This window comes from Indicator indicator, chromosome 7 (assembly GCF_027791375.1).
Source record: "Indicator indicator isolate 239-I01 chromosome 7, UM_Iind_1.1, whole genome shotgun sequence".
NCBI lineage: Eukaryota > Metazoa > Chordata > Aves > Piciformes > Indicatoridae > Indicator > Indicator indicator.
In genome coordinates, this window is record NC_072016.1 from 26256400 (window position 1) to 26400578 (window position 144179).

The 144179-nt window shown below is 39.0% G+C and overlaps 1 protein-coding gene across 2 annotated transcripts; it reads left to right on the forward strand.

Annotated features, from left to right (window-relative positions):
• The first annotated feature begins 32246 nt into the window (after positions 1 to 32246).
• WAPL (WAPL cohesin release factor) lies at positions 32247 to 105094 on the forward strand. Of its 2 annotated transcripts, XM_054382088.1 has the most exons (19): positions 32247 to 32279; positions 35591 to 36114; positions 54975 to 56024; positions 64271 to 64386; positions 76979 to 77074; positions 80018 to 80170; positions 80419 to 80555; positions 82508 to 82619; positions 87555 to 87782; positions 92559 to 92670; positions 94020 to 94117; positions 95713 to 95789; positions 96989 to 97164; positions 97439 to 97554; positions 98263 to 98424; positions 99538 to 99745; positions 101674 to 101762; positions 102283 to 102378; positions 102722 to 105094. In XM_054382088.1, the coding sequence occupies exons 2-19, from the start codon at positions 35613 to 35615 to the stop codon at positions 102785 to 102787; spliced, it is 3594 nt and encodes a 1197-aa protein (XP_054238063.1). In that variant the 5' UTR covers positions 32247 to 32279; positions 35591 to 35612; the 3' UTR covers positions 102788 to 105094. The 2 variants fall into 2 exon arrangements, with proteins under 2 accessions (XP_054238063.1, XP_054238064.1); XM_054382089.1 differs by lacking the exon at positions 80018 to 80170.
• The last annotated feature ends 39085 nt before the right edge of the window (positions 105095 to 144179 follow it).

The following is a 144179-nucleotide window of genomic DNA, read 5'->3' on the forward strand; positions in this document are numbered from 1 at the left end:
GTGGGAACTCTTTACTTCCTAGCTGTTCTCAGACAGTATACTGTAATTTTAGCACCTCAAAAGAGAGTTGTCTGATTTGTACCTTCTTTGTGCTCTATTAATCTTACAAATTAAATTTAGTTCTTCATGCCTGAAGTAACTTGGCAACAGGATGTGGAGGCAAGAATACCCTTTGTAAATAAATTTGTTAAACAGAAAACAACGTTTTGTATGGACTTTTATGGGACACTCTCGGGACTACTCAAAAATCAATAGACAAAATAGGAAACAGTAAATCAAATCAACTTGGTTTCTGCTCACCTGGAGAAGTGAATGATTCACCTCACATAGTTCTAATTTTATAGAGTAGCCAAGATCTACGTTGAGCAGCAAAAGCATGAACCACAGGCTGCAGCCAGCAAGCATGTAACACTGTGGAGCTGTTTAGCTCCACAGCAGGGCAGATCAAGAATACCAGGGCTGGACTGACTACAGAAGGGCTAGACCAGAAAAGATGATTTAGCAAATTCCATTCAAACACAAGAAGACTTTCTAAGACTTACCAAGAAAAACAGCAGTGTTTTCAACTGAGATGAAAAGATTATCTCAGTGGTCTCTTCGACTGTATGAATTTTGCTCTGTAATCTGGCATTAGTCTGTCACTTTGTGGTGCCAGCAGGTGCTATGCCTTAGTTTCCCCAGTAGTGTTTCCAGCTTACTCTAGTGGCTTATGGCTTCAAGGCCAGATAGCTTGAAAATAAATATCAGCCCATCTCTGTGTCTCTCTTGTCCTTCCTCACAGATTTTGAAGGCATTAACACAAAGAGCTCTCCAGACCAGCCAAGCTGGATTTGCAGTACCTCGAAAACAAGCTTCCTAACTCTTTTGTGGGTTCAGCTCTCAGATTCCTTCTTCATTGTCTCCTCTGGTTTAACCTCTGTGCAAAGCTTATCATTCTCCAGGGAACTCTGGTTAGCCAAACACTTCTCAATAGTTTCATCAGCTTCCCTTTTTGAAGTTCCCAAATTAGAACCTTTCCAGCCCTTCTTGCATGTGTGAAATAAAGCTGATTGTGCTTATGCAATTTATCACCTACTGTAGGCAGGGACAAATATTTTTAAAAGGTTGGAAATTTTGCTGTATCACCACAGAAAGAACAACCTCACCATCTTTCAGACAATAATTAGGTAAAAAAATTTAAAGGAAACTTTCCTTGCAACTCTCTTGCCTGTAATAAATCAGATCTGTTCCACAGGTAGCTCAAGCTACAGTAGGCTGAAATGTGGGGTCAGCACATGCTGGTCTCCAAACTGCCTTGTCATCTTTGCTGCAAACAGGCATTATGAAAGATGTGCTTATGCAAAGATACAGCAGAATAGTGTGTTTCCCAGACAGGTAGGGCTCAGATTAAAAAAATAGATTCTTGGTGTAAAAGGGGTAAGAAGTAAAATTGCAGAGAAATTCTATCAAGCATTTTTCCCCAGTCAAGTACTGGCTGTCATTCAAGGTGCATATAGTGGCCACTGACAGACAGCAGTGCCAGCTTCGGCAGTCAGCATTAATGGAGAGCTTGTACTGCTTACAGGAAGAACAATTGGTCCTTTTTTGTTTGTTTGTTTGTTTGTGCTGGGGTAGGTTTTTGGGTTTGCGGTGGGGTTTTTGTTTCTTTGGTTTTAATTGTTTTTTAATTTTATCTGCTTATGTAGTAGTTCTGAAGTAGGAAGAACTTACTGACTAGAGCCTGTCATGGGAAAGGGCTACAGAAATATAGGTAAAATATAGGACAGTAATGGAGACAACCAAGTCTCTGATGAGAAGACTAATGGAAGAGGAACAGTAAGAAGCAATTTGTACTTTCACACAACAATCAAAATGAAAACCCTGGGGTTTGATAAATAATGGTTCATGATAATCAGAAGGTAAACAAAGTGTGGTCTAATTTGATATTAAAGAATTACCATCTTTCTCCTGATATAGTAGCACTATTGTCTTCAAATGATCCACAGAGAATACATATACTGGCCTATCATTTCTAGAAATACCATCAGTGATTCTGTAACCAAAAAAGGAGAGAGAGAGGAAAAAAAAAAGAAGACTTGACTGTCAACTCAATGGTGGGAGAAGATTGTTACTGCACTAATAAGCAGACAGCTTTATCACTGAGTGCAGCTTAAGTCTCAGCAGCTCACAGCTTATGACAGGTGCCCAGTGCTTTCAGGCATTTGGGCAGGATGAGGAGGGAGAAACAGACCACTGTTTCTGGCTTTTGAATTGTTTCAGAAAACAATCTGTAGAGTGAGTACAAATTAAAAACATCAGAGGATATTTTGGTTGAGTCTGTAAGAGATTTTGGTGTCAGGTATCCCACCCAAGACAAAACAGCCACCAGCAGCTGAAGCAGAAATAGGATTTGGCTCAGACTACAACAGTGTTCAAGTTTTGGGCAGGATTCTGCCATGACTATTGAGAACAGAGAGGTTATGAGGAATTTCTCCCTGCTGAAAATTGAAAACTTTCACACAAAGTTCAAAATTAAATAGACCTAATGCTTAAGCTTGAAGAGATTCCACCACAATTCTGTAATTAGAGCCTCTTGATGTAGAGAGGTGTAAAGCCACATGCCTATTTCTTTATAAACTCTTCTCAGGTTATCATCCAGACTGTCATCACCTTGGATTCTGATTTCCCAAGTGTTCACATGAGGCCTCTAAATGAATAGAGATTCTTTTTTTATTTAACTCTGCTGTGTGGCTTTAGTAATACTTACTCTGCTAAATGCCTCTTCTGGAACCTCACTGACTTATGCTTCAGTTGCTATGGCATCCTCTTTCTCCAACCTTAATTAATGAAATGTACAAAGCAATTACCAGAAAGCTGCAGACAGGATGCAAGTGTGCCAGTGCTGCTATGCCCAGCTCAGTTTGAGACATTTCTGTCCTGATCCTGTCCTCTCCCAGCCAATTGCTTGGACTCTTATTGCCATGCATCCACTTCTCTGACACCCACTTTTCTATTAAATCAGATATATGTTGCTGGTCTTCAGTTCCAAGGGCTTTGATGGATTATCTCCAGCTTACCTATCATCTTTCAGACACATTGGCTTGCCAGTTTTCATATCCTGTCAACCAGCAATGATCATTTCCAACTGAACACAGGTACCAACATGCATGACTGCTTGTCTTCATGTAGCTCTTCATGCTGGTGGCAGTGGCAACAAGAGTCATTGGCAACAGCTAGGCTGCAGGCACAGAGAGCACCAACCTATATTGTCTTGTTACCTACTACTTTCCTGCCATTTCTTGTCTCTCTATACGTTGATAACAAGTTCTTTGGAGCAGAAACATTTTATTCCATGCTGGTTTAGTGCTTTGACTTGCATAATATTCTTAGGCTTGAGAGTAATACAAACACTGTGGGCTTCTGTTTTCTGGTAGTGTCATGAATTTCCTTAACAAATACATTGTGCTGAAATTTTTGGTGATGATTGGTTCAGTATGGTTACAATAAAAAGTTCTGGTAAAGAATGGAAATTTAGAGTCATTTTGCCCTGATTAAAAAAACCCAAACATTTTCTCTGCCTCTTTTTACAAAACTAAAATACTTGGGTTTATCCCTTTTGTAGCTTTAGTAACAAAATTTACTAAGAGTGAAATTCTCATCCTCTCTTGCTCCCTTCCCCCAAAAAAATCCCTCTACCCAGACAAAAAGTTGATTCTTTGCCCTTTCTGCACAAAGAATATTGTACTAAACAAATGCATTGCTGCTGTCTTTGACATAAAAGAGATGAAAATGTTACATTTTTTCATTATTTATAGTAACTAATTGCCAGGGAGGTAATAAGAAATACAGACACTTTTGTCTTCACAGGATTAAGTGAAGATAAGTTCAAAGAATCCTAACCATAAAGTCAGCACAAACTGTTTCCATTATATTCCAAGCTACAGATATACTTAACAGTCTGCTCAGTCTTTCTGGTTTTAAATTCATAGGCTTGTGGTAAAGTTCCTTTCTTGCATTTCTTTTAAAGTGGGAAGCAGGGCTGTTTATTTTGCACTTCCCAGAGAAATGTCCTCGTGCAGCAATCAGAACTAGTTACCGTCATCGGACAACTGTAGTGATTGTAATGTGCTCTTGTACCCAGCAAGTCAGCAATAATCACGTTGGTTACTCCATAAAAAGAACAATATAAAGGGCAGTGTTCTGAAGTTAGATACTAAAGAAACTCAAACCTATTTTCTGAGCATAAGCATTTCACATTTAAGGAGCAGTATACCTGTTGGGGCTTAATTTCAGAGTTCGTCAAAATAGATATTCCCCAGAACGTACAATAAGCTTGCAACTCTAATCACCCTTATAGAATTAAGTAGCTTTGTACTCTTATCATGATCATGATGTACTCCTCACAGAGCGGAAATCATGGCTCTACTAGCATAGCTCTAACTGCCTGGGGATCTAGGCTTCCCATTAGAAAACTGCAGATCTAGTGTAAATTGCCCAAGGAAGCCTCTGCCACAGAAGGAATTTCCAAGTACAGAAGCCAAAACACATTTTCTTCCCAGCACAGCTTGTTACGTGACAGACTCTTGATTTTGGACAAGCCCTCGAGAGTTACTTTACAGTGGGAAAACAATAGAGTTTTTTTCTGTTCACTTATGCTGATATGAACACTATAGGACCTCATTCTCCAGAGGATCTTCTTGACAGTAAGTGACTTGTTTCCACTGCAGCTCTAGTTTAATGTGCATAGAACAGGAAGGATAGCATTTATTTTTTTCTTGAGGAGATTTTGAGACAGACAATGAAGTGTTCAAACACTGGTGCAAAAAAAACCCCACCAAAACAACAAAAAACCACCAACTTTCACTAAGAATAAATAAAATCAAGAATTTAAGAGTAAGAGTGTTAGACTGTATCAAGGAACAGCAAAGGCCAGCTCATCTGTAAGGGCCAGGAGGATGATAATAAATCAGGAGTTCAGAAGCCTCAACAGCCAGGCCACTGTCCCACTGCACATGAGCAAGATGAGCCAGGGAGACCTGGGGATGCTAGCAAGGATCAGCCAAGTCTGGACTACCTGGCAAGTCCATGGTCAGAAAGAGGGCCTGAGGCAAACCTGAGAGCAAAAAGCAGTAGTAATTCAGATAATGGCTATACCCAGGGGAGGATCAGTGAGGCCCATGGCTGGGCATAGGCATAGGTGTGAGGGGCTGAAACTGGCATTGCATAGCCAGGCCTATGTTTAAATATAGCCTCACGTTTGGGGGTGGAGGGATTGATGAGAGTGTCAGGTGAAGCTGGTCAGGGCACTTAAGACCTATTGGTGTACTTAGGTCCCTGATAGACTCCAAGTCTCAAATTCTTATTAAATTCTCACCACTAAATTATTTCTGCTAAATTAAATTCTTAATAAATGAGCATATTTTCTGAAATAGAGTCTTACTGCCTTGCACTGGTGTTACCCTAAGTACTAATTTGCCATCTGACCATTTATTTAGGATCTTAGATTTGGAATCTTCTGACATTTTGGAAATTTAGAGCAGGAGATCTCATGAGGGATTAATTTATTTATTATTTTAAATAGTCATTGCCTTTGAGAAAGATATCAATATTTAATAAGTATCTGTAAAAACAGGACTGAGAATGACTATTCTGAGTCAGTCCAAAGGTCTAACACAACATCAAGTGGCTAAAAGCAGCACATCAGGAAAGAGTGCAAAAATACAGTAAGATTTCCTTAGAATAGTCTTCCAGCCTCCAACAATGTGCAGCTCAGCAAATGTGTGCTTCTCAAACCATAATTCAGTGATCTAAATCAAACTTGATGCAGCTTTTGTGGGTTTGTAAAAGGGTTCTGGATATAAGAATGGAGATTCAAGTGGTCAGCATAAAAGTCAAAGAAAGGCTGCAGTCTGAACTATGAAGATATTTTGGTCCAAGCTACATTAATCTTTAGCCAGGCTACATTAATCTTTAGCCTGAGTACAAGCACAGGAGTCTGAAAGCTATCGCAGCCTCTCTTGGAAAACTTTGTATAACTTAAAATGTAGCTATACTACAAAACCAGTTTTCATCTCAGTTCAACAACTCTCTTCACGATATGCAGGTACCTTTCAAAAAAGTTATCAGAACAAATCAACTGAGACACAAGCTTCCTTTCCTTCTTTTTTTCCTACTGACTGGAAGAGGAATCATTCCACTTAAAATTAATTTCAGATATTTTAATGCAACAATTTTTTTTTTTTAAAAAGAAGTTCCCAAATAACCATATTAAAAGCTCTGTTTTTCAAAGTTTGATGATCAGAACTCTGAGATTCACATTCTAGAGAAGTGCCTGCAACAGATGTACCTGGAATAACTGGCTGAAGATTTAGAAACTTGGGATATAAGAATTAGGCTTTTAGATTTGAGAGGCTGAATAAACCCAGAAATTTAACAGAGTAATGCAACACTAACAGTTGCTATAGTGGGAATAGTTTCTAATTACTGGTGTTTCTTAGGCTTTTCTTGTGGTACTTCAATGGTGTTTCTACTGAATTTCTTACCTCTGCTCATTAGACATTACTGCAGCAAAAGGCTCTTCACGATTCAGTGAGCACAGAAAAATAATGGAGGTGAGACTTTAAAAACAGCAACTATTTTGCATTCTCCAACCATTCCACTAGGGCAGAGCTCTTAATATTTTTTAGTAAGTGGAGCTATGGACATCTATGTTCTTCAGTTGGAAGGTATTCTGCAAGTTTTGCTTGGTGATCAGTATCGGAGATGGTTCTGTGAGAACTATTCACCCAAAAGGAGCTGGGTATTTTAGTCATTCAGTGATCATCCACACACATGCATTTTGGAGCACTGGTTCTGGAATTTCAGCTATATACTTACTGTGAGGTCACTTGGTGCAGTTTTCTGAATGTACCTGTGTAGGACTCAAAGATGCTGATTGTCTTTTCTGCAAGGTACATTTCTTAACTAAACTCCGAAGAATTATTTACAGTTTGGTTTTGTTTTGAAAGCTGCTGCTTACACCTGTGATTGTTTTGGCTATGGTGTGTTGTTCTAGAGGAAGAAGATTGTTGCCTGACCAAGAAATCTCCTATGATGCTGAGGAAATAGCTGTGAAACGTCTGTGTTCTTTCAGGGCACATGGGGCTCATGTGCTTGACTTTTATCAGAATTACCATGTCTGCTTTAACTGAAGCCTTTTGCCCATTGATGTGATGTGCAGCTGTCCTGAGAAGCATGGGTGTCCCTTTTCAGCTGAAGACACTTATAGCATGATACTGATTTAAGATTTGCTATTTTCAGACATAAACAGAAGAGTATTCAAATATTGGACATACATAGCAAGGGATGTTAAGTAAGAGCAGTATAATTTTCTTGTAACAATTATGTGCAGATCAGTACCTAAACTCTGTTCACTGTCCAAACCTGAATTGAGGCAGGTTGTCCTGCCATGCCTAGGTTCCTGCAGGCATGGAGCATTTCAGCCTGGCAGTTCTGACCAATCTGAACCAGATCCGTGCAGCCTGGGATGTGAAAGAAAGCGGTGATTACCTTCCTAGGCCTTTCATCCTTCCCTAAACTATTTCTTCTCTCCAGCATCTGATACTTTTGTCTTGACTAAACAGAACAAATAAATCAACTTCCCTCTGTCTTTCCTTTCTTCAGGAAATAGTCACAAGTCTTCAATTACACAATAGTCCAACTATAAGTTTAGAAACTTTTCTGCACTGGTGTGTTAAGACAAAAACCTTTCTTGAGGCTAGACAGCAGTATCTAGAATCCTACCAAAGATTATTGTTTACAACAGATGTTTGCCATGTTGTGCCAAAGGCTTGAACAATTTACAGCTTTTCCTATACATCATTTGTTAGTACAAAAAGCAGATACACAAAAGCTGATATTTCTTTTGTCTTTTCTCAACAAACTGGAATACAGAACATTATTTGTCACTTATAATCCAAATTTCTCATTTTCTTTTTATTGAATTTCAGAAGCCAAGTACTGTGTTGAAACTGAAATGGTCTCCAGATTAAAGTATGTTTTGAGAAAATGGTGACATTCTAAGTACAAATTTGGAATAATACTAGAGGGTTTTCAACTGTGACCTGGGCAATTTCTTACCAAGCCTAGATGATGGTTTATTTCTTCTCAATATGTTAAACAGTTTATACTAAAAAGAAACGCACACAAGATAGTGTCTTCCTAGTCACTGAAGTTGTGGTCAGATGTAAAGCTTTTTTTTTTCCCCTGTGTCCTATTTTACTTTTATATTATTGCCAGCAAAGTTGAAATCGTCTGCAAATCAAGTACTTTATGTCCTTTGACATAACTGACCTCTGTACTGTAAGAAAGTATTGTCTGCCAAATACTACTCGTGGTTTTAAACTTGTCTGCAAGCCACAAAGAGGCAAGCATTTACCTCATATGAAGTTTTCACATGGCTTTATTTTTGTCTGTCTTATTCCGCAGAAGAGGAAATCTCCCACTGGGACCAGCTCAAATCCTAATATCTGATACTATGGAGCATACCCACAGGAAATTTAAAAATTAAAAAAAAAAAATCATCTCTCGGCCAAAATAATCTGTATGCACACTAAGAAGGATAGAAATGCTTGATCATCTCCTAGGGATCCTCTAACAGCTCCTGGTATTGTAAAACAAATTACAATCACAAGGGATAAAATTATTATGACTGAGTGGAAATTTTTATGCAGAGATAACACAAACCTTAGAGAAGTGGGAATTCATCTTAAAGAGCTGCAGCCATTGAAAATTTAGGTGTTTTTTCTGGACTGTGTGTCCATCTTTAAACACCTTCATCAAGTGACTCATCCCTTTCTGAGATAGTCTAAGATTAGCCTGAACAAGCCACCCTTCAGGGCTGCCTGTCTGCCTCCACACTACAAAGAGCACATAGATGACTGGCAAAAAGAAGGGGTGTAAAATGTTTGCTAAGGTTAGCTGAGTTGAATTCACCCTCAGGACATAGCTATAGGAGGAATGCAGTATGGGGGATGGGGGGGGGGGAGAGAATTAAAAAAAAAAATCTCATGCTGAGGTCTGGCTTTTTAAAACATTTTACTCTTTCTGTTCACTCGTACTATTGGGCACAATAAGCAGGTCATTGAATTATTTTTGAGGTTTCCATTATTATTTGGACTACTTCACGTAAGACTTCAACAGTAGCCTCTATTACTTCAATGTTGTACATTCAAACCAAACAGGAGATTGTGCTTTGTGTATTGAAAGAGATTCATGTTTAGGAAATAATGTATTGAATGCTCTATTAAAAAACAAAAAAAACCCAAAACAACAACAACAAAAAAACCACCAACAAATCTCTCCTTAAATACCTATATCCCTCAAAGACTTCATGATGGGACAGTGTCAGGAATAATAAATTGTAAGAGACTTAACCACTGTAGTGATAGACAAGGCAGGAAAATTACTACATTCTTCATGTCTGCAAGAAAAAAAATAGTAAAAAAAACTCAGCAGTGCCAGAACTACTGAAATAATTTCCAAACAATCCCAGTAAATAACAGGATTAATGCAAACAGAGTCACTGCATTGTGTCATTTGACAAAAGTGATTTGCTTTCAATCCTCTGTTTTCATGTTTCTGTGAGGACTTATTTCAATTGCTTGTCTGTAAGAATGTGCTGTTACTGAGTCTAAAAACAAGAACTTCTAGTTCTGAAGTTAGAGAATGAGGTTGCTTAACTTGCAGAACTTAAGCCAGGCTAGATATCAGAGAAGGACAAAATGACCTGTGTCATAACTAGCAGTGCAGTTCCAACATGGTACACATTATTAGTAACAAATGCACAAACAGATAATTTAGCATAGAAGCCCTTAAACTGCCAGAGCTACTCTGTATTTAACTCTGTATCTCCCATTCATGGTCAAAAATCAGCCTGTTCTTATGAGAAAAGTAGGATGGTTTCATACTTGAGTTCCCCAGAGGTCAGCTGGGGTACAGCGTGCTTACTGCTGAAAAGAACAGTTCACCTCCTGCTCTTCAAGAGAGCACCACAGTCCAACATTTGATACTTGAATTTGCCTGAGGTTCCAACTTACAGTGATATTCTGTCTTGTCATCCATGGGGACAACACAATTTTTCAATGAGAACAAATCCTTATATTCTGACCATATTGCAGGACCTCTCTACTTGACCAGGAAGGAATGGAATGAGACTGGGACAAAACACAGAAGTTATATTTCAGCTGACATTTTCTTTGAGTTTGCTAGAACGGTGATAGAAAGAAATAGTATCTTTGGGCTATTCCCTTTGCTTTGCTAGTAAGTTGGTGGCTAGAAATCCTAAAGTTTAAGGCATACATTTTTTCCTATGGTTATTTACCTGGGAGCATAAAGATATTCTCTAATATTGCTTATGTATTCAGATGAATATAAATTTATTAATATAAATTAATTAGCAGCTGTATTTACCTTAAAAATCAAATGCTTGTTCTCATCAGTCTGAGGGATGGAGTTCAAAAGACTTTGCACTGATTATCCCTGACTTCTTTGTTAAGGATATATCAACAAAGGAAAGCAAGAAAAACGGAAAAAATATTCCTAAAATCTTTACAGTGTTTTATGATTCTATTGGAATACTGAAGTCCAAAATATCTTGGTCAGGCGACAGTTCTATTTCTAAATATATACCTAGAAATAAATTTATTTGCAACCATATAGCTAGCAGCACATGCTAAGAAGCTTGTATACATAAAGAGACAAAGCAGTTTTAGATCACAGTCTTTCATTAGTTGCCATTTATAGGGCAAGAGAGTGCCTAGACATCCTCCTCTGTATTCTGAAATCTTGTAAAGTTCAGAAGCTTGGGAGATAACGAACAAGGAGAAAAAGTTAATGTTAACAGAAATTGGATAGTAACCACTCTCCCCCTTCTGTTATGTAATGCACTGTCATTAGGTGATGAGTGAAAGAGGAAAGAATGAATTAGCTTTGTATGAAGCAGGAGATTGACACTGTTTAAATTAATGATACAACTTTGATTTATTTACTAACAGATAAATTTAAATCAACTGAGTACTATTTCAATCTTCTTCCTTCACAGTCATTACCAAGAAAATATTTCTAAGAGCCTGCCTCCACCTGAGGAACTTTCTGCTGCATTTCATATGGAGTTCTTGGCTCTCAGTCTCCTTGCAGAAAATTAATGGCTATTAGATGACACCGTCCAGACATGTGAAACCAGGTACATTTAAAATTTCTAGTCTATAACTCTTCTTTTACAACCACCTGTGCTACCTTTTATCAAAGTCTCAAATCTTGATTTACGTAAATATATGTTTGTATTGCTCTGTTCTACAGCTGATGGAGGCAGCACACATTCTCATTTTTGAGAATTAACTTAAGTGGCTAAATCTTACAGATATTTAATATCCTGGTATTGAGTAAGATTTCTCAAAAATACCATTGAAGCACTTAAATAACACTGGCCTTGAAATACGGCATAAATTGTTAGTGCCCACAGTCTAACATGAAGTCTAATTATTATAGCTGTGCTACAAAAATAGCAAGGGACTTAAAACTGTAGATGAGTTGAATACTATATTAATAAGAAAAATGTCTGTAGTCTACCAAAACCAAGCTATCAGACACCTGTAGAAAGGCATGCAGAAAATGAAAAATATATAATCTGTACCAAGCAGCAATGCTGATGACTGAAGTGTATGTATTCAATACAAACTAACTGAAAAATGCAGAACAGGAGATGATAGCTAGAGGACCATGGACAATGTATAAGTTACTGGTTAAAACTGCTGGAGTTAATAGCCTTTGAATTCAAGAGATGGAAGAGCACGATCTGGTTGTATAGAGCTTGGTCACAACCCCAGAGTGTGTCATACTGTCCTGAATGAAGACCAAGAAATGCAGTACTCAGTAATCATGCCTGGGTACTGCAAAGAATCTGGTACCTGGAAGCAGTGGACTGAGGAGGTATTGTAGTGACTGAGGAGCCTCCATGTGCCAGCAGTGAACTGCGGTCCCTGAAGTGCAGAAGTGCAGAGAGAGAACAGCTTGTGGCCAAAGGCAGAGTCAGGCTCTGGAAGGAGCAATGAACACGAAATGTCACCCAGTTAAGTTTGAAAATTCATGCATGTGCAGCAGTGTGTTTTCCCATGTTGTACTATCTCATACTTTCCAGAGTTAAGTGCAAATTCGTCTTATGTAGGAGATGGATGGAGACCACCTAAGATTTAAGCAAGTTTTAGAGAAACAGTTAAGGGGAGAAGAGTACAGTGGCACAAGGGACAGACGAGCAGAGGAAGGGGACATAGCAAGAAACTAGAACAAGCAGTAACACACCATTCGTCTAACAACAGTAGCAAGAGTTGCCAGTCCTTTACTCTCTAGAGGGAGAAATAAAACTACCTACAGCGTTAATCAATAATGCTTGACATCAATAATAGATAACAGGCTAATAGATCTGAAAAGCCATTGGTGTTGGAAGATTACTTCTTAAAAGTAATCTGCATTAACATTAACATTGGAGCTACTCAGAGAATGGATACTCTTGCCAGTGCAAAAACTGATATCGTACATTCAAGTGATATGAAAAGCATCAATTCTGATTTTCTGCCTGAAAAGAAAAGCCAAAATAAGTCTCTTGATAGGTCTCTTTCAATATTTTTGCATGAAGCTTCTAAACTAAAAATGTATTTATTTCAAGTGTTGTAAGAGAATGCAGATATTCGGGTTTTTTTCAGAATTACCTAAGTAAAACTACTTGGAAAAGATTAAATTATACTGTCGCTTGCTAAAGTACATCTCCATAGATTTTTTAGTAAAGCTCTAACTAGGAACAGGTGTTAAAGATGTGGGAGATAATGAAATACAGTGACTATGCCATCTTGCTACCTCTTCCTTTTGCTAGATAAAAGCCAAGTAATTTTGTCTATTGTGTCTAGACAATAAGAGGCTGTTCCATTATGCGAATGTTTTGTTGCAGATTTTTTCTTATTCTTTAGACAGAAGGTGAAACGCTGCAAGGGCTATAATAGGATTAGTAAATCAAATCAAATGTATTTTTCAAAAGGAATAGCTACTGACACCAAGTATGTTGATCTTTCTAATAGTTCTGACATAATATTTATGTGAGATTACAAATTTGTAAAGCAAGCCTGTCACAGCAATCATCTGTTCAAAGAAGGGCCTTCTCTGGAAAGAGCAGCTGTACTTAGACAAGAATGGCCTTCAAATGTCCAAGGCAGATGAAAAAGGTCCCTGACATGCTCTGCTCACCAAAAGGCCTATCAATGAATAGTGTAAGAACGTAGTGAGAGGGTTTTTTTCTCATTTCTGCCAGCCATGAAGGGGAAAATCTTTTAAGACCTTTTTCTGGGGGAAAAAAAAAATCTGAAATTGTCTACGAAATATTTTTGAAAGCAACCAGCAGACACTTGAGACCTCCAAAAGCAGCTGTTTAGTTAACTAGAGATTGACCCAGTTATTTGTAAATTAGTTCTAAAACAGCATCATCCTGGTTTTACAAGTTAGGTAAGGCAAATGGAGGTGTTTTCTTTTTAACAAATAGCATTAAGGGGAGCTTTGGTGGTACTTAGTGAACTACTACAGAATCTTTTTTACAGTCCATTGAACACTGAACAATGAAATAGAGTTTGTGCAGGTTGTTCTTGCAGCTGATTACACTGTTTGAGCAAATGCGATCACAGCAAGATTGACTACCTTCTGAGATAAGACACATGGCTCAGAGGCACCTGTTAAAGCTTCGTATCTGTTTCACAAGCAATTAATTGTTTTCAAGTAAGCAGTATCTTATAAGAAAGGGATGGGGAAGGCTTGTTCTGCATGAACTAAGAGGGCAAATTTTGATTTCTTTGAATACAGTTCATTTGAATATCTATTAATTTTTAATGTAAAGGCATTGACAAGACACAATGCCTTACTTACAACCTATTTTATCGTATGACTTGTTCTTGATCACATCCTCTGCAGTCATCTCTTTCCTTTCTTTTCTATCAGCTGTGAGAAAACACAGAACATTCTGTGTCGATGGAAAAGTAACATTATCCTACTGGACCTATCCTTTCCCTTAATGGGACCTGTGGAAGTCCATGTTTCTCAAGCACCTCTCCTAAGGTACTACCTTAGAAGTAATGTTTTCATATAATCTCAACTGCATACTTCTTTATTCCAATACTAGCACTTGGTCTGAGCAATTCTCAGTGCATGAAAAGCAAGTTACACCGTGATTTACCTACATTCATTAATACAATTAAATTATATTAGATCGCTAGGAAATTTAATTTTAAGAGAAGCACAAACTGTTCCTGTTAGTTCCTCAAGCCACTTGTTTAGCACACCTGGAAATAGATCAGCTATTGTGAAATAACATCATAAGATCACTTACGTTTTTCCTAGGCAGCTTATCAGTTTGATTCTAGCAAAAGGAAAAAATAGTAGCAAAATAATTACTTAATTGTTAGAGAAAAGACTGAACATTCTAACAATAGAGACTGAACATTCTAACAGTAAAGACTGAACATTCTAACAATACTGATGAGGAGAGCTGGGACCATTGCCATAATTCACAGTAAGCATCAACAATTGCTTCCATTCCTTCTCATAATGTATTATATTATTGCCCAATTCTAACTGTAAATATTAATTAACAAAGAGTGCAAGTTAGTCTGTTTGTCAAGGATCCTGGGGCACTGTCACAAGACTACAGCTATAATGAGACCAATTCATGAAAAATTAAGTTTGCACATTAATATGATTTCCTAAATAGAGCTTTATTGCAAGGGCTTAAACAGTAGAAGAAATTCTCAATGCAGTTGCCCGAAGAAATTCTGAGGTGCAACAAATCAACACAGGATAACATGCAGCTGGGGGTCCTGTTCCATATTTGTCACTTACCATGCATTGAGAAGACTTCTACATAATTAGTAAGCACCATTACTTTCATCTGAACCCTGACATTCAACTCCAGTGACTAACTCCTGGATCCCTTGCTTCTTCCAGTCTTTCAAAGCCAAAGGGGCACTGAAGATACTACTGTGGTGTGTATAAAAAGACAGATGGAATTGTTTATTAAGCCATCACTTCATAGTGGATACCTTTGCTTAAAGTTATTACAGAATTAATATTTTATATGTAGGAAAAGGATTAGCATATTATGTGAGTTACATATGAAAGTCGAAAGCAGTTTATGCAACAATGACTTCTAATATGAAGAAGAGCTTCATAAATACAAAGAAAGGAATGCTTTGCTTCTATATTAACAGAATTGAATAGAACGTTTTTAGATTAAAATAGAGTCAATATTTTTACAAAATTTACTGCAATAGTCTGAATTAATCCTCAGAGGCCCCTAGAAAAATAGTGGAAATGATAAGCTTACAGGATTAAGCTCTTTTCACAAAGAATGTCTTTAGGCATGGATGACCAATGGAAGTATTATCAAATTAAGCTCATTCATAAGATTATTGAACTGGTGCCATTCATTTACAAATGTAAGGGGTAGGACAAATACTTAACTCAAGGTATGATTTTCATCAAGTAAAACTGGTGCAAAAAGCTTCATGCCAGGAAATAGCAAGGGCCAGCAGCTCCTCTGGAAACTGGAAACCAGAAATGGCATCACAGCCAGCAGAACAGGGACCTCCACCAGCCAGGGCCCAGCCCAACTATACCTCAGAAAAATAAACAAGGCTGAGAAAAAACAGCTAGGAGTCCAGGTCCTTGTGTATACTTATGAAGATCACAAGGCAGGTCTAAAGTCAAGATGCCACATTAGGCTCAGATCTATGTAAGACAATGACAGCAAGACATCTCAGTAGGTCTAAACTGAAGCCAAGAAACCAGAGCTGAAATAAAAAATTACATAGACATAGGAGGTCTGGAGCTACAGACCATCAGAATGCCTTCAGAGAAGGTTAAAGCAGGAAGCAAGCACCCAGGGCAGAGCTAAGTGGAGCTCCTGAGCAGAAGGGGGGGATGGAGACAACAGGTGAGGCAAGTCAGGGGAATTAAAGCTTGTTAGTTTGCTCAAGGTTATGACAGTTTAAAAGCACTCATGCTTTCCTTGAGAGTAGCCAGTAATATCTATATAGCTGGTTTTTTACCTTTTCTTGCTGAATTTGCTAAGGTAACAAGTTAAAAAGAATGCATCTCTTTCTAAGTTGCAATTTGATCACACAAATTTGAATTACATCCCTAAACATTACTCATATTGCATTTCGGTTCACCATGATTTCTCCTCAGGTTCCTGCAGTGAATGATATTTAAGTGATTTTCTTCTTCTCTTTCACACTCTGTAATTTGACGTTAACAAGCTGTTATGTCAAATAGATGTGAGACTCCTCATGTTTCCACTCATTTTATCAATAGAGCTAGTGCCCTAGATCAGGGAGAGAACAGAGGGCATGTCAACACCATACAATGAGCACCACGCAGAGATACTAGTATGGCTTGTGGAAGCAGAATGGAGACACTTCTTCCCAGCTAATTACTCTTGAACATTGCCATTCAGTAATGTTCACTATTCTAACCAGAGTGCTGTGCTAATTTTGTTCTGTTACTTCTTTTGCTAATTCTAGCTTCTCTGTACAATTGCACATGATATAGGCCCACTAAATTATTATTAGAAAAAAAGAAAATGAGTATAATAGTCAAGAATTTGCACTACCTTATGCACTTGGATATCCCAATGTTGACTGGATACATAAACAGCCCTGATAAGAAGAACATGTAGCAAGGCATTTGGGGATAGTCTTTGGTAGTTGGAGGGAAAGAGAACCAGCCACACTGGTTCAAGGCACACACTCGGAAGTGAGCCTAGGAGAGAAAAATGTTTTGTGCTGTCACAAGACTGCCTTTTTAGTTTTATCTCAGGCTTTTTATTGTCTCTGTAGGATCTGCTGAATGCTTAATGAGCCATGTCTGATGCTGGCTGTTCTTATTGGAGCAAGACCTGATCTGTAGAGCAATTTTCTGTTTGACCTTCAACCTGCACTATTTCTGCAACTTGCTGGATAACCCAGATATTTGATCAAACCTGTCTGCTCAGGTACTGAGGACATAAACAGTCTTGTTATTGTGTCTGACTCCTTGGTCATTAAGGAACAGCTGTTACTTGATGCATCCTGACAAAAGGAAGCTTAGCAGCTATAGAACTGATCTATATGGCTTTCAGACATCTTCAATGGCTATAGTTCTAGTCAACATAAACATTCCTCTTAATGCTACCGTAATTAGTAGCATTAGTAATTACAGTTCACAGAAATCCCCTCTGCTTGTTCTCTTCAATGCACTTCTGGCTGTTCCTACAGTTTTTCATTTATGTAATGTATTTTCTTACTGCCTTCTAAATGCTTGGCCCTTCCTGTGAAATGAGCCTGTCCAAAGAAGTGTAAGCAAAGTGCAGTAGAAGTGAGTACAGAAAGCTGATGGAGGCTGAGCATGAGGGATGATACATCTCTGGTCTGGCTTCTTTAGATATGTCTATGCAATTACTTGTAGTCTTTTTCCTAACTGTGCAGGAGTCAAAGGGTGGCTTTGGTTGCATTTACTGATTCTGAAAGCAATTACAAGGCAGTTGTTTTAGTCCAGATTTCTACTTTATTTGATACTTGAGGTAGCTGCTGTTGTCAAATCCCAGGACTAGAATAATAACAGGGGCCAATCCATAGGGCACTGGATTATTATGTGAGCATTTTGACTTTGTCTTATCTTAAAAATGTGAGAAGGCAAAGGTTTATTATGGAGCACCATGGGCCAAACTGCAACTCAAATGTGATCCCTCCTGTTGTATCAGTCAGGTCCTACCACACTTTATGCGGGAGGCCTAGCAGGCCAGATGCTGCTCTCATAAAGCAGACTACTGAGGAAAGGGAAGTAATAGCATTCCCTTCTCCCCAGTGCAACATTTCTCACCAGAGAATGAATTCTTTCTAGTGAGAAGCTGTAAAAGACTGCAAGGATCAGCAGATTTGCATTCTAAGAGTGCCAATAAAGGGGGCTCCCTCATACCTGAAACCCCATAGAAGACAGACAAAGAAAACCAGGAAGGCAAAAGTAGCATCTTCATCTTGTAGTTCAGAAATGGGACATGAAGTGAACGAGACAGTTGTGTAAAGCCTTTCAGGAAGTTTGTAGCAGGAATACAGGTTGTTTGAGTCCCAGCTTCATATACAAGACGTGTCTGTCCTTCCTTGCATAGAAGGCTATGTTCTTCTAGAAAGAAAAAGAGAAATTATGTCTGCTTCTTGGCTACTACCGGAGAGAATATTGGCTGTTTGGTGGCAGAGTCTGTATTTGTGGGTGTGAATTTACTGTGGGGTGAAAAAAATGAAGGCAGAACTGTAGCTACTGTTTGTGAGTCTTGCGGGGGGGGGGGGGAGGGGGGGAATAAATTTGCTTACCATGGAGATGTGTTGTTATAAAGTGGGTTTTTAAAGTATAAAGTAATATTTCACTAAGTTGCAGTCATCTGATGCTGAACACCTTCCCTGAGGGCTGTTGTGGGAAGATGTAAGCTTGATCTGAAGTATTTGCTTTGATGCAGTCAGACAACGTGGTAGTGGTGTGTGGCACTGTGCATTGGGATAGTCCTTTGATGCTGGAGACTTGTCTGTAAGGAGGGAATAAACCTCTTAGTCTAGTTCCAACTCCTTGCTTGCTAGGCTCAAATTACATCTTTTGTAGGAAGTGACTCTGGCATGTGGAAAAGTGGATCCCTATTTGTTAAAGAACAGCATAGTCCTTTTGCTCTGTAAGAGAGCTGTGAGTTAACTGAACCTCATGTTGTATTGGATGATACTGTGTTGTGTGGAGTGTGTCCATAGAGCAGTGGGACCAATGGTGCAAATAGAGCGGCTTCCAGTGAAGGTCTATTTGCATTCTGTGTAAAGTGTTACTGCTGCCTCTGCAGGATTCAATTTCCTTTCTATTTTTACATCCTTTTTCCAAGTCTGTAGTTAATATTAACTGACAGGGCCAGCTGAGAATCTTGGGATTTCCTACTACAGATAATTAAGGAAAATACTAATTCATGTACAGACAGATGCCTTGTGGTAAATTGCACTGCATGAGTATTGCCTTCAGTACTAATTCTGGTTCCTACTGATTACTGAGTCTGTCTTCTAGTATAAGGTGCTAGAGGCACACAGCCAATTTTCCAAAAAGTAGACATGTAAAGAAAGCTGCAGAGGACCTCTTACTTTTTTCTGAAGCGTTGCTTTTATCAACCAGTTTTCTTGACTTGTTCTGCACCTAGAAGATATGAGAGCTTGTATATTTTCTTAATGGAGCTTGGGAGAAGGACCTGGGAGGGGAATTTGCTTTCCTCAAGGAGTGTTCCAGTTCACCTTAGTTATTACCAACTTGGTGTATGGTTCCATATTAGGCTACAACAGAATTTCCTATTTTGTTCGAAAGACATTACTATCAGAGAGCAGCAAGAGTGGGGTGTTCTGCAAGACAGGCAAGCCAGGGGTTGAAGATGACAGCAGCGCAGCTGGAGGAAGTGGCCTCACCAATTCCACAAGACTCTAGCAGTAAGAACAAAGAATTGCCCATGGCAGTAATTAAGGGCAGCCACAGTTATTGCTAGACAAGTCCATAGTGATGAGGCATGTCCAAGTTGTAATGAGTCAAGGTCTGGATCAGCAAGGCACACCATACAATGAAACACCTACAACATATCTCAGGATTAGAGGCTATACTCAGATCTGCTCAGCCAGACCAGTGGGAGGGTGCGAACTTGAATGCGTCTGGAAGTAGAGGAAGTTGTGATGAGGCTTCTCACAGCTGTTGCACAGAAGCAGTACCCACTGTTGCAGCTGCACTGTATCTGAGCTGGTCTTGAGCACAGGCCATTGAGAAGTAAGGGTGGCAAGATGTACTTGTGCAGCATTTATAAACTCCTGTGTGCTTGCCCTGTTCTTGAGCTATTTCCTAGACAGGAGGCAGAGTTAGATGGATCTACAGTCTGATGTGGGGCAGCCATTGCTATGGAAATGTGTTAAAGCTTTCTGGAATCAGAATAATATTAATTTGGACATAGAAGAACAGGACTTCAAATTTGAAGTGAATGAACTGCCTCAGGTTGAGCAAATTTGAAGTGTGATACTTCTGTAAAATAGTATTTCCTTATTAGTTATCAGCATAAACACAGAGACAAGTATTTGAATGAGCAGGTAGCTGTGATCAGAGGTACAAAGCTGGCCTCTATCATCTGGTGGAACAGATTGACTGTTTATCTTCTCAGTGAAAAGTTTAGTGGAGTTTAGCATGAAAGATGGGAAATAGTACAAATAAACAGGATGTAAGTTTAACAGAGCACAAATGTACTTGTTTGAGGTTGCTGACTGCCCTTTAAGACAAGGATATGTCAAAGCTCAGTGAATGGATTTTGCCTTTTCTAGCCCTGTTGTGCCTCTGCTTTTATCTCATTTTATATGTTCATATCTCAACCCATTTAACCCTGATTATGGTCATTCTGATACTGCTTTTTACCAAGATTTGTTTCCAAGACCCTTTTAAAACCCCAAACACTAGGGCTTGCCATTAACTAGTGGCAGAATAAAAACAATCCATGGACCTCTGAATTGCTACTTCTTGATCTCCGCTTCCTTGGAATACTGAAAACCCAGTATCTAACCACGCACTTTGTCTGCTGATCCGAATAACCTGGTGAGTGCTGAGACTTGTATTTGCTATCTCTGCACTGCAGCCATCCTAACCAGCAGCACTGGTGTTACAGAGAATGAGGTATCCTATGGGCTTCAAGGAGCTGATATTACAGAGAGATGAAGTTAATATATTTGAATGTACAGGTATTAGTGTGTGTGTGTGTGTATATGTATGTGTGTGTATATATATATATATATATTTATATGATGTAATTTTAAGAAAGCACATGGATCCCTGGGCACTTGGATGTATAGTAGAATCATAAAATAGTCCTGGTGAGAAGGGGCTTTGGGAGGTCTCTCATCTAACCTCCTGCTAAAAGCAGGGTCAGCTCTAAGGTCAGATGAGAGTTCTTAGGGCTTTATACAAGTTAGGACTCAAATCCTTCCACAATAGAAGTGTACAGCCTCTGAGGGTAGTTTGTTATCCTCCCTGCCTGAAGAGGTTTTTCTGCATCTGCAGTTGAAAATTCTTGTTATTACAACTAAATCTGTATTGTAAAAGAAGCATGTTGAATTGTAGTTCAGCTGTTAAATTGGGAGTAATGTCAGATGAAGAACATAATGCTGAGAACTCATGTGGGCCATAAGTAAAGTGCTGCTGACAGGGACAGAGGCTGTTGTCTGTAAAAATGCTCCAGGAAGGATACAGCAGTCCTGTTCATGTGGTACTTAACTGCACACTGAGCTCTATGTCTGTAACTCAGCCAGAGTACAGATGATTACAGAAGCAATGCCATAGCACCAGAAGTACCCAAAGTAAAAGATGTTTGTAAAGCTTCTACTGACTGTGTCTTCCATACCTTCTTTTCCTAACAAATTTTATGCGTCTTCCTCCCCTGCAATCTAAGCATGATTCACATCTATGTCTGCTGCTGCTCATATCTTTGCAGAGCAGCAAAACCAGCATGAAATTGATGTGATCTTCTTTCATTGCTGCCCAAAAGGTTCTGAATAGCAGCCCTGGAACAGAGCAGGCTTGTTGACTTCATTCTGCAGCTGCATGACAAATCTGCCTGTAAGCCTGCAGCTTCAAGAAGACAGCACAGCATCTGTTAACATAAAAGATAGCTTTTGGCTTGTCCTTTTTTGAAATGAGAATTTTAAACTACTGGATTTAAATGGAAACTTAGAAACAGGTGACTTGAGCTTCCCTCATTTGCCAAGAAAAGCTTCCCACTTATCTTTGACAAAGGACTGGGTCGATTATCCTCAATTTTAATTAAATATTTTTGCTCCATATGTGGAGAAATTAACATCTAATTTACAAGTAGTTTTAATCCTGGCATAATAATTATATTCTATTACGAGAATCTGTTTAGTCAAGGTATGAATACAAAGTCTCTTTGATCTTATTCTTTTTATGGGCTGGTCCTTTCTATGCACACCTCTTTCTATATGCATTTGCTTGTCACCATGACAACTTCGTATCATTTTGTCTGATACTGTGCACTTCAGAGAAGTTGTAGTTAACCCAAGGCCTGAATGCAGAGTACCAGGGAGTAACATCTGAGCATTTGATTTCCATGGGCTCGTGTATAGCTCTGTTCTGCTGAAGTCTGATGCATTCATACTAGTTAAAGAACAAAGAACTACATTTTTTCACCAGATCTTCAAGCTGCAATTTCACTAATATCTTTTCACTCTAATTTGTAAATTTGTTTGTAAAGCCAGTATTATGCACATGTTTGTAAAATCAATGTTTAACAGAGTTATAGCTTGACTTATAATAATGTCTTTGCATTTCCTACAGAACTTAATAGTCTAGCTTAAAAGTCTTTATTATTGAGTACTGGATCAGCAATTAATTGGCAAGTATTCTACCACAGAACTAAGCTGCCTTACACCTCTTTCTGTCTGCTTTCTAGGAACCTAGTAAAATACTCCTGGCCATGCAAATCTGGCCGACTGCTGGCAGAAGTGAATTTTTTTATTCAATGCAAACATTGGTGCTCAAAGATCTGAAATGCCTGGGCTGGTACTTGTGAGCTGTGCTGATTTGTGGTGGTGGGTGCTCATTGCCACGTTTCCTAACTACTCCATGCAGTGCTTTTCTTCTTGTAGGGGGGTTTGCACTGGAGAATGGCAGACATTACCAAAATAAATAGGAAGGTTCAGTTCCTTGAAGGAAGGATTTGCAGGAGTAAGAATTGAGAAATTTATTTGGGGCATGTGGCTTTTTTCAGCCGTATCTCAAAGCATCTTAATGTTAGAGATGAAACTGACAACTCAGACTGCCAGAGGTAGTAAGGGCAAAGTTTCCTAATGACATGTGAATGGCTAGACCTGTATCAGTGATGTTTATTGCTAACTATTTGGCAACATTGGTTTAAAAACCTCATATATATTATTTCCCTGTCAATTTTAGAAGAAACCCCTTGATCACAAATTATTAAACAGAAATATTCATGCCCATATGCTGACCTAGCTTACGTAGCGGAGCCTGACGGTAGATGGAAAGAATAGTTTGCTATTCAGAGCAGTAGTACTGTTTTTGCTTATTACATTGGGTCTGCCTGTTGCAGCTGGCAGCTGTTGTGTCTCTGAATGTACATCATACATACTACATCCATTTTCTGTGTGTAAACGCTTGCATCATATTTGACTTTTTTTTTAAGAGTTGTAGTGAATAATTTGAAAGATGCACAGAAACATTCTTATCCTAAACAAAGTATGTCAAGTATCTGAAAAGGGCATTGGTTACCCTTGGATGCATTATCTCATCAGAAAAGCATGTAGAAATACGACATCCCAAAGAATTTCCACCACAGAAAGAGATGCTTGTTCCAGTTTTTCCTAAAAGGCCTCTAGAAATACCTTATCTGAATCATGGTCCTGGAGAATGGGCTGTTCATTTTGTTTTGCCATTGAAATAAAGCCTTCCAGGAGGAGCTGTGTTGACCTCATCACTATAAGATCTCATTGTAAGAAGATAAGAAAGTTGACTTTTGTATTGCCTAACAGAAAAAGAAGGCACAAAACACTCAACAGAGGAGGAAAAATAAGAGTCCCAAATGTCTTTTAGGGAATCTATTGATAGCTATTATTTTAGAAGTGCTGGCTGAAGTTACATTCAGAAATATCTGTATGACCTATAAGACTAACACAGCTGTCACAAACTACTTCAGCAGGGATTTGTCAGAAGCAAAACTGTGAACTCAGAAGCAGAACTGTGCTACTGACGAGATTTTAACTTTTGGAATCCATGCTAAAATGTATGTAATTGAAAGTAAACCAAGACACATCGAATTATTTACTTTTCAACTACAGTGACATTAATTAAATGACTAAGCAAATCATTGAAGATATGTCTCAGTGTACTCTAGTAAGCCAAAAATCCACTGGACTATTTTAATGTGCTGCTGCCAATAGCAAAATGCAGGACTTAACAAGATCTTTAGAGTGATAAATATGCAGTTCCAAGTAGTTAATCAGGTGGAATGAAATCCTATTTTGAAAATAAGCACAAAATGTTTCATTAACTATACCACCGAATTATGTAACATGGTTCTTAGCCTGAGGTGCCAAAAAAATATTTAGTAGTGATCTTAAGGGCAGGTGCATAAATTAATGCTTCTGCATGCCCCCAGAAAATTTTGTAACTTCTCTGTTTACCAGTAGGTGTCGCTGGAGTCCAGCAGAGAGCTATTAGTACTTCAGGCCATCACGTCTGCCTAATTGAACTTTTATTTCATTTGGTATTTGTACATGTTGACACGCATCCAATAAAAACTAAGAACTACAGTCAATATTCTTTCAAATGTTTTTTCCAGTCTCAGCTTCTGATAACTGTTAGTAGATAATTCAGTGGACTGAAGGAAAAACCAGATGATCTTTTTTTTTTTTCCTTTTCTGTCCATAGTATGCCTGAATTAGGTCCAAGCTGATAATGACCAAAGTGATTATTCACTGCAAAGATTAAGCCAGTTAGTAGTGCCTGTATTTATTGCTCAGCCCTTGCCCAATCATCTGTCTGAGGGGTGGGGAAAAGATGGAAAATCAAGCCAAAAGCCTAAAATCCTCAGTGGTTTTTGTTTGTTTGTGTTTTTTGGCTTCTCTGCTGAAAGTGAGTGAGAATCTGGGAACTGAATGGGATAGGGAGGACCTGTAAGCCACAGAGCAGCTCTCTGCAAGACGGAGAAAGCAGTTAGGGAAGAAAATTAGTGGAAGGTCTGTTCTTGGCATCTGAAGGAACCTACCTCTGCAAATAAGCAGATGGTCTTGATGACGTCAGATGTGTCTTTCTTCAGTTTTAAATGTAAATTACTTCTGAAGAATACAAAATTGCTTCTGAATAATACAAAGAATCTGTATAATTCTGAGTCATTAGTTTTATACACTTGTACTTTATTACATGGATGTTTCTCCAAAGATCTGGATCTTGCTTCCTGTACCTTGTATTAGAAGACACAGCTTTGTGCTGAACAAGACTGTTTGGGACTGAGCCAAAGTGATGATTGAATGGAATGACTTTTTTTTTTTGCCTGTTTTAATGAACTGTAGTTCTGTTATGCTTGCTAGACACATGATCAGCAAAGGTATTTTGATTAAAATATGCTTTCAGGTATGCTCAGGTATTTGCTATCTGAAAGGCATGAAAAAACACTAAGTAGACACTTGTGGTGACCACATAATGTTGAAGCCACTTGATATCACACATCAAATCGAAAAGAGAAGTTAGGTTTTCTTTTCCCTTAGGCATGGTAAAAGGCTTATTCTTTATGAAAACCACCAGGGTGACATTTTTAATTAGGTGAAGAGTCTTAAGCTCTTGCATTAATACATTCCTCCAGTCTCTTTCAAATGTTTACCAATAAATGATTGTGTTACAAGGTAAACATTTACCTTATAAATGCAGTGCATCCAGTAGAAAACTATAGCGTAAGGAGGCTGCTGCAGGATTATGAACTATTAGGATAGTAACGTGCTTTTAGACAGTAAAAGAGCTGCCTGTTCTGTTGCCTTTACATGTAGCTAGATCCAGTAATGAGTCATTTGTTTCATATGTCTAAGGAGACCATCAAAATACAGGCTTCTAGCTTTTTGTTATCTTGTTTATTTAATACATTTCTGCAATACTGTGTTACCACTCTTTAACTCTCCTAAGCTCTCTACTGCACACTGAAGAATGCCTCTTTGCCTGTTTCACAGAACATGGTCACATTGTACACAGGCAACCTTGAAAAATGCAGAACTGGCACAGTGTATGGCCCGGGATATACTGGGCTCTTGTACAACAGGCAGAAGCTCTTGCGGCTTTCTTCATGGTGCTGCATTGTTATTTGAATAAAGATAAAAGTAATTTGTTCAGAGCTGTATTCTGACAGGAAACTCATGAAGGCACTAACTGATATTTTGTTGTCTCCTACCTTCTCATGAGGAAATCTTAATAATTTTTTTAACTTTCATTTTATCATCTTAATTTGTTAGAGAGTACACTAGTTTTGCCATGACATTCAGGAGCATGTCCATCCAGTCCTCCTTAGTCCCACAAGTTCTAATTCTCTGGATTTTCTTTTCCAGTTGTGATTTATCTTGCTGTTCTTAGTATCACTGCACACAACCCTCAAAGGCCACACATACTGGTCTCGGTGCAGCAGCTCAGTAGTTTGACCTGATACTGCTATGATTTAATGTTTTGTAATTGTTGTAGAAGTGCTTAGTTACTGATCAATTTCTACTCTTTCTAAAAAGTAGAAACAATTACTTGGGAAATACAAAGGTGAGAAAAATCTTGTAAATAAGAACTCAAAAGGGAACCCAGGATTTATAACATCTGCATATATGAACCATATATAAATCTAATAATCAGAAATAAGGAGACAAAGGAACATAATCTATAAGCGCTGGTCACATACATTGCCCTTTTTAACTGGTGAGGGAAGCAAATTGACAAAATAAGTAACAGAAATGGCTGCTACCCTCTTGTTGGAGAAGGAATTTCTCTTCCAATGATAGTTTGCCCACAGTAAACTCTTTGTAAGAACAACTTAAAACACTGGTCGCTTATTGCATTCCCATGTATTTCTTTTCCCCGACAAGCACTATGCTGGTGCATTTTGGTAGCCTTCAATAATAATGTGAAACAATAAGTTCTTAGTAGAATTAAAAAGAAAAACCTTCAGGGAGAGGATAAGGTTGGTACTGAATCTGGTCCTCCCATAAGGCTGCAACAGATCTTAGGCATCTGAGATAGTCAGTTCCCTTTTAGTCCATAACAAAATAATGAAAACTATACCTGAGCAAAGACCCTTGCTGCTTTTAGACTGCATCCTTACTGCAAATTGTGTGGTTTTTTTCCTGAAACACCTTGGCATGTTGTAAAATCTCCACAGGAAACAGCATAGATGGTTACCTTCTCAGCAGAGCTTGCTGAGGTAAACAGTATGGCAGAACAAAGTTCTGACCTTCACAGTTTATAAGACATGGAAGCTACTATGTGCTTTTCCCACTAGTATTTCACCACAGGTTTTTCCAGTAGACTTGCAGGCAGATCACCTAGGGAAGAAAAACTGCACAGAATAACCATGGAGAATTTAGCCGTAGGTGAATGACTACTGTTGGTTCATCAAGTAAAACTTGTCTTTCCAGAGGCTTTTACATTGCAGAGATGATGCTGCCTCTCACATGATTGCAACAGATGGGTGTACAGGCCAGAGAGAAGGTGGAGTAGTGCAACGTCTTCAGCTAGCTGCCTGTGTCTCATTCATTAGTGCCATGATCCAGGGAACTCCTTTTTGTTCATCCCAGAGAGCTGTCCATTTGCTGCACTCCTATAAGCATTCCTTTGTTCTGTCGTGTGGTGCTTCTTTTAACCTTTGAGTTGTTAAATTTAATGCCTTAATTAGACCACCTCATATGAGGAAACAGATATAATATGATGCCAATACAGAAAAATATAATTAAAAACTGTGTAAAAATCTCCTATTTGAATGCTTTTCAGACTTTCTTCTCAGGATTCAGCATCAGAAACGAGCAGAATGCTATCCTTTGGAAATGCCTCACTAAGAAAAGCCATATTTGTGACAGAAATCATACCTCTGTGTATGCTGTGTTGCAGATCTCCCTTCCCTCCCCACCCCTCTACGTTCTGCTTTATGATCTGCTCTGATCCAGTACTGGAGCTCTTAGTGCAACCCAGCCATTCTCACACACTCCCATGCTGCCACTGGTGGCGTTGATGAACGTCGTCCAGTGCACACTAATAGTCATACTAATGTATAAATGACTATTTTCAGAGCTCTTTCAGAGAGGTTCACTAAAGCATGGTAATTAGTTACTTAATGTGTCTCTTTACCCTTGCTTCATCTTTGCTATGCAAATAGCAAGGGTGAAAATTCTAGCCCAAGTGAAGTAAAACGGCAAAACCCTGAGTACTCTCACACGTGTGACACTTGAAGGAACAGGAGACTGAAATTTTGCCAAGAAAAAGGAAAACATGCTGAAATGGTTAGCAGTTTAAGTGGCAGTAAGTGATACACAAATGCACTGCAGCTGAGTGCAGCTAGAGCAGCAGGACATTATTCTCCCCCATTCCATCCCACCTGGACAAGAGACAAGGAAGGAAGTACTCACTATAGGAAGCTGGAGAGAACTTGGGAGGCAAATAGCAATTAGGCTGAGACACAGAAGAACAGGGAAGAGGCAAAGGAGAAGACATTGAGTAGACTGAGGGGCTGCTGGCTTTCATGATTCTGAGGCAAGTGATCTGGGTAGGAGGAGTAGTGGAGAGAGCCTTTCTGCAAGTTCCTGTTTGCTGCTTGGGTAGTGCTTTGCAGGGAAGAGGACAATGTGTTATTTGGTTTATTCTCCCGTGGGAACAGGATGCGTTATACTGTTAATTTCTGTACTTGATATGAAGGATACCTACTGCTATGGTCCTTTTAAAGTCTGTTTGTTGTAGCTTCACTTTAAGCTGGTATTGTTGTCAAATGCTAGGTTTTGTCCACTGAGAAACCTTCCTGACAGCTTCTAGAAGGATAGCAGTGTCTTTGTGTCCCTTCTTATCTGATGCATAGAAAACCTTGAATTTTCATATTGTTTTGCCTCCATTGTCTGTTGTACAGAACTGAAGAAGTTTAAAATGTTTTAATGGCTGCCTTAAGACTGAATTGTGTGAAAGGCTCTGTACTAGGCTACAGCACATTTTGACAAGTCTTTCTTCCCCCCCATTGAGATGTCAGCACAGAACCTTAGAATGAGAACTGTGAGGGTTCTAAATATATCAAGATGTCATATATCCAAATAACTCTTCTATCCTTCTTACATGTTTCTTCTGCTGTTAAACTTTTATCTCTGTTATTTCCACCTTTGATATATTTGAGCTGTGTTTTTCAGTGCTTTCTGACTTTACTGTAAATAGTAGAAGCTCATTACTTTGGTGTGGGCCCAGGGAGCGGAAAGTAATGGAATGTGTAGGACTTGTTTTGGCTTTCCCAGGCATTTTTAAGATGGAAAACTCAAAGTTGCAAGATGGCTGCTTACCTCCCACTGCTGTTCTCATGAAGGAAAATGTCAAATAGGAGTGTTCCATGTGCTGCTTTTTGGATAAGAGCTTTGTGTGGTTGGGTTCTGGTTTAGGTTATTTTGGGGGAAGGGAGATGGCAACTATCAGTAATACAATTCCACAGAAAACTTAAGATGCCTGTTGAATTCCACCCTCTTTGAGAATTAAACTTCCCTGCTACCAAACATAGATGGGATTTTATTTTTCTCTGTCCTGGTACTTGCATATTTGAGGTAAGCCAGATGAAAATGGAAATAGCAAAGCATAACGTGTTAATTGCCAAGCTGATTAAGTTACAAGGTGTGAAATCTTTGAAAGTATCCAGACTAAGTGTAGAAAAATTGGCCCATCTCTGCTGTTTTTGAACATAACAGTGTTTGTCTTCCATCATCATCTAAATGAAAGGTTTTATTAGCCTTACAGGCTTCCACTGATACCCAAGATAGGACAGGCAGCACATAAACTAGTTTAATTTATCTTCTGTTAGTCATGTGAAATTCCATTATAGCCATGAATCTGCAGTGTGTCACATTGCTCTGTATGGGGATTGTACAAAGACTTGAAAGTACTGTTTGAAATACAAAGCTAAGCAAGGGGGTATAGGGTGTCTGAGAGCTTTCAGATGACACCTAGTTACTATCACCATACTGCTCTATATTACTGTTTAAGTGGTTTCTGTAGCCTAGGCTTTAAGTCAGAAACACGTTCAATTTAATTTTAACTCTTAACTTTATATCCAAATAGAGGGTACTTCAAAGTAGTTTCTTGGTGTCATTTCATTATTCTTGCCGTATTTTTCACTTGTTCTGGTTCTCAGGAGAGCCTTATTTTGTATGTTGTAAAGAACTCCATAGAGCCTCGTAGTACTAGACCTCTCACACTACTGTTTTTTTTCCTCTTTCCAGTTAGTCTCCAAATAGGCCTTTTAGACTTGCATGATGGTATGCACAATTCAAACTGGTTTAGCGATCCATTTTAGTCATGAAGTTTAAACACGCTAATTAGTAGCTCTGATACAAGAATAGTCACAAGGAAAAATTATCTTTTTGTATTCAAATTATGTATTTTAAAATTCTTAACCTGTTTTCAGTCTCTCTTCAATGACTAAGCCAGGTGGTTAGATGTAGATAAACTTGTAAGCTTCTTTGAAACACAGCACAAAACTCAGCTGTATCAGAAATCGTAGATTCATAAAATGGCTTGACTTGGAAAGGACCTTAAAAATCATCTAGTTCCAACTCCCCTCCCACTAAACCAGGTGCTAAAAGTCCTATCCAGCCTGATCTTAAACCATCCAGGGATAAGATGTCCACAATTTCTCTGGGCAAGAGTGTGCATCTCATCACCAGGCCCACTCTGTTTTACCTTTGCTTTCTCTAGCAGCACTCATATACTGGCTTTAAGAGCGCACATTCAGAGTGTGTTTGTTCTTCAGAAGTAACACCTGAAAGCTACCAACACATCAACAAGAAAATGCTAAGAATTGATTTGCTTATAGGGTCACTAAACAAAACCATAAGCTTGCATCTCTTTGCTGAAAGCCAGTAATTTTGCATTGGGTAAAGGTAAAATTCAGGAAAAAAATGTTTCTTACTTGAGACAATTCTAACCTCTTCTGTGCAGTGAAATCAGCTTTTTTTTCCTTCTGTTTTGCAGTTGGGACCTGTGTGTAAAAACCTTTCCTCAAACAGATTGCTACTATGATCACATGTTGTGAAACCGTTTCAGTTTCCAAGCGATTTTTTTTTCTTCCCTGAGCTCCTTACTCCTCTGAAAAATTACTAAACTTGTAGTATTCTTTCTATTCCACGAGCATTTTTACAAAATACTGCTTAAAGAAAGCAAAATTGATTTGATGCTTGTTAGATTCCTATACGCATTTGTTGTATGACACAATTGTGGAGTATTTTTTTCACTCTATGCAGAGTGTGTCATTAATTAAAGCCTCAATGTGCATAGATGTATGTATGTGGGTGGAAGTAACTGCTTTTTATGTGCTAGTGCTTGTGGAAGTAGGAGCATGTGAAAGCCCCTATTTCAGAGTCTGCACGGTGTTCATCTCATGGGACTTCTCCACAGAGCATGATTCCTCCCTGGAGCAGATGAAAAGGCTGGGGAGTGTGCAGCCACTGTAAGTACCAATAAAGTGCTGCCATAAGCAGAAGCGGCCCGCTTCCCCTGGATGAGGCTGCTCGCTTCAGCTTGGCAGAACTAACTTTTAATGGAGTCATCGTGGGGCTGGGTCAGTGTCTGCCGCCTTCCTAAACTCCTGAGGGAGGTTTTGACCACAGCTTGGGCCTTGCCTGAGCTCCACCGAGCGGCCCATACACTGCCGGGTCGGGGCTTGCGCCGAGAGACCCCGGGGCCCACGCGAGCAGAGTGGCGGTCTGGCCGGGCCCCAGTGCCCAACGCAGCTGGGGCGGGCCGAGCAGAGCCGTTTGCAGCGGGCCCCAGCCGCGCGTCTTCAGCACAGCAGCGGCGGCGGCACGCCTACCCTCGAAACCGCGGGCCGGAGGGAAGTGGGCGCCGTCCCACGCCATGAGTAGCTGAGCCGGCCCGGACCCAGTCTCGGTCTCCAGCTCCCTCGGGCTTCGCGAGGCCCCGTACGGGGAGGGGCGTGCGCCCCTCGGCCAGCCGTGCTTGCGTTGGACTGCAAACTACAGTTCCCGACCGGCGTAACGCGGCGCGACCTGGCGTCATCGGGCCGGGCGCATGCGCGTCGGCGGCACGGTCGGTTGAGTAAGGCGGAGTGCGATTGGCTGCGGGCGGTGGCCGGGCGTGGGACGCGCAGTGACGGAAGGAGCGGGGCAAATGGCGGAGAGATGGTCCCGGGCCCTGTCCCGAGAGCGGCGATAATCCCGGTGCGGAGGAAGCGGCGCCGGAGGAGGCGGCGCCGTGGTCCCTAACGCCCGCGCCACCCCGGGAGGGTACCACCGCTGCCGGGAGAGGGGCGGAGGAGTCCCGTCGGCGAGCGCCTTTTGCAGGCGGCAGATCAGCGGCCAGAAACCGCGGCGAGAGCCACATCCGCGGCGCCACCCGGAACGCGCCGGGCCTGCGCCTGGCACCCGCCGCCCGGCCGCTCTTGCCGCCACGACTTGACGCCGAGGGTAGGTGTCGGGCGAGAAGACGGCCGGGGACGGCCACCTGGCGCCCGAGGCCTGTGCGGGCCGCGAAGCAGGCCCCAGCACCCCGGATTCAGGAGCTAGCGACCGTTACCCTCGGCGCTGTCTTGCTTCCGGGACGGGGGCCCGCTGCCGTGGCCGGGGGGGACAGCCGCCGCCGCCCCTGACCCGCCGGGAAGTTTTCGAGGAGGGATTCGCAGGACTTTGCTCGGGGGTGAAGTGTGGGCTGGGGACAGGAGGGCGGGGTGCGTGCGTGGTGTGCGGCCTGCGATGCCGGGGGTTGTAGACAGGCTCTGTCGTTCGCTCCGGCCCGCGGGCTGACCCACGGCCCGCGGACTTGTGTAATGGGTGTTGGTTTCCCTGCGGGGCGGCGGGGAGGGGGCCGGGGAGGAAGGGAAGTGACATCAGAAGTATCCAGGCGTGCATGGTGGGGTGACCCGATTCCGCAGGCACCCCCCTCCCCCCGTCTCGAGGGGAGGGAGGAAAAAAGAAACTGTCACCGTGGGATTTCATCAGCTTCTTCTGCCTCCGTGCATTTAACCTATTTTTATTGCCTTTGATTATGTAAGAGGAACAGGGTAGAGAGGAGCAATGAGTAGGGGTGGCTGATGGGCTTTCTGGGGAATTATCGGGGGGTTTATGTGTCACTTGTCTGCGGAGTTAGCTCTGGGAAATGAGGAAGAGTTACGTTTTGGGGTTTTGCCTGTATTTACATTTCTTACATTGCTCCAAATATTTCAGCTCAGTGCAGGAAAGAGAGGCAGGGAGTGGAAACACATTTTTTTTATTTTATGTAGAGTGAAAAAACACGGGAGAATTTTAAATAGAAAGTAAAAATCTTGTTCTGTGGATAATTTAACGTAAGGAGGTACCTATTTATCTTAGTATTTTTTACCTTAGTGTATGATATGAAGTTTTAGCATAGTGAATCTATATTTGCACAAAACTTATCTTTTAACCTGCTTGCATCATACTGATTATTTGAGTTTTGACATTTTGATTCAAGTCTTACAAAATGTTTTTAATTTTTAAGCTTAGAAGTGAAAAAGTATAGATTGGGGAGCTCTAATTTCTGAAAATGAGGTCCTCTTGACTACAGCCATCTTCTCTTTAAAACTGCAAGGCACAAGTGCTGTTATTTTTGCAGACACTGGAAGTCTAGTGATGGAAATACTTCTCCAAGTCAGGGTTTAGGGGAGCAAAATGTTGTGGTGGTGAGTGATGTGATATTTTTTTTTTCTTTCTGTAAGAGTTAAATGGAAACTGAGATGTTAATATTTCACTTCAGTTTCTGTAGCTCTAAAAACTGCCTTTGTGGTCTAAAATATTTTGTTTACAGTTACAAGTATTTAAAGAATCAGAAAAGTAAAACGAGTGGTTTGAATTTGTTTTGCCCTTTGTTTTTCTATGTGGGCAAGTTTTAGTTTTGCTTTTGGATGGAAAAATCAGAAATTGGAGCTACTTACCAAAAAAATCAAAATATGTAAAAGGTGGGCAAATGCATGTTTGGAGCAGCACACTGTAGGCTGGTGACACTTTGGAGGAAAAAGAGGGTGGAGATGGGGTTAAAGCATATCGTTTACTAGGCACAACCAGAAGCAGTCTGCAGAATAGTGTTTCAGAGCAGAATTCTGGTCAGCAGATAAGCACATGTTTACCATCCATCTACTAAATTGCTGGAGAGAAGAGTTGTTTCCCAAAGTGGTTGTTGTTGTATCTCTTTTGCATTGCAACACCATCTATCTGGTAAACTTATGAAGTTCGAATTTAATACTTTGAATTCACTTAAAGTTTGTTCAAACACGGATGACCCTATGAGTTGCTCAATTTGTATGATAAGTGAGGACTGAGCTGGGCTGATAATGAGAGACTATTGGTGAGGCCATCTTGCTAAAGTGATAGAATGACGTTTCTGGAAACCAGTCTGGTGGTTTTGGCAGAAACTAGTCTAACATTTCAGGTTGAGAAACTGTCAATGTCCAGATAAAAACTAAAATATGGAAGACAGGCAGTATACCACATATTCAGGGGCATAATAATAAAGTGGTTGTCTTGAATAAACAGATCATGTGATAATTTTATTAGCAATGGTTTTTAGCACATTTCATTTACTATATATGAAGGCAGTTGGTAATTTGAAAGTTGGATTTCTTTGATTCTGTAGCTTAAATAAATGCCCTTCTTGTTTAACAAACCTGTCTTCAGTATGAAGAGTAATTTCAGTGAGAAAGATGGGCTTGATTAGATTCAGTCTGTCTATAAAGAATTCCAATTTCCTCTTCATGGTTGGGCAAAAAAAAAACAAAAAGAAATGCTAGTTGACAAAACAGATAGGATTGTTTTATTTTTATGTTGGCGTTTGTCAGTTGAAATACTCGTTTTGGGAAAAAGAAACAAAGTAGTCTGTCTTCCTTCTTGAGTTAAAAGTGGGAACAGAACACACACAGGGAGCTGTTTAAATGTGTTTCTGTTTAATCTGTTTGTATTTAAAATATATTCTACTGAGAAAGCAAATTGTGAATTGGGCTACAGTTGTGACAGTAAACAGTCATGGTTTATGCTGGTCTGCACAAGGTGTCTTCCAGGTTCTTAGAAATGGATTGAAAAAAAGTGTCTTTGTTCCTGTCCCTTGGTCAATTACATTTACTCATGAGGGGTTGCTGTGTTCCAGTATTGACCATGACTGTGCAAATGGCATAAACCACATTGTATTACTTAGCAAGTGTATTATTTGGTAAGTCTGAGTGTGTGAGAAGAACATAGGGTGAAGCTGTCATCATCATTTACGATTAATTAGTATTTAAAATGCTATAGCAACTTGAAATATTCTGACAGGTTTTTTTATTTAATTACAATCTTTTTAAATGCTATACTGTTACTGGACTGTAGCAGAGAACTGTTATGTTCCAGTGTGGTAAAAATACTCTTTAGCTTTCTGCTGATGCTTCATGAAAGCAGAGCCGTCTATACTTGAAAACATAAAATTAGATCAGAGCAAAGCCAAAAATAATGTATTAATAGCATATTTTTCTTAGGTATCCATTGTGCCATTGTGTTATAAATGTGCACGTAACTTAATTTCAAGTTAAGCTGGTAGATACATTACTTATTGAAGAAAGTTTTGACCTAATGACATTCACATGTAAATGAATTCGTCTGTAGAAAGAAGCGGATGATGTATCTGTTACTTGGGTGATGTACATGTCTAGTGCTTGTAGACCCATTAAAGAATGGAAGTACAATAGTTTGTAATAAAAAAATAAGTGAAGTTACATTTCTTCTTTCTTTTCCAATAGAGAATATGAAACAGGAGCCAAAATGACATCCCGATTTGGAAAGACCTATAGCCGCAAAGGGGGAAACGGCAGTTCCAAGTTTGATGAAGTATTTTCCAACAAACGGACCACCCTTAGTACAAAATGGGGAGAAACCACCTTCATGGCCAAATTAGGACAGAAGAGGCCCAGTGTCAAACCAGATATTTCCGAAGTTCCTAAAAAACCCAGAGTTGAAGATGAGGTAACAGAGGATCCATTTGGTTTTGACAGTGATGAAGAATCTCTTCCTGTGTCTTCAAAGAATGTGTCACAGCCTAAAAGCTCCTCTCAGCTGGAACCCGGTGAAGTTGCTCAGTCTGAGGACTTCACTCCTCTACTTGAAGCTAACAGCAGAATTAATCATCCAGATAGTGGCGAAAACATTGCATCCAGCAAGGGCATATCTTTTGACAATACTGTTCCTATCTTAAAAGAAAAGAGCACAAGCAAAAACGTGGAAGATGGAGAATTCAAAGGCAGCAGTACTAAACCTCCAACTGCAGGTACATTTACTCAACTGTCCAAATAGTTCTGTTATCCTCTGAGTTTTGCTAATCTGCTTTTAGACTTTGTGTTTGCAGGTGTTTGTTAAATCTTCTCGTAAAACTGTGGGGCAATTAATTCGTAATTGTAAGAAACTGTAAAGAATAGGAGCATTATGCACTTTATGCAATATTCTGAGATCTGTGGCACTCTAATCATCATGACTTCAGATTAGGATACAGTGCTTTAGATTGAAAATAGTGTGCTACCCCACCTTGAATGAATGTTCTGAGATCATTGTGCTTGTGGGATTTTTTTGATGTGCAGTATTTTGAAGAGCGCTGAGTTAATAATAGAATGCTTTATTCTTACATCACTGCCTTTCATTTAGTGCATGTAACAGTTACTACCATGCAGGTGCAGATACAGCTTACAACCTGCTTTATTAAGTTATTTAGATGCAAAAAGTCGTTTTCTGAACTTCAGTTGCACAAAGATATATGTTTCAAAAAAATATCTGCAGACCTATGAAACAGAATTCTGCCATGCTTCTGGCTCTGAAGTGTTGTAAAATATCTTAATACTTTTGAGAGGGAATTCACAAATTCCACGGTGCTGAACATCACTGCAATTCTGTTCACGTCCTTCTTAGACAAGATCAGAAGTTATTACATCTCAGTAGAAGTTTTCATATAATAGGCTGATTAAATCACAGCTTCTAAAATTGGGCAGAAGATCATGTTAGATAAACCTTGATGAACATGATACCTACTGACTCGCTCTGGGTTATCATTATCAACTTTAATGAGAAGTGTTGATGCAATTTGGAATTCTCTGGTATAGTTAACCATCAGATCAGAAATTTGGGTGGACTTGCTCAGTTGTCATATAGTGGTGAAGAAGATACTGACTAGTGAAAGACATGTGTAGGTCAGTTATTTGCAAGATAATTTTATTAATGATATCGTAGAGAGAAAAACCCAAGAATCTTGAGTTTACTTGGTTCTAATGCAAGATTGTAGCAGAGCAGGTTTTTCAGTGAAATGGTTTTCATGTAGAAAACTTTTTTTTTTTCTAGAATAGTATTTTTCAGGTTAGAAAAGAAAATGGGGAACTGTGGGGGGAAAATGTGATAGAACTCTGAAAATCCATAGTCTGTGAAAGGCCAAGAGGAACAGATTTCTGCAGTTTCATTGCTGCTTCGTGATTCTAGTATTATGAAAAATAATAAAATATTTATCACAGAAAATTTTAGTTTGATATTTATCTAAATTCTAGAACTCACTTGTTAGACAATGCTATGTATACCATAAATATACGCAGCTTTGAATGGAAGGAAGCTTATGAATCTTGGTGGGTAAGTCCATCAGTGGCTGTTGAATGTGGAGGTGATCTGGATGCCGAGTGGGATTCCCTCAGTTAACTGATAGAATTATCTTCTTCCATACTCTCCTGAAGTTTTTGTTACTGTAATTCAGTCAGAAGGACAAGGTGGATCTTGATCTGAAGGTGGTGGTCTTTCAGAATCTGGTAGATTCTGTTGACACACAGTCAGATGTAGATAAAACCCCATTTTGTAGTGTTCCTCAGAAATTAAATGCAGCTGAGGATGAATCTGTAAAATATCTGAGGAGGACCTTTAAATAAGGGTAAGGAAACCCAGACTGTAGTTTTTGTTGGTAGTGTTTATTTTGGAGAGTTAGGGTAAATGAAAATTGGATGGTTTAAGCAGCTATTATGCTTGTGTGTAGATTGGTCCAAAGTAAATAAAAATTGTCTCGGAGTACATCACTCAGAACACTGAGCAACTGTAGATGTTGGTGTAGTTAGTCTGTGTAAATGTAGGTGCTTCAAAGGATTCTTTTTTATATTGACTGTTAAGTTTGATGGCATGAGCCTGTCTTTCAGAACTGGAGAGAATTCATTTTATTGATTTGGATGTGAGGGTGTCAGGAACTTGAGGGAGAAAAACTAAGTAACAGTAAAACGGTGGTTTGTTGTTGTGTGGTCTCCCTCCCCAGAATCATTTTGCCCTTCCTTCAACGTGCTTTGTTCACAGGTTTCTAGATCCCTAAGAGAGCAAGCTCTACTGTTCCTGAAGACGAAAGAAAAGGGGGATTAAAAAAAAAAAAAAAAGGGAAAAAGGGCAAGCAGATGGAACAATATTAATACTCCCAGTGTGAGAGGCACTGCAATGTGAGCACAACCTTAACCTACATACAGGGGTGTATCCCTGGGTATAGGAAATGAGGCTATATGGGTACTGATGTTCCTGAAAGTGCTTGTTAACTTTCCAAACTGCAATTTGCTAGGTGTCCTGCTGCTGACTGGGAAGTGCATGAATTAAAGTCCAAGTCTTCACAGAATCACACAGAATATTAGGGGTTAGAAGGGTCCTCTAAAGATTGTGTGGTCCTATCCCCCTGCCAGAGCAGGATCATGTAGAGTAAATCACACTGGAACACATCCAGGCAGGTTTTGAATATCTCCAGAGAAGGAGATATTCATGATAGCATGTGCCATCATTGTATCTTAGTTGTAATGCATATCAAGATAAAATACAGTAACATAGTAGTTAGTGGACTTTTTATGAGGGAGTATTCAGTAGGAAAAGGGAAACCCTACAGAGCAATACTTAATTGGGTTTCTGAAACTTGTTGGTGAGTTTCTTTGGGTTTTATGGGTTGGGGATTTTTTGTGTGTTGTTTTGTTTTGATTTTGTTTGTTTGTTTGTTTGTTTTAAATTAAACTGTAAGGCATAAACCCAAGTAGTATTTCACACTCAATTCACCTGCACAGAAGCCGTAATATAAAAACACCTGTAGCCTTGCTGAGCAAATTATGAGGTGCTAGTTTAAAAAATAGCTAACTTTGTTCTTAGAGTATTTGTTAGCTTTTGTGTGTCAAAGTAAACATACTACTGTATTTTAGATGGAAATTAAAAGTCAAAGCTTGATGAAATTTTAAAAGATAGTATGAATACATTTCAAAATGGATAACTACTTCTCTGCTCTGGGTATTTCAGGGAATTTCTGGCTTTTTTTGGGAAATACTACTGCTGTGTGCAAGTTTACATTTTGTTACTGAATGTTGTGGTCACCCACTGTCTTTCACTGAGTGCTGAGCTCTATGACATGAGCCTTTGGAGGGTGTAGTCCTAGATACTCATCATCTGTTCATCACAGAAGGCACTTGGGTCAAGGGATGTCATGAGTGATTGAACAATGTCTCTCTGTTGTATTGTATTCCTTTTTGTGGGCTATGAAATAGTATTACTGATGTGTGTTAATTCTAAGTTGAAATACTGGTTATTTAATGATGCTTTAAACCAAGAAATATTTTTATTTAGTATGGACTTAATCTGATTGTTTTTTAAGGCCTAAGAGTTTACTTCTTGAAAATATATTTTGCTTGCTATGGAGAAATAGAAAACAGAATGTTTTAAAATGTCTTTCTAGAGTACAGAGCAGTGTAGGAATAGTACCCCTTTCAGCTGTGTTGTGGTGCTAAGTACAGATTTTTGTGGTTATTGTGTTGGTAGCACTCTTTGAGGCTTTTCAAGATTAAAAGGACAGATTATTGCATGCAAAGCATTTGTAATACTTGCATTTTCCCCCGACTAACATTTACAGTAATCATGAAAATAGCTATTCTGCATCTCGTCATTTGTTATGATGTGCCGGTGACATTCAAACAAGTCATTGCTCTTGGTGCTGTAAGGAAATGTTTGCCTGTTGTCTGCTATTCAGTTCTTCTGTGTTTCTAGGTAGTTCTTAATGCCCTCATTTTTCACTAGGGGCTTATGCACATATTGGTAGCTGTGTCGGTGTGAGCTGAAATTCCCCCCCCACCGACAATAACCAGGCTAGCCCAGTCTGGAAGCAAATGAAAAGCTGTATTTACAAGCAGAGTCTAAAATCTACAATGAAATGCAATGAATATATACAAATATACAAAAATTCACAACATTCACAAATATATACAATCAACAGAAAAAGCACAATCGATCTCCCTTTGCTTCCCCCCAAGGGGACCCTCCCAAAGGGGCCTCCCTCTCCCAGGAGCTTCCCCCCCAGACCCCCCTGGACAGAGAAGCAGAGTTAGTTAAGCAGAAAGTTGTTAACTTAGCTGCCAAGGTCAGTGTGTTATCTTCAGCCAGAAGAGAAGAAGAAACAACAGCCAGACAGCCCAGCAACTGCCCCCACTGCTGAACACAGAATGTGCAGAATGCCTACTTTGTTTTGGGTAATAGTTCTTAAACATTTCTATCTATCCAATGGAAGTGTTTAGAACAATCGTTATTTTGCTTTCTTACACCCAATAGTGACTTATTTACATTCTTTCACTTTCTCTGTTTTGAACTTTGCAAGGAAAAATTAAAAAGACAGTTTCAAACCATCACAGTAGCAAATCAAAATGGCAAGTGAAATCCTTATTAATTACTCGTACTTAAATAATGCAGGAGTGAACAGATACAACTGTGCTTATCTACTTTATTACCCAGTATGCAGAATCTAGTTGTGTTTAGATGCTGGAAGAGCATACTGAGTGAATAAAGAAACTTGAGAAAGTGGTTGCCCTGGAGAGAAGATAGTTTAAGTCATCAGCTCTGTTCCATACAATCTATCCTTACAGTAGTTCGGTCAGTTTCCCTGCAAAGCTTCTGCATCCTGATTATGTGGGTGGGGGAGCCCTATCTGGAGAGTTAAGTTGCAACTACCCAGTTGCAAGTTTGTAACATGATTACATTGATAAGATTGTTTTAGAGCTTCTGTTTTGTGCTTAACAGTGACTTGGACGCTTAAGATAATAGTTGGGTCTGGGTGATCTTACCTTCTTCTGCAGAGTCATTCAGTGTACTTCATTTACTTACAGAATCAGAGAACTGTCAGGGTTGGAAGGAACCCCAAAGAATATCTAGTTCCAACCCCCCTGCCATGGTCAGGGACACCCTTCACTAGATCAAGTTGAAGAAGAATTTCAGTCTAGTCATTGTTCTGTCCAAAAGTGGAGCAAAAAATTGGGGGGAACTGAATGAGGGCTGAGCATTTGGATGTTTTAGGAGACGGCTGGCAGCAACCATGATTAAAAAGAACTGCAGCTGTGCTCAAAGCACTAAGAAACTGATAGCAGAGAAAGGAAAAGGTCTGCCAGAAAATATGTATGCCTGTAGAATTGAAGTGTTTTGAGGCTTGTGTAGATGGCAGTAGTTATGCTGGATATATAGATAGCTGGGGTTTATGCACAAGTCTGTGTAGAATTTTCTCGTTTTGTCAGTAGCCCAAGTTCAGACTAGTGGGAAAATTGTTCACTTTTTTCCCCTTTGGTATTGTGATACTCTGAAGATTTGGTTGTGTGTTTTTATTATGTTTTCTTGGGTGTTTTTCAGAAATCTGGAATCACAGACATTCTGTTAGAATTTCAGTACTTATATTGGTTTGCTAAAATAGTGATACAGAAAAATAACTCAGTATTTAGGAAGGAGTCTTCTGCTTTCTGCAAGATGTTTTCCCTGATTAGCACATGAAACTTAGTTTTCCTTGTTCTTTAACTACCCTTTCTCAAACAGTGAGATTCTCAATACTTTAATCCATACTTTAAAAATCGTTCTTTATGGACTTACACAGTTAACAGTTTTTAAAAGGTCAAACTTTTGTCTGCTTCTGAGCTTCTTTCAACATTTAAAAATATGAAATATCTTCTCATTCAAAACAGTTGGCCAGTGCTTCTCACAAGTAGTAAGTGATAGGACAGAAGGAACTGTCCTTAAGTTGCTTCGGGGGGGTTTAGGTTGGATAATTTTATTGCAAAAATCTTTTCACCAAAAAAGCTGTCAAGCATTGGAACAGGCTACCCAGGGAAGTGTTTGAGTCTCCCTCCCTTGACGATATTTAAAAGATGTTTAGCTGTGGTGCTTGAGGGACAGGTTTAGTGGTGGATTTAGCGTCACTGGATTAATGGTTGGATTCCACGACCTTAAAGGTGTTTTCCAACCTAAATGATACAGTGATTTTAAGCAAAAAAAAAAAAACCCTTTTAATTTGCTTACCTCTTGAGCACGCCAAAGCATGCAGGAAAGCCAAAAACAGTTGTTTAGGAAGCCATTTTATATTCAAACTGCTGAGATCTTATTAACTGTGTGGAAAATATTTCCAAGGTCAAACTTAGCTCTTATTTTCTAAGAAACTGCTACTGTATTCAGTAAAGGGTTCAGTGTATTTATGAATAGTGTGTGAATTCAGACAGACTTAGCCTAAGGATACATTTGTTTTGACAGTTATTGGTGCTGCTATGTTCTAATATGCTTTAATTTTTTTTTATAAGGGCTCACAGTACAAAAAAATTATGAAAATTATGCTTTTTTTGACATGTGCCAGCTTCTTCTGTTGCCCATGACACTTTGTCTTGGTTCCCTTGCAAGGGGGAAGTAGTTACCTTCCTGGTCCAGCTTTGTCCTGTTGCTCTGAGAAAAAGATGCCCTTCTCAGCTACCAGTAAGGAAGAACATCTATTTAGTCGGACTTTCAGTTGGAGGCAGACACAATACAGCTAATTGAGGTGCTGACAACTCCTCTATTACAGAATGTAGCAGCTCTTCTGACTGTTGGATATGATGTTGCACAATTTCTTGTCTCTTCATGACCATTTTATGCTTAGATTTCTGTCCAAGTAGTCATGCTTGCAGTGCCCAGAGTTCTTCAAAGCTTAATTCTTTGCTGGAAGACAAGAAATTAGTTTTATTCCTGTAGAAAAGGTTTTAGGATTGTTTCCTAGAACTGCAATTGCCCTTTATTTGAGAGGTATGGATTTTGCATGCAAATTGGGGGTGTGGGCATTGATAACATGCTGCGTGACACATTGGGTTTTTATAGAATGTCAGTGTCAGTAGAGTCACATTATAATTTATATCTTAGGAACGTGGATGGATGCAGATGTGAGGCAATGTTTAAGAAAAGAAAGAAGTTGCATTTGTTCAGCAAATCTATATTCACCAGAAGAAAACAGACTTTAAACGTGGTTTTAAGAATGTTGTAGAAGAGTTCTAAGCAACATTAGAAAGAAAAGTGACAGAAGAATGATAGTGATTCCAGCTGTGAAATGCAAACTGTACAATTGGTAGGTGCAACTTGGACAAAATACTTACGTGGGGAAACAAAAAGAGTTGTTAAGCAAAGGAAATTATAGGGCTTTAATTTTATAGAATTTGAGAGGCTGGATATAGCTGATGGCAAGCAATGTAGGTTAATTTGTAGCTGTGTTTTAACTGGAGGAATAAATCAGGTATTTTAGTTATGAAGCAAATTCCTAATTTTGAGAATTGGTGGATTGCCCCTAATGCTTGCTGGGAATGCAGTTGTGCTGAACATGGTACTATGCATGGTTTGGCCAGATATGAAGGTGGCATTGAGATATTCAGTTACTTAAGATACAATGAAGAGTTGGCTTTTAGGCAAAATGTCTAGTGGTTGGTAGAAGAAATAGAGGAAGAGGGGGAAAGCCTCTAGGTCACTACTTCAAAACCAGTGACTCACCATACCTTTGAAAATTGGGCCTGAGATAAAGGCAAGTGATGAGCTCTGTGGATGTTTTCTGTGCAAGAGGGAGGGTGATCATGTCAGCCTCCGTGCCTGTGGAAAGCCTCCATTTCCACTGAAATATAGGGATTTTCAAACAAGCTGTGCACTCTGACAGGAGGTATAATTTTTGTAGCAGTGTAAGACAACTTTTCTGAAGGGCTGCTGATAGCATGTTTTCCCAGTGGAAAAATGTCTGTGAGGAATTACTTCTGAGAGCTTGAACAGGGATGCAAGCAGAGAAGCAGAATGACAGTGGTTAGAGTTCAGCCTTTCATGGCGTGGAGCCATAGCATGGTGGGGTGCTGTGTGAGCAGCAGCAGCACAGCAGTTCCTGTACTGAAAATGTGGAAATATCTTTAGGTTCATGGAATGAACCTGATGGTTTATTAGAGAAGCTGAACACTGTGTTACAAAACTGAAAGGCTGCATTCAGGTGATTTGAGAGAGGGATGTGTCTTCTTTCTCACAAGCTGTATGTTTACAAGAATAGCTACTCTTAACTGAAATTATGTAATGTGATTGAGAACTTAATAATAAATTTAAACTTTTAATATAAATTATCTTAGAATTTTGATATTCAGGGTGCTGGAAAGGAAAGAAGAAACAAAACTATTCTTAATTAAAATAGCACTGTGATGGCAGTAAATTAAATCTCATTACTTTAGGTTTTTCTGTGGAATTCTGCAAAACGTGCGACACTTAAAACATCTGCAGAGACAAGCAGTGTCTGTCCAACCTGCATGCAAACTACTGAGAACTTATTTTGATTGAAAGAGAGCAAATAACCAGCATTACAAGAATTTGTAATCATAGCTAGGAATGTGGTGGCTCTACAATTTTAGCTATTTTTACTGATTGTCAACCATGAAAGTGGTCTTGAGAGTCTAATCTCCTGACTCTCTTATGCTTCTTGTCTTCTGTTCATGCCTGCTAATAAGCACTGCTTTTGGGCATCAGTGGACAATGACAGATCTAAGTAAATTTAGCCATTTTGAATTTTGTGGTTTATGTCCATAAGCTTTTTTTCTCTATTTCCCAGCAGAAAGTGAATCAGAGGAGTTTAGTCTGTAACCTATTCTCCTTATCAACCAAAACATTTAATTTCCACTGCAGAGTAGAAGAGAGAAGGTGTAATGAAATTCATTTTCTTACTTGGACAAATATAAGGCTTCTCTGCAGTTGCTGGCTTTCTGTCCAAGCCAGCAAAGGCACTGTGTGTATGTCTCATTTGGGCTCTCATCCCAGAAGTGAGGAATATGATACAAGCACCTGGTGAAGATTCATCTTTTCCTTTTAGCTTGATCAGCTTCAAGTTGTAAAATGATGTGGCTTTACCCTTGGGAACATATGTAGTGGTGTAATAGAGCCATAATACATGATTATGCATTTGGGGTACATCAGGCAGAGTTGTAGCTCATAATAAGCTTAAACTTTCCTACATCCTATGTCAGTGGTCTGTTCATGAGCTGTAGCCTACTAATACCCTCAGTAGCTGGAGGGATCTGAAGTCCCTGGGTACATCCTTTTATTTTTTTTTTAAATACATATCTTACTGCCTTCTTTTCCTTAATCTTTTATTCTCTTGCTTTTACATATGTCTTGGTAATCAGGTCTATTTGAAGAGAAACAGAGGACTATAAAACTGGCCATTTGCTTGCCCTTTTAAAGATTTCATTGCTTCTGACTAATTTTAGTATTATCTGTACATTTGCAATGAACTCGGTGACTGTGTGGCTAATACTAAAAGCAGCCTAGTTTCAGTTTGTAGATTAGTTTCCTACGTATAAAAATTCAGTCATGTTCCTTTTGGTACTGAAATGCCGGCTTCTATAGCTGGTTACACAGCAATGAAGGAGCATAAGGTCTTACACTACAAAAGCTGTAGAAGGCAATATGTCTTTTTGTAGCTTGGAGATTAGCATTCATCAAGAATTGCTAGAAATGAGAGAAAACTAACCTGGAGCACAAGTTGGTAGGGCTAACATTCAATACTGGCAGTTATCCCATGAGTAAATAGAACAAATAAGATTTTTTTTGTGTGTATATGTTAACATTTTGACATTTTAGCATGTTTTCTTAGCATACCAAGGCTAATATTGACTGTCCTTTTGTTTTCTTCCATTTCTTAAAATCATTTGTACTTGTTAACCAGTTTTGAGCGAACTGAGTGATAAGGAGAGATTTCAAAGATACAATGCTATTTCAAATGTCAAGAAATATGGTGGAGTGAAAAACTGTACTGATTGTTCTGTTCCCTCACCTCTCTGTATGCTAGTAAGGAAAATGTAGTTATAACTCGATCCCTAATTCATTTGAAAAGACAACAGCAAGCTGGCTAGTCAGCACATGTTGCCACGCCTGATTGGCAGTGTGTGCTGTCTCCTGTCCAGTCAAACAGGCTGGTGTTGAGGGGGCTGTGGAGGTTGCTGGCTGAATTCAGGCAATGGGCTTGTTCGAAGCTACAAATCTGTTCAGGAGAAAAATTTATGTTAAAAGACATTGTTCTTATAGCCTGGGAGCCTGCTTTGTATTCTGAGTAACTTAAAAATAGCAGCTCTATCACTGACTTTTATAATAATAAAAGCATATAGTGTTTGACATTAGATGATTAGTATTAGACAGTGAATGATGATTTGATAGTTATGGAGCTGAAAATGATGTTTTCAGACTTCAAGCAGCCCTGGTCTTGTAAGTTAAGCAGAAAAGAAGTGAAAATAGGGGCTAGGCTGGAGGATACATTTCTTGATTGTTGGTTTGGATTATTCTTTGGGTTTGTTTTGGGGTTTTTTTTTGGCAGGAAGAGCATTTGGTTTCCTAAAGGGTTTTTTCCTTTTATTTTGTTTTGGATTCCACCTTGGTATATGTTGTAGCCTGAGGATCAAGGTATGAAATTGTTAACTCTTGCAGTTTTGATAGTTGATGGAGAAGGTGTTACCTTTTCTTCAAACCTTCAGTGTTTACTCTTCAGGTAAGAAGGCTCTTCCAAACTTTCCATCTCCTATGGGAAGTGATAAGAATTGTTTTTATGGCTTCTCTGTTGTATGTTAACCTACTCACTGCTTTTTAGGCCCTACCTGGAGCAGGTTTTGACAAAGTTTGAGTTTAACAGTAAATGCCATTATGATGAACCTTGAATAGGAATGGAGGTGGTTCTTGTAATGTATACCCAAATGCTAAAAGTGATGAGTCAAGCATATCAGTATAGTTTCATTACAGTAAATATTCTAGTATGTCATCAGTGATGATATGAGACAATACCAGTTCTAGCTGTCTTAAAATTTTTCTGAAGGAAGCTGTTCAGGTGAAAAAGATTAGCTCTAGTTTGACAAAACAGAGAGAGTCTGGAAAGATGTATAGCAAATCCTGGGAAAACTTCTCAGGCTCCTGGAATGACATCTGCAACCTTTTAAGGTCCTGCACCACCCCTAACATTTACTTTCTCTTCTGCCCAGATTCTTTAAGGTAGTCTCTCATGTTCTCTATCTGTACCTCCTTTCAAAATCACCTGTAAGACAACTTTGCATTAATCGTGTTTCAAATACTAGGCATCTTTTCTGGGCCACTTTGTGCTCTTCTGGCCTGTTCCAGCTACAGGTAAATCAGCTGGGTTTTGTCTGTTCCTTTTTAGTACCTTGATGCTTATTTCTGAGTCCTGGGATTCTTTTTTTCTTTTTTGGACATTTGCCTCATAACTTCCAGATTATGTTGGTGAGTTGTCATTACCAGGGGTGGGAAAGAAGTATATTACTGTGTTCCACACTACTCCAAGCAGTGGGGGACAGTCAAAGGTCAAGTTTAGAGTTGCTCATATTTTTTAAAACCTTTACGCTTTTGTTTTTATTTGTAATTTTTTACATAATATAAAGTAACTGGAACCACTTAGCCAGTTGTGGAGATAAATTGCCATATGGTCTCTCTATAGTTCTTCTAGCAATTTCTTTTGTTGCATTTCATGATCAATCCAGAAGTGAAATTTTTGGGATTAGGTGAATAGAGATTCCATAGTCTCCTTTTTATGTTTGCTGCTTGCTCTAGAAGTTAGAGTGAATTAGTAGCAGAGGTCTTGCTCAGCTGTCTCATTTTTCTCTGGAAAAACTTTTTTGTTCTTTAAGATAATCTGTAACTAAAGATTGAAGATAAGCATATTGCAAATTGTCTATCTTCAACTAGTAAACTTACCTTTCTTTCTTTGTAACATTCAGTTTAAAACACTTTGAGTGGCATGCAATTGAAAACAAAAACAGAAAACCCCAAAAACCCCACAGAAACCCCAGCAAGAATACAAACCAAAACCCCCTAAAAAATTTCAAAAACCCAAAAAACAACCAAACTCCAACAAACCCCACAAAAAATAAAAATCACAGTCTTTTTGCTCTGCCAATTTTTGAAAGCTTTGCTATTTTTTTTAGACCTTTCACTATCTCAACAAGCTTGGTTTTATATGTGGCAGTAGTACATAACAATACAATCCACCAGAGTGGTGCCTTTTTTTTGTTGTGGTTGTTTTTGTTCAGGTGCTAGCATAATATTCCTAAAAAGCATAACAATCTCCTGTAGTAGTCATAATTTGTTTTCTGCTTAAATCTCTGGAAAGTAATTATCAGAGTGTAAGAGAAACAATTTAAATTATCAAGTCTAAATTATGTGTAAACTGATAAAAAAATACGCCCTGGGCTGGAACACCTCTGCTATGAGGATAGCCTGAGGGAACTGTAGTTGTGTTCAGCCTAGAGAAGAGAAGGTGCTGGGGGTACCTTATAGCTGCCTTCCAATATCTAAAGAGATCCTACAGGAAGGCTGGAGATGGACTTTTCATAAGGGTGTCCAGCAATAGGACAAGGGGCAATAGTTTTAAGCTGAGGGAAAATAGGTTTAGACTAGATCTTAGGAAGAAGTTCTTCAGTAGGAGGGTGGTGAGACTCTGGAATAGGCTGCCCAGGGAGGTTGTGAATGCCTCCTCCCTGGGGGTGTTCAGGTTGGATGGGACCTTGAGAAGCTGAGTCTTAGTTGATAGGTATCCCTGCCCATGGCAGGGAGGTTGGTGTTGATGATCTCTAAGGTCCCTTCCAACCAAAGCCATTCTATGATTTTGATCTACAAAATATCTAATAATTCAGAATTAGTTAATTTTCTTGTATTTTCCTCAGTATCTTCTGCATCTGTAAATAAAAATGTATGTTATGATTGCCTGCAGTCATGCTCTTCTGCTGTACTAGTTACTACAGATAACCTTGATTTTAGAAATTACAGTAGTTATCAGAATTGCTAGTGTTGTGCACCTTTGGGCAATTAGTAAATGATCTGCTGTAATTTTCTGCTACAGAAGCTTCAGTGTGACAGCTATTGACTTTTCCATTAGATGAAAACAGTGGTTTGACAAAGTTTTCTTTGAGGAAGTATCCTTTAAACATCACTGCTTAGTTTTCCACCAGTGCATTATGATGATCCAGTTCTAAAGCCAGACTTTCTACCTGGTACACTGGTTACATTTTCCATCAGCCATGCTTATTATTGGAGGTGGAAAACCTCTCTGCTGCAGTTGCTAAGACTTACGAAGTGGTTTAAAAATGTTGGTGTCTGACAGGTACAAAATGAAGGGAGGTGGTTAGCTGCCACTTATTTACTGTTTTAAGAGGGGTTTTGTATCCTTTATTAAATTAGTATCTGAAAGTGAAAAATGAGATGTAATGTTTTGATAATTGTGGAGCCTTTTCAGATACAAAATTCTAAGTTGCTTATGAACATACTTCAAGTGACACATAGCTTATACAAAGGCAATTGAAGTCCTACTGGGGTACAGAAAGAGCTGTTAACACGAGTGGCTTTTAAGATAATTTCTTGAAAATTCAGCAAACCAAGCATCATTAAAACTGTTTGGGATAGAATGGATTTGTTATTAGTAAGCCGACTGAAAAAAGCAATTCTACTCACAGATGAAGAGAAACAAGGAATTTAAGGCTTGAAGAATTAGATGTATTGTGTCGGTGTGAGCTGAAATTCCCCCCCCACCGACAATAACCAGGCTAGCCCAGTCTGGAAGGAAATGAAAAGCTGTATTTACAAGCAGATGAAATGCAATGAATATGTACAAATATACAAAATTCACAACATTTACATATATATACAATCAACAGAAAAGCACAACCGATCTCCCTTTGCTTCCCCCCAAGGAGACCCTCCCAAAGGGGCCTCCCTCTCCCAGGAGCTTCCCCCCCAGAACCCCCTGGACAGAGAAGCAGAGTTTAGTTAGAGCAGAAAGTTGTTAACTTAGCTGCCAAGGTCAGTGTGTTATCTTCAGCCAGAAGAGAAGAAGAAACAGCAACCAGACAGCCCAGCAACTGCCCCCACTGCCGAACGCAGAATGTGCAGAATGCCTACTTTGTTTTGGGTAATAGTTCTTAAACATTTCTATCTATCCAATGGAAGTGTTTAGAACAATCGTTATTTTGCTTTCTTACACCCAATAGTGACTTATTTACATTCTTTCACTTTCTCTGTTCTGAACTTTGCAAGGAAAAATTAAAAAGACAGTTTCAAACCATCACATGTATGATGTTATTGCCTTAACCCAGTCTGATCAAATTTACCTAATATGCAGGCCTTGAAGTACCTGTGTGGTTTGGTGGTTCTCTTAGAGTTGGTGGAGAAAGAGTTACTGGAGATAGCCAACCTGCCTGCTCCCAACAGTTTCAAAAACAAAACTGAGGAAACTGAGCTAAGTGTGAAATTGGAGATGAGGAGCCACTTTGGGAAATAAAAAATGTAAACGCCTCAGTGCAGGAAGTACAGAAAAATTGAAGTGGAGAAAACAGATGTGAAGGATTGTTCTTGTCATGATGCATCTCTCAGCTGATGCTTCCGTTTGTCCAAAGGAGGCTGCTGCAGTAAGATAGGAAGTTGTTACCTCAATAGGACACAGATGACTTTGTTGCTTCTTCAAAGCCCTACAAATATTAGGGTAATTTTAGAACATTCTAAAATTCTAGAACAATTTGTGGGCTCATTTTTCAGTGTATGTAACAACATCATGAAAATCAACTAAAATCCACTCTTAATGAAAATATTTGTTTGGATTTATTATTACTTGGTGAAATAGCTACTGCATTTTAGAAAAACCTTTTTAAAAGAGCATCTTTCTTTCAAAGACATTGTCAGTGATGGCTGTAACTTTTGGTTACTGACAGAGGGACTTCCTGGAAAGGGACTGAACAAATAAAGTGGTTTTAACTACCAAAGGCTGTACCAGAACTGAAGAATGGACAGGAATTCAGAGTGTATGTTTTAGATAAAGTGTTCTTCAGTGAAAGACATAAATATGCACTCCTTGAATGTCTTTGGGTTTTGTGTCTTAAAATCTGGACTTCTAAGAGAACATGTGAAAGTATATATTACAGAGTAGGTACGATTTTTGTGACGTGCTAGTAACAGTTTAAAAAAAACACCAAAAAAGCCCCGAACAAACCCCTAAGCCCAAACTTTTTCATAATAGTTTCTTTGGTGACAGATTCCTTGGTAATTTCTTCAATGCTACTGTACGTGCTCCTGCTGTGTGTGAGCAAAATGTGTTTTTGGGTTCTTCAGTCTGTTTTCCAGGCTTGATGTGTTGATCATTTTTACTTGAAAGTACAGAGCATAGCTGAGATAATGATTCTAGTTAAGACAACGTAAAACTAAACGTCCACAGTTTTAATCTCAAAACAGATTCCTGAATTATTTGACTCTTGGGTTTTAACATAAATACACACACATGTATTTTAGTCCTTCCCTAAGAAGATGAGATTTAATTTGGTCTTGGTATGAAATGCAACTCCTTAAAATCCTAAACTTCCTTAGGAAGGGATGACCATTCCTTTTTTAGATAGACATACTGAAACTTCTTCCTAACAATTCAGTAAAGTATTGTTCTGTAAGCCAAGACAGGCACATTTGAAATGCAGGTACTTTAAATGTTACTTAGACTTCAGTAATTCCAGTAGATCTGTACTCTGATATGGAGCAGTAAGTGGTGAGTTTGCAAAATACTGTATTGTTGCAAGACAGTCTGAAAAAATTTAATTTGCTGGCTTTCATGCCTAAGTATTATGGTAGTCTTCAGTTGTGCAGTAATATTAAATATATGGGGGGGGAAAAGGGAACATATTGTGTACTGTCAAACTCACTGATTACAGAAAGATTCATTTTGGTTTGGCCTCTTAGATTATCACAAGCATGAGATCAGAATGGGTATAACAAGATATCTTGTATAACATAGAAATATTAAGAAAGATTTTAAAAGATTCAATCACTGAGATGGCTAGAACTCTTTGGGGAGTTGAGTTTTGCATTTCATACATGCTATGAGGAACTTTTTTTAATTGTAGCTCAGTATGTAAACTTCTATGACAGACGTCAGCTGGGCTCCCAGAAATCTTAGATACAGTTGTCCTGTCTCCCAGAGGGATCTCAGCTAGGATTAAACCAATTTCCTGCAAAACTTTCCATGGTAGTGATTCCTTTAACTAGAATTTTTCTGCTTGCACCTTAAAAGTTCCTTTAAGAACCATTTGTGAAAGGATAACGTTTGGATGATGCTGTTTTAATTTGAAAATCATAGAAGGGTTTGGATTGGAAGGGACCTTTGAAGGTCATCTAGTCCAACGCCCTGCAGTCAGCAGGAACATCCTCCACTAGATCAGGTTGCTCAGAGCCTCATTGAGCATGGCCTTGAATATTTCCAGGGATGGGTCTTCAACCACCTCCCTGGGCAACCTGTTACTGTGTTCCACCACCCTCATAGTGAAGAACTTGTTCCTAACGTCCAATCTAAATGTACTCTTCTCTAATTTAAATCCATTGCCTTGTGCTACCGCTACAGGCCTTTTTAAACAGTCTCTCTCTGACCTTCTTGTAGGCCCCTTTTAAGTATTGGTGGAAGGCTGCTGTTAGGTCTCCCCAGCTCCATCAGCCTGTCCTGATAGCAGACATGTTCTTTCTCCCCTGATCATTGTGGCCCTTCTCTGGACCCGCTCTGTCAGGTGCACATCCTTCCTGTGTTGAGAGCTCAGAGCTGGATGCAGTACTCCTCTTGAGATCTTAACCAGAGCAAAGTGGCAGAATCGCCTCTCTCCATCCGCTGAACAAAATCCCTGGATTTTGTGGCACTCATTTTCCTTACCAGGAAAGTTGAAACCTCTTGGTCAGTGCTATGAAACTTCTGTGCCATTTGGGTAAATGGTATCTGATGAAGCTTAATGCAGTGAGGACTAGTGCTGAAGGATGCTAAAGCTTTCCCTTTGCTGATGAGTTTAGGAAGCATTTGCTGTCTAATAAACTTGGACCTCAGGGGTTGCTTTCTGCCAGTGGAGTCTCTACTGTAATGTTCTGTACCTGTGCCTTGTGAGGATCTCTTCTAGCGTTTTGGGTTGTTTGTTTGTTTGTTTGTTTTTTTATAACTTGTCCTGTCTGGGTTGCTTCTGTTTTTCCAGTTTATCTCATCGTGTGCTACCCTTGTGTGTGTTAGTCTTCTGCATTCCAGACTTCATGTCTTGCTTGTCCTGCCCTGTGCAGCAGTGAGTGTTGATAGTAACAGTAGACATCTCAGTTCCTGTGTTTAGTTTCACTGTCTGAGAAAATTCAAAGAAATTTCTGCTCATTTTGTTTCTGAGAAATATCACATCTGTATTTCTGGGTATCTTTGTGTGTGTGAGGTGCAGCAACAGAGTATGGCAGACGCAGATGCAATCTTCATGAAACTCTGGTACCGAACCTACTGAGGAGTTGTTGGTATTTAGCGAGACCATAGGGAATGGTATCTTTAGCATTTTAGAGGGCAACAGGTGGAATATTTCATGCTGATGTTCCTGGCGTTATTATCATGTGCATTTCCTGGTCAGCTGGAAACAAAGCTTACAAAAACCGATTTCTTACAGTAGAATTTGGTCTTTTTACCAGCATAAGAGGCAGGTGTGGCCATGGATTGGAGAAGTGTAAGAGTAACTTCTGGGAGCTGTTCTTCCTCAAATCTGTAGAAATTCTTTGTAAAAAATCTGCACTTCAGAAGTGATATAATTTAAAATTGTAACAAGAATTGTAATTGTATTTTCTGTATTCCTTCAGTAAGTCCAAATATTTTGGAGCAGCAAAATAAAATAACAGTTGCTGCAGTTGTGTGCCATTCTCTTGAGGGTAGATTGATCAAAACTGATGAAAACATTCATAACAAACTGTAACGTTTTTAGTACAGATATGTTAGTAGATTACTTTTGCTGGTTTTAGTAGCTTTACACTTAACTGTGTTAAGCACTAAATTCTAGGATGATTATTCAGCAGATTTGCTTAACTTCATGGGTAGGTTCTGTGGCCCATGCTGATTTTTAACTTTCTGTAATGATGCCTCAGTACTACCTAGTTCTTAGACCAGGAGGAGACCTTCTGGAAGGTTCAGGAGGAGACCTTCTGGAAGGTTCAGGAGGAGACCTTCTGGAAGGTTCAGGAGGAGACCTTCTGGAAGACCAGACGGAGCAGCAGTAACCTGCCCATGCATCCCCTTTCCTGGCACAGGAGGCTATTATAATGCATCTTACAGTATTAAAAATAAATAAATGCAAACATAGCTAGTTCACTGTTTCATACGTGTTTTGTATTTCTGATTGTATTACCCGTTCTTTTCTAGCTTTATGCAGAAGCAAAAATTACTTTAAGTAGGGCGTTTGAAGCAAATCAGACACTATAATCTGTGTTGTAAAACATAAATTTGAACAGGTAGTATAGCTGCAATAGTTTGATGTAAACAAGAATTTTGGGGAGGTATGTTTATGGAAGGAAAATCCACAACACTTATAACTTGCATACAGGAAGTATGCTTTGTCTTTTTTGTCTATAGCTAGAAAATGCTTTATAATCACTTGTATCTTTAATTGTTCCCTTAAGGTCACTGGTGTGTGAAATGTCAACTTTTGCAGACTATCTTTTTTTTCTGTAGATAAATAAGTGGTTGTACCTGAGATTTACTACTGTTGTTTTCATGATGCATGTGTTTTCCAAGTGTCGCTTATTTCAAATTAGTTTATATTTTTGCTAGAAAGAGTGAGAAGATTTTATTATATCAAAAATGTTAACCTAAAAGGCTGAAGAAGTACAAGCAGGAAGGGGAAGGACCTCTCTAATGTGTTGTTTTGGTGTTTTGTTTTTTTTGGTCATTGGATATTGACTATTTGCTGTTGTCTGGTGACTTTTAAAAGTTTTTTTCCAAAGATGATTTTATTTTACTTAAATTTATTACTAAACAGCATCATTAATCTTGGGTATTTTTTGGTTTTGTTTTAGATAAAATACAGAATTTGAATGAGAGTAATGAGAAGAACAGTCATTTCATCTATGAGAATGCTGAAGACAGTAACAAAACCAATGCTGAAACTACAGATACTTCTGGATACAACATTGAAGCCAAGGACTTGCCTGATTCTTGGGACTCCCACATCGGAAAACCAGCAGACTCTCCATCAGAAATCTCTCAGATGAAGGGGCCACTAAGAACTCACTTGTATGAATGGGAGGATGAAACTGAAGACACCAGAACTGGAGAATATATATTAGATTTTGACAATGAACATCTCTCAGAGATGAAGAGCAAGGATGAGGAGTGTGAAAAAGAAGATGCTGAAAATTCAAAGGAAGCCATTAGTGAAGAACTTGTGCAAACTATTCCTAGGCCAAGCAACTGTAGGACATACTGTAGATCCAACAAAGCAAAACCACATGGGGCAACAAATTTTGACAAACTAATGGATGGCACTAGTCAGTCTTTATCCAAAGCAAACAACGAGTCAAATAATGATGGTCTGAACCCAGCAAGAAAAGTTTCTTTAAGTAGTGGGACCAGTTTTAGAGGGACGGTTGGACGGACTAGAGACTACACTGTTCTACATCCATCTTGCTTGTCAGTTTGTAATGTTACTATACAAGATACCATGGAACGAATTGATGAGTTTACCACAGCAGCCCCCACAGACTTGGGAGAAGCTGGACGCTTAAGAAAAAAAGCAGACCTTGCTACTACAAAAACTACAACCAGGTTTCGACCAAGCAATACCAAATCCAAAAAGGATGTCAAATTAGAGTTTTTTGGGTTTGATGATCAAGATGAGGGAGGGGGAGATGAAGGCGCCTCTAGAAGTTCTGGGAGTTCTAATTACAAAATCAAGTACTTTGGGTTTGATGACTTGAGTGAAAGTGAGGATGAAGATGAAGAGTGGCAGGTAGCGGAAAGGAAAGCTAACAAAAAACGAAGTAGAACTACACCACCATCTTCGCTACAGTCAACCTCTGACAGCAATGAAAACTGTGCCCAGGATAGCCAACTCACTACTAATGCAGGTAAGCAGAACTCTTCTGGAGTACATGCTTAAAGGTCAACTGAATGACAGTGTTTATTCTTTTTTTGTCAGTATGCCTACAAGTTTGAGCCAGTAGTACTGATTTGGAAATCTAAAAGTTAAATTTTCTTATTTCTGCTGTGGTCCTGTCTGGAGTTTCATAGCTATCTTGAAGTATGCTTTATACATCTTGATCTCATGCCAGAGATAGAGGGTTTTTTTTTGTTTTGAACAGAGGATTCTTGCCTTTTGGTGAATTGAACATAAAGTACCTATGCCTGGAAGGCAGATATCTTTCTGCAGAAGCTCCACATCAACCCAGAATTACAAAGCAGAGTGCAAAAATTTAAGCAGCTCTTAGAGAGGTGAAACACTTCTCTTTTTTTTTTTTTTTTTTTTTTTTCCAGTGTTGGGTATGTGGGATTGTTTTTTTGGTTGAGTTTTCTTTCCATTTTTGATTGTATTTGTAGACAGTTCAGACCTTTCTCAAGTTCCATCTTATATGAGGGTGCACAGCTCGAGGGAGAGACTCTGGGGACTCATGGAGTGCCAGTCAAATGACTGGCTTTGGGTCTTTCTCTGCATATCGGTGTATTTGTGGCTTTGCTTCCATTTTCAGATAGGTGGTACATGCGTGTGTACACAGACATGTACATGAGTAGAACTCATCATGCAGAATCTGCTGAGGAAGTCCTGGTGTTTGAGTGCCTTTGAAAAACAAGAGTTGCTTGGTGATCATTTGGGTCTTGTGTAATGACTTTGATTAAGGTGGAGGTGTGTTGGTGAAGAAGAAAAGGAATAACTTTTGTGAAAGGTTTAGTTTTCTTTTTGAAACAGTTTAATGCCCAAGAATCTTGCATGTTGGAATAGGTGTTTTGAAATGCTGCCACTGATCCAGGGAACTTCTTGATCCTCCATTTTGGAGCATGAAGCTTGGGAAGTTTTTATACATTCACTGAAACTGTTACATTTTTAAGACTTTGGCAAGATGCGTGTTGATTTCCTCCAGGGTAGGAAGGCACTGTAGAGAGGTTAAATCAGTGGGCTGAGGTCAGTAGAGTGAGGTTTAACAAGACCAAGTGCTTTGGTCATCACAACCCCAAGCAACACTACAGGAAGAATGACTGGAAAGGAGCCTGGTGGAAAAGGATCTGGGGGCGCTGGTCGACAGATGGCTGAACGTGAGCCAGCAGTGTGCCCAGGTGGCCAAGAAGGCCAGTGACATCCTGGCCTGTATCAAAACCAGTGTGTCCAGCAGGAGTAGGGAAGCGATTGTGCCCCTGTGTTCGGCCCTGGTGAAGCTACAGCTTGAGTGCTGTATTCAATTCTGGGCACTACAGAATAGGAAAGACATTGAAATCCTGAAGGTTGGCCAGAGAGGAGCAACAAGGCTGGTGAGGGGTTTGGAAGGCATGTTGTACAAGGAGTGGCTGAAGCAGCTAGGCAGCTAGTGTGGAGAAGAGAAGGCTGTGAGGGGACATCTTACTGCTCTCTACAATAACGAGGTTGTATTGAGGCTGGTGTTGGTCTCCTCTCCCAAGTAACTAGCAATAGGACAAGAGGAAACAGGCTCAAGTTGTGCCAGGGAAGGCTTAGATTGGACATAAGGAAAAACGACTTTACTGAGAGAGTGGAGAGGCATTGGAACAGGCTGCCTAAGGAGGTGGTGGAGTTAACATCCCTGGAGATACTCAGAAAGTGTGTAGATGCGGCACTTCTGGATATAGTTTAGTGGTCATGGTAGTTGGGTTACATTTGGACTTGATGATCTTAAAGATCTTTTCCAGTCTTAATGATTCTATAATTTTGTTGCAATGCAGAGAGGGGAGGACTTATGTCTAGCCTTGCAGTGTTGGAGAAGCTGTTTTTTCCTACAAATTACTGCTGCTAATACAACCCAGAAATAAAATTTAGTATGAAAAAGTTTATTTCTCTGTTCTAATGATAATGATCCCTAAACCCAGATTTTTCTGTAAGCCTTTTAATCAAAGGTAAATGTAACTGCAAAGTTTTTTTGTAAATGCTAAAAGGGTCAAATTGATGCTGATAATACATGAGAAGAATATATTTCAACCCTTTGCTTTGTTTTATAAAAACTTAATTATAGTGAGGTACTCGCATTCCAGCCTCTTTGGGAAATGGGTTTAACTTACAGGGCCTGCTTATGAAATACTCCACCTCAGTCCCTTTCTCTGACGAGTCTTTGTTCAGCTGCTTATGCCAAAGAAAAAAATTGCTTAGACGGTTAATGCAGCTGAGATGCTGACCCATCAAATAGTTCTTTCAGCTACTGTCCTCTGGAGTCTCAAAATATCTACAGTTTGCACATAGCACTACATTCAGCAAGGAAGCCATTGTACCCTGAGGTATCACAGATGATTTATCTGAAATATTTTCCTAAGAGGTTTGATGTAAATGCATGTTCTGTTGGTTTCTTAATACACTTCTCCACTTCTCAGATAAATGTTACCTCTCAGTGCCTTTACTGAGAGATGCTTCCCCTTTGTTTTGCATCTCCTTTGTGTGTTTGATTCCTGTTTTGTGCTACTGTAGCCAGGTAACTTGTATTCTTTCCTCTGAAAATTGGGTGACATGAAGTTAATTCCCTAAGTTGCACCATGTTGTTTAGGTCAATTCTATAGTACAGATTATAAAAATAGGGAGTCTGATGTCCTAAAGTCTGTAGGATTCCCTGATACACTTCATGCTGTTTTCTCTCATAGCTTGGAAAAATGCTGAGCATCATGATTACTCAAGCTAGCCCCATTAAAGTCTTTAAATATAGTTATGCTGAGTCTGAGAATTTATGCAGTACTTTTAGATCTCTGCCTGAGGTTTCAGTAGAAATGTGACATTGCTGTGAGGTGCTGTCTTTACATACTGAAAAAAAAAAAGTGACTTCTGCACCTATGGAAAATACCAATTATGAATCCAAGCCTCAGAAGAAGCTTTCAGAACATCTTGCACAAAAAACTTTTCTCTGAAGTTACAAACAGTAGTGAGAGGTACTAACAGTACCTGAGTTGTTTGTGTGCTGTTCTTTCTTGTGCTAATGAATCAATCCACAGATAAAAATCCAGCATTCCAGTTTCAGATTGATGGGTGAGCTGCCAGAGTGCCTCTCTGAATTCCAGTCCTGGAAACTGCAGACAGTTTTTGATGTTTATTCATAAGTAGTTTTTTTTGGCACAGTCAGTTTTTTTGAAGAGATTTGATACATTCTGTTTTTGCCATAATAGTGATTTGGTTACTTACTGCAATCTAGGCCTATTTCCATGGAACATATTTTAGAATATTTTGTTTTATTTAATATAAAATGTTGTGCAGAGATTTTCAAACTGAACGGCAAATAAACTATCCCTTCCAGTCTGGTAATTCACAGTTGAGGGAAAATAATTTTAATAATACACTTTTAAATGTTTTTCTAAAGGACAATATTATTAGTGCAGGCAAGAATATAAAGTAGATAAATTCAATTTTAGTTGAACTGTCTTTCACTGAAATGTCTTTTCTGTTCACTTTTATAGTAGGTTTGCCTGCTGAAATGTTTTAAAAACAACCAAAAAACTCAAGCAAAAGCCAGACAAAAATCCAAAAGCTTAAACCACGAGATGATTCAGATTTTAAATTCCTGGATGTTCAGAGACTTTTTCCTAATGAAGGCACATAATATTTTGAGCTTGATATTTTTGGTGAAACTTGGAGTTTTACTTAAAGTTGTCAAAGGGGATTTTTTTTTTGTTTGTTTGTTTTGTTGGGGTTTTTTTGCCACTGCAGTCTAAAGTTCTCTTTTATTAGTTGATGTACCATCCCAGTGAAGCAAAAGTCCCTTTCACTTGCAAGCCTCCTGGCTATTGAATCGTAGAATCAAGAAGGTTGGAAAAGACCTCAAGGATCCTCGAGTCCAACCTGTCATCCTACACCTCATGACTATCTAAACCATGGCACCAAGTGCCACATCCAATCCCCTCTTGAACACCTCCAGGGATGGTGACTTTACCACCTCCCTGGGCAGCCCATTCCAATGGCCAACCACTCTCTCTGTGAAGAACTTTCTCCTCACCTCCAGCGTAAACCTCCCCTGGCACAGCTTGAGACTATGTCCTCTTGTTCTGGTGCTGGTTGCCTGGGAGAAGAGACCAACCCCCTCCTGGCTACAACCTCCCTTCAGGTAGTTGTAGACAGCAATGAGGTCACCCCTGAGCCTCCTCTTCTCCAGGCTAAACAGTCCCAGCTCCCTCAGCATCTCCTCATAGGGCTTGTGCTCAAGGCCTCTCACCAGCCTCGTTGCCCTTCTCTGGACATGCTCGAGCAATTCAACATCTTTCCTAAACTGAGGGGCCCAGAACTGGACACAGTACTGGAGGTGTGGCCTAACCAGTGCTGTGTACAGGGGTACAATGACCTCCCTGCTCCTGCTGGCCATGCTATGCCTGATTATGCCTGCTAGGATGCAGGGGTCTAAAAGTACTGATGAGTTCACTAGATCTGAAACAGTCCCTGTATCATTTGGTAGCCAGAATACAGGATTACTCTTGTAAAGAGAAGCTTTTAATTCTGGAGGAAAACGCCTTAATTACTTTGTGTTAATCAATGGGGAGTTGTTTCCAGGAGGAACCTGAACTAATGACAAAGAGGAGTAAGGCTTAACCAAAATTTACTTCAGGCTCCACTTTTGGACAATAACAGAGCACTTGAAACAGGCTGCCTAAAGAGATTATGGCATCTCCTTCTCTTGAGATACTAAATACCTGCCTGGACACAGTCCTGTGCAAACCTGGTTTAGGTGAACCTGCTTTTGCAGGGTTTAACCAGATGATGTCCAGAGGTCTCTTCCAACCCCTTCCGTTCTTTAACTCTGTGACAGTGTTACACTGCTGGAAATAAGTGTGCTGTCATTTTGTTTCTGTCTTTTTCTAAAGATTTCAGATATATTTTTCTTCTGAACTTGCAGTCTGAGTGCTTTATTTCCCATCTGTTCCCTAGGACAGCTACCACTACGATATGCTTGCTTTACCACTTCATATATTGGCTAATGACAATAAAATTATAGAAAGTGATAGAAATGAAAAAAAAAGTGCTGACTGAAATTAAACCTTTCCATATTGTTATGTAGATTGACATAACAGGATGCAGCAGTTGCACTGAACCCTTTTGCTAAAGAAAGGTATGAAGTTCTGTCCTCTCTAACATGCTCATTTTTATTTGATAAATCTCCTCTCATGAGCAATGTAGCAACGGTGAACTACAGTATTCTTGATTTAAATTACAGTATCAGTTATCCTGTTATTGCAGTGTAAGTATTGCAGCTTAGCCTTTTGCCTTGTAAATCAGTTCTGATATACAACCTAACCTTTGTGTTGTGCGTTCATTTTGCTTTCAGTGATCAAAACGAGATTCCTGTAGTCTTTGGATAATAACATAGCTTTTTATATCTTAGCATCTGGCACTCAGTTAATTTCTGATGAGTGAACTTGCCTGATTTTTTTGTTGCTTTCCATCTCCTCAAAAATTAGATCACCTTAGTTGGGTAAATACTGGTTATCCATTTAAGAGTACATCAAAGTCTTCAGAGGCAGAGTCCTGTTTCGACTTCAGAATCTTCTGCAAAAATGCCCTTGGGCACTAAAACAAAACTGGGTTGATTTCCCCTCCCCCCTACTAGTAAATTTACTGTGGTGTTGCCTTTTGGTTGGTCTTTGAACATCTTTCCAATTTTAGTCAAGACAGGCAAATTATCTCAAGAATTATGAATGCCTTGAAAATGGTTGGAAAGAGAAGAAAAGGTCTACTTTTAACCAGTCAATATACTCATCTTTTCTGTGAGAGGGGGGACATATCCCTACAAGAGAGGTAGTGGAAAACAAACTTCATTAGTGTCACTGCTTATCAAACTTCTTGTTTATTTTGCCTGTTTCAGGTAGTGTTAACACAAAGCTTCTCCCCCACACTCTATTTAGTTTAGATTTGAAAATGTGGTAAGAGATTTGTTGTTTTTTTTTTAAGCAGAGTGCTTTTAGGATACATAGAAGGCCTTAAAGAGCATTGCTCGAATACAGGCATTCCAGATAATCTTACAAAACTAATAATGAAAGTATTACAAGTAGAAGTTTTAACATTTTTATCAAGAAGTTTATTTGAATTTAAAACTGCTTAAATTAAATGGGATAGTTCAGGATTATATAGAATCATAGAATCAACAAGGTTGGAAAAGACCTCAGAGATCGAGTCCAACCTATCACCCAGCACCTCATGACTAACTAAACCATGGCTTCAAGTGCCACATCCAATCCTTTTTTGAACACCTCCAGGGACAGTGACTCCACTACCTCCCTGGGCAGCACATTCCAATGGCAGATCACTCTTTCTGTGAAGAACTTTCTCCTCACCTCCAGCCTAAACTTCCCCTGGCGCAGCTTGAGACTGTGTCCTCTTGTTCTGGTGCTGGTTGCCTGAGAGAAGAGACCAACCCCCACCTGTCTACAATCTCATTTCAGATAGTTGTAGAGAGCAATAAGGTCTCCCCTGAGCCTCCTCTTCTCCAGGCTAAACAAATCCAGATCCTTCAGCCTCTCCTCATAGGGCTTGTGTGCAAGACCTCTCACCAGCCTCCTTGCCCTTCTCTGGACACGTTCAAATGTCTCAATATCCTTAAATTGAGGAGCCCGGAACTGGACACAGTACTCAAGGTGTGGCCTAACCAGAGCTGAGTATAGGATCCAGTTCTGTTGGTTTGACTTTTTTTGGGAATTGCATTTGGGGTCTGGTGTCCTTCAAAAGTAATTTTGGATCTGTAGGGATGCATATCAAAGCAATTTTGATTTGACTCCTTTAATTAGCAAGTTCCAGCAAATGACTAAATTGACTTTTATATAGATTTGGAAGTAGTTTTGCCTTTTTTTTTTTTTTTTTTTTTTTAATTTAGTGAGAATAGTCTAGAATATTTCTTCTCTGTTAGACTAATTTTATCAAAACATCTTTTGAAGTCATTTATTTTCAAAGAGATTGGTCATGTTGTGTTCTTAAGCTCTTGTGCTGACGTTATACAACTGAACTGAAAACCAATGGGCTGGAACACAGTGGGCTGGTTCTGGTAGGCATCTTGCAATGGGCATCCTGCCTGCTCTGATACTGCCAAGCCTGTTGAAATTTACTGCAACATAAGAAACGTGAGAGCCTTGTTTTAAGAACGCTTCTCCAGTCTAGTTAAATTTTGTGTTCTTCCAAACGCTGTTAGAAATTTGCTTGCCTGATTTGCTTTTGATTGCCTCCTTACCTAGGTGCTTGGCGTGCCCCATTTACTAGATGTGAATGCACTTGGGATTACAGTAACCAATACCACCTGACTGTGTTTTTGAAGCATGCTTTTCAAGTAGCAGCAGCTTCTTTGGAGTAGATCAGTTTTCTAAACTGCTTATCAGATGAAACAGTGCTTTTCTGTGCCTCTCTTCATTTCCATCTTGAAGTGTATGGTAATTTCTGGCTTGTGCCAACTTGAAGAATATAATCTGGTCTCCAAGGGATAATGCTTCAAATAAAATAAAAGAGGGGTTTGGGCTTTTTTGGTTTGGTTTTGTTTTGGTTTGTTTTTTCCTGTAAAGCAACAAGAATTTAATTAGATCAGACAATTGCAGATTTATAGGCACAAACTGAGTACTAGGACTACTGGTAAATACCAGTATTGAATACATTGAGAGGCAATTTCTGAAGTTCCTTCTAAATTACTCCTTTTTGAGCTCATGACAGTATTCATCTTTTTTAATGTTGTTTATCAGAATAAGCAATTATGAACAGGCTGCCTTCATGAGAAGTGAAGTAGGATCAATTCTTCATTTCTGTAATTGTAGTGGCAAGTATTCTTCGAAATCTCTTAACCTCATGCTTTTGAAGAACCGCATCTACTGTTCAGTTCTGCCACTGCTCAGAACTGTAGCAGTAAGCTGTAAGTAATCTGGGATTCACAAGGATATGAAGTAGGAAATAACTTGATGCTTGCACAGTGGGCAAGAGGTGCTGTAATGATTGACAGTGTACCCTGTACCTTCTGTGTATTGGGGCAGTCCAGTCACTAAACATAAACCCCACCCAGAACTACCTTTGACTTTAAAGCTGATTTTTTGATTAATGTTCTTTGTTTATTCTGTAATTTCAGAAGCTATCTAACATTTTCACATGTATGCAAGAAATGCTCTAGCAGGTCAGTAGCTTTCAGTGTGGTTGTTCCATGTCTATATTTACCTTTTACAGATCTGGAATTTTCTGAGGATGCATCTGTTGTGCCTGAAGGCAATAAGAAATCCACAAATAAACAAGGTGATAAAACTAAGGAGAACACCAGGAAGATTTTTAGTGGGCCAAAGCGGGTGAGTAATACTGAGACCAAGACAAAGTTCTGATTTTAATTAATTAACTTTTCAGTACTGATGTTTCTTCCTATATTGAGTTAATGGGACTTTTATCCAAGTTTGTATCTGCACTTGAGGTAATTTGTTGACTTCTAAGACTATATCTAGAAAAGTAAAACTTTGAAGTGCAGCATTTTTTAATTGATTACTGGGAATTTTGCTTTTCAGATGCAAGGCTGGTACTGCACAATGGAAACACACATCATAGATGCATTCTCTTCTAGATGACTATCAAAACACCATTAAATGCTTTCTGTAGGGTTGTGAGGTGGGGTGGGTGCTAGCTATTTGGTGGTTTGGGTTTTATCTTTCTTTGCTCTCCCAAGTAATATGTATTATATTACAGGACTGAACCTTTCTGTAAGCTTCAGTGGTTGGTATGGCCTGCCTTTGTAAGGACAAGTGCCTTTATATCATGTGGAAAAATAAGGTTTTGTTTTAGTTAAAAAAAGAAAAGTAACCCCAGTCCCACCTCCATACACCCAAAGGATGTAGCTTTCAGTATGAATTTGCCCTTTCATACTGTGAATGGAGCTTATTAATATTGTTGGTGGTAGATGTGGTTATTATAAGCTACTCAGTTTTTTGTGGGTTTTAAATACGTGCATGCAGGGGAATTTGTGTTTAGCTGTTAGGTGAAAGTTTGCAATCATGGGATCCATGTAATCTCCATTAAATGGAGTTTTTATGACTTGATTGTCCAGGATACCCATTTCTAATGCTTAAGGAATTTTTGCATAACATGTTCTTCTTGTCTGGTGAAGAGAGCAGCTGCCTCGCTGTCATTGCAATCCAGAATTGGTGTAATAAGAGGGAACTGGAGAGGTTAATGCACTCCATTTTTTTCCTTTCCCTTTGAGTTCAATGAATTTTGCAAGACCTGGCAGTTGCATGTAATAATAGAAAGCCTGTTACATGTGTTCAAAATGTGTTCAGCAGTCTTACAGTTGTAAGAATTTTAAAAAATTATGTTCCTTCTTATTTTTCCTAAAGAATTCTAATAATTAAATCACACTCTGAAGTTTTTCTTGAAGGTAGCTAATTACTTGTGTTACATGATAGTTTCACTTGAAGTAATTTTTTTAAGGTTTGGTTTTTCTGTCTTCTAGAAGCAGGAGATTTATCAGCTCCTCAGCTTTGTTGATGTATAAGCAGTTGATGTATAAGCTCTTCAAAAATGTGGATTTGTAGTTAGAGTAGGGAGGACAAATTTTATTTCATTTCTCAAAACATGCAAGGGAATATTTTTGTTTGGGAGGACACATGACAATATCATCTGTCAGTTGTAGTGCCCTTTTTAAAAGAGGCATTGCTTCTTGTTGTGTTGTGACTTTGGACAGAACGGGTAGCTCTTGTCTCCAGAGTTTGAAGACAAGCTATTGATAAATGTGGAGGGTCTTTACTTCATAGATTAATAGAATGGTTTATGTTGGAATGGACCTTAAAGATCATCTAGTTCCAACCCCACTGCCACGGGGCAGAGACACCTTCCACTAGACCAGCTTGCTGAAAGCTTCATCCAACCTGGCCTTGAACACCTCCAGGGAGGGGGCATTCACAAACTCCCTGGGCAACCTGTTCCAATGTTCTACCACCCTCGAGGTAAAGAACTTGTTCCTAATACCCAATAAAAATCTACTCTTCTATAATGTCAAACCATTGCTTCTCATCCTATCACTACAAATCCTTGTAAAAAGCCCCTTTCTGGTTTTGTTGTAGGCCTGGTCAGGTGTTGACAAACCACTGTAAGGTCTCCCCAGAGACTTCTTTCTTTCAGGCTGAACAGCCCCAACTCTCTCAGCCTGCCCCATAGGGGAGGTTCTCCAGCCCTCTGATCATCTTTGTGGCCCTCCTCTGGACCTTCTTCCATGTCCTTCTTATGGTGGGGGCACCAGAACAGGATGCTGTACTCCAGGTGGGGTGTCAAAAGAGCAAAGCAGAAGAGCTGAATCGCCTCCCCTGTCCTGCTGGTCACACTTCTTTTGCTGCAGCCCAGCACACAGTTGCCTTCTGGGCTGCAAGTGCACATTGCTGGCTCATGTTGACCTGGTATCCCCAGGTCCTCCTCATGACTGCTCTCAAACCATTTCTTGCCAAGTCTCTATTTGGGTTTTCAGAACTGAAATGGCATATCTTGAAGATGTGAGTTCCTCAGCTTCTGTGGATTAAATAATATTGCTTTAAAAATCATCTTCCTATCAGTGAATATGTTACAACAGACTGAGAATCAGAAATACAGGGAATGTAAATTTAACTGTACTTTTTTTGCTGTTTGGGGTTTTTTTGTGTGTGTGTTTGTTTTTTAGCAGCATAAAACAGCTGTGGGTGTTGTGGTAACTGATTTTTTTGTTGTTGTTTTTAATGTTTATTTATATGCTTCAAATACTATTCTATAATTGCATTTTCTGTGTTTCTTATTTAATCTTTATACTTTAAATACAAGAGAACTTTTAATTAATTTTGAATGTGTATATCATGAAATTAGTTGGAAAAAAACTAACAGCACTGTCATTCTGAATGAGAGAAAACAGTTTTAACTCTAGAAAATTCTCGTTTGGGAGTAAACTTAATGCGGTTGGGGAAAGGTGAGAACTAAACAGCCATTTTGACCCTGTAGTGAGGTAATGGACCTAGAAGTAAAACTTGTTTTAATTGCAATTCAGATTTTCAACATTGGTGTTCTCTAATCATACGGCTGTTACGTGGAGTTACTAAAAAAACTTGTAAAGCTTGTTCTGATGGTAATTAGAGACACTTTAATTATCTACTTTAACTATAGATACAGACTGTTAATCTCAGCTGCATCTTAAAGGAAATTCCATTTTGGGAATGAAAAAGTAAATGAAAATAATTAACCATAATGATAAGATCTAAAAGAAAAATTAATTTAAAGAATTTAAAATATCTGGAATTCTGCACTGTCTCATCACTTCTGTGTTTTCATTTGTTTGGTTTGGTTTTTTTTTCCCTAGTAGAAAGTAGCAGATCTCCTCTTAATTATTGTTTGCTAGCTGGTGTTAGCCGTATGGCACTTTGCAGCACCCTGAGCTACAAAGTTAACAGCTCCCTTACTCAGGAAGCGACAGGTGGTATTGTTACACTTCAGTAGATCCAGAAAGCTGAAGTTATTTCCAGTTTGTAGTCAGCAGGGCTCTTGCCCATGTTTGTGCTTTTGAAACCTGACCACTGTCCTCTAATGTTGAAGTCCAGCTCTTGAAACTTTGAGCATGTGTATAATAAATGTAACAGACATTATTTACTTAGTGAATGACAGTGTTTCTAAAAACTGCCTTTAACCTAAGGAGGCTTTCTGAAATCACATAATAATGAGCATAAAAGGTTTCTGCAGCTTGTGTGTTATGATAGCTATGTCAGGTCTCAGCCAGATCTCTGCTTTTAAGTGAATTAAATCTCTTTATCCAAAGCATGAGTTACAGGGGGAGTATTATGTTCCATAGCAACATCACTGTGTGCTTGTGGTACATAAATATGGGCATTACTTGCAAATGATGGGTGTGAAGCATATATGTCTAACATCTGCAAAAGTTTGTTTGTGGCTGTTTGCAATTTTAATTCAACTGGTTCAGTAACTCCTGCTCTGGCATGTAAGTTTGGGAGCTCTGTGGGGCTGTGTTACGTCTATCTGCTGGTCCCTTCTGAGCTTATTTCCCCTTCTAAGGATGAAAGTGTTTCTCAATTATCAGGCAAAAACCAGTAAGGTATGCAGAAATATTTTTGTTGCTATGGTCCAAATCTACTCAAACTAAAGGCTTGAAAGTAGGGGCCATTAAAATTCTTTCCTGAGATTTTTTTTCTCTTGCCCCTCTCACTACAGCTTTGGGCTTGAGTTCACTGAATGAGGAGAATCATTATTTGTAGGAATCCTCTGGAACACTTTCCAGTGGTTTTATGTAAACTCTGTATGTCTTCAAATAGGAACCTGGGAAAAACTCCTAACAGCTTAGAAATGTGAGATAGAGTGAGTCTATTCCCCAGTGTAAGCTTTTGATTGGGCATTTGTAGAAGCTTATGACTGCCTGGTATTTTGTGCCAGACCTATGGTGCCAGTTCAGCGTTTCTGTTGTCTAGTGTGTCATTATGGGCCACCAGATCCTCTGAACTGAAAATTTTCTGGGATGGCACTCACCTCTTGAACTCAAGATGTATGATAAAGACTGATCTGTAACTCTGTGCTGATCCTAGTTCTGACTGCAACCATAGGAAACCAACCTAGACAAGATGAATACTGTTTATCTTTGAGTATTCCAAGATAAGAATGTAAATAGAGTTGCAAATCATAATTAAGAAGTAGGGGGAGCCTTTCAGCTGGAGGGGCCAGGGAAGGGGAAAGACTATTTCCCTTCTGTTGGTGCTCTTTCATGCCACTAGAGCACATGGGAAGATTTGCTGTTTATCATGAAGCGGGGCAAAGGGAGTATTATTATAAAAGCAGTGACTCTTTCAAGTGGATATACCTAAAGGAAATGTCCATGTTGTGTTTTCTTAAAAATATCATGAAATTGCAAAACATTAGATGAGTGCTACTCCAGGACTTTTGTAAAGCTTTCATACTACTACTCTATGCAACTCAGCATCTATAAAATACTGAAATTTTCTTGAGAAATTGAAACATAATGGATATGATTGGAAACGTGAGGAAGAAAAGTATTCACTACATGGGCATTCTGCATTGGTGATTCTTGGACTGTTGTTCAAACTATAACTTGGATGCTTAATCCGTTGCTTAATGACTTGTGACCAATTAAAATTTGTGTATTTCACTTAACTACACACTTTTGCAATGAGACTTGAATGCTTATAAACAAATTTTAGCTAGCTTAAATATTTTTTATGTTCTCTTGTCTTAATATGTCTGCAGAAATGTTTTTAAACTTTCTTGTTGAGGACTTAGCTCTAGCAAGCCAGTCTGTTGCGCTATGTCTGTATATGTTTCCTCAGAGGTACACAGTGAATGGAGAGAGAACATTACATTGGTGTGCTTTTTTTCCCTCAGTCCTGTAGTGCACACAGTGAGTGGCACAAAACAAGATACAGGAAAAAAAAAAAATCTCTTTACCACTAACTTGATGATCATAGTATTTCCTTTGGGCCACCCACTCAGGTACTGGACCACAGAATTTCCTGTGCAAAGCTGTTTCCATGTTTTTGCAGTGGCATTGGTGAAAGTTGTTCCACTGGTATGGAATGCATTTGTCAGGAAAGGCTGAGATCTTGAGTTATGCATTAAAAGAAATGAAAACAACAACAAAAACGTCCCAAATCCTAATGTACTGTAAGGACTGGTTTTGCTTGAAAAAAAAAAAAAAAAAAAAACAATTGACAGAATTATTTGCTGAAGCTGCCTTCACTCTTCAGTTCTTCCAGCTGCTCACTCCTGTTCCTTTGCTCCTTTAGTTTCCCAAAGTTGTATGTTGAACTAAAATGAGAAACAGATCTGTTGTTTTATTAAAAACAAAACAAAGCCCACTAAATGGAAACATTTAAGATAAATCTCATTCTCACTGGGAGACGGTAAACAATTGGTATCCACTCAGTTGAGGAAACTGAAGAAGAGAGATTAAGTTGTCTTAACCTGGTTAAGTCAACATTGCAACTAAGAAATGCGCACTAAACACAGCTGGTGTTAGCAGGATTACATGCATTACTTTGATCAAGTGACATTAATAGAGTTAGTCATGACAGTAGTGTTGAATACATGAATGAAATCATTGCTGAATTCAGACATGACTTAGCCAGCAAAGTGCTTCTGAACTCTGTATCCAAGAGAAAAATTTGATCTAGTCATAACCTTCCAACTATTTATTGCTTTTCAAGTTTTATGAGTAACTGCTATATTTTGTGCCCAAGAAGGTACAGATATGCGTGCAAGATTTCGAAGTGTGGGGGCTTTTTGACAGATCAATGGGATGGATGTGTTAAATTACTGCTGTGTCAAGAGCAGTATTTTCTGTTGTCAAGCACTGAACCAGCCAAAGAAGAAACCAACAAAACAAACAAAAGCCTGATTGGTTTTGTTGTTTGGGGGTGTTTTTTGTTTCCCCTCCACCCCTTTTTTTTTTTTTTTTCTTGTTTGTTTGGTTTTTGGTTTCTTCTGTATGACTTCAGTTTTATCTGCAACTAGTCAGCAGTTCATTATTTAACTGCATCTTTCTTTTGCTGCTGGCAGGTTTTTTCCATGGGTAGGTTGTTGTCATGGAGTTGCCATATTCCTGTTATAAATTTTAGGCACTGTAAGAAACTGTCAGTTCTTGACAGTAAAGCTTACATGTGATCCTGTTGTTCCTAACAGGATTTGCTATAATACAAGTTTAAGGGTATAACCTATGAGATCTTTTACAGGTGGATGTGAGCTTTTTGCATTGGTGCTGCATGTTCCCTGAAGGAAGCTATAAATACCAGCTTGACACAAATGCTGTGTGTTAAGTTTACATGAAGTTCAAGACAAAATACTTCTATCTGGTACTTGAAAAAGTTTTGAAATTGAAGAAGTGGGAAACCATACGCAGCTCCTGGGTTGACTCAGTAATCTTAGGACTAATATGACAATGACATGTGCATGGGAGGGGAAAGAAACTCAGCTGTGCTGTGGTCTGTAGTTTTCCACTTAGCTTATAATGTACTTCACATTAGATGTTTATCAGACATCCTGCAAGGAACTTTTTTTTGCTTGCCTGCAAATTATTCTGCATTTCCCCAAATTAAATTTTTAAGCTGGTTTTGGGTTTGTGTTTTGTTTTTGGTTTTGTTTTTTCTTTTAAGGTTTAATGTATGCAAAGATGATCTTAAGTGCATGTCCTTAAGTGGCTTTGGTTAATTATTTTTCCATAGCATGTTTTAAGTAAATAATCCTGAAAAGGCAGCAGTGGAAGCATAATACTGAAGTTTTGCTGTATCAGTCATGGCCCTTTTCATATGTTTAATGGTAGGATTAGTGTAGGCTGGTCAGAACTAATTTCAAAAAGAACTACTTGGCTTTATCTCACATAACTTTTAGAAAAAGAGCTCATCATACTAAATGGATGAATAGTTACTAGGAAGCATTTCTTCAATGGTATTAAATGGCTGATACTGAGACACTGAGCTATCATATACATAGAGCTACCATTTGTATCCTAATTTAGGATGTCAAAATTGTGTGGTTTTTTAATAGGAAAAATTATTAGTTGACATTTGCTATTTTGACATTGGTGAGGAGTCAAGCTGAATTTTGACAATCAAAATATTCTGTGCAGTCTCAAGCTTGGATCAGTTTAGCACTAAGCCAGCAGTCTGTTTCATCGGCAGTTTGACAAACAGTGGTGGCCAGATCTGACAACCTGTGACAGCATGGTGCTGCTCCTGCTGTACATTCCTTTCATTTACTGATTGGTGCTTCTGGCAGATGATCTGCCCAGTGCTGAACTGAAGTGCATTTTGGTTTGTTTTTATTTTTTTTATTTTCCAAATTACTTGGTCATGGTTTGCTTAGGTTTTTAACTGTTTTTGGAAGCTACTGTTTTATCTGGAATAAAAATTAACTACTTGTTGTTGTTGATAGATACACATGGCATAGCCTGTGCTGAGCTGATGTGATGGTTTGAAACTGTCTTTTTAATTTTTCCTTGCAAAGTTCAAAACAGAGAAAGTGAAAGAATGTAAATAAGTCACTATTGGGTGTAAGAAAGCAAAATAACGATTGTTCTAAACACTTCCATTGGATAGATAGAAATGTTTAAGAACTATTACCCAAAACAAAGTAGGCATTCGGCAGATTCTGCGTTCGGCAGTGGGGGCAGTTGCTGGGCTGTCTGGCTGCTGTTTCTTCTTCTCTTCTGGCTGAAGATAACACACTGACCTTGGCAGCTAAGTTAACAACTTTCTGCTCTAACTAAACTCTGCTTCTCTGTCCAGGGGGGTCTGGGGGGGAAGCTCCTGGGAGAGGGAGGCCCCTTTGGGAGGGTCCCCTTGGGGGGAAGCAAAGGGAGATCGATTGTGCTTTTCTGTTGATTGTATATATTTGTGAATGTTGTGAATTTTGTATATTTGTACATATTCATTGCATTTCATTGTAGATTTTAGACTTTGCTTGTAAATACAGCTTTTCATTTGCTTCCAGACTGAGCTAGCCTGGTTATTGTCGGTGGGGGGGGGAATTTCAGCTCACACCGACACAGCTGATATCCCATCTTCCTGTTTTGAAATGTAGTTTGTTTTTCTTTGCAAAAGGAACAGTCCACTATGAGTAGTTCTTTGCTGCCTAACATACTTGTTAGCATTTTCCTTTCCAAAGGGAGACATGCAGGACAGAGTGCTTGGAGTGCTGAGTAGTAAATAATTGTGTATTTTGGTTTATTGAGTTGTTTTGGAACTTGTAGTTTTAGTGAGCATCTGATATACAACCTTTCTGAGTGCCACTTGGATATAAATAATGCGTTTATCAGTCTATGTGTTAAAAATATTTTTGGATTTTCTTTTGGAAAGCAGTCTTGCCTGCAAATAGCTGCTGTCTTTCTTGTTTTGCTGGTGCTTTCAGCGTGATTCATGTCTGTGGCTCTTATTTTCTGCTATTATGTCTATGAATGCCAGGCTGTGCTGCATTAGTATGTGCAGAGTGCCAACTCACGAAAATTTCAGCTTTGAGGCTTTCAGAGATAGCAGGTTAAATATGACCCATATTTATAGTTTGTGCCATTTGGAGATGATCTTACAAAACTGACAGCCCTGTGCATTGTGTAAAATGCCCAACATTAGTTCTGGTTTTGCATTACCACCACCCTAGTCCTTCAGTATGCAGAGTCCTGCAGTATAATATGCTTTATGCTCTCACTGGAATATTTGCACTCTTTCAGGCATCTATCTGTGTGTAAACAACTGTCAGGTCTATACATACGAAGGAAGGCAACTCTTCTGCTATTCAGCAGAAGCTCTTACAGCTGATTAATATTGCAGAAGTTATTTCCCTGAAGAACATAGAATTCAAAGGAGTAATGTACTTGCACTTGTATCTATTCTGAGTTAAACTTGAGAAGAATAATTTTTAAAGACAAGTCTGCATTATTTGAATAATGGCAAGGTTTTGCCTTTAAAAGAAAGGGAATTGTTGCTGCTTGAAGATCAGTGTTGGTTCTTCAGGAAAGCTTGTCAGCACAAACATTTGAGTTACCTTTTTTAAAAAAAAAAAAAAAACACGAAATAAAACACACCAAAACAAACCAACCAAACCCCTTGCTTTTCTGATCAAGCCCTTTTGAAAAGCCTTTGTTCACTAGCATTCATTTAATATTTGATACCTTTCCTGACTTCAGTTCTGTCACACAGCAATATAGATGAAACCTAAATGGTGCTTTCTGATTGATCATTATTGGCACAGTTGTTTTGCAGTTCCTTGGGAAATACATATTTGGTTTGTGCTATGAAGGTTGCTTTAAGAAGTGGTTCTAATGGAAGGATTTATTTGCTTTCCAAATGAGAGGCTCCAAAGTCTCTGCAGAATGTTAGAACTGGTAAGAACATATTTCTTTGGAAAACAGTGTTGGATTTTTGCAGGTGTATTTGGTGGTTGAGCTGTGTGTAGTCAGGATGCTGCACCAGACAGTGTCTACTGTCTAATGAAATATTACTGGGAAGGCATGAAAGGACTTTGAGCTGAAAGTGGAAAGTACTGCAAGGGATAATGCCCAAAACTTAGCTTTTATAGGTATTTGAGGTTTTAAATAATGATCATTTTCAGTTGCAATTTAGGGTCTGTTACAAGACAGGTATTAAATGAAGATGTCCACTTTTCTGAGAACACATTTATTGGTGGCATTACTGATTCTTCTTACATAAAATGTGGCTTGCTTCTACATTGTGTTGGTAGTGCCTAAGCAAACTGTAAAATGCCTTGTCACAAAACACTTTGGGATATCCTAGCTTTTGATCTAGTAAGAGATTAAGGAAAATCAGGGAAGAAGAAATAATTTTTGACTGTTAACTGAAAAGGATGCTGTCCTTGGCTCAAGAAGCCACTGAGCCCTGAGTGTTCAGAAGGAATTGTCTTAATCTCTTTACCCTGTTGAACTCTTTCCTACGCATCAGCTGTTGCTCTCTGCTAAAGAAAACTCACTTATGCTGCGTGGACCTTTTGATATGCTGGCACAGCTGTTTGGACACTTTGTTCTTATTCCATATGGAAGCACTGAACTTGATCTGTGTCATCTGTAGTTCTTAACTGGGTGAGTATGTATACCCCAGAGGTGACACATTTTGAAGAGGCCAGACTGCAGACGCTCCTGTCTCCTGGTCAGCAAGAGCCTGGCCCAGAGTAAGACGAGTTAGAATGGCAGCATGACTCTGCACCTCCTGTGCCAGACGGGCTGTGGTTGATCTGTCATGGAGCTCAAGGCCTGAAGAAGAAGGAACACACAGATAGGGCACAGACTTTAGGTACCAGAGTAGCCAGCGTGGTATTGCTTCTTCCCATGAACTTGAAAAAATTGGGAGTTCTGCACTGAGCTAACAGAACAGCATCAATCTAGGATCCTGATGTGTGAGTTGTATTTCCTTGAAGCATCTCCCTGCTGGGTGAGCTGAGCTCATCACTCCTGTTGCTGTGACCTGAAAATCTTATGTGCAGCATGTAGCTCCCAGACAGGAAATACAAGAATATTAATATCTTACTATCCTTTAAGCAGGGATAGAAGAGACTATAACTGAGATCTGGGACTATTAATAGAGACTATCCTATGTTAATGGGACTCGAGGCAGCTGAATTTGATACACTACTGTCATAATTGTAGTTAAGCACCCCTGCAAGGTTAAGAAAAATCATGCATCAGCTGGAACTGATACTAAATAGTATGCTGCACTGTCATGCTGATTACTTGCGAGAATGTGTTATTTCCTTGAATTACCCTGTATGGCTCCCAGAAACTTTCACCCTCACTTACCAACCTTACTTATGCACTGAAATAATTGGTGGGACACTTGTGAGCAATTCAATAAAACGTGAGTAGATGAAAGATACCCAGTGGTTAATTTCCATTACAGACGTTTTTGAAACATTGTGTCTTTCATGATTAAAAAGGAGGTCTTTGTTACTAAGTTGTCCTTTGTTCATCTCAAACCCTGGGCCGAATTGCGGGTAGGAATTTGCTACTCAGAAATGTATAGGAGAAAAGAGTTATTAACCTTTGAACCATTTTGTCAGCAGTTACTTTTCTCAAATAAGGATCTATAGAACACCAGCTTCTTATTTGTGGACAGAGGTGTTCTCTATAACTTTAGCATCATGAATTTAAAAGTGGATTCTCGGTTTAACTTTTCGAGCTTGGTCAGGTTGTCAGGAAATTGAGCAAGTTAGTGTTTCTGTAACTTGGTAAAGCTAAAAATTGAAATGATAAAAAACATTTCTGTATTCATATATGGCCATGGTAGCTGCTTGTGGCTGCTGGAGGACTTTGTATATCCATCACCTGAAAATGTATCATTTAAGAAGAATTGCCTTGGAAAATAGATGAAACTCAAGAAAATGGCCACTGTGTACTTGTTGCTAACTGGTGCATGAGCACTGCTTTAAAGGAAAAAAAAATTAAAATCCAGCTAAATTAAGTTCCGTATGACCACATCAAAGCTCACTGTAGAAGGGAAAGAGGCTTTTCTCTTGTCAGGAAACTAAAGTGATTTAGTCCTTGACAAGTCTTTTAGGCTCTGAAAACTCATAGCTGAGATTTTCATTCTATTAATATTCTTCGAAGTTTTTTAGTCAAGGCTTGCTTTTCTTGTAAAGAATGGAAGGATGCAGCAGAGTTTTTAACAGTAGTACAGAAGCTCTTGATTTACAACATCTGCTTTCTGGCATTTGACATGGCAGAACCATCCATAGCTGGTACTGCTAGGTTTGTTCCATGTAGTCCTTCTGTGGGCTACATTTTAGCCAGTATATGCTTCAAATAGTTGATACATTGTATTTTAACAGAAACATGTTTTCTAATGCCAGTTTGTAAATTATTATTATTTTAAACTTTATTCTTTCCACAATTAAATGCTGTGTAAACATGTATGAGGAGGTATTTTGATGCACTTTGCTTTGCCTTGACACATTTTTGGGTAAGAAGGAAAAAAAAAAGGCTTCTTAATTTATTCATATGGATTATGGCATTTCATTGGAGTATTTTCTGTTTTTCCAAGCTTCAAGGTCATATCAGTTCTACATTTCAATTTGCAACTCGACATATTTTCTCCTGACATGATGTTTGCTAACATATTTTTCCCCGTAGCTGTCTGTTTATAGGAAGCTGTCTTTGAATAAATTTAAAAAGTAGAAAGTCTGAAAAAATGTTTAAGTAGGTACATATCATGCTTATTGCTGTTGGAGTCTGTCTGCCTTCAAAATTGTCAGATGCTTTTAGGTTTTCTGATACATAAAATATTGAGAACTTGTGTTGCTGGAATACAGAACAGGAAAAATGAAGCTTATTTTACTTGTTCTGGTGCGTTATTCCTACAGTAATTTTTGAAGTATACAGTGGTACATTTGCTTAAAAAAATAACTTTTCTTTTTATATTTTAGTCTCCCACAAAAGCTGTATATAATGCTAGACACTGGAACCAGCCAGAATCGGAGGCTTTGCCAGCACCACCAGTTTTGAAAACTGCCAGTGTCCCAGTAAGTAGATTGTTTTCTCTCAAGCTTAGTAAATCTCCTTTTAAGAGTCACTGATGCTTTTTTGAAACACAAGTTCTTGGTATCTGGTAGTGTCACAGTAATTCAGAATGAAGTCCACTTTGTGATGTGAACCATTGGCTAGCTGATAGGAGAAAAATTGTCAGTGGAAACACTCTAGAATAGTATTTTCCGTGTCCTTTCAATATGCAGATACAAAAAAAGTACTTCAAGTGTTACATTCCCTAATCTTTTGAACAGTCGACTCCCATTTTATCTTCTGTGAGAACTAGGTTTAACTTGTCTGTTTCCATAGAAATCAGCAAGTTGCGGGTCAGAAAGGAAAAACTTAAATATTTAATTTCATTTTCCTTTCTAATGGAGTAAAGTATTGTGAATTACTGACTTGAGTCCTTAGACACGATGAAAAAACCTAAATTTTCTGTGCATGCCTACAAAGAGTAGACAAAAGGTGAAGGTAATTGCTTTTTAACTCTTTTGAGACCCTGCGAATCCTGGGACTTGGGCTTATATATGTAAATAAGTTATTACTGATTATGCCAAGAGAGCATTGTACACTGTCAGTAAAATTCATTTGATGCCTTGCTTTTGCAGTGCTTGCCTGAGAAACAGAAAATCAGGAAGTACATATTTTTGCAGTGATAAATCTTCAGCTTTTGCTGTTGTCATCAGTTTTGGGTTTTGGTTGGGGTTTTGGGGATTTTGTTTTATTTTTAATTCCACGTGTGTCAGTGTTGGTCAGGTACTGGCTCCTGACTTGTGGCTGGCTTTGTTTGCATCCTTGCAGTGTACGAGCCTTCCTGTTACCAGCACAGCCTGGAAAATGCAGATGGCTCATTCTGAAATAACCATTACTGCTAGTGTTTGAGGAGGGAGTATAGATTTAATTTCTGGGTTTCTCCTAAATGCCTTTCTTAATTTAAATCATGTGCATTTGAACAGAAGCTTTTGTTGCTTACTGAATCTTTGTATTGATACTCATTGTGAAGTTCCCTGGTAGCTAACTTGAAGACAGATTTTTGTCTGAGTCTTCTCAGACAGACTTTGAATATATCCTCTTCAGGCTAACAAAATGTCTGGATCATTCATATACAGACAGGCCATCTTTTTCATGTCAAACTTCCACACTGTAATTGGAACCGTGAAAATAATAATTTGGGAATATGGTAGAGGTTTGGCTGAACAAACCAGTTAAAGGAATTTGTCTATATCTGCTTCTCATGTTATATACATCTGAAGTTACTTCAATCACTTTTTTAGACTTGAATTTACATGTGTGATTAAGATCTAAAAGTTACAGGATAAATGAGCCTTGATCTAAATGTTCAGTGGTAACCCTTGAGCAGATGATCCTGCCTCTTTAATTTCTGTAGGAATTTGCTACCTGAAGATCTGGATAAATTTGTCTTAGATTTATGGTGAGAAACCCATAGTATGCAAACTGCTTAAGCCAAGTACTCTTTCTTATGGCCCCTCTGCTTTGAAGGGAAAGCCATTAACCAAAACTTGGATGAGATGATTCAGTGAATCTCCTGTGTTCACAGACTGATAAGATCAGAGTCTTCCAGTATGTGCTCTAAACCAGCTTTCCAGGGTTGTTTATTAGCATTTAACCACTGGAGTCTAAGCAAGCAAATACCTTGTGCTGCTCAGTGATAAAGGCAGCATATAAAGAATACTCTGTTAATACAGCAGATTGTTTTGGCTTATATTTTAATTTTGACTGTGAATGTACAATGCACAGGAGGGCTTTCTCTCAAAATATCTCCTGGAGTGAGCAGTACTTAATTCATCCTCCAGGCCTGCATATTAATTCTATGGGATTTTTTTAAGTCACAAAAAAAAAAAAGATTCTTATGTTACTTAGAGACTGAGGATGATTTAAAAGTGCACTGACACTGGCACTTAGAATTTGCTATTTGAAAGTTTTTCCTGCATGCCTTGTTTTCTGTATTTTCCCTTCACATCTGAATTTGTGCCAAGGAATAATCGGAAGATAAACTGACACTGAAGCTTACAGTAGCCTCAAACTAATACAGAGGAGTAGGTTGAGGAGAAGCCTTTAATACTTGCCTGATACTGCTGGAAACTTATTGGTAGTTATTCTAGACTTAACATGAAGTTCACTACTCCCTGCTCTTAGTTCAGAGTAGATTTTTGCTGTATAATATGCTGTTCCTAAAACAGCAGTGTACAAAGAGTACCATGAAATGACAAGAGCATGCACCATTCCTCTTACTTCTCTATGTGGCAATTTTTTACGGTGCTGCAAAATGTACGTTGGAAGTCTGCTACCTATAAAGTACAGTTTAAATTATCAAGTTGGAGGGGTTGGTTTTCTGACAGCTGCACCCTAAGTACATTAGTGCAGTACCCTCCAGTAGTTAGAACTGAGAACAGCAAGCACAGAGGTTTTCAGTTCAGGCTCTGTCATGATAGTTGCTGCTCAATGCTGTGCTCGTATCCAGGCCAGTGTACTTAATGATGGTTCACTATAGCAACCAATTTCAGTCATTTCTGGAAGCTTCAATGTAAGAGGGTAAGATACATGTAAGTTTCAAGAAATAATTGTTTTTGAACACTGAAAGTGGTTGGTTTACTTACCCTAAACTTTAATGAACCAGTGTAAAGGACTTGTTTGTTTTCTTTTATTAGTTTCAGAATTCCACTGGAGCTTCCCTGACTACTTAGAACTAATTTTTGTATTTGATAAAGCATGTAATTTCTGATATCTTTGTTTTATTTTTTTGAAGAGTAGGTACATTATTACACAGCTTAGGTACATCTTGGTAGCGTAAGGCAAGGACTAAATAGTCCCAAAAATGTGAGTTTGACAATTGCACATCTGTACTGTTTCCTTGATGTATTTAGTGTATGTTTACGTGCTCAAAACATCTGCCCATTTTAGCACTTTCTTATTAATAGGTAAGGCTATCTTCAAAGGAGGCAATTCATAAAGATGATGGAGTTTTTAAGGCTCCTGCACCACCTCCCAAAGTGATAAAAACTGTGACAATACCTACTCAGCCCTATCAAGAGATAGTAACTGCATTGAAATGTAGGAAAGAAGACAAAGAAGTAAGTATTCTTAACAAATTTTTAAGATAAAGAATTATTGGTAATCCTAAGTACTGGAGGAACGGTGTCAAAATGAAATTTGACTTTCCTGTTGAAGATAATATTTGTATCTAAATTGTTGAATGGCCTTCACTAACTTCTTAATGTTTCCGTGCACTCAAAACTGAATAGATTTTAAACTGTGCTTGTTAAGGTTATAATCAATACCAAGAGCAACTTACTTAGGTCAAAATATTTGTCTCTTCCAGTTGTACACTGTTGTTCAGCATGTAAAGCACTTCAATGATGTAGTGGAATTTGGTGAGAATCAAGAGTTCACAGATGATATTGAGTACTTGCTAAGTGGATTGAAGAGCAATCAGCCCCTAAACACACGTTGCCTTAGGTAAGATATCTTAACATAAAACACTGATTTATACTTAAAAGAGATAATGAATTAAATATTCATCAACGAAGTGACCCTGCTTTAAAGTGTTACCTGTCACTTCTGCTGCAAAGAATAAAATCTAAAAACAATCAAGATGATATATTGTGAGTAATCAAAAGCATTGCGATTAGGAAGATGAAATAGGAACTTGTGCAGTAAGAGACATCTTCAACACACTTATTTTCCTTCTTGCTATGAATGAATTCTTTTTCTAATAACTTACTTTGTTTAGTGCAATCTTACGTGCAATGTCTGGTCTGTTTTTTAATGCAACATTCAATTCTAAACTAAAATTCCTGTTTGCTGGCTATGATTTGGAGCTAATGTAGTATTTGAAATACAGTTTAACTCCAGCTACCTATTCTTCATCTTCTGTTGAGAAATGACATAGCTGGCCTCCACTGGAAGTATTGTGGCCTCAGTATTAATTGAGAGCTTCCCTAAATTGTCTCGAACTACTCACTGCACTCATAATATTCAAGTGAAACATTGCTCTAAATTAGTATTCAAAAACGTTAGGCTTGCTTTGAAAAAGTTTGACTTAATATTGGAGTGTATTCCCTGGACTTAAAACTAATTAGAGTGATGTTTTGTAACTTTGTAATGATCCTTTTATTTTTATATTAGAGATGTTTTTAATACTTGTAAATTTTCCTTTCTGTTTAACAAAGCTAAAATATTAGAGAAGGGAAAACCAAAATCACAGAGACAAATGATGAAGGCACTTCACTTGAGATTAGACTGTGGATGAGAAAAAACTATATATATTTTTAGAAGTACTATGTTAAAAATTATTCTTCATGTTCCTCAAAAACTAGCACTGAACATTGTCACTGAACACAAGAAATCTAATATCCAGCTTGTGTGTGCATTGTAATAAGAATAAATTAGTGTCATAATGCTAGTTAAGGAGTGTTCTTCATATTGAGCACAATTCACTCATACAGCAAGCTTCCTAAGATCTTAAACTGACTTTTTTACTTTCCAAATTTATATCATGACATGTAACTTGTATAAACACCATAACATTTTTTTCTTTCAGTTAACAAATTAAAAGAAAAATATTTTTCAAAAGGAAATCAATGTGTAAGGATAGGAATAGACCTAAAAGAATCAGAAACTGGTAGGTAATCTGTTGTGATTGGAAACAGAAAGACACTTCTTTAAACTTACCGTACCCTGTGAGTCTTCTGTGATAAGATTCCCCACTAGTCATGGAAGTCTTGATTGCAGAATCACTTCCGCATTACTCCACATTTAAAAGCAAGCAATTTGTAACAGTCTATTATAGTTTACTGTGCTAGAAATGGCAGACAGCTTGCTAATGAAACTAGGGAAAGACTTCTGTGGTTAAAATAGACCTCTTATGCTAGTCACTGATAAGACTAATGGATTTTTCTTATCTTTCCTGACATCTGTTGTATTTCCAGCAATAAATATTAATTTTTGTATTTTTTTCTGTAAAAGTAGTCAAGCACAAGAGAGCACTGTCAGTTAGATGACAGTGATAGAAGCTCACATTGTTTCTGATAAAGCCTTGGTCCATAAGAAGCTCTCTTGTGCCTCTAAATCAGAACTTTGTGTTTAATCCATGAATATTTTAGTTTCAATTCAACTATTTGAAATTATTTCAACTTCTGTTTGAAAGAAGCAAGTTCAGGATAACTGGTTTCATCCAGTTTTAAAATAAAGCAGACCTATTTTGGTGCTGGCAAGCAGCTGTTGAATAAAATGATTCTCTGTTCACCAATTACAAACTTCCCTTACAGAAATTTTAGCAGAAACATCCCAGCAGAGTTTGTCAGGGGGTGAGGTATAGGTGGTCACTCATGTTTTGTAGACTTGTTTATTTGCCATTTTTGTAAAAGCCTATGTTTTAGTTGTTCTAATCTGGAACGAATTTTCTCTAGTGTAATCAGCTTGGCGACAAAGTGCGCCATGCCCAGCTTCCGAATGCATCTGAGAGCTCATGGGATGGTAGCCATGGTTTTCAAAACACTGGATGATTCCCAGCACCACCAGGTATGGACAAATTGGGTATTTCATTAAAGTTTGATGATACCTGTATGCTTTAGATGAATTTTACGTACACACAGTTGAAGGTCAAGCATCCAACATAGTGTGCATCTGAGATCAGTGATGCCGTTTAAGAAATCTGTAGGTAAATGAAAAATAAGAGCACCTGTGTTCAATGATGAATTTATCCTCTACTCTTTATGTATTTCTGGATTTAGAAAATATTTTAAAAAGTCATTTGAGCTTTTCATAAAAAAACCTGACTGTATTTGGATTGCTATTTTATGTCTTCTTTTAAGCTTTTAGAAATAGTCTTATTGTTGTATTTGTAATTTCTTTCAAAGAAAAGAAATTTTAAAAAAATTCCTTTATAATAAAAGATGGCTCCAATTGCTCATCTCCAGTCTTTCTTGTACATGAATAATCACCTTTTCTGTGGCTGTTGTGGGGCATTTTTCAGGTCCTGTGCTTGTCCCCTTAAGCAGTGCTGTGATAACAGTTGTAGATTGCCTCGAGCATGTGCAGTATTCTGTAATAAATGGAAAGGCATATTTTAACTGCTTTTTGTAACATTACCTGGGAGCTACAAGCTGAAGCTGTTTGGGTTTTCCTTCTTAGCAACTTTTCAAGTTCAAATCAGCTATAACAGGAAATGCTTCTTGTGAGCAATACTATTTTTTCAGTCATTGTTAACAAAAGGTGAACATGAGAAATGTTACTGGAAGTGGGTAGTAGATAACCTTAAATTGGTTAGGTTTATTACTTTAGTATTTCTAAAAGAATGACATAAACCGCAGAAGGAAACTTTGCACCCACAGAACCAGACTTAAATTTTAAGAGATTGTATTTGACATCTTACTCTGAGTGGGGAAAATAGCTGTAGAGCTTTAAGTAACTAATTTATAAAAATAGTTTATTTTGCATCTCTCTCAAAAATTAGCAGTGGCTAACTGTAAAACATAGGAACCAGGTTCAGTGCATTCAGTATTTGCTGAGCTGTCAAAATAATGCCAAGTGATACAAGAAATAAAGTAAGTATAGGTGTGTTAGTTGGGACAGTTGGCACTACACTAAGTTTCAGGAGATGTGCAGAGGACAGCTACAGTTCCATGAAAACTGTGCCCAAGGTTGTGTGGCCTTTTACCAGTTCCTATTACTCCTTTCAAAGAACTTGCATATATAGTTCAGAAGGAAAGCACATGCTATGATTTGTCTGCAGCAACAAAAAGCATTGATTATATTCACGACTTTCGATATATTTGATGAAAAGCTCCCTTTTGTCAGGAGAGGAAAAAAAATATGGTAGTTAATGTTTTAATATAGTTACAGTGCATTCTTGGTATGAGTTACGTAGTATTTTAACTGCTGACTTGTCAAACTACTATTAATAAATGCTAAAATATATGTTCTAAGTCTAAGTACTGACAGTATGTGTTTCACTGATGACTTGCTCTGTATAACCTTGCTGTGTTTATATATAACCCTTTCATTCACTAATTACTTCATAAAATTTTTAGCTTGTTCAAAATCAATAGAAGTTTCTCCACTAAATTTCAATGCTGAGCAGCGCAAGAATAACAAATCACACTAGGCTTCGTTACAGAGGGATTTTTTTTTTCTCTTTCTAACCAGCAAGGAAAAAGAAGTAACTGGTTATTTTACTGAGCTATGCCTAAAAATATTTACATGAAAATTACTAGTTCCACCAAATTTTTCTTATAGGTTTGTCTTTAAGCTACAATTTTTGGTTTTGATTAACTTTGCCTTCAGCTATCCTTTAAAGGTTTTGGTGTATTACTGATTTTTATAATGAAAATACAGGTTTTATTGTAGCTGTCAGTAGTTAAGCACAGAAATGTCTTCAATATGTGAATAATTTTTAAAAAAAAATGAAGTGCATTAAATGTAGTGCTGAACCCTAGAAAATAACCATCTGTTCCCCCAAGCTGCAGTATAAATAGAACAAGCAAAGGAAGAGAAGGATGAAAGTGGGTGTAAATGGTCTGCTGTTTATGGAGTATATATACTTCAGCTAGGATATTTCCTGAATTCTGTAGAAGTATGGAGTACAATTCCATAGTTAGATATGCCATAAAATTCCTGTCTAGAGCAAATTCTACTTATTTTACTCTTTTCATCTCCACATTTGTTTGGAAGCAGAATGTGTTTTAAGCATCTTAAGGAACAGACCAAGGGAAATAAAAAACCAAGAAAAACACCCAAAAAGACCAGCTGTAGCCTCTAACAGTTGAATTTTGAGGGTTTGGTTTGGTTCTTTGATTATTGTTTTGTTTTATTTGTTTGTTTGGGTTGTGGGTTTTTTTTTTGCTTTTGTTTGTTTGTTTGTTTTATTTGTTAGGATGTTGAATGAAAATGAGTTGTGCTATTTTCCTAAGCTTTCAACTTTGAATTCTATGTATGGTAGGGCATGACATAGCTTTCAGACAGTATGGTTAGCCTTATAGAAGATCAGAGCAAAATGTAGAGTTGCTACATTCAAGATTAAACCAACTTGCCTATACGGAGTAAGAAAATAGAGTTTTAGAAAATTTGTGCAACTGGCATGTAGCTGAAGCAGGTTTGTTCCACCTTATAAGCATCATTCACATTTGAGGTCCTTGCTTTTGTAACATCACTGTTTTCCTGCTGCACTTCAGCATTCAGAGGCTTATTGGCCTGATCACCTTCTGCATTGTATGCTGGTTTTCCTTTTCTGGCAGTCTTCCTGCTGCTTGAAGCCTGCTGCATAATGTCTTAGTCCCCTGGTTTTATCTCTTCTGCTCAAATTCAAATATCTTAAAACTTGGTTGGAATGTCTAAAGGGGAGTATTGACACAGTTTATGTGACAGGAGGACCACTACTCTGTGCATAGTAGGAAGTCAGTTGGATTGCAAAGAAGGAAGCCTGAGACAGGCAAGGGCTTGGTACAGAAGCTTTACAAAATGACTGTGATTGCCCTTATCAGACAGACCTCAGAGTACTTGAGAAGCATTTCTGAGCAGTGATCTAAGAACCCTGATGTTTTCAAAAGTCTAAATATTGGCAACCTCTAGATTATAAATTCAGCAGTTTCCTCTTAACTGCTGCCTACTTTTTAGTTGACAGAATCTCCTTTGGGAACTTAAGCATGATTTTAAACAGGAAGCTCACTTAGATAATGCTGGTCGCTAGAAAATAGTTCTTCATAGACATTGCTTTATGGGGTTCCACACTGGCTGAACAACAGTTAGCAGAGTAACCTTTGGTTTCTCTGGAATGTGTTTGCTTCTGTGTCCTGTTTTAGTAACTGCCACTCTGAAGGAAGAAAAATCTTTTTTCCAGGAACCTGAAATTTTTTTACACTTTAAAGCAGTTGCAAGTAAATCCAGAGTAAATAATTTCTATAGTTAAACTTTGCAATTTTATTATTTTATTGGATAAAGTTAATAGAAATTAACTTCATTAATTATGGCCTGCCTGTAGATAGATAGACCAAGTAGAAGCCACTCTGTGTAAGGAAATGTAGCTTTGGAAAGACTTCCTTCCTTCTGTATATCAAATACATCTTCAGTGGTCAGATTAAAATCTTTATTCACTAGAGGGTTTCCTTCAATCAGACAGGAAGGAGTTTTAATGTAGCTTTTGACAGACTTGTCAGCTGCCTAATCCTGTTTTGGAAATGCTGATAATGCTTAGCATGACCAGGTATGATGAGCACTTGCTTCTAAAATAAACAGAAGCAGCTAATGATAGCTTTGGTGGTTGGCTGAAATCTAAACAAGATGTCAATCTGCTATGAGGCATTCTGCTCTTTCCTGTTGAACTGTGCAACATTCACATCCCAGGATTAGTTTATTTTTAAATTTATTAAAAAAGAATTGTTATAGATGTGTGCAGCATGTTGACTCTTGAGAGTTGAGCTTGGCAAGACCCATATACCCCAACTCCCCACCTCCCAGATGTTCCCCCCCCAGATATTGTTAAAGGTTTCTGAAAGTGTTGTGTCCAGCACAACTCAATTTTCCATGATCATTTCTCCTCTTGACCATAATAATAACTTGGAGTTCACCTAGAAAGATGAGTCTCTTGGTGCAAGTGCTGTACTTAGCACTAGGGACAGATAGCTTTGCTCTGATCTCTTCACTGTCATGTGTCCCCTCCTGCGAGTCATGCTTTTTCTTTGCTTTTCTGGATCCTCATGAAGATGCAATTGAAGTCCTTCATGAAGAGGGATTAAGTATTCTTTAGGCAGTAAGAGGTTCCTGTATACCAATTCTGTGTAGCATAGGGGTGGTCAAGTTAATAACATTTATTGTGAAGGGCTGATGGGAATTAGGCAGGAGGGAAGATGGTTTGTACTCTGGCTATTCCCAAAAAGTAGAATTCCCCTGGAAATTAGGTGTGTTATGCTGGAAAGGTTTGGGTAAACTCCTGAGTGCCAGACCTGCTTGGCAAAATCAGAATATATGTCACCAGACACTCCTGGTTTTTTCCTTCACATGCAAACACTGTCCCCATGATCTCTGTATTTTCTCATGCTGCCACTAGCTTATCCCACCAAACTAGAACCTCCTTGCCATGTACCCTCTGCTTTTTTTCCCACATTGTTATCCTGCCATCTGTCTTTTCTGTAACACTGTGTTACTGGAGTTACTGGTTCTTACTCTGTCCACAGCACTGAGTCTTTTGAAAGTGGAAAACTCTGCTTTTCTGCAAGCTTTTTGTAAAGGTATTAAGTGTCTTATGCCTCAGTTGTATTGGTTAGGAGAATGCATTAGTAACTTGCTAGAAGGTATCTACAACAGTACAACAGTAAGTACTCCTGCAAGTGCTAGAACTTGTAGGGACTTCTCAGGCTTTTTTTGTAAATCTTAATCTTGTTTATTAAAAATTGTGAAAGATTTGCCTAATGTGAGTACAACAAAACTAACTGCTTTCTTTCTTTCCTCTCCAAACCCAAGAATTTGTCCCTTTGTACAGCAGCTCTCATGTACATCCTGAGTAGAGATCGTTTGAACATGGATTTAGACAGAGCTAGCCTAGACCTGATGATACGGCTTCTAGAATTGGAACAAGATGCTTCTTCTGCCAAGCTGCTGAATGAAAAAGACATGAATAAAATTAAGGAAAAAATTCGTCGACTGTGTGAAACTGTTCACAACAAACATCTTGATCTCGAAAACATCACGGTGGGTATCAGGCTTTTATTTGAAAGCCTTGGCAGTAGCGAAATGCTTAATGAAATGGAACTTGTAAGCGTTATCCTTAATCTCACATCTCCCAGCTGAGGAGTTGTGACACTGCCTACCTTCCATGTAAGTATGACTGTACTGCAAGCGTTTTCTTTAAATTCGGAATTTCCTTTCTAAAAAGCTGTTGGTAGGATAAAGCTTTGATGTTCTTTACCTGTCTGATTCACTGTTCCCTCCTGCTAAGGGAAGCTCATGAAAAGTAGCAATTAAAAACAAGTAACATTTTAAATAACCATGCATTTAAAGATCGTGTTTAGATTATTCGATTCTTTTTCTTTGCCTAAAGTTTACGTATACATTTGCAAACAGTGTGGTATCCTCTTATGTCAGTTCTTATGTGAGGATAGGAGTGGTGTTAAATTGAAAATGTGATGCAGGTTTTTCCTACTAAGAAAAATAAAAATCTGTTCTACAGAAACAGCTTTTCTATCAGATTTATCCCTGATTTCACCCAAAGTGTGCTGACAGACCTGTTGATTTCCATAAGTGTAGTTGAGCTTTTTTCTTTCTCAAACATACTTGATTTTTCAGTTGCAAGGGAGTGAACTGTTTTTATTTAAAAATAAATATGGCCATGGTTTGATACTAGCATTAAGCTAGCTTGAAAAATAAAGGGTAAGCTGCAAGTCTTTTTTAAAGCATGTATTTAAAAATTGATGACAGTTTGAGCAGATGAGTGGTCGTAGATGGCAAAAATTAGTAATGTGCTTTTGCTGTATTGCAGTATAACAGATGTTAGTATGATCTTAATTTTTTTTAATGTCTTGGAATATGTTCTTTTAACATTTTAAAGATTCTTATTAGGGTTTTGCCATTTTTTGTGTAATATTTACACCCGAAAGGAGAAGCTTCTGATTTTATTGTTTATGAAGTGAGCTTTTTAGAGCTTTATCACCACAAGTAATGTTTCAACTCCTGCCAGTAACCTGCAGTTAAAATCGTATTTCATTTTAGATTATATTAAATATTATGCCTTGTTGAGCTGACATTTTCTTTTGTAGTTCTTGTGACTTATTTTGTCTGTTTAGGACCAGTTTGGTTTGGGTTTTTTCCCAAAAATTCTGGCTATTGAACCGGTAGCTGAACACATATGAAAAGTCAGTATTATGTAGCAGTAGAGGGAGATTAATTTTGGGGGAGGAAGATAATATTGATGACAAAATCCTTGATTTTAGTAATCTGTTCGTGGCAACAATTATTTTAGAATTTGTTTCTGTTTTGTTTCCTACAAACTTATGAAATGTGTGGGTATGAGATACATATTAGTTTTGTGGCCTTCAAAATCTTCAAAAGAGGAATCAGTTTGAGACTACTGTCTCCGCTTCTATTTTATTCTCTGAATTCACCTGTCACAATATGAGGATACCAACAACAAATGAAATTTGTTCTCTAAGTGGTAATCAGCTGGTATAGTCAGTGTTTTATTTCAGTGCTGTTTTGGCACTGAATGCTCCTCATGTAACCCAGTCTGTCACTGGGAGGATATCTTTTGACGATAAAATGTAAGACAACTTCCTTTATTAAGTATGGAACAGCTGGTACAGGTTCCTCATTGCTAAAGCATCCAGATGGACATACCACTGTCTCCTGTTTGAGTCTTTCTCATATTCATAATCTGAGTTAGCCTGATGGTTTTTTATGAACTGTAGTTCTGTTCCTTTTCTTAGGCATGAGTCTTAAATGGAGAGGATGTATCAAAAAAGGACTCTGTCTTGAAAGCTGGCTATGATTAAGGAGTAATTATCACAGGCCATCAGGTTTTTTTGTAGGGTTGGTTTTTTCATTGGTTTGGTTTGGTTTTGTGTTCCCCCCCCCCCCCGGGTATCTGTATTTCTGAAAATTATGGTGTGATGTGTTGCAAATGTGTTGAATACTGTAGTACCTCACAGATGGAAACTAGTTCCGTCCCAGCTGCACCATCTAGAAACAGAGGATATATGCAAGCCAAATGAGATGATCAGATTCTCTTTCAATTTATGATAGTAGCAGTTTTAAGTTGTGACAATAGTGTGCTTCACATGTAGAAGATAAAGCTGGTTTTACACAGATCACTGTTAATGAAATATAGTAAGGAATTTCTGTTTTGTACCAGGTGACAAGCAGAAAACGCTAACAAAAATACAAATCTTGCAAGGCTAAAGAAAAAATCTGGACTTTTTCAGACTTGTCCGCTTAGAAGGATTGCAGCAAATGCTTTTATAACTCCTGTTTGTGGCTTAACCCATGACACTTTCATTGTTTTTGAATCTTGCACAGATCAGACGAAGATGATGAATACTGCCTGTCTCTTTCCACAGATGTTGTTTGTATGGCTTTCTGTAAGCTAATTTTTGAGTACTGAAACAGTCATTCAGAGGGTTCTATTTCCTACACTGCTATGAACTTCAAAAATGTACACCCAGAGACTGAAAAGGAGTTCTTGGTGTTTAATTAACTTAGCCTTCATATTATGATATGGCACTTGCCTGTCAGTGAGCATAGCCCTCTGTACTAATGCTTGCCGTTAGCTCCTCCCTGTTGCATGATAAAGAAAACCTTCAGAAGCAGCTTCTCTTTTCAGCTGGTGAAAGAGAACATTCTGTTTTTTGCTCTCAGAATAAGGCTAAAAGCTTAAGGGAGCTGTGGTTTGAACCTTCGGTGTTAAAATTCCATGCTAATTGACATAAAAATTGGATAGAATGGATTTATTTAAATAAAAATAAAAATTGCGGGTTTATGCCCCGTAGTATAAATACTAAAAAACTCCAGGAGAATATAATTTGAAGTCTTACAACCCTTTGCAGAAAACAAAGCACTGTATTTTAAATACTGTGTGGCCTTGGAGCTTTCCTGGTGAAGGTATTTAAGAGGTTAACTCTATCTTTTGCAGCTGTTAAGATCTCTAAGGATTTTTAATCAGCTTCCATTAATCTAGTTTAGGTTGTGCATTATTTCAGATATCCATGTTATGATATTTTCAGCCTCAGTCTATAAAAATAAAAGGAATATCTGAAGAGGATGGGAAATCTTCAGAGAGACAGGGAACTGTCAAACTATTGTCTTCAGATTCTCTCCCCTACTCTCAAAATGTATTCTTAGTTGTCTTCAGAAGGGAAATTCTTCATCCATTGCTTGAAATATCCTCATCTCCTTTAGCATTCTGCTTTTAACATAGTTTTTAAAAGTGCGAGGTTTTGGGTCTTGTATCTCCCAGTCATGAGATGAGAATACTGTAACCAAGGGTGGTTAGTTTTCCTACTGTGGGAAGACTTGAAGGGCTGTTGGCCTTTAAAGGTAGTTAGCAGTTTCCCCAGTGGTGAAACAGTTGGAGGAGTAATTGCAGCTTTGTCTTTTGTTTCTTCTTTAATGGGGGAACTGAGATGCTGCTTACTCCAGGAGATGTGACTTATTGTAGCTTTGCTGCTGTGTTGTCCCCTGCACTTTCATGATCCAAGGACGCTTACGCCTAACATTGTAGAAGTGGTGTTGCTGTATGCTCATCAGCATCAGTGTGCTTCAGAGCTTGTTCCAAAGAAATGGAAGTGTGTGAGAACACTGCTTCATGAAGACTAATCTTCAGCTTTCTTTTCTGCCTTGGAAATCAGTATTTGGAAAACAAGGAGAGCCACTGAAGATGCTGAGGGAGACTCATACAATTTATAACTTGGTTTTCCAAATCAGTGGGGTGTTCACCAAAGCCTGCTGAGTACTGCTATTCTCAGGAATGCTGACGGTTAAACTGGTATCCTGGAACGTGCTGCTGCACAGCTCAGAAGAAGCACAGTCATCCTTGAAGCATTACAAATCAAATGTGTTAGGGTGGAAGGGTAGCTTGGGAGCAGTTAAATTCAGTTTGCTTTAATGAGATCTTAGGGCTTTTTCTTTGACCTTTCATCATTGTATTTATGTACCATACATGAAATTATTCAGTTTATAGTAGTCCAGATTTACTTGTGCGTTTTCCAGGTGTTACAAAAATCTGTGCTGGTCAGTTTTGTGTCTGTGTAAATTTATATAGAAGTTTTATTATCAATGTTTGCCTTTTACTAGAGGCTGTTGGAAAAACAAGGCATAGTCTTGACTTTATAAATAATGCTATTTTTGGTTAAAAATATTGCAGGGGATTGACTTAAGATAATCACCTAGAATATTTACAGCTTCCTTTTGCAGGATATTAAACTTAACATTGCTGTTGTTTAATTTTGTTACGTATTCCTCCTTTAAAAAAAATAGTAAATATAGTAAGATTTTCTACAGTGTTTAATTGCTACCTTAAAGGCACAAAATAACTCTTAGATTCAAACATATTCTACAATCAGGAGAGCCAATGTATCTAGGAGACAGGGAAGCAGTGTTCACTGTGGCTCTTGTGTAGGGGGGGTGTCGTTTGGGTTTGGGGTTTGTTGGTATTTGTTTTTTCTTGCCTGGCTGATTTGTCCATTTCCTCCTTCTATTTGTTTCTTTTTATAAGAAGAGAAACAAAAGAAATAAGGCTGCTTAGGTGTTCTATTCTATTAATAAAATAAAGTTTTAAAAGTACCTTTTTATCAGTACCAAGGCATTTTTTACAAAACACGTATTTTTCAATCTATTCTTGCTCCCTCTGGTGGCTCCTCTACTCAGAACCCATAAGTTCATTTTACAGTTTTCCATGATGTGTATTTGTATGATTTGATATTATTTGCTTCATTTGCATATGATGATTTCTCTAATTATGGAACCTAACTCTTTCAGACTGGACATTTGGCCATGGAGACATTACTGTCTCTCACCTCAAAACGAGCTGGGGACTGGTTTAAAGAAGAACTGCGACTTCTAGGTGGTCTTGATCATATTGTAGATAAAGGTATATTGGAGGTGCTGCTTTGGATGTGTGAAAAATTAGTAAATATTAATAAAATGTTTGCTTTTCTTGGTAAGCATTGTGGTTAAAAATAGAAACATATCTTTTTCTCAGCAATGTTGAAGTACACACTGGATATCATAGAATGATTTGGGTTGGAAGGGACCTCCAAAGAACATCTAGTCCAACTCCCCTGCAGTGAGCAGAGATGTCCTCCACTAGGTTAGGTTGCTCAGAGCCTTGTTGAGCCTGATCTTGAATATCCCCAGAGATGGGGCCTCAACTACCTCCCTGGGCAACCTGTTCAGTGTTCCACCACCCTCATGGTAAATAACTTGTTCCTAAGGTCCAATCTAAGTGTACTCTTCTCTAATTTCAAACCATTGCCCCGTATCCTATCATTACAGGCCCTTGCAAACAATCCCTCTGCAGCCTTCTTGTAAGCCTTTTTCAGGTACTGGAAGGCTGCTATTAGGTCTCCCTAGAGCCTTCTGTTCTCCAGACTGAACAAACCCAGCTCCTTTAGCCTGTCCTCATGGCAGAGGTGCTCCAGCTCCCTGATCATTGCACATGGGAATGAAAACAGTTTTCAGGTTAAACATAATGTGTATAATGTTGCACATGATATGCAGAATTAAAAATAGCAGAAGGGTAGACAGAGTACAGGCTACTGGGTTACATAGCTCTGTACAGCACACAAATACAGCATACTTATTCTAGAGTCGTATGTCCTTTGCAGTCTTCTGGAATTATTTTCAGGCCTAATATTTTTAAGTTAAATATTCCAGAGGAAGTCAGCCCCCCAAGAAGAAAAGGTGGAAGTTTTGTTTCCTTTCTTTTATGTTTGGTTGTTTTTTTTTTTTTTAAGATAATACCTTGGTTATGTTTTTGGGATCAGCATCTCACAGTTAGGAAAAGGGACATTTCTAAAATGCTTTTTTTAGCTCAAGAATTCCTAGCCTTAGCTAAGCAGGGGGGTGGACAAAAGTGTTCAACTTGCACAGCTTCATATTTTAAAGTGGTGTGAGAGTGTGCATGCTGTACCTTTTTTTTCTCTTACAGAAACAGTGCATTAGTGAACAAAATTATGTGCTGTACAGTCTCTTGTCAGCAAGAAGTAAAGTACACACAAAATTTGTGGCAACAAACGTTTAAAGCTAAAATTGTAAGGGCATTGTTGAGGTTTTTTTGGTTTTGTTTTTTGAAATTTACCTAGATAAATGAAAATTTTTGGAATACTGCTTATGGCTTTGTGAGAGTTTTGTGAAGTGACTCTCTGAGTAGCTAGTTTGTACACTTGGCTTTTGAAGACCTCTTACTGATAGTGAAATAAACTTCTTTTTGTTGTTTAGTTAAAGAATGTGTGGATCACCTAAGCAGTGATGAAGATGAAGAGAAATTGGTTGCTTCATTATGGGGTGCAGAAAGATGTTTACGGGTCCTAGAAAGCGTGAGTATGAGGAGATGCATTTCTGAAAACTGCTTTCTCTCAACCAGACCTCTTCTGTGTCAGATTAAGTCATTATATAGTTACATGATAACATTGGTTATTTTTTATAGAAGATTTTAACTTTCTGGTGTTTCATCAGTGTTCCTGGAATGAGTTTTAAATTTCTATGTCCATTCTCTATGTACATACAGCATTGCAAGTTTATTTTTGGTAAGAACAACTGAATGTAACATGATGCTTTTTTCTTAACTTCCTACAAAATGCTGCTGTTACAGATCTTGTGTAAGTTTGACTCTCTGGTGCATGCCTGGAAATAACACAGAAAAAATGGAAGCAGCTTTTTCTTAGAAGTAATAAATTGATGTATATTTTAAGAATTGCTGCTTTCAACCATCAGCTGGCTAAGCACTGAAAGAGAAAACTGCCCTGTAAGTCAAGTTAGGCCTGTAATCAGCTGAGCGTGTATATTGAAATGATAAATATTTTTTGTAGGAGTGGAACAGAATTTTATGAGAACTGTGAACAGAATTAAAAGTCCACGGTACTTCTGTAATTGACAGGAGCCATGAGCATGCTCTTCTCTACAATGCCTGGTTTTGGCGAGTTTCATGTTTCTTAGTGTTACTCTTTCTGTATTGTGGTACAGTAAGCAAGCAGAAGAATGCTGTGATGTTTGAGCAGTACATCTCCAAACCTCAAAAAGTGATGGTGGAGTTCAGAGTATATGAATCTTATTGAACACTTTAAACCCAAGGGAGAGAGCAGATAGCTACAGCGGTAACTTGTTTTTGTCATGCAAATATGACAGAGTCAAGGACAGTTTAAAAGGAAGCTAAAACCTGAGAAAAATGAAGAGTTGTTGAAATATGGATTCAGGGGTGCAAACTTAAAAATTAATGGTACCTATTTCTTTACCTGCCTCCTGAACAGTAAGGAAAAAATCAGATCAAATTTCTGCTTTTGCAACAGTAGAAGCGCCGTGTTTAGTGGTAGAATATTCAAATTTGAACATAAGGGTGGTTTGTGATGTAGTAAGATTCTTAGGAACGTGGGGGGGAAATGAAATCATGCAAATTTGAGAGAAATTTTTTCTGTTTCTGAAGATTGATTCTGAATTTCAGTCAAGGGAATTAAGGAAAAACTCCCTCCCTCTCTTCCCCCCTCCTACCATGGCTGGTTGCATAATAAGCTCTAAGAAGTGGAGGTGAGGTCAAATCCTAAAAACAACATTATATATATAACTGTATTCTAGGTTAGATTTATGTATTTGCATACACATACACCTTTGGGACACTGTAATGAATTCAGGGTTCTGCTGTGGCAGAGTGTTTTGCCAATGGTGTCTGTACTTACTGTAGCAGGAAAGGTAGTTTTATCTTCAGTGCCACAATTTTGTGTGATTAATTACAAGGTGAAAATTCTAAGGAAATACTGCACAATAAGTCAAAGTTTATACTGGATAATAACTAGGAAAAGTGGAACTGAATAAAGTGGGGTGGTAATGGAAGGAAATGTTTCTCTTTCACGGGAAAAAAAGAAGAAAAAAAAAAAAAGCAAGGCCCACTTTTAATACTGTTTTCTACCCATCTTTTTAGGTAACGGTGCATAATCCAGAAAATCAGAGCTATCTGATAGCATACAAAGACTCACAACTCATAGTCTCCTCAGCTAAGTAAGTTGTAAAAAAAGACATTTTTGTAGGGCACTGCATATGACAGGGAAAAAAAAACCCAATAATTGTTACACCAGAAGATTCTAGAAGGAAAAATTCCACATTTTGCACTGTTGTTTTTCCTTAAAGTAACGCTGAAGTTAATTTAGAAGAGAGTATGAGTAACTACCTAAGTACTGCCAATATGCAGTGCTTCAGTTTGTTGGGTCTGTAGAAGCTGCAAACTGTGGATTCAGCTTCTTCTGTACTAAGTTAATATGAGCACAGAAGAGGGTAATTGGGAAGCTACGTTTATTTATTGTGGGTTTATTATGTTTAAGTGTTTACTTAAGTGAAATGGAGCATAATGGGATTGACAGTGTAACTAAACTAGTAAAATTCTGTTCTTAGCTGTTCTCTCTGGAAAAGATGCTCACACAGACACCTCTAACCCGTTTATCAATCTGGGTGAGCTCTCACTTGAGTGGCAGAGATTGTGTCCCTCTTGTGTTGCTCGTCGTGAGAGATTAAATTAAGCTGAAAATTTAACTCTGCAGACCTCATTGGAAACATAACATCCAAACTCAAAACACAACACATACACGCCTCTCACTCCTATTTGCTATGCTATTTCCAATAATTCATATATATATATATATTTTACATTGAAATCAGTGTTGTCAGTTTAACATCAACTAATCAACAACATTAAACTAATGTCAGACAGTAGAATCATGTCTGTCGTCAAGAGTATTATGAGGTTAAGATTTTACTGCTAGGAAGTAACATGTTCTTTATTTCTTACAGAATGGAAATAGCTCTGAGGACAGAACAAGAGAACATTTAGATAACAATGTCAAAGTAATATTGTGGCTTGACAGTTGGAGGATATGAGAGCCAGGGTTTGTAGAAAGGGGAGATATCTTTTGTAAGACCTTTTGATGAGGCTGGAAGGAAGAATTAAATTTTGCTCTCAAACTCTCAAGCTGATAATGCTCTAAGCTCCAAAGCTCTCTGAATTTTTGCTTTCACAATTTCAGTTGAGCTTATAAAAGTTTTTATATGTGATGAGTTTATTATCTGTCCCTATGAACTGAACATTTAGGTATCAGTAAAATTCTGCATAATATGTTTGAGTGTTTTTCCTGGTAAAAAGAATATAAAGGTGGAATGTCCTGTATGTTGTGGAGGTAATTTTGTTCTGCATCTTCATCCTGCAGAGCACTGCAGCATTGTGAGGAGTTAATCCAGCGATATAATCGTGCTGAAGACAGTATCTGTTTACCAGACAATAAGCCTCTACATCACCAGAATGTAACTAACCATGTGGGTAAAGCAGTGGAAGACTGTATGAGGGCCATCATTGGTGTCTTGCTCAACCTGACAAATGATAATGGTAAAACAAACCAAAAAAAAAAAAGCATATTCTGTGTTAAAGCATCACATAAAGCATTCATGTAAACCGTTTTCTGGTACTGAAGTGCAATGCAGTAGAACAGTTATGTATGGTAGGTGCTTGCTTTACAATAATCGGCAATTACTGTAAAGCCATTTGCTTTGTCTAAGAGAGTCTGGTTTGTCTTTAGGGCCAAAAGGTTCTTGTCAACCTGCTTAAGATTATTAGAAGGAATATTTTCCAAATTGAGCCTCTGCACTCTTTTTGTTTACAGAATGGGGTAGTACAAAAACAGGTGAACAGGATGGTCTGATAGGCACAGCTATGAATTGTGTGCTTCAGGTTCCGAAGTTCCTACCTCAAGAACAGAGATTTGATATTCGGGTGCTGGTAAGCTGTTGTAGCTGTTACATTAACAGATCATGATCTGCCCTGTTCTCGTGCATTTAACTACTCTGGGTCCAATTAAGAAGCAGCCTCTACATTTTTCATTGATTTTGTATATACTTAATGATGTACTTAAGGCTTCTGTAAGAATTTGATGCTTTTGACCTCTAACCATTTTCCCTGGTTTTAGTGAGGAAAAGGCCACTGCTAGATGAACAAAGAGATTTAGCTAAATTCATCTGTGAATTATCTAATTTTCAAATGTCTTCCACTTCAGAAATACAGGTGATGTTATTGTTTGAGGTAAAGGATTTGTCAGATTCATCTCAGTTTATGTAAAATGGGTCTGTGTAGACTACATAGCAAGAGTGAAATAGTCTCTGTGAAGAGTCCTAAGAATATATGAAGGCTGGTTACCTGAATCCCTAATCTATACATGGAATCTCATCTTTTAAAATGTTTTGAAGTTAATGATTGGAAAAACAGATTCCTGCTTACAAGTTGTAGTGTAACAGGGATCTCCTTTTTGCTTCGTGTTTCTTTAAATCCTGATCCTTCTATCATACTGCTTCCTAAAGGTGTGTTAGTAAGTTCTGTATTTTCAGATAGGATAAGCCCTAAAGACATTATTTATCTGGATAGATAGATGTGTTTTGGTAATTTATCCCTTTTTAATGTGTGTAATCATCTTTGACTCTCCAATTCTTGCAGGGATTGGGTCTGTTGATCAATCTAGTAGAATACAGTGCTCGGAATAGGCACTGTCTTGTCAATATGGAAACGTCATGTTCCTTTGACTCATTCTGTACGGGAGAAGGAGATGATAGCCTAAAAATAACTGGACAGATTGATGCTGTTCAGGCCTTAGTGCAGGTAAGAAATGTGGTTGTCTTGTAATAGTTACCATTTGTCATTATCAGACTGTCAGGAGGGAAGGGAGAACTCAACAAGGAAGATTTGTCAGAATTTTGTTTCCTGTTAGTATTTTGAGTAATACATCAGAGTGGGGAAAGAGGAGTGCTGCTCACAATTCTGACATTTCAGTACTGCCCATTACAACAGCTTTCGTTGTAAAAGACACTGCTGTCATTATCACAGACGTCCGAAAGCTGCTGTCATGCTCCATAAAGCTTTCTTGTTCCTATACATTTTATTTCTAGTTTCTCGTTCCTAAATGGTTTAATGCTAGTTTCATTTTAAAGCAGCAGTAAAAATCACAAGCTGCTCTTTTCTTACATACTTTGCTGCCATAGATTTTTAGGGAGGTTAAGTGCTGTCCTTTTGCCAGTTGGAAACTCTATAAAGAAAAAAAAAAGTATCATGCTTTATAAGAAAATATGAATGTAACAATAACTATGAATGTGAAACAGCATTCTTAAATGTTGTATTTATTAACTTGATTAAAAAAACCAGGACAATAATTTTGGTGAATTAATTCCATAATAGTAAATATAATATGTACAGCTTGGCAAGGCAATATTTAAAACTGATGATTGTCTGGTTTGGGAAATAATTCACAAAAGTGCACAAACTGAGATTGTTAATTCAGGCACATCCTTGATAAGGCTTTTTCAGTTACCCTTTGAAATTTTGGGGATGCACATCTCAAGGGAAAAGCTAAAATAGCAAAGAGGGGATAGCTAGCATGAGAAGAAAATGAGGATTGGTAGAGAACAAAAACTGACAGGAAAATATGGAAACCTTTACTCTTTAATCTGTCTCAAAGAAAATTATTTAAACGCTTAAGATGCCCAAGAGGAGCCTGCAGACTGGCTCAGTACTGGGGAGAGAATGAGGTCTTTTCTGTAGTTTTGGGATAAACGATATTTTTCTTTGAAGAAGAGAAAGCTATTGTTAAGAAAAGTATTCAAGACTAATTGTATTAAGGAGTGAATTGTGAAGGGGAAGTAAACTTTGTAAATTAGTAATTCAGTGTGCTTAGGGTTTAATTTATAACAGAAGTTCTCCTGAAATTTTCTCCATTAGCTATTTCTTGAGCGTGAGCGAGCAGCACAGCTGGCTGAGAGCCAGACAGACGAATTGATTAAAGAAGCTCCTACTGCTCAGCATGATAAGAGTGGGGAATGGCAAGAGACAAGTGGGGAGATACAGTGGGTCTCCACAGAAAAAACAGATAGTACTGAAGAGAAAGATAAGAAGGAAGAAGATGATGAAGAACTTGATCTTAATAAAGGTATGTTATCTGGCTGTGATGAGCTTAGAAAAGGCAAAGAACACTGTGATTGCATAAATTCCCACCTTGTCCTCTGCTTCTTATCTATATGCAATCTCTTGGGCTGAGATTTCTTTAATGTATCCCCCAGGAGAAACTGGTGCAGATCTTTAGAGCAGTTCAGAGCTGAAGCACAGGTAGTGGAAGAAGTGATAGTACTTCTTATTTTCTTAATAGTACCTTATGTAAGTTCATTTTCAAAAACAAAACCAAACCTTTTCAGAGATGTGTAAGAAATGTTATGGAAGGGATGGCTTTTAGACCTTAATCTTGTTCTTCTGAAATAGTCCTGAAAGTGACTGCCTTAATTTTTGTTTGTTCGGTTGGTTTGTTTTGTTTGAGGTTTTTTTTTGGTGCGTGTTGTTTGTTTTTTAGAGTAGCATGGCCTGTTCTTGTTTCATGCTTTTAAGGTTTTTTCCTCCCTTCCTTGTTTGCATGTGCTTCTTTTGTCCTCATCTTCCTTGTATCTGAGTTGCTCCCACTCCTTCAGTGGTGTCTTGGGTGTAATGCCTTGATGTGCTGCACTATTGGCAGTTTCTTGCAGGAATTTGGGTATCTCTAAGCTGAGTTATATAGCTTGTCTCTGGAAAATGTATCAAGTTTGAAATATCAGTCCTCCTTGTTTAATCTTCTAATAGTAGGTGCAGTGTACTACTTCTAATAATGTTATAATCTTCTAATAGGTAGGTGTGGAATGTTACTTTTCCAACCTGGCTTTATATCCTGCCTTCTTTTTGTAGCTTCCCCATCTGGTGTCTGCAGCTATTTGTGGTTTGCCCAAAAATGCTGAGTCATTAGCGAAAATTGCTCTACGCATTATCCTTAACACAACAAACTTAGACTCATAAAATTGTTATAGTTGGAAGGTATCTCAAGGATCCTCTAGTTCAAACCCCACTGCCATGGGCAGAGACACCTCCCACTAGATCAGGTTGCTCAGAGCAACATCTGGCCTTAAAAACCTCCAGGGATGGGGCTTCTACCACCTCCCTGGGCAACCTGTTCCAATGTCCTCCCACCCTCATGGTGTAAAACTTCTTCCTAACATCTAATCTGAATCTACCCACTTCTAGTTTTGCTCTGTTCCCCCTAGTCCTATCACTACCTGACACCCTAAAAAAAGTCCCTCACCAGCTTTCCTGTAGGCCCCCTTAAGATACTGGAAGGCCACAATAAAGTCTCCTCGGAGCCTTCTCTTCTCCAGACTGAACAGTCCCAACTCTTTCAGTCTGTCCTCATAGGAGAGGTGCTCCAGCCCGCTGATTATCCTTGTGGTCCTTCTCTGGACATGTTCCAGCACATCCAGATCCTTCTTGTAACACTCCAGAACTGGATGCGGTACTCCAGGTGGGGTCTCACCACCTCCCTTGACCTGCTGGCTATGTTTCTCTTGATGCAGCCCAGGATGCGATTTGCTTTCTGGGCTGCAAGTGCACACTGGTGGCTCATGTTGAGCTTCACATCCACCAGCACCCCCAAGTCCCTTTCTTCAGGGCCGCTCTCAAGCCAGTTACTGCCCAGCCTATATCGGTGCTTGGGTTTGCCCCGACCTGGTGGAATTGTTACTGGCTTAAAGTATCTTTTGAAACTTTTATATTTGTGTTTTGGTGTGTTAAGCATACAGTTTGCATATTAAAATGACAGTAAAATTCAATATAATGAGTTGAAAGTGAATGAACGCTGTTGTTTTGTTCAGGAATGTGCTGCTGAGTGAGTAAGTACAAATTTTGTCTCATTTTTTTTTTTTTCCTCTGAAGTCTCAGTCCAAAGGCTCATTTTGTTTTGACAAAAAAGAATTCTGAAAAGCAATAATGAAAGATTGTATTTGAAGCAGTAAAAGATAGCAGCTGCATAGAGAATACAATACACTCTGTTGTCTCTCTTTACAGCTCTTCAGCATGCTGGGAAGCACATGGAAGATTGCATTGTGGCCTCATACACAGCATTGCTTCTAGGCTGTCTCTGCCAAGAGAGTCCAGTAAGGGAATCAGTCAATAGCTTTTTCTTAAGTCCAGTACCATTTTTAGTGCAGTAATAATGTGCAGTATTGAAATGGGTTTGTTACATTAGGACTCAATGTGAGCTAGTACGTTAATGAAGCTGCACCAATATATATAGCTTTGTGAAAAGTTGCCGGGTTTAGTGTTTGGAGTGATACTGGCAATCAGTTCAAGAATTCTCAACCCTTAAGATAATAAAGGGATATTCTCTCCATGTCAGGAGAGTAATTTGGTGAGGTTTTTAGTTCTAGATAATCCTGTAGATCCTGGGGAGGTCTGAGGGTGCGAATGACCTTTATTGTTGTTTCCTAAAAAGATAAACACCATAAACATATGAGTATTGCTTAAGTGGGACTTAAATTATAGAGATGACAGCAAAAGCCATCTTAATAGTGCTACAAATATATTTATCTTACTGCATTTCACATACACAGTAATACAGTTTTATGTCAGAAAAATATTTTCCAAATTAAAATAGATTTTTATTTTATTTCTTAGATCAATGTGACTACTGTGAGGGAGTACTTACCTGAAGGGGACTTCTCGATAATGACTGAAATGCTCAAAAAATTTCTCAGTTTTATGAATCTTACTGTAAGTAATATGTATTTTAAATCACTGTGTGTAGACATTTTTGCAGGTGTGTTTTCCATTAGTAGTCTGTACATTTTTAGAAGGATGTAATATTTTTCAGTTTGTTTTAATTATTGAAAACCTATTTAGCTATTATTTGGTAGTAAATGGAACAAAGCTACTTTGATTCCATTTGATTATGACTGGGCAGGAAATATTTTTTAATCCTCCCCCTGAATCTAACTGCTTTTACTGATGCATAATTCTAAGTATTACAATTCTGAAATGAAGCTAGCTCTCAAATATTTTAAAGAGGTATTGCAAATGCTTGTTTGTTACTTACATTTTCTATTACATTTTCCAGTGTGCTGTTGGAACAACAGGCCAGAAATCTATCTCTAGGGTGATTGAATACTTGGAACACTGCTAGATACTTAACTTCCGCTGCAGGCACTCTAATGCTGGAGCTACCCTTAGACAAAAGAAGAAGTCATGAAAGAAGTCCTTGAAGGATATACCAAGAGCATTCATCTGTGTCATTCGTGTTCGGATTTTTAAGGCTACCTGGTCTCTTAACCGTGCATTCAGCATTTTCTAAAGACAGTTACTACATCAATCTGCAACTATCAAAAATGAGGGGGAAAAGGTTCTAAGGAAAGTAAATAAATAAATGATGCTGTTTATGATGCAGTGCAGTATTTAAATATTTTTGGCAGGGTTTACCCTCCCTATCTTTTTTTCTTGCTTTGTTCGTGACAAGTTTCAAGGGGAAAAACTTGCTGCTGATAGTGCAACTGCTGTTTACTGTTGAGCCACTGTTTCATGCCAGCCAGGTGCAAAGGCAGCTTAGCTACTGAGGTATCAAACAAATGTTCTAATAAAGAAGTTCTGGACAGCAGCACTGCTCCTATTTGAGTTTAATTTGCTCTTGCTTTTTTATTACTAGATTATTCCAAAATCATAAAATATAAATTTCTAAATACTTTTGTGATCTTAACTACTGTCTATATTTAAAATTTGTTGGAATCCAAAGAGGCAAGGATTGGATAGTTTATTTTTTATACTGTTTTGATTGAAATTAGGTTGTTGAGCTATTTCTCAGTTCTAAAACTACCATGACCCATGTAGTGTAAACTGATAGACCATAACACTTTGTAGTTCCAAGAAGCATTCAAACCCATAAACATACAAAGCCATTTGAGGGTATGTTATCCACAAAAGAAATCCTAACTGTTAAAAGTTGGCCCTGTTTAAAAAACAGAAAAAAAAAACTTAATCCCAGGGTAGTTTACACATTTAGTAAGCAAAAACTTCAAATGCTGTTATAATTTGTTTGGAGGAAGCACTCAAGATGTATTTTATAATGCTCAGTACAAAGAATTTGGATGTTGTAGGGGGAAGAATTTTGAAGACGCTAAAACACCAATGGGGATTAATGTTTCCAGCTGACATAATCTTTCTATTTCATTCTTCTGTAGTATGACAAAGTTTAAATGCATACAACACAAAGCCTTAAATTGCTGATATAGCTAAGATTTTGTTCAGTCTGAGGTCTAGTTCACAGCAAAGCATTGTGTTTGAAGACTCAAATGGAACAAAGAATCCCAGAAAATACATTATTTTTTTTCTTGCACTCATTATTCAGACCAACAGAATTGGTAATTATTTTTGAGATGGTCTAGAATATTTGCAGATTGTTCTGAGATCTGCTTCATTGACATTTTTAAATGCCTGTATAGGTAGTTCCATCATGTTATTCCATTGAATTTGTAAAACTTGAAGCCATAAAAATATTAGTTCTATGTATAATGAGGAGGAAATAACAGGAAATCTAATCTGCTTTTAGATCTTGTGTTATCTCCATGTATAAAGTTAAGAACTCGTGCTTTTGTATCAGTGCCAGCTGTAAATTTTTACATACAGTGGCTGCCTTCTATGTCTTCCTATTTTTGATAATGCAGATTGTTGGGAATTCTGTAAGGAAGTAACTGATTAGTGGCGAAAATCCTGTGTTGGTCATACTTTTTTGTGTTTTCTCTCATCACCTTCTAAAACTTAGGGTATCAGTGTAACTTAGAAAAGTTTTTGAGGTTGTATTCCCCTTAGTTAAATAATCAGTATTGGGAGAGACAAACAAGCTATATGCAAATGATGGACAGCAAGAGGCAATTATTGACTATTTTGCCCATCTAGTTTTCTGATTTTAAAGATTTTTTTTATTTTTTTTTTTTGCTTCTCATGGGATTTCAAATTGATTATTCTGTAGTTTTCTGTGGAGAGATGGCAAGAGAAAATAAAATAGAGATGTCATGATGGGGGAAAGCAGGGACAACTACCTTTCTTTGTTACACTGGTAATTGGTTGGGAATTGATTTACCTCAGTGTTTAACAGTTTTTTTTAAATGTAATTAATTGTCAAGCACTGACAAATGCAGATTTTTTTTTTTGAGGGTGGGGGGAGAAATCACCCAATGAACTGCAGTGCGTTTTTGTGTGTTAGACCCTCAAATAACTCTGCATTAAAGGGTACTTGAGGCCAACTTGCAAATTAAAGTTTTAAAGTAACTTTTTTTCCATTGTAAATATTTGTGTAAATACTCTCAATTGGAAATTAGAACAGTAGAGTACTTTTCTGAATCCAATCCTATTTTTATTTTATACAGTATTTCTCAGCTGTGATCTTTGGAGCAAAAGCCAACGGCAGGAAAAATAGTTTGTACCAGTTTCATGAAGTATGTCTTTGGGTTTTTGTAAATAATTTTAACTCAAATAAAATTGCTACTTTCAATACATATCTTGTCTTTTAACATGCAATAAAACACTCGTCTGAGTGATTGCAGAAAGAAGGCAGTGTCAGGTAAATTGTTAAAAGGGGGGGAAAAAAAAAGGAGGCAAAAAAAAAAAGTAGTAGAGGAACATCCTGAAGGTAGTACTCATTTTTTCACTGGTGAGTTGGGACAACAAAATGTAGTGCCTGGACCTGAGGCTGTGGTCAGTCAGACCAGCAAAACCTTAGAATTTTGTGGAGATGATGTTCTCAGTCTTGCGATGCATTTTGGAGTTCACGTAAATTGCTCTTGATCTTTCAACTGAAGAGGTATATTACAACTCCGTAGAACTGTAGTTAGAGTAACAGAAATACAGTAAAGCATAGGGGAAATAGGGCAATTCTTATTATGGTGATACTTTTCACACCGGGGGCAATGCTAATGGCTTCCTTACTCAGTGAAAGATGAGCATTGCTCTGTTTCTCTGTTAATCTCGACAATGCTTTAATGTTAGGATGAATTGTTTTTTTTTCCATGGAAGCTCTGGCCAGCCTGATCTAGTGTGAGGTGTCTCTGCCCATGGCAGGGGGGTTGGAACTAGATGATCCTTGTGGTCCCTTCCAACCCTGACTGATGCTATGGTTTTTTCCTTATTTGATACAACTAGGTACAGATCCAATATGGAATAACAGATGAGCCTTAAAGTGAGTTCAATATCTTGTGTCATCTCAATGCAACTTGAACAAGCATCAGCATAATGTAACTTCAGTTCTGTGCTGTAAAGGGATATTACTGGAGGTTGAAATATGGAGCAGTATGTTATTAGTATGTGGCCCTGTAGGAGGCAAATATAGTGTTATGTAAGCAAATGTTTCTGAAACAAAAAGAACCCCATCTGGGTATTTTGTCAGTAGTTATGTAGTGGAAGCATTATGTGTGGATGCTTAGAGATTGCATCAGCATTTTCCGTTACAAGAAAATAGTGAAGCTTCTCTAGAAGATTTGGGATTTGTAGCCTTTCACATAAATTATTCCACTTTCAGACTGTTTTGAAAGATATGATTTGAATAATAACAGTGATCCCACATGATACAGTTCTGATGTATCAGAAGCTTAATGTGAAAGCAGGTAGCATTGCTGGGGATGATTTTGCAAGCTGGCCTCCTGGAGGTGGAGGAGTTTTTGTCAGCAGATTGAGTCTCTCAGAGCAGAAGACTGGACGGTGGTTACAAAGGTATAAAGCTTCATTCTTCCCCCTGAGCCATGCATCTCAGCCAAGGATGCACCCAGAATAGTGCAGTTCTGCTAGAGAACTGAAAAATTCCTGCATGGCCACTTCTGGGTGGACAAGAAGATAGTGGGAATTCTCTGAACAATTTTTTAGGATGTTACCTCTTTTTATCTTTTTCTATAACAGAAGGTTCTAACAGAACTTCTTGTTTTCAGTCTCAGGTACCTCGCTGAACTGATAAAGATGTTTTCGATATCAGGTACACTGGCAGGTATTCTGTGTCCTCTCATTTTTCCTTTCTGGACATCAGTAATTCCTCCTCTGAGTAAGCAGAAGTCAAAGCATACTTGATTACCTGGGGCTATTACCAGGCAAACCTAGGGGGCTTTCAGTAAAAATTTGGGATGTGTTTTTTCTCCTTAATGTGGTACTTACTCTTGTTTAAAGGGCACAGAAAACAAATGCTCAAAACATAGGATTTAAGTGGCTGCTGTTCTTCTGCATCAAGCCTTTCATTATAGGATGGCTCAATTAAGTGAAGATAATGAGATGGGAATTTGCCCTGAATCCTGCTAACCAAGTGTTTTCAAAACCAGACCAATGTAATTCTTGACCCTGCTTCTTTTTCTCCTTTGTGTAATATGTTAATTTGGGTTTGGGTGAAGGATACCAGTGGATTCTTTTAGTTTCCTGTAATAGAAGACATTCATACATATTCTTTTTTACCTGCCCTATAGTTCCCCTAAGATGTTTGCAGCATCAGTAGGTGCAGGTAGTCTCATGTAAATTAAAGTGAAACCATTATAAATAATGCAGCTGCTTGAACTCCTTATCCAAGGGTAGATTGATTTACTAATGCCATAAGGATCTTCATTCCAACTGTGAAAACTGAACTTAATTTACAGCTCCAGGTTAAGCCTGGGGTTGCCATGCTCTTGTCTGTAACAACAAGCATTTGTGCTGATGCAGAGTAAGGAGCCCTGGAAAAAACAGTCCTTGTTGGAAAGAAAATGAACTATGCTGGAGACGTCCCATCTTCCAAACTGTCCCCCAACCCCCAGCTTTTGGTATTACCTGATGAACTTCCATTTCATCAGCTTAGAGGAGTAAAGACCAGTAGTACGTACTGTATGGCATAGACTCAAAATTCTAATCTGTCTTTGGTGACCCAAAGTTATTTAGAGGAAGGTTTATTGTTGGGTAAATATTACTGGAAGAAAAGTAAAATTAGGTGATACTCAAATGAGGACTCTTCAGAGTAAAGGAAAGAATTACAGGAATTTTATCTCACCTGTAAAGCTGACCCTGTCACTGTGTCCCAGAACAGCAGTTCAGTGTTGGTCAGTTGAGCGCATAGCAGTAGTTAGTGTGTGCATGTTGCTCTTTTCCCTGAACATCTCTAGTTGTGTCAGTTTACCCTCTTAAGAGGATTAGAAGTGTTTCTCACCACTGAAAATAAGGAATGAAGTTACTGAAAAGAGGATGCTTTATCAGGAAAAAGAGTTCAGTCAAAGGTGCCCCAAAGAGTTTAATTGTGGAGATGAGTATCCACCTGGATAAATATTTCTGTCGAAGACCCAAACTAGACTTCTTCAGCAGGTTCTTAACTCAAAGTGTTTTCTCTGAATTCACTGATACTTAATCAGTAGAAGCCAAAACTTGAGAAAAGCTGTAAGGGAAGAAAGTTTTAAAACCCTGCATATGCTAGAAATATTTTTTTTTTCCCAGCCAGTGACCAAAGAAAATTTATTCAGGTGGCCCATTTGATGGCATAACGACTTGTGAAAGTGGATGTGACAATATGTCCTGGTGACAACTGCTGCTCTTTGATTTTCTTCTGCAGTAGTGTTCTACTTGGTGGAAAGCAGGAAATCCTGATCAAAACAATGTGGATATGTCTGTGCACACACACATGCATTGTATCTGCACACATATAGGGGTGGTTTTCTCTGCTGTCACCAATACCTAATGCATGGAAATCAATGTGAAAGGCATTACTGCACAAGTTTGAATGCAAAAAGACAGTAAGGAGTTGCTGTTGTGTCAAATGAGACAATTCAGGAGCTATGCACACACCTTACTACCTTTGGAAACAATCCCAAAGATGTTAACCTGGGTTTTTTCATGGATGTGCTGTTTGCCTCTTATCCTTATGCATTTCTGGGGCAAAAAGGTTTTAAAATACCCAGTCTATGTTGTTTTCTGATCTGCTGTTTAATTTGTACGCTCTGTTTGAATGGAATTTAAGTACAAATCATATGCAGAACCTGCAGTAAGATCATTTTGCCTTACAGAAAGAGTCCAGCCCAGAGCCACAAAATGATGACAGGACTGGAACATCTCCTTTATGAGGAAAGGCTGAGTGAGCTGGGTCTCTAGTTTGGAGAAAAGGAGACTGAGGGGTGATCTCATTCATGTTTATAAATATGTGAAGGACAAGTGTCAGGAGGATGGAGCCAGGCAGCCAGGCTCTTCTCAGTCATGTCAAATGACAGGAGACGGGGCAGGGGGTGTAAGCTGGAGGAGGGGCAGTTCCACATCAACATAAGGAAAAACTTCTTCATTGTGAGGGTGACAGAGCCCTGGAACAGGCTGCTCAGAGAGGTTGTGGAGTCTCCTTCCCTGCAGACAGTCAAAACCTTCCTCAGTGCGTTCCTGTGTGACCTGCTGTACGTCCTCTAGGCTCTGGTTAGGGGGGGTTGGACTAGGTGATCTTTCAAGGGCCCTTCCAAGCCCTAACATTCTGTGATACACCTTTTCTCTGAGGCATGAATATAGGTTCAAAAGGTTGATATTCAGGTTACTGAGTCTCAAAAACTAGTTCAGTAATGTGTTACATAAACTGCTATGTAACATCTGGTGTCATTTTGCTGGCTCATATTTTGAACTTTTGCCTTCCTTAAACATGAAAACTTTAAGGCAGAGGTAGCTTATCCAAATTAAAAATGCCATCATGTTTGTCAGAGTTCGAGTGCTATAATGAAATTAGCAGCAGAAATGGAGCATTGTAAATTAAAGAGAAGTGATGCAATTATTGTTTGTACTCTCCTTTGCCCTCACTATTTTTAAAACCTGGCAATAAATTTTTAAGAAGAAAGATTTAATCTTCCTAATGGAAAAATCTGATTGGAATCTGCATGCTGAGTACATTTATGTATAACATGAAGTTTTAAAATGGAGTTTTTGTCTTGAAAAAACACTTTTTAATTCACGATACCCTAGATTACCATGAGAGTCTTAATGAGGATTTTGCAAGAACAAATTTGTAGCTATTTTATTCCAGGTAATTATTAAAATTCTCCCTTCCTTACTTGGTGTAGGTTATAATGGTTCTTCAAGTATCATTTCAAATGTGAGACAAAAACAAGCACCACGTAGGACCTCAAATGTCATTTATATATTTCTATAGAATATCAGCTAAAATTGCTTGGACAAACCAGAACTCTAGAAATGAGAACATCATGGAACAGATCCTCCCAGAAGCTATACTGAAACACAGGGACAAGGAGATGATTCGAGGCAGCTAGTGTGGCTTAGGCAAGGGCAAGTCCTGCCTGACCAACCCAGAGGTTTTCTACGATGCTGTAACTACATCAACGGACAACAGGAGACCAAGATGTCATCTCTCTGAACTTGTGTAAAGCCTTTGATGCAGTTCCCCACAAAATCCTTCTCTCTAAGCTGGACAGGTATCGATTTGATGGGTGGACTGTCTAGTGGATAAGGAATTAGCTGGATGATTGCATCCAAAGGGTGGTGCTCAATGGCTCAATGTCCAGATGGAGACAGGTGACAAGTAGTGTCCTTCAGGGGTCTGTACTGGGACCGGTGCAGTCAATGATGTTGACCGCAAGAGTGAGGGCTTCCTCAGAAGTTTGCAGATAGTACCAACCTGAGTGGTGTGGTTGCTAAGTCTGAAGGATGGAATGCCATCCAGAGGGACCTGGACAAGCTGGAGAGGTAAGCTGAGGAGAATCTGATGAGGTTCAATAAGGCAGTGTCCTGCACCTAGATCAGGGCAACCCGTGGTATCAATACAGGCCTTGGGGGCTGATGAAATTGCAAGCAGCCCTGCAGAAAAGGACTTGGGGGTGCTGGTGGATGAGAAGCCAACAATGTGTGCTTGCAGCCCAGAAGGCAAATCACATCCTAGGCTGCATCAAAAGAAACATGGCCAGCAGATCCAGAGAGGTGAGTCTGCCACTCTGCTCTGGTGAGACCTCACCTGGAGTACTGTGTCCAGCTCTGAAGTCCTCAGCACAGGAAGGACACGGAGCTGATGGAACCAGTCCACAGAGGAGGACCACAAAAATTAACAAGGGCCTGGAACACCTCTCCTACCAGGATAGGCTCAGAGAGCTGGGATTGTTTAGTGCAGAGAAGACTCTGGGGAAACCTAACAGCAGCCTCTCAGTACATGAAGGGGACCTACAAGGCTGCAAAAGGGACTGTTTCTAAAGGCAGGAAGGGATTCTGTTCTCTTCTAGGGGGAGGGGCAATGTCATCCTGATCTGCTGAAGAGATTCTTAAAAAAGATCTAATGTTTCAGGATGCTGAGATTGTGCCCCTAAGTCTGAGGTTCAGGGTGCTTCATGGCACTTGGTTTATGGCCCTTCTTTCATGGAATCACAGAATGTTAGGGGTTGGAAGCAGAGCCTCAAGCACCTAGAGCAGGTCACACTGGAACACACCCAGGAAAGTTTTGACTGTCTCTGGGGAAGGAAACTCCACAACCTCTCTGGGCAGCCTCTTCCAGTGCTCTGTCACCCTCACAGCGAAAGTTTTTCTTTACATTCACAGGGGACCACCTATGCTCCAGCTTACACCCATTGCTCATGTCATTGGACATCACCAAGAGCCTGGCTCCACCTTTCCACCACTTGCCCTTCACATACTGATAAACATGAAGGAGGTCACCCGTCTGTCTCCTCCAAACTGCAGAGACCTAGCTCCCTCAGCCTTTCCTCATGAACAGGAGAAGTTCCACTCTATCATTTTTGTGGACCCTTTCAAGTAGGTCCCTGACGTCTTCTTGACCTGAGGGGTGCACAATCGGTGTGTCATGACCTGGTTATCCTGTACCAACCCTGGTCAGCAGGGCCGGGGTCGGGCCAAGATTCAAATAATTATCTAGGAATAAATAAACGAGAACCGACGCCAAACGGCTGATGAAATGGGTTTATTTGATTGGACCGGAGCAGAGTGAAAATGGGAAGGAAAAGGCGAAGGAAGAGGAGAGAACGTAAGGGAGAACGCGACAGAGCGCGTAGCACCCCCAAGTTTTTTAGCGGCAGACGCACACTTCGAGAAGAGGGGAGTGGAGAGTTCTCCACGGCGGAGGGAACGGCGTGGTGCGGCACTGGTGGAGTGGCCCGGGAGCGAGGAACGCATGGTGTGGAGCAGCGCGAAGCAGTGTCGAGCGGAGAGAATGGCGCAGCGGCGGCCCCCCCCGACTGGAGCCATCGGTCGCGCTGCTCACACGCGGTCGCTCAGAAGCTGCCATTTCCCCATCACGGCCTGCGGGCCAGAGGCGGTGCCTCCAGAGCTGTGCAGAGTGCGGTGCGCGCACCGGCCCCTCGGTGGCGCTGTTGCAGTGCTTCCAAAACAAGGCGCGAGTTCCCGTCCCCACAGAAGTAACGGCTCTAGAGGTACGCCTCAGGCCCCGTCACATCCTCTCTGAGACAATAGAGCAATTGGTATCCCATACAGTGCTAGTTCCACAAACATGAAGTTATCAGTCCTGAACCGGCATACAATAGTAAGGACCAGCACTAAATGGTTCGCAGAGTACTACACAGTAGTGTTAGAAAATAGGAGGTGATTTCCACAGAAGTGTTGAACTTACCAGCTGTGATGTCCAGTTTAAGAATACATCCTAGAGCACAACCCCAGTTGTTTGAGGTGCTGTGTAAAGTGTGAAACCCGTCATCTCTTGCTGTGAACGTGTAGAATAACCGTTAGTTACAAGCACCACACTGCAAAGGGACAAGTGGAAGATTACAGCTCTTTTGCTCTTTATACTCGTAAGCTGAGAACCAGGAGGCCCGGTTCTGAATACAGCTCACCAAAACCAGCTCCTCAGGATGCCGAGCTTAATGCTGACAAGTATTCCTCTTGCACGCTTCATGTTGGCTTTTTTAATCTTTGTGGGAAAACAGTAAGTAATTGTTAGAGTCCTGTTGCGACACTGCCTTCTCTGATCTCCCCTGCAGCCAGCAATAGCCCCAAGAAATTCTCTTGCTGAGTTTCTGTGGCTCTCTGAAGTACCTGGTGGGTTGTTGAAATATATCTGAAGTCCTGTCTCTGTGTGGCTCTGCCCTATGGCAGTGGGGTATATCCGCCCTGCTCTGCATGTATAAGAAAAGGAGGTAAGTGTAGGTGCACCTGGCTCCTGAGTTCCTCATTTCTGAAAGGAGGCTTGCATGGGGGAAGCAGCACAGAGAGCAGAGAAGTCCATTGCTGCTCATACTGATTCATGTTGTCCTAGTCACATTGGCTGGGAGGTGCTCATGTTGTTTGGTAACAGATAACTGCACTCTGCTCAGACTGCAGAAGTGTTGAAAAGAGATCTCCTGTGCATACATATTGTTGTTAATAGTGTGAGATTTGGAGTAGAATATGAGGTTTTATGAAAGACAACTTGTAACCTGCATAGTGTTAGATTACAAAACATCAGAAAAGCCTGCCAGAGGTCACAGATGATTTATGAAAGAGATCATGCATGAATGTAGGATGTCTTTAGTTAGCTTCCTTGCAGCACTTCTAAACACAAGGTTAATTAGCAAAAACACATCACCACAAGTGCTCTGGCAGATAATGCTCTAGTCTGACTGTTTGTCACTATTTGTTTAAAGAGAGAGAACGTATTGATTAAAAATAGAGTTCTTGGAAACTTGGTGGAGGAAAAAGTGTCAAGGAGATGTCAGTGTTGAACATGAACTGTATAAGTATGCAAAAATCTGGTTATCAATGACTCGGTATGGCCCAAGGGATCCTTAAAGCAACTTGACAAATGGCTATGGTTTCTAACAATTCACAGTGGCAAATAGAGAAAAGACTGTGACCACAGGTTTCAAAAAGGCTTCAGAAATAGTCCTACTAACCACAAGGTAGCAAGTTTAGCTTAATTCCCAAAGAATTTTTTAGAATTTATATGCCATAATAAAACACAGGCAGCTAATGAGATACTTGGCTAAATACTGAGGGGAACCCAGCTGCTGTAATATTAAGAGAAACTGCAAGTAAGGATTGCTCTTAAAACTCCAAAGGAGCTTCAAAATAAGCAGACAGGTGTGACACAGAAAATACAACCATGCAAGTGTTCATTGTAAGAAATTCAGATCATCTAGCCCAGACTTGTGCTCAAAGTGAGGGGGGTGACCAAGCTAGTTCAGGTCAGCCCTTGTCTAGGCAAGTTTTGAAAATCTCCAACGGTGGAGATTTCACAGCCTCTGTAAGTAACCCACACCTGTCCTGTACGATCTTGGTGGGAAAAAAATGTGTTGAAACATTTTTACAAATCAAAATTTTCACTAAAGCCTTCTAGAGACCCTAAGCTATGCACCGAGATAAAGGTCCTCTATAAGACTGATAACCTTCACTCCAAGGGCATAAAAGCTGAGCAGAAATAACAATCCCATCTGTGCAGGAAAGGAGGGTGCTGCTGAGTTACCGAGGTATGTGGGCTGAGTGCTGCACTGTTGCATGGGTTCATGATTGATTTGACAAGGGGAATGTGGTGGGTAGGAAGGGTGATGGACTGAAGGTGTTTTGACAGTTTGTGAATATTCAAATACAAAGTTGAATGGAAAGAGCTGTAGAAGCTATACTGAATTGGGCATAATGAAAAGCCAATTAAACTCAACACTGATAAATGTAAAGTAATGCACACAAGGAAAAATAACTCTGTACCTAAATCAAGTTAGACTCCAAATTAACTGTTGGCGCTAGAAAAAACAAAACAAAAACACCAAAAAGCAAATGAAGTCTGACTTGAATTTCAGCAGAGGGCAGAAAGACAACTGTAACATTAGGTGCTATTAACAAAACAAATAGAAGAAGAAAGCAGGAACTACATTCATATCACAGGATGCATCCATGCTGCTGCCTTGTTTAGAATGTGGCATGGATTTTAGGAGATGACTGAACAGAGGCAGATGTAAAACCCAGCCTCTTTCTTTCTTCTGTTTTATACTGAATAACCAGCAATGTGAAATATCTGGAAGAGGTTTAATAGCCCAGAATTCTTCAACTTGAAGAAGAAACTATGACTGGAGGTATATGACTGGGATCAACAAACTCAAATATGATGTGGAAAATGTAAATAAGAAATTGTTTCTTTCAGTGCTCTCCTTTTTTCTTGTAAGAGAGAACCCCGTGTAATTACCAGGTAACACAATTTAAAATAAGCAAAAGAAAATATATTTTAGCACAGCATTTTTTTTTAGCACATATTAGCCAGGCAGCTAAAATTCTTAGCAATGCCTGAGGGTATAGTGGCAGTTCTCTCCCCCACTCCTTACTGTACTGTTCATTTGTGCCAGCACATATGGTCTTCAGTGCATACATGCAGCAGGAGCAGCTTTACTTGGACCCTAATTCCTCTGTTATCCAGCAGTGCCCCAGACACTGCTATGCTTCAGGATTAGCTGGGCTTAAAGAGTCATGTCGCTGGTTGACAATCCTAGAGTGGCAGACTGGCCAGCCCCTGGCTCCCTTGTTGGCTAGGGAGAGGGTTTCAACCCTCACCACCAAGCACTCTCCTTCCTATGCAAGCGTTTCCTAGCAGCTGCTTGCATGATAGCAAAGCTCTAGGGAGGCCTTATAGCAGCATTTCAATATCCAAAGGGGATCTACAGGAAGGTTGGAGAAGAACTGTTTAGAAGGGCTTGAAGGGATAGAACACGGGCCAATGGTTTGTGAAACTGGAGCAGGGTACATTGGGTTGGGCGTACAGAGGAAGTTCTTCAAAATGAGGGTAGTGAAATACTGGAAGAGGTTGCCCAGAGATGTGGTTGAAGCCCCATCCCTGGAAACATTCAAGGTCAAACCTGATGGGACCCTCAGCAACCTGCTCTAGTCAGAGTTGTTCCTGCTCACTGCAGGGGGATTGGACAAGATGACCTTTGAGGGTCCCTATCAACCCAATGCATTCCATGATTCTATGGTTCTATTTCTGTTTCTTCCATATTTTTGAAATGTATTTTCCAGAGCTCACTGTATAGCCATTCATCCCCTTTCTTGTTTTTCTTCTAGCTCTGATTTTCCTTCATCTCCTTGTTTTTCTCCCAGCCTCTACCTGCCTGTACAAATCCCTGTACAAATAATTTGTATTCTTCTCTTCTGCTACACTCAGACTGATTTCCAAAATTACTAAGAAAATGCCACAGATAGGGCATGGCAGCAGATGTAGATTGCATTTTGACACTGTGTTGAGTTCCATCTTCTGATGGCTGGAGGTGGTTTCAGTTTGATTGTCATACTTATCCCCTTGAACTGCCCAGGTCACATGAAACCAGGCTGGCAAGAAACCTCCTTAGCTAGCCTTTCTGCTGCTCACTGCTTGGCACATCACACATGCCATTCACGAGATCTCAGCTCTTCCTCTAATGCTGCTCTCCCTGTGATTCCTCATAATGACAGAGAGGGAGCTGTGAAATGGATGTACAGCCACTGAGATCAGTAAGGGGACAGATAGAGCTGTGGGCAGTCTGTATGCTGAGGACAGCAGTTCATATCCCCAGAAAGTGGCAACCTTGAGCTCAGTCCTCTGCACACTGCTTGTTATGAGCCATCCAAGGACAGGTGAGGGCTTTAGTATAATTAGGAAAGTCAGCCTTTAAACAGGACTCCCCACACTTACTTGCATGTGGAAGTGACTAGGGTTCAGCAAAGAGTCTGCAGAAACGTATACTGCTCTGGTGTCAGTCCAGCTCTGTGTTAATTATTAAGGAGTGGTATTTTTAGTCAGCATTTGCAATGGATTCCACACATCTGAAACCTTGTTCCCATGAAAGTTCATCACATTGTCAAGTATTTAATTAATTTTAATGGTATTACTGCAATTAGCAGATACGTTTGTAGAAACCTCTTTGATTCCTGTGCCCTCCCCAGTGGGAAGGCCAAACAATTGTGTGAGTTTCAGTATGTAATGCTTTCTAACATCACACAGTGGCAAGTTTGCCCAGGCTCTATATATAAAGCCATAGAAGAAGCAAGGCAGGAGAGTTGGTTTACAGGAATATTAGGAAGAAATTTTTTACACTGAGGGTGGTGAGACACTGGAACAGGTTGCCCAGGGAGGTTGTGAATGCCCCCTACTTGGAGGTATTCAAAGCCAGGTTGGATGAGACCTTATAAGAAACCTAGTGCATGATGTCCTTGCCCATGGCAAGGGGGTGGGAATTAGGTGATCTTTAAGGTTCATTCCAGTTAAATGATTCTATGAATCTATGAATCTGGGCATTCTTTAAAAGACATATAAACGTCTTAAGTTAAATCCAACAAATAATTTACTATTCTGTCAATAATAAATGTATACTTTCTAAAGCAAGCAAATTTTTTAAAAAATAAATTGCCATACTTGCAATCTTCCTACTAAATAAATAAATCCTTAAACAGTTGGCAGATCATAGGATCATTTGCCTAAATGAATAGACTAATTTATACTTAGAGTACATTACCGTGACAACTTTAAAATTTTGTTAAATTCTCTTCTTACTAATTTGATTTTTTTTCCTGTATTTTCTTTCAAAAGTGATCTGTAGTCTGGAACCTCCTCCACACACAAGGATCTTCATCCTGCTTCTCTGACTCTGAAGGTGCTTTGAGTAAAACTGTGACAAGGTAAAGTAGGCTTAAAGCATGTTACCCTCAAAATTTTGTTTATGAAGATGAAACAAATCATATCTAGAAAACCAAGAATTTGTTGGTAGTATAATTGAAATCTTAAGGCTAATCTAAGAATAATTATTAGTCCAGATCTAATTATTACAGACAAAGGAAAAACTTCTATACAGAAATAATAATAATAATAATAATAATAATAATAATAATAATAATAATAATAATAATACAAACCCACTGCTATACTTACATTTCTTAGCTTCTTCCCCCTTTCCCAGTGTTATGTTCACTCAGCCATTGTTTCTTGGGGTCCTCAGATTGGTGGCTTCAGCCCAATGGTAGGGGTGCACATGGAATCTTTTGCTGGGAACAACGCAATGCTGATGCCTGCATCTTTCTCACTCCAGGATCCACTTAGGGTCTTTTTCATGTTTGCCAACAGGCTTTTTGTACATTGCTGATTCATCACTGGTTTGCAATTCCACATGATATCCAAATTTACCATATGTGATGTATCTTGGTATGCTATAAACTTAACTCTTTTATCCATAAAAAGGTGGTTTTGTTTAACTCTAGGTCCATATTTCTTTTTAATGGAAAGCAGTTGCTGATTTGTTTATAGCTTTGGAGTCTCCAGTGGCAAGACTGTGCCTCATCTTTTGTCATCTTGTGCTTGTACTCCACCCCACTACATCCTGTGTCTCCACCTCTCAAGGCCTCTGCTATCATCCCAGGCCTATATTTCTCCCCACTACATCACTACATTGGTTTTAAGTATCATGTTCTACACAGAACAACTACTTGCTACTCCTGTCTCTACCCAAATACAGTGGTATCATTCAAGGATAAGCAAAAGTAAAAACAAATCAACTAGTGGTCAGAAGAAAAAATGATGTTATAACAAAATGCTGTCAAACCAAGTTAAAAAATAACTTGCAGGCAGGTCAGCAAATGTTCAGCTGAAACAAGCCTGGCATGACTCAGTGCTGAGGCCTTGCAAACTCAGTGCAAACCACATGGCCTGTTACTAGCAGTGGCCTGGGGCTACAGGTTACATACAGGCAACTGTCACTTCAGCAGAACGCAGCAAGCAATGCAGCAAGTAAGCGATGCTGCTGCCTTACAGTCCAGCTGCAATTACAGCAGTGCCTGCCCTGCGGACAATAAGGCTGTACAGGTGCAGAGCAGCAACATTTGGGATCTTAGTTACTGCTCATACAATAAAAGAACCCAGCCTGGCATTACATTCTCACTCCAAGTTGGTTGGGCAGATGCTTGAGAGGAAAAATAGCTTACTGGTGAGATCAGCTTGTTCAATCCACGGAAGTGAGAAGAGCAGCTTGTTATTAAAATAGAAGGCAAAAGGAGGCAATTCCTTTGCCTGTCAAATAACTAGGTAAATCTTCTCAGAGTCTTTGCTCCACGTGCTTTATTAGATTTCGTTGTCTCTGTCCTGTGAGAGTAAAAAATTCCTGGCAGAGAAAATGCTGCTTTCACAAGTACCAAGTGCCAAATTTTGAAAAATTAAAGCTATGTAGAGAATATACTTTGTTTTTACGAAAAGGTTGTTGAAACAGCCCAAGTTTCAGATTTTGCATCTTTTCAGGAATGATGACTAGTTTTAACTGGCAGTACAGTGAGGCCAGTTATCTCTGAGTAGGTGCAGATGAGCTTTCTCTCTGTAAACGGAGAAGGGAAGCCATAGCCTGTGGTGTGCGTCCAGCCAGGAGGGTTCAAGGCAGGTTTGTGCCTGGCCAGAGGCCTCTCAAGTGACTTCAACCAGGTACCTTTTGAAGTTGCTTACCCTGAGGCAGTCCAAAAAGTTCATACAAGTTAAGGACAGGCAGGCTGCATCGGTTAAAACTTCATTAAACCTGCAGAATGGATGCTAAGCCAATGCCTTACTTTAATTCACAAATGGGATTCAGTAAAGCATTTACCATCGCTCTGTGACCCAAATCCCCCCCAGGCTCATTGCCTTTGCTCACGAGGTGGAGCTTAAATGTCTTTGCAAGCGTTCTTCTGGGCCAGTCTGGGAAATGAGGACGCGTGCGTTTCCCTGTGGCAGGGACGGGCCCTGTACGTCAGGCAAAAGGCCTTGTGGCGGCAGCCCGCCTTCCACTGCTGCCAGCCGGACAGCCTTCGAGACAGCCGCCTCGCACCTGAGCCCCGGCACCACCGTAGGGTCAGAGGCTCCTTACCCTCCAGCAGCGAGGCTGAGCCGACCGCCGAAGTGGCACCCCGTAGCCAGAGCCCCGCCCGGCACCTACTTCCCGCAGCGCAGTGGCCACCTGCCGGCGCTGCCGGGGCTTTTCCTCGCCCTGATTCTCGTGGTGTGTGTGCAAGGCAAATGAGGGGCTACTCAAACCCCGATTAGTAAATAGCTTTGACTAGCTATCAGCAGGCTTATATCATTAAAAATCTTTGCATAAACTAGAAAGTGGCCTAATTTAATGCTGCAGGAACTAAGCAAGCGATGGCTGGAGCTTAAGCAATTAATAAACAGGAGATAAAGATGCTACTTGAGAAGAAAATCAAGTGGCTGCTGAAGTGTGCATCAAGTGAAGATGTGACTTCAAAACTTTTTTAATCAAGCAGTGTTTTGTCAGAATACTGCTGTGTTGCAGGCTTAAGACTCCAGTGGAACACAGTTTAACAGAAAGGGGCCAGTCTTGTAACTGTACTCCTTACCTTACCCTGTTTTGCAAGATTATGGGGTCTTTGACTTCTTAAGGAATTTCACTGACAAAAAAAAAATCACTTTCTAGTTTCTATGGTTAGATAACTTAGATGGAATGCATACCTTGTTTTGTAGGCTTCTTTTCCCTGATTCTGTGCATTATACAGGGAGTTAAAAGAGTTGTAAGCATTTCCTTGCTAAAATCCAGTCACGTATTTTCTATTTTAAAACTCAAGTTTTAATGTTTTCATGCTACAGTTAGTTCTGCTGACTTTGCTCTAGCTATACATAGTTTTTTCCCTCTATCCAAGACATTTTTAACTTCACTGATCAGTTTTAAAGAAAATTGAGTTAGAGAAGAAACATTCTTCCAATTCAGTCTTTTTTTAACCTCAGTGGAGATGGAAATTGAAGTTGCTCTTGAGGGAAGAGTAGTAGCTAGACCAGAATTACTTAATGTCAGAACCATAACTCATGCTGCTCACATCTTACCGTAGAAGTACAAATTGTGCTGTTCTTGCAACATCAGTGTTGTGGGATTTTCCCCATTTAAAACAGACATTCAGTCTCTTCATTTTGGAAAAATAATTTAATGTCTTCATTGCCTTCATAGTACCAAATATTCAAGAATAACCTGACTTGTCTAAGGCTTATGAGGTAAATATTAGCTCAATAGCAATAATAAAAGCAGAGGTTTTTTTTTTTTTTGTTTGCCTTTTTGTTTGGTTTGTTTTGTGTTTGTTTTGGTTTTGGTTTTGTTTGTTTGTTTTGCTGGTTCATTTTTCATTTCCCTAGGCTTCCAGGTAATAAAATAGTTTGTTGTTAACTTCTCATGTGTACTTACAGGAAGGCTTGTGAGTAGGCCACATTTGAGTTGTAATTGAGCCAAGTTCCTAAACATATATATTTAATTGTTGTGATTGTGGGCACATCCCAGTTGCTGTGAATTTCAAATAGACCCTACCCAGTAGCAGATCTTTTATTACCTAGTGAAGTTAGTAGGAGTTTCTCTTCTAGTGAAAATTTAAAAAATGAAAAAAAGAGGAGATTCTCCTCTCGTGAATCCATGTGTGCTGATTGTACTGTTTCCAATTCTTTGTCATTGGTCCCTGGCTATACTTTCTTGCCTTCACAGGTTATTATTATTGACAGCCAACTGAGCTGTCCCTGTATGGCTCTAGTTCTGCTTCAGAAAAAAAGGTCAGTTTCACTGTGACCTTAACAAGGCCAACAGCTGATTTAATCAACTCTGCCCATTATAGGTGAGATGCCAGAGCTGCACTCCATTCCCTGTTTTTAACTAATAATTAGGCTCTCAAAATATTGTCATGTAAACCAAGATGCAGTTTATTTGTAATGTCAGTGATATAATGTCTGGTCTAACACCTCCTTCTAATTGCAGTTTGCATATTGGAATTCTTTAAGCTGAAGAGAATTGGTAAGGTAAGCAGGCTTGGTCCTGATCTTGGAGCTTCACCTTCCACGCAGCTTCAGAGCTGTCTCAGAGGCTTTATTCATCGTAGAAGAGCATATGAGAGCCTTGTTAGGATAGTGGTTGTCAGTCTGGATGGATGTGTATGTGGCTAGGAGGAGTATGATGGCAGTGGAGTCTGTGGTTGGCAGAACTGACACTATGTGAACCTCTGTGATAGAAATAGTGCAGTTTCTTAGCTACTCTCTTACGTGGCTGCAACAATCCCCCAAAAAACTAAAACGTCCTCTAGAGCACTGGAGCAGATTTTATTAATGACTGTGTTCTGAGATCTGTACTTCGTCACTTCCTGAAAATTTGATGCAGTACAATATACAAGGCAAATATTTCATCTTATTTTTTGTGGTCATTGAAGAGCTTCCTTGGAAGAGGTAAATACTGCTCAGACAAGCTTTACCATTTCTTTTCTGATGTGTTGTTTAGCATCTTTGTCAGTGATCTAGACAGTGGGATTGAGGTACTCTCATCAAGTTGGCAGATGACACCAAGCTGTGTGGTGTTGCTGACACATTGGAGGGAAAGGATGCCATCCAGAGGGAATTGGACAGGTTTGAGAGGTGGGCCTAAGCCAGCCTCATGAAGTTCAACAAGGCCAAGTGCAAGGTCCTGCACCTGGGTCGGGGCAATATCAAGAACAAATACAGGCTGGGCAAGGAGTGGCTTGAGAGCAGTCTTGAGGAGTCTGATGTGGGGGTGTCATTTAACAAAAAAATCAACATGAGCCAGCAATGTGTGCTTGCAGCCCAGAAAGCAACCATGTGCTGGGCTGCTGCATCAAAAGAAGTGTGACCAGCAGGACAAGGGAGGTGATTTTCCCCCTCTACTCTGCTCTTGTGAGACCCCACCTGGTGTACTGCATTCAGTTCTGGTAGCCCCAGCGTAAGAAGGACATCATATTATGAGAGCAGGTCCAGAGGAGGGCCAGAAAGATGATCAGAGTCCTGAAGAACCTACCCTATGGGGACAGGCTGTGAGTTGAGGCTGTTCAGCCTGAAAATGCAGCCAGTAAAAGACTGTACTATCTAACCACTGTAGTGAGCTTTTAAGCCCATCAGTGCTATGTCTTTGCAACTGAAACGTTACTATGCACAGATGTTGTTTAGGAGAGATGTAACTCAAATAATTTTTCACTTTGATGATGCAGACTCATGTGCCTTCTGACAAAGATGATGTCCTTTCTTGATGGAAAAGTCCTTCTTCAGAGCAAAGTTGCTGAGAAGGATCTGGAAGCGCACATCTCCTTGAGCATAAAAATGCAATGTGGCTTAAAGTTCACAGAGCAGTGGTAGCAGCATGCACGTGTGTTGTAAAGGTTGGACAGCTCCTTGCTAGCTTCCTTTGCTTCTCATCTTCACTGTACAGACCTGCTCCTGGGGAACTCAGGCAGGTGTTCTGTAATGAGATCTATTGGAACAAGAATAGAGGTGGTGCAGATGTATTTTTGTGTGTCTCTCCCTCTCCTACCTTTCACCTTTTGTCTCCAAATTTCCAGCTCCAGAGCATAAAAATAAAGTGCTTTTATTTTATAGGGAAAACGTGATACAGAAATGATTATAAACAGACTCATTGTTGACCTGTTTATTTGGAGTAGGCATTGCAAGACTAATTGGCAAAGAAGTGTGAAGCAGAACTGGCTGGCAGGGAGCCCTGTGATGCCCTGCACCATGACCCTTTCTGCCTTGCTTGAAAGAAAACATTGTAACGCACATCCACAGCCTTGAAATTAATCCTATTCGACACTCTTCTGAAAAAAACCCAAGAGGCCTATATAGAGCTTTCCACTTTGATTAATCTGATGCAAATCTATTGTCAAGACTCCCTCTCCCTTTTGTGCCTCGCATTTCCACATGCTCTTGAATAGCAGCAAGCTCAAAACTCTTGGAAGTTTCAACTACTTTAGAATTCTAGGAAGAGGCAGTGAGAGCTGGGTCTGCCTCACTTATTCAATGAAGAGACTGTCCAAGGAATGAAGAGTTATGAGAAATCAAAAAAGAAGCTCTCACTGTCCCAGTGAGTTTCAGATTTTGAGAATAACAAATTGCCCACTCCCGGGATGAGGGGTAAGACCCTTCTCTGTAACTGAAACGTTCCAGCTACTGTTTGTCCAGGCCTGTCCTCCTCTTCCTCAGACCCATACTAAGGCATCTGGATATTCATGGGGATCTCTTCTCAGGTACAGATGTGTTATTACCACCCTTCAGGATGGATATGCCTTGCAGTGATTTAGTAGTCTGCACTGAAACAGAAAAGGGATGAAATGAAAAGCTTTCATGCCGTTCAATGGACTGGGAAGGGGTGGAGCTTTTCTTAGTGAATTTCCTGGTATTAATGGTTTTAGCTTGAGGAAATGATGTGTCTGTCTGCTCAGTTCTTCTCTAATAATGCATGAACCCATTCATTGCACTGAGCTGAATTGTCTCAAAGACAGAGATTCTGTAAATGCCATGGAAGATGGTGGCTGAATAAAAGAGGAATACCGTAGCGGGTGCTTCTTCAGAGGGCAATACTGACAGATTTCAAGTTGTCTGTGTTCTCTTTGGAGTCAGCCAACTGTGCAGGAAGCACAGACCTAGTCTAGAAGTGGCTGGCCCTTCCTGTGGAGTTATCACCAAAAAAAGATGGAGCTGCTGCTGCTAGGAATGAGGATGGTGGTAGTGGTCCCAAGTCCACTGAAAACAACATGTTGTTGATTTCACTATTTTGTTGTTTCTAGAGCAGTAACTTATTCTGAGCTACTTGATTTGAGAACTGAGAGTACTTTTAAATCAACCATGCTAACAATTTGTATATTGTCACAGTCTAAGTCTCCAACACTCTCCTCTGGAAATTTTAGTTTGTGGGTTTTGCTGTTTGTTTGTTTTGGTGTTTGGATTTTTGTTTGTTTTTCTTTATTTTCTGGAATCGATTGTTTTGTCTGTTGCCTGAGGCTGTTGTGCAAATAAGTCTTTAGTGTTTTCAATTAAAAAAAATACAAAAAACCCATGAGAGAAACAAGCCCCTTTGAAACACACTCCTACATCAGAGAAACCCCTACAATATGAAAAAATATTAAAGAGTAAAAGGAAAATAATTAAATTAGGATAGTAAATGTTGCTTCAGTATTACTGCACTATTAGTAGTGGGAACTGCAGGACCTCTGTGTCATTTGAAAATTAGCATTTTTTTAAAGACAGAATTATGGCAATCTCAAAGACAAATTTTACATTTGCATCAAACTGAGAAGTAATTATTTCAGCTGAAGGAAAAGGATCACAAGCTCTGCTATATTTGGGAGGTTTTCTGAAAGCAGAAAAATGGAGGTTCTTTCACTCTGTGTATTCAGCAGAAGTGATAAGAAGTGGGTGTGTCAGTTGTATTTCAATCCATCCTCATTAGCTGTGCTCCCATTACAGTCCCAGAAATGTAGGACTTGGAAGGAGGCAGTATTTGTGTTTCCTATTACCCTCTACCGAGTCTCAGAATTAAAACACCAGCTTAAAAATATGGAAATATGTTGCATTAAACATTAAGTAACAGCAATTTGCACACTGTAAGGAAGAAAGCTGAAATGATGTTAACAACCAACCTCTGAACTATACATTACTCCCTTGCTATGGCTAAGCTGGTAAATTGCATATGTAAGTAACTTGCTGCTTAAACCACCTTTTAAATAATCACAATACTTGACAGTGATCCTGCTTCCTGTTATCACTGGATGCATTGCCAAGCCTGTTTGGTGAGGCTGGAACAGACTGAGATTGCTAACCATTCCCTCTCTCCCCTGGCCTGGTAATAGAGTTCTCATTTTCCCAACATTGCTATTTTAATCTACACATTTTTCATCTACTGTGCTTTTTGGTATGACTATCCACTTTTGAAGAGCCAATAACACTTGAATGCATTCCAATTTCCATTGTAGTTCATGCTTAGAAATACAATCAGGCTGGAAATCTGCAGAATAGCTTGAGTTACATGAAAACAAACATTACAGCCCTGAACAGGAGAGGAGTCCCTTGAAATCAAGAGGAGACTTTTTGTATTCACTTTTATGGATCCTGTTATTTGCCGTCTTTGGACAAAAGGTGTCAGGCAGCTACTTGCACATTCACATTTGTGTAATGTTCAGTATGTCTCTGCTGGGCAGTTACAAAGATAGGATATGACTCAGCTCTGCCTCATCATTCTTATAGGCTGGATCTTCTTCCCACAGTAAGTAGGGCTGGTATTACTTGGTATTACTTACACCAATATCTGTTACAAGAGTACTTGTTTAGTAGTTTATAGATCAAATAATCGGTCTGAAATTTTTTCATGCCAGTGATAACATATATAGAAATGTTTGGGATTTTATTTTGGTTGGGGTTTCTTTGGGTTTTGTTTGTTTGTTTTTTAGTATTTTATTTTGTGACAGAGTCTTGTTATACAGTAGAAATTCTGCTTCATATCAGGGAAAACTTTTTAACTCTGTTCCCAACTTTGAATGAATTTTGAATTATCTGAACACTGGAATTTATACATATTTCAGCAAAGACTAGCTAGAGCTTAACAGATAAGATTTCTACCCATATCAAGTCTTAGTTTATAAAGTACCTTGTGAGAAAGTAACAATAAATTCACACTCTCTAGTAATGTCCTGGGTAATCAAGCCCTCAATCTACTATAAATCATGTTGCTTATGAAGAGAGAGGTTAGAAAATAAAAGTGTATTAGAAAAATACAAAGGAGAAGCTCTAAGCAGTATGATGAAATATCATATGTCTGTTGGCACAGGGTATTTTATTGCTAGATATTGCTGTAACATCAGAAGACCATTGAAAACCAACAATGAACTCAGATCTGAATCTTACTTATATGTTCTTTTATCTTTTGGACTTGAACAGTATCTGGCAATTTTCAAAAGGAAAATTATTTGGTTGGTGCTTTTCTGAAGGCAGCATTTTCCTTTCTCAGAGATGAATACATTTGTATGAGCTTATTTTTTTAAATCTTTCTCAGCAACTTTGTAGTAACTTTTTATGTTTACACAAAAGCTGCAGAGGGGCAAAAGGAAATAGTACCCATCAAAATAACTATCTATCATGTTGTATCATTAAGAGAACAGGCTAGTAAAAAGTGTCAGTCTTAGACTTGACAGTTATGTAGGTAAGTTGCTGTTGACTTTTGTTCAGGAAATGTGCAGATGCAGTATCTCTTTCAAGAAAGATTTACTGTCACATAGTCGGGGGGCAGGGAAACTGTGGACCAGTCTGTTGCTATTTATTCCCTGGCCAGTTTCAATCCTTAGGCCATTCTCTATTGGCTTCCCTATACCTGTTACTGCGAGGTATTGATCATAGGATTTGTTTTTCCATTGCAGTCCTCCTTACACTGTGAAAATGAGATAATTTTACTACCTTCAGAACATGCAAGTTTATAACTTGCAAGTATGTAATTCAGGATGATTTCAGAAGAGCAATTCAATTTGCAGTTGTATTTTAGAAGAGATGATCCTTGTGTATCTTCTTTTCTGTACTGCAGTAAGTAAATCTGTGATACAAATCTTCATTTCCATATCCTGACTGTATTGAGAGTGACATTGGAGACACTATTTAAATCAGAAACAGAGATGAAGTTCAAATCATAGATACCAGCTGTGATGTCAGGCTCCTAGCATTACTTTGAGTATACTGTGATAAATTAACCTATAGGGTGAAACCCCGAATTTACCCCATTTTTTTTAAATAGTTTTAATGATGGAACCATCTATAGCTGCTAAACCATTATTTTTATGGGATAAGTGACTCTGCAAGTTCTGTTAGATTTTGTTCCTTTTATTGACAGAAAAGTTGCTAAACTTAGCAGATAGTGAGAGCCACTCTTTGCTTCTGCCCTCATTTGTAATCAAGAATATAATAAGGTCCCTGTAAACTCTTTTCTGTCCTTATCCTTCTTACAAGATGAAAGTGGATCAACAGAGAATTCTCTAGCAAGCTGAGCTTCTACTCATAATCACTACCAATTGAATCAGGTAAAATTAATTCACTCCAGTTGCTCATCTGTTGTGCTTATTTTTTAAGAATTCTGCTTCAAAAATGTCTCTTCACATGAATATGTTTTAAAGGAGGTATCACAAAGCATTTTGTAGCATAAAATGAGTTTCTTTGACATGTGGATGACAGCTGAATGCCAAATGACAAATGGGGAAACCCTTGGGGTCCCACTGGGATCAATTACAAAGTTTGGGTCATTTGCAGATGAGTGGCTGACTAAGCAGTTAATTGGGCAAATACACTAATAATAGAAAACCTCTGTCTCTTGTAGAAGACTGAGGGTGTGTAGGGGGCCTTGTCCCACTTGAATAGTTCTTGCCAATCAGACTTCTCTAAGATTGCTTTCTCTTATATCAATATCCATTGTGTTTCCCCATGTCTTATAATTGATCTGTTCTCTTTGATCGTGGTTAGTTGTCCAGGGGCAGGGGATGTGTGTCAGTGCTCCATTGCAGTCACCTGCTTGTTGGGTTGTTTTGCTGATAATTCCCTTAGATTCGTTGTTACTAATTTCCATGGATTAATTGTAAATTAAGAGATTAGAAACAGAGCTGAATGTCAAATCTTTGCCAGTAATTAGGAGGAAGATGGAAAAAAAGAAAAATCAGGATGAGTTCAAGCAAGATGCAAACTGTGACCCTAAAGTAAGAACTTACTTTAATTTTTTAAAAGCTTACCAACACAAGTTGCCATTTCAGGCTTGGTATTAATTTTGAGGCTGCCAGATTAATTTGTTTCCCACACTACTCAGAGATGCTGAATTAGTTCTGTTTAGCCTACAGAAAATTTAAACTTTAAGAAAAAATTACTCATTTTCTCTTAAATCACTCAGTTATTCATTGCAAAAGGTAGGTAATGATGTATGTATTTCAGTGTGTATTCATGGTTATTAACTTTGTCACTATAGCCTCCTTAGGCTGAAATACTGGAATATTTTTTTACCTTTCGTCATCTTTGCTTCTTTCACCTACTTTGCATACAATTGTAACTGACGTAGGGCATAATTCTTGAATGAAAAAGTAATAGAAATTAAAATCTTTCTCTTGAAAACAAACAATTTAAGTTTCTATATTGTTCTATTGGCTAAAATATTATGGGAGAGAGTCAGTGGGGGCTGTTTGCAATAGCTGAATACCCTGCTGAGTTGTTATTTTTAGGCTTGAATGACTGCTGCTTCAGCAGGTATATTTCTGTAATGCATTTTTTACTTTAAACCTATTGAATGGAATTAAAACTTCGGACTGATCGTTCAGTGTTTTTCTAATATGTGACTTTCAAACATCCACAAATGTACAGATTAGATGATGTTATTTTGTTGCAGAAAAACACAGCTATGTCTCAAGAAGGAGAAAAAATTTAATTCTTATAGACATAGTCATATGCCTGGATATGCCAGTCTAACTGTTCAGTTAGTGTAGGCTTGACTCTGTCAATTGATTTAATTTTAAACTTGAAACACAAAGAAACAAAAGACTGCTTCATGTTCCACACTGGGCACGCTGTGTGAATGATCCCATTTGAGATCATACAGGTTTTAAACCCCACCACACCTGGTCAGCGTTTAGCCTTGTGCACTGATGCCACAGCCTTTCTTGGTGAGCACCGAAAGGCAAGGTACCATGATTTAGCTGGTTTTGATCTTTTGTGATTCACCTCACCTGCAATGGAGCACTGACACACATTCCCTGCTCCTGGACAACTAACCACGATCAATTGTGTTTATTAGGGTAAATCTGATCCAAAATGCTGCCCCACTGTGTATCAGGGAATAAATTCGGTGTGGCTAATACTCTATTCCAAACAGTTCACAGTTTCCTCTCATATGTGAGTGGAGATTTAAAACTGTCCAATAAAACACTTCTCCCTCTCACTCTTTGCTTTTGCTGAATTCTAACTTACCTGTTTGTGAGCTAGAGCAGCATAAGATGCATAAATATTCTGTTGGGAGTGCTTATGTTTATAGAAGAAAATGAATTTTATGCATGTTCTCCAGGCTTCCTTAAAATGTGCTGATCAGCAAATATGCTTGCCTGTAAGCCAATTCAGTAGAACAATTGTGAAATAAAACCACAATAGAACAAGTAGACTTATTGTAAGATTGGGGTTTTGAAAAGCATCTAAAGAATTTTGGAAAACAAATCTCATTGTGAGAGTCAAAGAGATTTGTATGGTTAAATCCTTCAGCAATTTTGGAAAAACTTCTCCTAAATTGATAAATATAGGGAAACTGTACCACAAATCAGTGTATTGTCTCTCAAAAGAAGAAAGCAAGTTCAGGAAATATCCAGACTTCACGTGAGTGCAGGCAAAGTAACCTGAAAAATTACAGATGATGGAATTAAAAACAGACTCCTGTTTGGTTTTGGGGTTTTGTTTGGTTGGTTGGTTTTGGTTTTATTTTTGTTTGTTTGTTTTTAAAGGAATACCTAACTAAACTGAAGGCTAAAGGTTGGACTTAACTGTAACTGCTGTGACTTCAGAGATTCAAATTTCACTCTTGATGTTTAAGAGAACTGGATTTGAAGGTGGCTGGAGTATGTAAATATTATTCTTCGTTTGATATAGTTTTCTTCACTGCTGCCTTTCATTGGAGTAGATGATCTCTCAGGTCCCTTCCAACCTAGGCCATTCTATGATTCTATGGTTTAAAGACTAATGCTATGTTATATCCAGCACAATCCTGTCTTCCTGACACCCACTCTTTAAATATTTATCAGCATTGATGAGATCCCCCCTTAGTCTGCTCTTTTCCAGATGAGAAAGACATAATTTTCTGTCTTTCCTCACAAAAGAGATGTTCCAGTCCCCCCTCATCACCTTTGTAGTTATCATCTAACTCTAGCAGTATTACATCCCTCCTTTCTATATTGTTACCACAGTACTGGTAGTTCTTCCCAGTTCAGGTGTGTAAACCAATGGAAGTATATTGTGCATATTCTTGGATTTTATATGTGTATATATATATATATATTAAACAAACCAGGCATTCATATTGTTTGTATTAAAAAAAAATCTGAAGAAAACCTGAGATTTAAATATGCATCTTAGCTTCTATTTTCATGCTTTCTGAACCTGTACAATGTGATTGCTTCATATGTTCAAATTTTGTCTTAATTGCAAGGGGTTTCATTTATTTTTAAATAAAGGGCAAGACTGCTAATGGATTGCTAATGTAGGAGAAAAGAGAAAAAAAAGAGAGAAAGGTGAAAAATTAGGAGACATCTTTGCATAGAAAATTCTGGAGAAAGGAATATTTGGTCTTTTTTTTTTTTTTTTTCTGAACAGATATTGCCTTTGTAGCGGTTTTGGTAAATAACCAGATGATGTTTAGTTTTGTTGGAAGCAAGTCCAGTCAAAATTATACTAAGAATGTATAAATCCCCAGGGTATTATTTTTAGCATGGATTGTGATGTGACAGTATAGGAGATCAAATAAACCTGATTATCATTAGCAAAGTTTGAGGGATATTTGGTTTTCTTATCTCTTCCTGACTAGCATTTGCATTAAGTCTGCCATCTCTTGCTACAAAGGATTTTTTTTTCTAGTGCTTTGATATATTAGTAATTATTTAGACGACTGAACCCCCAGCAGTCCTTGAATCCTAAATATCTACAGAGCCAGCTGAAGAAATGCTGTGAAACAGAAGACATATTCTTCTACCCTTGCAGTCAATAAGCTCATATTAACAACAAACCGAGTATTTTTTTTAGTAAACAAAAAACATCTATTCCTTACCTCCAGAATAAATAAAATCAACAGAACTGATTCCAAGATCAGCAAATCTAGCAGTGTACTGAATGAGGATCTCAGACACTGTGCAGCTGTCCCATACTGAGGAACAAAAGATGGTGACAGAGATAGAACATGGTTACTTTGGTACCTTCCCAGGCATTTACTGCTGAGAAAGTTATCCACCTCCTCTTCTGAATTTTAAAACAGGACACCTGGATGTAAAACATAGAATAGAATGGAGCAACTGCTGTCAGAGCCAAATAATAATAGGAAGAAAAGAATTTTTTGTGGAAAAAATGATGAAAGGAGAAGGCGATTTTAACTCTTGAAGTGGGGAAATTGTAACAAGGCAGTGAAGTTCTTTAAGGCAAGTTGCAGTTACATCAACCTGAAACATTAACATTCTGAGGCCTGGAGTTTGTAGAAGGTCTGTAGGAAATGCAGATACAAGAAAAATGGAGAAAAAAAAGCAGAGATATACATCAACTATCTGAGTGAGAAAGCTGAGAAAAGATTAATGTTTTGGGTTAGAGACACAGACTGGGACTGGGGAAAGATCTTTCAGTCCCCTTACATGAAAGAGCTAATTTCACTCTGAGTAAGTGAATAAATAAAGGGACGAGAGAGGAAGGCATGATGGTCTGATTTGAGAGATTGGTTATGGACTTTTAGAGAAAGTGAAGAGACAACAGGAACAGAAATAGCTGGGAAAAGATAGCTTCTGTTTTGAGGTCTGTGAGCTTACCTCGTGATTGGAAGAAACAACACAGTAGGGTCTGTCCTAACTCAGAAGAAATAGAATTTGTTGTTTGGGAAAAATGAAAACTGGTCAAGGATTAAAGCTACAGGACTGAGCCACTTGACTGTCACAGAAGTACTTCTATATGTGCTCCACAATTTTTCACTATGCCATAAAATAAAAGTCTGATATATCTCAGTTTCCTACACTAAGATGCTTATCAAGAGCAAGGAGACCAAAGGAAATAACTCATTTTGATATTGCTGGGTAAAGATATGTTTGAGGAGCAAAATTCTGCATGTGGCTGCCTAACTGACCTTCGTATTAATTTAAAAGACAGCTTTTCACTGAGGAGATGGACAAATTTTAATCTGTGAGAGAGAAAGACTTTAAAATGTGTTCTGGACAGTTTATTTGGTGTCACTGTATCTTGAAACGAGCTGCTTATCTGTGTGATAGAGACTGTAGAGACATTAGCAGGACGAACTATCCCACCTGCATCTACCAGTATGCCCTGGCATTACTGTAGGAAGTAAAAACCTCTCTGGAGGCATGGGAACAGTGAGTCTTCAGCACACTCTGCCTTTGGCAGCTTGTCTGAGATTGCAGAAAGATACTAACTAGTGCCAGTCCTGAGAGGTTTTTCATATCAGGGACCCTGCAACCAACATAAGGGAAGCACTTTATTTTCATAGTAGTACTTCTCAATATATTCTCATTCATGCAGAGGGGATAAAACTCCGTCAGCTATGCCAAGAGAAAAGGTTCAAGGAGTTAATTATATAAAATTCAAAGGGAAGATGATCTGAATTACCCTCAGGTGATAGAAGCACACAATTAAAAGCAAAGGTACATGCTTGTGTACACCAGATCTTTGACTTTCTAATCCTGTCCATTTACTGCAGTCAAGATCACAGAGATTATTTTTTGTGAGCTGTTGCTCAGCAAAAGCGAAACAGATCAACCATAGTTTGTGGGATTAGATCAGCCCTGTCCTGAGGCATCAAGTACAAAACACAAAGCTTCTGGCAAAAATAGAAATATAACCAGCTTGTCCTCCTTAAATCTAAGTGAGGAAAGTGCATCTGGTGTAGCCATAAAATAAGAAGTGACTTGTTTTAAAAGGAAGAAAAGCATCAATTTGTCATTCTGGAGCTATGCTTTGTGCAGTGCAAAATTGCTGTAGGGATCACAGCAGCCAGGTATAGAGAAAGACTGTAATTGAGTCCATTCTCCTACACTCATGGACATAATCCCCTGATGCAAATACATGGTTTATTAAGATTGCAGTGTATTAGCCATGGGAATCAGACCTCTAATAACATCATCCCTGATGCTCTGGAGGAATAATGTTTCTTCTCTTTAGAAGTGTGCTGTTGGTGGTTGGATGGTTGTCCACCAATGCCATACACTGGTAAAAGTGAGCACAGAACAGTAAGAAAGGCCATTTGAAATAAACCTTGCATATTCAGGCTATCTACAAGCATTAAATGCTTTTCAGATAGGTAAGGATTTGATTTAAAAAAATGAGGTAAGTTGTCTTGAGACATGTGTAAATTCACCCAGAAGATCCTGAAGTTCACTTCAGCTTAAAGGGGAAAGCTGTGTTGGATACCGCAGAAGGACTGAAGGACAAGTGGAGAAGATAAAAATTTCTGGTTCTAATTAAATCTACATCAAATAGCTAAATAGAAGAACGAAAGAATAGTTCTAGCAGCCCAGACTGAATGCAGGGCAGAGACTTCTAGAGCTGGGTAGCTTTATTATGTATATTATGGAACATAATTCATTACAGACTTTTGCCAATTTTTCTGTCCTCCTCTCTTCTCTGTGGGATGTGACTTTTGGTCACACAAAGCTTAGTTTCTAACAGAACTGGAAACACAGCCATATCGTACAGATGTCTGTCATTGTATCTGCCCCCAAATTTCTTTCCTCTTTCCCGCATTCCAGTCTTCTGCAGCTGCTGTGACTGCCTCATCTATACTAGTAGTCACCATGGTAGGAGTACTAGGGCATATACAGTGATGGGTTTAAGCTGCTGTGTTGAGGGTCTAAGCTCTGCAGTGCATGTTGAGGGTCTAAGCTCTGACACTTGGAGATAACACAACTGCATAAATACCTGGCTATTATTACAGGAGTGAGCTTGTGATACATGGCTCTTTTTAAACTGAGCTGTTGTTTTACAACACAAGAGATTCATGGAATCATAGAATCACAGAATAAACCAGGTTGGAAGAGACCTCCAAGATCATACAGTCCAACCTATCACCCAGCCCTATCCAATCAACTAGACCATGGCACCAAGTGCCTCATCAGGTCTTCTCTTGACCATCTCCAGGGTCGGTGACTGCACCACCTCCTGGGCAGCCTATTCCAATGGCAAATCACTCTCTCTGTGAAGAACTTCCTCCTAATATCCAGCCTATACCTCCCCTCGCACAACTTGAGACTGTGTCCCCTCGTTCTGCTGCTGGTTGCCTGGGAGAAGAGACCAACCCCCGCCTGGTATAACCTCCCTTCAGTTAATTACAATAAACCCCTTGAATTACCTGCCATGTCCTCAGGGCTTCTTCACTTTTTCTTCTATTGTAGGAGAAATGTCTTCACAAAGGCACATGCAATACAGCTGAGAATAGTGTTTTTGTTTACTACCCGTTGTTTCACAAGCACAGTGTAGCATAGGACAATACAAAAAGAGAAGTCCAGAAATTAGGACTATTTTGTTTCCTAGGATTTTGATTAAGGCTTCTGGAAATTGTAATTCTGTCTGGGTTTCAGTTTTGCTTTCTATGAAGGACCGTAATCCAGGAAAGAAAACCCTGACCCTCAGCAAAGAATTCCTGGTGTGGATATTGCCATTCAAAAATTAAGACACTTGATCACTAATGATTTTTTGACATATCAGTCTTTGCTTTAAAGCCTGCTTCTAATTCATGTACACACAGTATTGGAAATTTTGGATCACTTTAAAGCATTGAAGTTCACCTTTTAGAAAGTTGCAGTCATTTTTCCCATTCCTAAAAGAAACGTGAGAGGAAACATCAAATTAATCATAGATACAAAGGCTGCTTGTAGCGAGGTAGCTCATTAAGTGTCTTCTTTCTAAGCTCTATATTTCTTTCAAAATTTTAATCTCTGTAGTATTTGGGTTTGTTTTTTGTTTTTAGTTGGAGTGTGTGTATTATTCTGCAACAATGAAACGTTTTGCTGGGTCATTTATCATCCTTTACCTTAAGGAAAATCTATACAATTATCTTTGGGCTTGTGTTACACTCTAAATTTTTATAATCCAGGTGTCTGCAGCCTTCTGGAACTTGTGCAGTGGAAGATGCACATTAGAGAAAATGCGTCATTGCTTCTGAAAGCCCATCCTTGGAAGTCACATAGCTATATTCCCTTAGACAAAGTAAACTCTATGTTTCCCTTTGCTGTTCTCTGTCTTATAGCACCACCTACAAGTTACTTTCAAATTGCAGGTGCAGGCTGATTGTCTTTGCATGTTAGTGTACTTGCTTCCATAGAATCATAGAATGATTTGGGTTGGATCTCCAAAGATCATCTAGTCCAACCCCCCTGCAGTGAACAGGGACATCCTCCTTTAGGTCAGGTTGCCCAGAGCTTTGTTGAGCCTGACCTTGAATATCTCCAAGATCTTAGCTGCCTCCCTGAGCAACCTGTTCTACCATCCTCATGGTAAAAGAACTTCCTCCTGACATCCAACCTAAATCTACTCTTCTCTAATTTCAAATCATTGCCCCTAGTTTTATAACTACAGGCCTTTGTAAACAGCTGCATTTGCCCCCTCTTCCACACCTTCATGAGGGCAGCAATGACTTCAGCCATAGCAATTTGCTGCTAAGGATATTGTGGCTCAGTGATTTTGTTTGTGTCTCAGGAATGACTGAACTTCATCCGATTCTGAAGGTGAACACAAGTCCCTGCATTTCATTTATTCCTCACTTCTGGATTTTAATTAATGAGGGATTTTTTGTTGGCGTTAGGGATGGTCCAAATGCCAAAACATGGTAAACAAGTGTAAAAGGCTTGATCTTCTGCTGGAGTCCAAAGTCAGTCACCATGGGCAAACAAATGCAGCCTTACTGTTCCTTATTGTTCTTCCTGTGGAGCTTCATGCTAAACCACTGGGTGTTTTTTTTTTTTTTTTATGAAAATGAAAGGCATGCACCGATATGAAGGCACTCTACAGCTATCAGAACAACTCATGCACCACTATTGCCACTGCAATATGAAACCTGAGCTCATACAGGTTATGATTCTTGCTGTTGTTAAGTAAAAGAGGCAGAAGATTATTTGATTCCGTTTGAGGAAAATATTGTTTAATTAAGTGCCTCCTCTGTGGTGGTGTTCAAGGCCAGGTTCCATGAGGCCTTGAACAGCTGAGTCTAGTTGAGAGGCATCCCTGCCCATGGCAGGGAGGTTTGAGTAGATGATCTCTAAGGACCTTTGCAGCCTAGGCCATTCTATGTTTTTATGATAACCTCTCAATGTAAAAGGAACTATTAATTTCCCAAGTGTATTACTATTAGCAATGGGTAGCTTATCAAAAGGACTTTTCTGTCTGGGTGCCTACTTCATCATACTGACACAAACCTTGTGACAGAGTTACTGAATCCTGCTGGTAAAATTTGAAAAGTTTATTGTGGAGCTGTAAATCTGCAGACACTTTTATTTTATTTCTCCTTCCTTCACTTAATTTTTCTTATTGCCAGATACTTTTGCATGATGACAGGTTTTGGTATTTGAGAACTTACAGGCTCCTGCTGCTTCTTTCTTGAGTGAAGTTATAATCAGCTTGTGATATCAGAGATGGCTATTGTAGAGGTGGTTATGTCATAAAAATGTGGTTTCAGATGTGGAGAATAAATAGTAGGAGCAGAAGAAACATGAGATAATTTCATAAGCTTCATATTAGCTACCATAGTGATACAATGGAAAAACACACCTTGTCTCAGCAAAGAGGCAAATTGTTTCTAAACAGAGAATAGCTCAACAGTTTTGATTGTCATGTCAGGTACTCTTTTGGATTCTGTTAATCTGACAACCAGATTAACAACTGGCAGACAAAAAAGAAATTATTTTAGCAGTGTGTATTAGGGATTTTATTTTTCTTTTTATTATGTTACATGTAAGAGAGGTAGATTTTTGCAACATAGTAAGAGATGACAACTCTAATACAATAATTTTAACAATATCTGTTACTCAAGAACAGTGCTTTATATGTCTATGGGAACAGCTGTAGTAATTACTTAATTCTTTCATTTAGCAGGATACCTTGATATCATGTAGAAAGGAGGAAAGGCCAAATGATAGCAGAACACCAGATGTGGAAGCTTTAATTACAAGGAAAACAAATGAAGGATTTAATGTGGGAGTTTAAGATGATGGCAAAGATTTCTGCAGAACGTCTGCTGAGTCAGTCACTTCAGGAGAAAGTCTTGTGTTGTCTGTGCACACATGACAGTTTCTTTGAACAGAATGTGGGTTTCTGCCAAGATCCCTTCTTTCCTCCTCCCTCTTCTTATTGTCAATAGAAGTAGTACTCTGAGGCATCAGCATCTTACCTTGTTCAATTAGCAAATATCACCGATTTTAAGAATTAATGTGATCATCATAGTCCTCTAACTAGTTACAACATATCGACTCCATTTCAAACAGTATTAATTTCCAGTTATCAGGGAGTAAATGATGGAAATGCTAATGAGAAACGTTTGCTTGCATTCTTCACCAGCTGCTCTTTAAATGAGGGCTCAGTGCTGCAGTTATTGTTCCACCTGGTCCCATTTTATTGCTAGTATTGATCTACTCATATTGCTTAAATTGAATTACTGCTTGTGCGCCTTGCATAGACATTGTGTTAACACTGGAGCTCTTGAGTTGGTTCCTTAGCTTGAGTTTGGGTGCACAGACCTGATCATAGCATCTGGGAGCCTTTTTTTTTTGCAGGTTAAGAAAGTCCAATTAACCTGGATCCTAACTCAGCTGCTGAGCACCCCTGTCCCTTGAGGAACTAGATGTGCTCTGCTTTGTGTCTCCATTTTCCCTTTTTAAAATTAGAGTAGAATAAATCCATTTGTAAGATAAAGAGTGCAAAGGCAGCAGATAGGAGCAGGTATTGATCTGTTGGAGGGTAGGAGGGCCCTGCAGAGGGACCTTGACAGGCTGGATGGGTGGGCAGAGGCCAATGGGATGAGATTTTACAAGGCTAAGTACAGGGTTCTATGCTTTGGCCACAACAACCCCAAACGGTGCTACAGGCTGGGGACAGAGTGGCTGCAGAGCAGCCAGGCAGAAAGGGACCTGGGGGTGCTGGTTGATAGTAGGCTGAACATGAGCCAGCAGTGTGCCCAGGTGGCCAGGAGAGTCAATGGCATCCTGGCCTGTATCAGGAATAGTGTGGCCAGCAGGACAAGGGAGGTTATTCTTCCCCTGTACTCAGCACTGGTCAGGCCACACCTTGAGTACTGTGTCCAGTTCTGGGCCCCTCAATTCAAGAGAGATGTGTCCAGAGAAGGGCGACGAAGCTGTGAGGGGCCTGGAACACAAACCCTATGGGGAGAGGCTGAGGGAGCTGGAGTTTAGCCTGGAGGAGAGGAGGCTCAGGGGAGACCTTATTGCAGTCTACAACTACCTGAAGGGAGGCTGTAGCCAGGTGGGGGTTGGTCTCTTCTCCCAGGCAACCAGCACCAGAACAAGAGGACACAGTCTCAAGTTGTGCGAGGGGAGGTATAGGCTGGATGTTAGGAGGAAGTTCTTCACAGAGAGAGTGATTTGCCATTAGAATGGGCTGCCCAAGGAGGTGGTGGAGTCGCCATCCCTGGAGATGTTCAAGAAAACACGGGATGGAGCACTTAGTGCCATGGTCTAGTTGATTGGATAGGGCTGGGTGATAGGTTGGACTGTATGATCTTGGAGGTCTCTTCCAACCTGGCTGATTCTGTGATTCTACCATCCACTGATGGCTTGCAAGGAAGGTGGACTTCTAAATCTTTTTTTTTTTTTTTTTTTTTTTAGGGTTAGCCTAGTAAAGTTTTAAGCAACTGGGAACTTTACCACATGATACAATGGTTGGGATCCTAATTGAGCAGTCCCCTTAAGTATATTATGAGGGGCAACATGTAACTTTAGTGTTGAGTCCTTCACAGAATGTCATATTCACCTGCTGTCAATTTAGTGATCCTCCCCTGCAGTACAAGGTTATATTGCTTTTATTTCTACCATTTCTTCTCTTTGGACACTGTCATTAAAAATGGGATTGTCTTCCCTACCTAACCATAGTGATAGTAATCTCATAAGCTTCTTGCAGTTAAGATTTGTTTTCCTACTAGAACAGATAAAATGTCTTGGGTATTGTGAGCAGGGAAAGTTGTCCCATAACTTTATTTTATTCCTTAATAAGTAGAGGGTGAAACAGGATGATCTCAGATGGGCTTTTCAACTTATTCCAGGCATTTGAAAAACTAGGGAGTTTATTTGTTTTTTTTTTTTTTTTTTTTTTTTAAAGTATTCAGTATATTTATGTTGTATTTCAGCTAATAGTTTTTACTGTGTATTTCTTGTTTATGCAAGCCATGGAAAAGATGTGAATCAATTATCCATTTCAGAATCACCTGAATCACAGAATCACAGAAAACATCTGATTGGAAGAGACCTCAAAGTCATCCAGTCCTACCTTTGACCCATCACTGAAGGGTAAATACTAAACAATGTCCCAAAGTGCTGTATATATCTTTTACTTCCCTGGAATTATGGGCTTTTTGAGTTATTTGTGTCACCTTTTTTTCTCTGTACTCTCAGTTGCTATAATTTCTGAACATTGCTTGCTAGTCAGACCTTTGTCTGTCTGAATGTGTTACCCCTTTGATGGTGATACTTCCCACTTCCCATAAGCTGGGAAAAGAGCTGAATGAGGTACAGATAAAAAATCCTGGTTTCAAATATACTTTCACAAAAAAAAAAAAAAACAACAAACCCAAAACAAACAAACCAAACAACCCCTGCAAACAAACAAAACCCAAAACAAGCCCCCATGCCTCTAAAGTCTTGTATTGCTTGCTTTCCTGCAGAGAGCAATGTGGTTTGTAAAATAATATACACTTCACTATTTCCACTCTGCAGACCATGTGTGGGATGCAGGCAAAATCTGAGAATCACTGAACATATTCATAGCTCTCTGTGCACACAAAATGTGCAATCGAATTGCCGATCATCACACCATCAGGTTCTGTTCTGTGGCCGTGGCTGACTCAAATGGATAGTAAATGCTAGCTTTGGAGCTGACTTCTCAATCACCAAAATACCTCTGTCCTTGCATCTAGCTGTTCTCGCATCATACAGGCTCCCTTCTCCCTCAACTCAATTTTGCTGTCACTGAACCAGTGATAAAACCTGAGCACTGACAGCATGAACAATTGGCATTCTTAAAGGTAAATATGAAGCCTTATCACTTGGTGGCTGCTGCTGCAGATTGCAGTAGGGAGATGAGTGCTGGCTAGTGGCACTTCAAGATGAGAGATTGCCACAAAGGGAGAAAGAAGAGTCTCTGTACTTGATAGTTCTGATTTATACATAACTTTGAGCAAGTTACCCCCCAGTCAAATGGTCACAGCTAAATACATTGCTAAACTGTCCAAACAACATAAGACCTAACAGTAGTTTTCATTTTCACCTTATATTAGCTTGGATATTTTTTCATAATGGTGTAAATGCCATGAATTTTTCAAGAATGTGATGGGAAAGAATTCTGAATGGTACTGTATGAAGGGGTTGTGCTGAACTCTTCTAGCTGATTCCTTCGCTTAGCTGGCCACAAGTGCTAAAACTTGATTACTTGAATGCAAGGTACCTTGCTTTCTAATGAGGCTGACCTATCCTTGGACTCTTGATTCTTGTTCATAGTTTCTCCAGTCCTAGAGAATGTATAATATCAATGATCAGATCTGAGGGATACTGTCAGTGCTATCTATGCTATTAGGTATTTTTGTTGTTGTTTACCAGTGTACCATATTTTAATCTGCACAGACACTTTGTGCTCTCCATAGAGCTAATTATCTCAAGTGCAAATTCACTATTGGTGCAATTCTGTTTTCTACTTTCACATTTGGCCAGTAGGGCTCCTCATCTTTCTCCACCACAAAATCAGTGCTGCTAAATCCTGTCCTGCTTATATTTCAGAGCCATTTGCAGCTCTGAGCTGTGCCACATGTGAACTGCATTAGAATTTAAACAAGGATATTCTGCTTCTCCTACATGAACTCTACTGGGGCTTTGCCTCCATCCAATTCATTTGAGATGTTCAGGCCTGTGGTATAAGTCAAAACAATGGTAAGGAGAATGAACATTCCCTTATTTCTGTAGGTGAGTGATATTTTAGCCAATTGGGATGACAGAGTCATTCCCACTCTCTGGCCTACTGAATGTCTGAATACTTTTATGGAGTGGAGCAACTTTTATATAGTCTATGCTTAGTATTTAACTTGTGAGAGAGAAGTCAAAAAAATAGGTGGAAATGCAAACCAATGCAAAGAATTAAATAACTCCTCCCTAGTGCACTGGGAGTTCATAAACTAATTAGCTGGCCAGGTCCCCTCAAATTCTTCCTGGTACAATCTTAAATATCCTGCCCAGTGAGAGAGGAAGGAGATCACAGCTTCCTTCTAATAGGTATGCCACTCCCTGAGACCTGCAGTGCGTAAATCAGTCAAAGAGGGTAATTCAGACTTCCATTGTGTCTTCTAGATTTTACATTAAGAATCTCTTTATCATTAAGACCTTTTATCTCTGAGCCAAGCAAGGGTCAGGTGGATATGATTTGACAGATGCTGCATATCCAGAGCTTAAAAAGCATTTCTGTGAAATTTGAAAAAGGCAGAGGGAAGGGATGGTGTACATTTCTACTTATTGCCTTGTTTCCTAAAGCATTTGTACAGTGTGTCCATGGATCAAGGTTTCTTTCTTGACCTGCTGCTTGTTTGTATGAAAAAGGTAAGGGCTTAAAGCTATTTTCTCCACTTTAATAGAATATCAAGTTTCTGCCAGTGTTACATTATTTATGTTGGAGAAAACAACAGTTGCACATATACTGAATTATAATGTATAAACGTATGATGATTAGTCCAATTAATTCCTTGAACTTAAGGAATTCAGTTCTAGACTTTTGAAAATCCTCAGGTGACGTCATCCTTTTGCACTTCATCTAGAATTCTGGTTTGTTTCTGTATATAGCTACAGAGCTCACATGAATCAAAGTAAGGTTCACAAACTTTTATATTAGGGTTTGGGTTTTTTTTGGTAGTATGACTACACAGTCTAGTTTGGGTAAAGATGAGATCATAGTTTATAGATTATAGACATACAGGCCTCTTCTGATAGTTCAGGCCCATAAGATGTCACCACTAGTCCAGTAAGAATGTTGGAAATTCTCCTGTGGCTCAAGGCTCCTCACCGGGACCAAGCAATTGGTCTTCTTGGAGGCATTTGCTCTTTCCTATCTGGTCCTGCCTCACGTGAGACAGAGTGGCCTGTATGTCTCGGATTTGGTGTATAGCTCCTACCTGGTTTACTTAGTTTTTGATTTTATAGCCAGGATAATTTGCAAATTAATTATATTCTTAAGTATTTGAAAATGATGGTCAGCATCTTTTATTACAGTTGTAATAAGAGCTACTAACTTACTATTGTTGCATATTGCAAACCTTGCTTTGATGGCTTGTTTTATTGCCCATGGGTATAAATTAAATGTTAAAGTTATGTTACATGCAGAACCTGTAAAACAAAATTCTATATCATCTAGTTATTTTTGTAAATAACGTTTAGTGGCAGGGACATATTCCACTTTTCTTGCCCAGGGCTCACGGTCAGAATTGCATTATCTGTTCTGTGGCTATCACATCAGCCAGTTCACGAGGGCCATTGGGTTATTTGGTCTATATTTTTGTCCCACTGTTGAGGCTGGTATTCATCTGGGTACTGTAAGGCAGCAGAAATTTGGGCTGAGGGCATGGAAGTTGATTTTCATGCTGTTAATCAAACCTGGACCATGCAGCTGCCAGTTCCAACACTGACCACAAGGGCTGCCATCAACAGCCACAACCAACTTTGTGTCATTGTTGTGGGCATCACAAAAATAAAAAACCCAGCCAAGTAATGGAGCTAATTTATCTGATTGTGATGGCTTATGTTGGGGCATTGACTGCATTAATTTTGGCTGTGATTCTTTTTATAATAGCTATTTGTCAATCTTGTAATTGTATTTGTCCCTGTAATCATCCCTTTCTTCTGCCAATCCCAGGCACAAATACAGTCTGGGTGCAGAGTGAGTTGGGAGTAGCTCTGAAGAAAGAGACTTGGGGGTGCTGATTGAAGAGAAGCTCAACATGAGCCTGCAGGATGCTCATGCAGTCCAGAAGGCAAATTGTAATCTAGGCTGCATCAAGTGGAGTGTGGCCAACAGGTCAAGAGAGGTGATTCTTCCCCTTTACTCTGCTCTTGTGAAACCACACCTCAAATGCTGCATCCAGTTTTGGTGTCCCCATCATAAGAAGGACACATAGCTGTTGGAGTGAGTCCAGAGGAGGGCCATCTGGGTTCCTAAATTGTTCCTGAATACAGCAAAGAAACTCACCAATATTGATGCTGGTATTAGAAAGCAGCATTCCTTTTAATTTGTTGCCAGGCACACAAGGGGATTGTTCCACTCAAGTGTGTGTTGAACAAGCATGGTACAGAGAATATATGCCAACATTCTTTGCACATTCACTAATTTTACAAGAACTAATTAATATATTCATACATTTTCCTGGAACTCATTAATATATGTAACTGACACCTTGTGCATGTTCCTTAGGTTGTTTGGCATGATTCTCATACCTCATCAGCCCCAAGGTCAGCCTTGACCAATTTGCTTCCCCATATCTTCCTGTCCTTACATTTTTGGTAGCACAGGCTCCCTTTTGGGCTCACCTTATCTTCCTTCTCTACACACTTGATTACAGAAGTTTCTTTTGTCAAGCTCAGCAGTCCTTATCTATTCAGCTAGGAAGCATCCTCAGTTAAGAATTCTTTGTGCTTTTCTACACACTATCAGCAAGGGCAATAGTACCATTAGCACGTGCTATATCCTAGACTTGCTTGACCATTGCTTGGGATGTCTGATGCCAGAATGTTCTCCAAGTGGGATCTCTTAGCGTAGAGTTGCTGTGCTTGAGCCCCTCATGAGATATACCCAAAGACTTCAATCTTCCTTTGAAACATCTCAGTATTTCCTTTATTGTAAGTGGCTCCTGCTGCTGTTAATTAACATGGAC

Excerpts from the sequence above, each read along its gene's own strand:
- WAPL (XM_054382088.1), top strand. The coding sequence starts at position 35,613 with ATGACATCCCGATTTGGAAAGACCTATAGCCGCAAAGGGGGAAACGGC. Across the intron at positions 92,671-94,019 it reads TGATCATATTGTAGATAAAG|TTAAAGAATGTGTGGATCAC; the intron begins GTATATTGGAGG and ends TTTGTTGTTTAG. Across the intron at positions 99,746-101,673 it reads AGAACTTGATCTTAATAAAG|CTCTTCAGCATGCTGGGAAG; the intron begins GTATGTTATCTG and ends CTCTCTTTACAG.